General features: G+C 38.0%; 1 protein-coding gene, 1 non-coding gene and 1 pseudogene across 3 annotated transcripts; 2 read left to right on the forward strand and 1 right to left on the reverse strand.

Moving 5' to 3' along the window:
* Positions 1 to 2771: 2771 nt before the first annotated feature.
* Positions 2772 to 93607, reverse strand: KIF27 (kinesin family member 27). Of its 2 annotated transcripts, XM_090275883.1 has the most exons (17): positions 93237 to 93607; positions 87158 to 87358; positions 79566 to 80527; positions 75613 to 75756; positions 70160 to 70366; positions 58802 to 58971; positions 58241 to 58344; positions 56662 to 56817; positions 54620 to 54825; positions 51516 to 51713; positions 42014 to 42127; positions 38909 to 39085; positions 34457 to 34672; positions 11563 to 11769; positions 9869 to 10067; positions 7157 to 7321; positions 2772 to 3270 (listed from the first exon to the last, which is right to left on the reverse strand). In XM_090275883.1, the coding sequence occupies exons 1-17, from the start codon at positions 93532 to 93534 to the stop codon at positions 2786 to 2788; spliced, it is 4209 nt and encodes a 1402-aa protein (XP_090132009.1). In that variant the 5' UTR covers positions 93535 to 93607; the 3' UTR covers positions 2772 to 2785. The 2 variants fall into 2 exon arrangements, with proteins under 2 accessions (XP_090132009.1, XP_090132010.1); XM_090275884.1 differs by lacking the exon at positions 75613 to 75756.
* LOC150013243 (U6 spliceosomal RNA) lies at positions 65255 to 65361 on the forward strand. The gene has a single exon (XR_016510885.1). It is a non-coding gene; the product is annotated as a U6 spliceosomal RNA (small nuclear RNA).
* LOC150013244 (large ribosomal subunit protein P1 pseudogene) lies at positions 85779 to 86151 on the forward strand (annotated as a pseudogene).
* Positions 93608 to 116058: the final 22451 nt, after the last annotated feature.

The raw sequence follows: 116058 nt of genomic DNA on the forward strand, positions 1-116058 counted from the left end.
AATTCATTCTAAGACTTAGTATAAGACCCTCCCCCCCGCCACACCCCCCACATAAGACACTCATCCTTAAATAAGGATTTATCACTTTATTCACCTGGACTAACACAAACAATGTTTCAATCAAGTTCACATTATTGAAGACCATGTGTATTTTAGCTGACTCCTTGGCCCTGAGTTCATGAAGATACCAAGAATTGTGGAACCCCACCCCCCCAAAAAAAGAACAAAAAACCATTAACAAAAGAAAATAAACACTAAAGCACAAAAGCACTTTCACTGATGTTCTCACTGCCCACAGTTACCCATACTTAGAGAATTCTCTAAAACTTAACCTATAACACTCTGGAGTTAGGGAAGGAATTAGTATTTTTTGGATGTAAATGTTCTGGTACACGTGGGGAAAAAACCCATACTGAACAACAGAAAAAGAAAACCATAAACATTTTATATACCGGCAAAAGGCAAACACAATGACAAAATGTTTAAAGAAACCATGTGAAATAGAAAGTAAAATTTCCTAGTAGTAGATGTAAAAAAAAATTTTACTTGCCTTGTGCAGATGCCTTAATTTTTGTTTCCTTTGTGAGGGCACTGACTAAATTAGAATGACAAGAAGTTCACTTCCAGGATATATTATTCAGGATATTATTTGTATCTGTGTGTTTGTGTATGTATATGAACTCTATCATAGCATATAAAAGATACATGTTTAACTGGAAGGAAGAAAAAACTGTACCTCTGTTATAAGTCAGTTCACATTTGCATTATCAAACCTAATCATTGTTGGCTGGATATAAATTTTGTTGGCTTTCAGAAAATGTGTTTATATTTCCACAGGTAAAACAAATGTGTGTCAATTTCTTGGGCAAGCAGGATTCCAGCTTTAGAATACATTCTTACATGAACTATTTCTAAATTATTGCTTAATCTTATAAGGAATTTACAATTGGGACCTTCATTAATAAGTATGTATTTATTAATAAATATATAATTGCTGTGCTTCGTTAAGGCACTGGCCTTTTGCCATTATATATTTCTATTCACATTATGTATGACATACATTAAATATATATCATACAAACCAAAGGCAAAAGAGGAAACTGACGTAAAACCAGAATCTGACTTCAAATAACCCTGTTAAAAATACAATTTTCAAGGTAGTTTGTAAATTCATTGTTTGAAGCAGTTCCTCATTGGGCCAATGTTATAAACTGTGGTTCAGTTACCAGGTAAGTCCACAGAAGTCTATTTAACCCATAATTTAAATGAATTTTAGCACCATGCTTAAGAGATACAGAAACTACTCACCAATTTAGAAGTTTGTTTTGTTTTGGTTTTCTTTTTCTATAGGAACTGTTTTTTAGCTATGGGACCAAGGAATCCTACTCCAACAGTTTGGGTGTTAAGAAAGATAGGGTCAACAGCAACAGACAAAAGAACAAAAGAAAAATTTCTTAGCAGCATCAGATAAGAAAAAATGGAGTCTGCAAGGAAGTAGGTGACTAATTGAGTAGGTATCCATAAGTAAGGATGGTTTTACTACTTCCCCACCCAAATATTAAGAAGCAACTTTATTTTACAAGTGAGAATTGTAAAAAGTAACACAAATAACCTAAGTAAAAAAAAAATTTAACAAAATACCTCTCCAGTCATTATAAGGGGATGTTTTCTGTAATTTAAAAATATGGTGCAAAAGCAGAAACTGTATTATGTTGGGCAAATCAATGTTTAGTTCTTAATTCCAAACAAAGTTTATATTACTTAATAAGGTTTAGACCAAAAAAGTTTTGAAGAAAAATTTCATTTACATATTTACAGCCCCAGTGTAGTCTGGCCTGTGTACAAAGCCTGCCTAAGGTTGTAGAGAAAAATCCTCTGGCTAGACTTCAAGCTTTAGAGGTGTACTCCATGTGATCAGATATGCTTTCCTTGAAATATTAGACTGCTTTAGTGTTATTCTATTATTGTTTCCCTGATCCACAGAACTGCACCCATTTCCCCCCTTTTTAGTAGCACAAAGTGAGATATGTTGAATAGATAGGGCAAGAGAGAAGTGAAAACTTAATATTCCATAATATTACCAAATCAATAATACAACACTCTAAAAACAATTCCAGAAAAATAACAGAGACCATGTTTAAAATATCAAGACTGATCACTCAACCTCTGTGGGCTCTGAGGACCATAAATTAACCTAATCCACAAACCTAGCCAGTTGCCTTAACCCATAGACTGCATTTTGGCACAGATTTTCAGTTGCGTCAATACATATGCAGGTGACTCTTCCTCTGACATCAGCAATATTTAACTGGATCTTTTTAAAATAACAAAAATATACTTGTATTTGAAAACAACAATAACAAACTTATAAGATATAATTATTGTATTATAACATACTTATATAATAATATACTTTTATATTATATTATAATATATATTTGATGGATATTTATTAGTCTACTCATAGCCTTGTTCTTAAAATATACCTGAAAAAGAATTTTAAACAAATTTACAACTGAAAAGTATTTAAATGTTCCATTACTTTATAGTATTTGAAAATGTGTGTTTGGTTATTATGAAAAAGCAAATTAAAACTCCCCAAATGTACTATAGAAGATTACGCATATATATTACACAAAAGGAGTAGGGATTCCTTCCTCTTCTTCCTTTTTCTTGAGGGAAGAGCTAGTGAGCTTAAGCTTTAAATAATAGGTTAGAAAAAGGGATTTTATACATATGCTAAATTAAAAGTTCTATTAGTAACTACTAAGTTTTTAGTAACTACCTAAGTTTTTAAGTCACTAGGTTTCCTTGCCACTTCAATGGAATCAGCAGTCATAGATCCAGCCTCAACTCCAAGACTGGACCGTCGTAACGATAGTTCCAAGGCAGAAATTTGACGTAGCTCTTTGCGACACAGCTTTACAGGCATGACACAATGAAGCTGTTTCACATTTCCTATTGGCTGAATTTGGGGTGGTGGTTGACTGTGAGGTTTTGTAAATTGGTTTTCCTCTACTTCTGTTTTATCCTCATTGCTTAACAAATGCCCACTAGTGGGTGCTAAAGAGCTATAAATTAGAGGTAATTCTGGGCCATCTTCCCAGAGCTGCTGAGGGTTTGGCTGTGTTCTTGAGCCACTTGCCAAACTGTCTAATTCTCTTTCCCTTCCATTTAATTTCATACTTTTAGTTCTAGACGCCCATTTTAATTCTTCTGAAACCATGCCTGCTTCTTCTGTATTCAGGACTCCACCTCCAGCATCATCATCTAAAAATAATCCAAAAAGAAAAAAAAAATTAGAGATTTCCTCAAAAGCAGGTATTTTAGTCATGATATCCTAACATAATTACATTATCACTCAATATAAATTGTCTTTCAGCTTTTGTTGTTGTTGTTAAATGACTTCTTAGACAAACAGAAGTGTGAATATGAATTATTCTTATTTTACTTCGAGACGTCTTGCATATGAATAACATAACTTTCATTCCTGGAACAAAGTTGAGAAGTAGTCTGCTAGTGACTTTGGTACTCCCTGGACACACAGGAGTGCACTGGGCTTCCTTGGTGCCCCTTCACACCTGCCCTACACTGAGCCTGCCACTGGCGATCACATTCCAAATCCTGGCTAAGTGAAGTCAGCACTGCAGTATACTGTCTCTGCCCCTACCTCCAGTGACTCTTCCTGGCCTTGGCATTATATGTGTGAAAATCTAGTCTTGGTTAGCACTCCTAGTATGATAGGAGAGTTCTGTTCTCTAAATATATTCTGGGGTTCTACTATCAAAATGGAGATGGGAGCATACGCCCTCAGTGGGGCATACCCTGTTGGAACAAAGCAGTGTGGTCCTCAAATCACAGAATCATCCAATAGCAAAGACAAAAACTTGCTTAAGGGAAGTCCATATATGTATTGGACCTACTATAATGAAAAATGCCAACTCTAATATATGTTGACACATGATCAGTACAGGTCTAATCCAACAAATACCAAGTTTAAAAACAGGTTGCACAATGGCTACTCCCAAGCCAAATCTGGCCCACCGATAGTTTTTACTAAGCTTATAAAATAATACATGACCCAGACCTGGCCAGTGTGGCTCAGTTTGTTGGAGCATTGTCCCGTAACTGAAAGATTGCTGGTTTGATTCCCCGTTACAACATATATCTGGGTTGTGGGTTTGGTCCCTGGTCTGGGCATGTACAAGAGGCAACCAATCAATGTTTCTCTCTCTCTCTCCCTTCTCAAAGCAATGAAAAAATTGTCCTTGGGTAAGGATAAAAAAAAATAAGTTAAATTAAAATTAAAAAATAATACATGACCCAAATTTAAAAACTGCAAAGTTTCATATAAAAATATAGACTTCCAACATTTCTAGGAAAAAAGAGAACTAATCATTTCTGCTTGGCAACACAAACTGGAGCAGAGTTGCCCCTGCCCACCTAGACAACAGCTACAGTCACTACTGCTCACTTTGGCTTCCCTGGCCCCTGCAGGCATGTTGCTTTGTGACCCCTGGTTTAAAACATAATTGGTCTTCTAGTTTTTAAAATTCTCTCACAAAAAACCTGACCTAGCAAATGACATAGATCCTCACATAGAACTAGCAGATCCTCACAAAGCTGACCATAGACAGTGGCTCCCAAGGTGTGCGTCACATTAGAATCAATAGGAATCCTTTAAAAATCGTGATGCCCAGGTCACCGTGTCATATGTAAAAGAGCACCGATGGGCCCACTGGAAAAGTTCACTCCCAAACCCACTTAGATTCTTCACAATAGAAAGTTTCCCTCTTCCAGAATTTTACCATTAGGGAACAAATTAGAGAAAGATTAGTTCACCCAAGGTCACACAGCTAGTACAATAAGAAGTTAGGATTCCAACCCAGATCTTCTGACTCTAGTATCTTCACACAGTTTTATAGTGATTTAAATTGAGACAAGGATAGAGATTTAAATAAGTCCATAGACTGTGTCCATATAAACTGATTTAATCCTCACAAAATATCTTAGAAAATAGATGGACTATACAGAGGCATGACCAAGAAGTGACCACAGTATTTTGGTCAAAAGATTAATTTTCATGCACTTGAAAATGCCAAAAATAGTCAATGAAGAGAAATATAAGTCTGGTAGGCAGACAATGAAAAAGACTACTATCAAAAACCAATGAACTCAATACAAGACAGTTAGGTATGAACTAGGATGCTGATTATTAAGGATATAGTACTTTTTAGGCAACTCAGAATTTAATATGTTTAAATTGCTATATTTTATAATTCAAAAAAATCTTGTTTAATGTCATTATATTAGAGTAACATTTTGAGATAGGATATAATACAAGCTATATCCCCAATATGATTCCAACTGTATTTTTTTAAAGCAAGATTTATACTAAATGTTAATAGTTCTGAGTAGAATTATGGGTGATATCTTTTCTTTATTTTTAAATTTTTCTGTAATGACTATATATCACTTTTTATAGCAAAAAAAAAAAATAGGTATTTAAGACATTTCTAGGTAGAAGAGCAAACTAGCTGAAATAATATCCTCAACATTACTATCAAGACTAGCCCTCCCAAGAAAGGTGGTCTGGTGGGTATAGTTATCACTTCACACATCTCCAAGATTATTTAACTTAGAGGTTTTTGTTTGTCTCCTTAAAGAGCAGGATGAGATCCAAGTTTCTGAAACCTGTATACCACCACACCACACAGTCATTTTAAGAGATGTCTAGTAGACACAGTGGTATAAACAGGGGCCATTTCAACACTAGATATCTAATGTCAAATATCTCAAATTTGAAAGTGCGTTTAAGCTAAAATAACCTTATGCTGATTGTTCTGTTTCCTATTTAACATGTTTTTACATTTTAATTTTTTATTAGTGTTTCAAATAAAAGATTCAGCTATATATTGCAAGCAGTACTTCAAGTAAATGTTTTAATTATAGTAGTAAGTACCTCTGCCTCACTACATTGAAAATCATAAAGTTTAGTCTTTTTGGCTAGATTTGTATGTTTTCATCACATCTCTATCCTAAGACAACTTTTATCCTAGAATACTGGAGCAGGAGTCAAAAAATGAAGGACCTTAGACCATATTCTTGTTACTGTTCTGTTCATGAGTCACTTGACCTTTGTAAGTTTCAATTCCTTCCTCTAAAAATGGGGTTAGCAGAGACTGGCCTACCTTGAGTTTAAGGATTAAATGGAACTACTTGTAAAAATATGTGTAAATATAAATATCATAAGTATCAGGTAGCATTAGAACTACTTTTCTAAAATATTACTGAATTTAAAATTTTAAAACTATGTTAATTCTGCTTGCATTACATATTCAACATATAGTTTCACTACCCATATACATATAATTGTTCATTGGTCTTCTGTTGTATCCATCTTTAAGCAATTTCCTTTACAGATACAAAATAGGTATGTTCTAAAACATTGTAAAATCAAATTTTCATAAGCCATACTTAAAGTATCAGAAGAATATTTTCTCTAAAGGAAGACTAATTCTCTTATAAAATGTAAGAATGTATTCTTTCAGAAATATTGATCCCTCTGTAATTGGCAGGCTGAAAGAGTGTATTTTAATCATAGCAGTTTTTACTTTTGCGAAGTATTTTGTCATGTTTTAACATTTCACCTAGGAAGGTGCTACTTCTACATCTCTACGCATAATTAGGCAAGAAAACATCCTTTGTCTCAACAATGGCTTCCAGAGGTCTTGAATGAAAAAGATGTGATTGGTCTTAGAAATACATATGGTATTACTTTACCTTTACTTTTATTATTCTCTATTTATTTTACATAAGAAGACTCAATTTACTATAAAACAGGAAAACAACAGCTATCTTAGATTATAGGGTTATTTTAAGTCAAGGAACACAAAAGCCCATGACACATGGCAGGCAATCAGCATGTGTAGTTCCCTTCTCACATATATATTTATTCATTCATTCACTCTTCCTATGGTCCTTTCTGTCCTATACATAGACTAGAGAACTATTTTTATTTACAGAACCAAATGGAAGTTACACATCTAATCCTAAATGACCAAATCGATTGGGAAAAGCTAAACTACAAATCAGACCAACCTCATCAAAAGCTAGAGAAAACAGGTAGCATGACACATAGCACTAAATGTCTTACGTTCTGATGGTACTAGTTGCCTCCGAATTGCTTCCCCTAGCAGTTCCTTAAGTTTCTTCTTAAGATCTCTGCTGGTTTTCTTATAGAAGTAAAGATCTTTTTCCAGCTGTTGGATTTTATCTTCATATGTTTTTAAAGTTTCCATAATGCCTTCCCCATCTTGCTCTATAAAACAGAAATTTATTACATTTAAAATCAGTTTAAGATAAATGATTGAAAATTAGGTTTTCACATAGCTCCCAGACTACATTTAAAGGGTGAGAAATATGTTACTATGTATGTGTCACCTGAATGGATATGTTTTCATCTATAATTTGGATTATTCAGCCTGTACAATTTTTCGAAGCAGTAGTGATGCCTTAGTCACCTTCTCTACCCTACCCTCTACAAACTACCACATTTTTATGGTTCATAAGCACTTTCTGAATAGCTACTAACTAGATTCATCCTTAGAACAACAGAAGGATTTTTTTCTATAAAAAGTCCACATTTGGAACTCTATCCATCAGCTGCATCAATATCTTAAAGCTTATATAAGAAATAGTGAGTATATGAAAAATCACAAGCCTAAAGTTTACAGGTCCAAAAAACTCACACACACACACACACAAAAAAAAATCCTGTCAAAAGAAACTAGAAAGATTAAATTACAAAGGAAAAAACACTACAAAAGGGGAAATAGCATAAGGAAAGTTCTAGTTTGTGCTATAGTATAGTAACTTAAAGCTTCTAATTAATATTTTTGAGTGTCTAAAAATGTCCCCATTGAGGTATGTTCTAAAACCAGTAAAATTCAGTAACCTTCCAAAAATAGACTTTCAGACCTACTCTTTCCTATTGGTAAGTTTATAAAATGGTCCTACTGGTTTGTAATTTTCTTTTGTTATAATTGGCAGTTTTGTAAAATTGTATCTAAGTGTATTTGTATATTTACAAGGTGGGGCAAAAGTAGGTTTACAGTTGTTCATATGGAAAATTATATAATAATAAATAATGATAAAAGAATAAATATACTGTTTCATGTACTCACAACTGTAAATCTACTTTTGCCCCACCCTGTATAATTAATCCATCACCTTGTTTTAAAAGATACTTCAAATTAAATACCATCATAAATCAAAATTCCCATAAAGGATACCAAATAAATTTAATTTTATATCCCATATTCCACTGAAGTTAGAAAATATATAAATTGTTAACATTTTCAGATACAACTTTGTTTTAAAAAACTTGTCCCAGTTTTAGAAATGATTTTTAAAATGTTCTCATTTTCTGAAACTAGTAAAATATTGCATTTTTAAAAATGTTCTCATTTGGTTATAGCATGAGCTTTTCCGACTTGGTACCAGTCACTTGAAAAATGCAGGGTGGGGCAAAAGTAGATTTATAGTTGAGTATGTGAAACATAGAGCTTATTCTTTATTATTACTTATTAATTATTGTATTATTTGAATATGAACAACTGTAAACCTACGTTTTATCCCACCCTGTACATTGAAATTCTATTAAAATACCACTTTTAGCCCTGGCTGGTGTGGCTCAGTTGATTGGAGCATCATCGCATACACCAAAAGGCTGTGGGTTTCATTCCCAATCAGGGCACATACTTAGATTGTGGGTTCGATCTCCAATCAGGAAGCCTACAAGAGGCAACCGATTGATGTTTATCTTTCAAATCGATGTTTCTCTCTCTCCTCCCACCCCTTCGTCTCTCTCTAAAAGCAATGAAAAAATGTCCTTGGGTGAGGATAAAAAATATAAATGTAAATATATATGAAAGGCACTTTTAGAGCCTTAAGACAGACTCAAATAAGATAAGCAGAGCACATTTGAATGATATGATGTATGGAATCCTGTCAAGAAAATCCTATCATCAGGCAACTAAATGCCAATGAACTCATCATAGAATTAACTTAAAAGCAAATTGTCTCAGCACTCAAATTCATATATTTTGCAATTTTCTGCTTCCTCAGGTTGCTACTTCCAGATCCCTTTTAACTCATTTCCAGGTATAGATTCATAAGAATCAAGACTAAGCAGCTAAGCAGCCTAGATTGAAGCATTACTAGTATCGCCAGGCAGTGATTTTGTTGCCATAGCAACTGTTTGTGTACCAGCCATATGCCCAGGTAATGTGAGGTCTGACTGCTATGACAGCTCTTTCTACACCAGAGTTGATGGTTGAACTATTGTACACTGATAACAGTATGTGCCCATCAGTGGCAGACTAATTTTGACCTAAGATATAACCTTAATGCATAAAAGTTATAATCAACTGAAAATTATAACAAGAAATTTAACTAGAAATCTGACAGAGGCTATCATTTTAATTTTATGAAGGGGAAGTAATTTAAATATCAAGGTACTATATCCTTAGGAGATAAAAACTTTTCAACTGTACAGCACAAAGCCGGAAGTCATCCCACATCTCTACACAAAAACTAAACCAACAACAAACTAATAGGATTGCAGGAGTTCTTTTGTGTGGTGCTGAGGACAAGCACAAGGGGTAGCATTTCAAGCATGAACAGCCTTACATCAAAGGCAGCAATGCCAATATGTGCTAACCAAAACATGGAAAGCACAAAAACATGTATAAGTAGTAACTATTTACATATGTTGGACTTTTAAGTGATCAAATGCTGTTCTTTCTTCCTTCCCAAATCTTCCTCCTACACATCATCTTTACAGAACTGACAACAGGGAAGGTACCTTGGAAATGATGTAACAGCAACTGCATTTTTTGCTCATGTTCCTTTTGCTGGAGGGTCAGTCTCCGGTCACACTGCAATTTCAGATGTTCCAGTGCAGATTCCAACTCACGAACCACATTGTCCCGTTCCAGAATCTTCATTTTAATTTCTTTATTCTCTAACTGTAGTTTCCATTCAGCTTCTCGCAAATTAACCACCTAACAAATACATGTTCTGACCTTTTAAGTGTGTCTTATCGATAGCCTGATACAACGTATTAATCTACTTCTGTTAGGCCATATAAGATAAACTTCCTTAATCACCATGGTATAAGTAGGCAAATGCTTTGTAACATACCCACAGAATAACCTAACAACGTTCTGAATTTGTTGGGATTCTGAATTGGTAGTATTTTTATTTAAGTATAATGTTGCTCTACTACCACCCCTCCAACATTTCTTAGACATTTATAATCCCATAATTTACATTTATTGTCCTATAATTCTATTTCTCTAGTCTAAGAAGATTCAGAAACTAAAGATTCTTGTAACACCTAGATAATTCCCCATGTTAAGTCCAAACTGGATATTACAGATAAGTGACAGAATTTTTTAAACTCTTAATTACAGAGTTTGGTTTTAGATTGTGCATTTAGTCCAAAAATGTCTGTGTCACAGAGCTTGTTAATCATATAATCACCTTTTTAGAAAAATACTCATTTCTACAAATGGTTCTCAGGATCAGAAAATCCACTGACCTTGGCCTGGATGCTTTGGGTTAAGAACACTAGGAGCACCACAAAAGAGTTATCTATATCCAAACCTTGGACAGTCCTCCATTTTTCTGCCCTCCACACACCCAGCAACAGGATATACTCTCATCCATTACAGTAGCTTTCTACTGACAGTAACTATCCAAGAGGAGGGCTGTGTATACGATTTCCATTAATTTCTAATCTTTATTTCACTTGTCTAACAGAATTAGAACTTTATTTTTAAACTTCAGTTTTTATTCATTAATTGTTTGATATTCCTTTAAACCACATATACTTTTCAGAGAAAAAAGTTATTTACTTGTTTAACACTTCATAATATATATCGTAAGAGAATACATTAGAGAAAAGATGGATATAGTTCTCCATGGTAAGAAACCTCTCTGGATCAGTAAATTGTCAAATACATATAAAAAATCAAATATTTTAAGTAATATTGAGCACATTCAGGTTAATACTAGAATCTGTTACTGTCTTTGCCAGTTATGTAGCACTCCATTTCTGTATCAATTCACAAGTTATGATGAAAACGTAAATGTACCCCTATCATACAGCAATGATGGAAAGGGAACCCAAACTTGGAGGTCCTTAACTGTTTGTGAATGCTGATTAGCAACATCCAAATCTAGAAAATATCAAGAAGTAGTGACTGAGAAATACAGCTTAAATTCTTTTATTTTAAAAACTATATCAAAAAGCTCTTCTTTCAAAAGGCCCTTCAACTTTAAGAACCACACAAAGTTAGGCCTACATACTTGGATACTCACAAAGCTTTCAGATGATAGCATGCTGTACTATAAAAAGATATCATGCTTGAATCTGGAGTTACACATCAAATCTTAAAGCCTTTTCAATTTCCTTAAAAATTCAAAATAAATGTGAGATATATAAGAATCTTGGCCCTTATTTAGAAGAAAATCCTCTATCCCTCAAAAACTAACCTTATTGAAATATCTGAAAAGGATGGCTCTAATCTCAATAGGATTCAGACCAATTAGTTTTTCCAAGACATTTGCTTCACTGTGAGAGAGGTTTTGAAATGAAGCTCTGAGTGAGTTCTGGCGACTTTGGATAATTTCATTCTTATATTCAATTGCAGCTTCCAAAGCTTCAATCCCTTCTTCAAGTTGGAAAAGAGCATGTTCTTCCTAGATATAATACAACAGAAATCACTCATTTTACATGAAATAGTATAACTTAAGACTTTATCATATACTAAGATCTTATTGTGCTCATTGACTAGTATGTCCTCACTTAACATTGTCAGTAGGATCTTGGAAAATGACTGTAAGCAAAACAATGTATAACAAAACCAGTTTTACCATACACTAATCAATATAAGTTCCTATGGCATATATTTGGGCACAAAAACATCACCAAACCTCCAAATAAAGACCCAAAACACTTCTCATATTAAACATTGAAATAAATGTCAGCTATACATACATTTAAGAAAGATTAATAAAAGTAAGTGAGATAATGATTTTCCAACCCACTGATCCATTTCAGGATTATGAGTGGTCAGAGACTGTCCCTGCAGCTCACGGTACAAGGTGGGAACACACCCTGGACAGGATATCCCTCCACTGCAAAGGACACTCACATCCACACCCACACAGCCTCAGACTGGGACAATTTAGACACATGTATTCTTCTAAGTACACAGCTTTAGGATATGGAAGGAAACTGGAGTCCAGAGGGAAGACCCTAACAAACATGGGGAAAGCATGCAAACTCCAAACAGATAGTGGCCCCATCCTGGAATTGTTTATTTTTCCCTCATCAAAATTATAACAAAATGAGACTTCTAGTCAAGATAGAAACATAGGTAAACACGGCTCACCTCCTTGCACAACCACAGCAAAACTACAACTAAACTATAGAACAACCATCACTCAGAACCATCAGAAATTAAGTTCAATGGAAATCTGACAACTATGGAATTAAAGAAACCACATCCATCCAGACTGGTAGGAAGGGCAGAGACAAGGAGATGTGGAATGGGCTAGTCCCACACTCACATGTGGCAGACAAAAATTCGGGAGGGTTATCTGGGGAGCGAGGGGTCCAAGCCATACACTAGGCCCCCCAGCCCAGGGTTGCAGTGCCAGGAAGCTAAGTCCCCATAACTTCTGGCTATAAAAGCCAGTGGGGACTGAGTCAGTGGAAGAAGCTTCTGGAGTCCCCAGCAGTTCCTCTTATAGAATCCACACACAGACTCAGACTCACTCCCTCTAAGCTCAGAACCAGAGTAGCAGCTTGAAAAGTATCAGTGGTATATAGAGAGGAACAAAAGTGTCTGGCAACAGGGCAAGAGCTGGAGAACAGCTTTCTCCCAGACAGAACAGTGAGCAGAGGCCATTATTCCTTTTCTGAACCCTCCCCACAACAGAGCCAGGAAGACAGTGCCATATCTGAGACTCCATAAACCTGGCTAACATTGTTTGACCTGCCCTGGTGACTCCCTGAGGCTCCCCCAACCCAAGCTGTTAACAGTGGCTTTTCCATATGAAAGGTTTATTTTGGCTCATGTTTCATTCACATCTTCCTAAATCCTCTCAAACAAGCAACAGCTGGCTTCAGTGAGACACCAGCCTCTACTTCTTGCTAAGTGGCCCCAGGCCAGCCCTAGCAGCATCCAGACTAAGTTCACAGCATGGCTTCACCTGGGAACCTCCACCCAGCACAAGTAGCAGCCATCTGCATATTGCTTTGTAGCTCATGCTGGGTGGCCCTAGGCAAAACACAAATGGTCGTTGACATTGGCCTGCACCACCCAGGAAATCCAGAACCCGCTCACACAGTGGACGGCTACAGACCATGTCAGAACATCACCACTCTGCCCCTATACAGCTGATCCTCCATGGAGGGCTGTTGGCCAGTGGTCATGGCCAGTCCTTGAGCTGATTGGCCTGAATAAATCCCTCCCATTGACCTGCCAACAGCAATTGAGGTTCAACTACAAGAGGAAGGTATATTCAGCCCACATGATGGGGGCACCTCAAGTACCCTGCGTGGGTGATAGGGGAGGCTGTGTCAGTGGACCCTGCAGGACACCTGCTACATTAGGCCACGCTTCCAAGACAGGGAGTCATAGCAGCTCTACCTAATACATAGAAACAAACCCAGGGAAGCTGAAAAAATGAAGAGACAAAGAAGCATGGCCCAAATGAAAGAACAGATCAAAACTCCAGAAAAAGAACTAAACAAAATGGGGATAAGCAACCTATCAGATGCAAAGTTCAAAACACTGATTATAAGGATGCTCAAGGAACTTAGGACCTCAGCAGCATAAAAAATATCCAGTCAGACACTAAGGATACACTCATTGAAGAACAATTTACAGGGAAACAACAGTGGAGTGGATGAAGCAGAGAATCAAATCAATGATTTAGACCATAAGGAAGCCAAAAACAATCAGAAGAAGAAGAAAAAAGAATTAAAAAAAAAAAAATAGTGCAAGCAGCCTCTGGGACAACTTCAATCATTCCAACATTAAGGGGAAGAGAAAGAGCAAGAAACGAAATCCATTTGAAAAAATAATGAAAGAAAACTTTCCTAATTTGGTGAAGGAAATAGATGTGTAAGTCCAGGGAGCAGAGTCCCATTCCAAGACACATCATAATTAAAATGCCAAAAGTTGAAGATAGTGAGATAATCTTAAAATCAGCAAGAGAAACGCAGTTAGTTCCCTACAGGGAAGTTCCCATAAGACTGTCGGCTGATTTCTCAAAAAAAACTTTGCAGGCTAGAATGGATTGGCAAGAAATATTCAAAGTCATGAAAGGTGGGGACCTAGAGCCAAGATTGCTCTATCTAGCAAAGATATCACTTAGAATCAAAGGGCAGACAAAGAGCATCCCAGACAAGAAAAAAGTAAAAGAGTTCATCATCACCAAACCATTGTTATATGAAACGTTAAAAGGGACTTATTTAAGAAAAAGATCAAAACTGTGAACAATAAAATGGCAATAAATACATATCTATCAACAACTGAATCTAAAAAAACTAAGCAAACAAGAATAGAGAAAGAATCATGGATACAGAGAATTTTGATGGTTGACAAATGGGAGGGATGTTTGGGTGAATGGGTGAAGAGGTGAGGGGATTAAGAAGTACAAAAAGGTAGTTACAAATAGCCTTGGGGATTAAAGTATAGTATAGGAAATGGAGTAGCCAAAGAAGTTGCATGTATGAGACATGGGCAGGAACAGAGGTGTGGGGAGTGCCTGAGGGAGTGGGGAGTGCAGGGTGAAGTGAGGCAAAGGGGGAAAAATTGAGACAATAGCATAATCAATAAAATATAATTTAAAAAAATAACAAAATGACTTTGAACAAACTGATGTTATTCAAGGACCTGCTGTATTTGAGTCTAATGGACTACTAAGTTTAAGAAAAGAATGTTTATTGAGTGCTTGCTTTGCTACACAGTACACTGTTTGTATACACATATATAACGCATAATCATTGAGTCCCTCAATAAACCTATGCAGTAAAATGGAAGAGGCAGAAGCTTAAGTAAGTTAGGAACATACCAAGGCCATACAGCAAATACTGATCACCAAGGAGTACACTCAGAGCCTCAGTCCATGGGATTAGCAATTTTGTCATATAGCTCCCTCCCTAGCTCCTAAAGTGTATACTGTATTATGTGTCAGTGAGATCTGGAGACCCTCTGATGTTTCTTCAAGGACCTATTAAAACAATATAGTGCTAGGAGGAAAAGAAGAAATAGATTCAGAATTAAATTAAGAACTAGTAATCAGAGTCAAGTCTCTAGGGAAAAAAAAGTATGGCATTAAAGAATACTGAGGATTTAAGGACATGAAGTATTTCATAAGATTTCTATGAGATGTCATTGGAGGGAAAATATAGGCATTAAAAATAGTGGCAGCATAATAATATTTTTTTTTCATATGCCAGAAATTTCCTTTGTAGGAAAAAGATATGACTGCCTCTAAGAAAATCTAGTAGTTCTTCGAACTATCCAAATAACACATTATTTGGGGAGCGGGATCCAAATCTCTGGTAAGAAATTATTTTGGTCTTGCTGATATATATATATATATCTGTATATCTGTACATGTGGTGAAGGTCACCTCAACTTTTAAGTTTCTTGATGTCAGAGTGCCATGTCTATATTCATATCCTGATTGTCTACCACAGTATATACCACACAGTTTGAACTCAGCTAAGTGTCTAATGAATGAGTTAATGAAGGAAGAAGAGAAAAAATATTTTCATTATGTCTTGGTTATATAACCCAAGTATTTCCACTTCTTTCCTCAGCATTTCAAGAAAAATAATGTATTTCTAATCTACCTGAAGAACAGAGTGACTTCCAGAACTCCTTTTCTAAAATTCAGGAAAGTGGTATGTAATATCCTATTACAGTGGAAGGTAAAATAATACTTATTTTTATTTTTTTAATTATTTATTTATTTATTATTTTTTAAAGACTTGGGATTTCTTTCTTCGTGTTTATTTGTTTGTTTATTTTTAGAGAGAGGGGAAAGGAGAGAGGGAAAGAAACATCACTGTGTGGTTGCCTCTGACTCGCGCCCCCAACTGGGGACCTGACGTGAAACCCAGGCATGTGCCCTGACTGGGAATCGAACCAGCGACACTTGACTCGCAGGCCAACGCTCAATCCACTGAGCCACAGCAGCCAGTGCTTAATACTTATTTTTAAAAGCCATTTTATAAAATATCCTGAGCCATTTGGAAAAAAAAAAGTTATACAGCCATTTTATTTCTCTGTGCAATCACTAACCATCATGAAGGGGACTGGAGGAGATTAGCCAAAGAACATATCTGTATATATGCATAGCCGATGGAGATAGACAACAATGTGGTGAAAGTCATGATGGGGGACAGGTGGAGGAGGTCAAAGGGGGGTAAAATGGAAGACATCTGTAATAGTGTCAACAATTTAAAAAAAAGAATTTAATGATTTGACGATCGCTCCATGAGAAAAAATAATATTCATCTTTTAAAGAAAAATAGATTTAAATCCTGAAAGGTAATTAAGTGAATGAATGAGGAACCAGAAAATAAAAGTAAATTATCCAAAGAATATATCTGACTTATGAATGCATACTGTGTTTATATTTTTATCAAAAATATATGTTTTGGAAAGCATTTGCCTTTATATATGGCTGAGGACAATTTGGTACAAATTTAGTTCCTACAGTTCTGGATCTAAGTTAAGGAAGCACCAAGATACTCTAAGGTAGTACAGCAACTATAGAACCCTGAGACTAGCCTGCTCCACTAGTAAGGCTGTAATGTGTAAATATTTGTGGTTTCCTCTAACCCAACAATGGGTATAGGTTGACAAGATGAATGGCAATAGGAAACTGTCCCAGGATGAAAATTTGCCACAAGTCAAACCACAGACTACCAAGAATCATAGAGCATTTTTCAGAACTTTATTGTGAACGAAGGAGCTTGTTAAAATGCAGATTTCTAATTCAGCAGGTCTGGGTGGAGCCTTAGGCTCTGCATTTCTAACAGGTTTCCTAGTGATCCTGTTGTTGCTGGTCCAGGTATCAGGGATCTGAGAGTAACAGGAATTTAAAGCAGTACAGTAGTCTCCACACCTTTTAGATCACACATCCAATCAGTTAAAAAAAAAGGGAAGAAAACTAAACTAACAAAAAACTTTGAGAAAGCACTGCATATACAGGGGTGGGCAAAACTAGGTTTACAATTGCACTGTGACAGTCTTTTGAGTTAATAAAGCTATTGTAATAATCATAACCTGAATGTCTTTTTCCATGTGAACAACTATACAACTTTTGCCCACCCCTGTACAGAGTATGTATTGTATATTTCTGAATAAGTTATATGTATCTTCTAATCCTAAAACATGAAATTGAAAGTTTAAAATATGAAATGGACATAATAGTTTTTATATTTTCTTCTATACCTCAATTATTAGGCAACTGATCTGTATTATTAGAAAAATTGTTAATTTTAAAATCTTAAGCTTCTGGATTTTAACAAAGGTGATTTGCTTATATTAAACGGTTGATCTCAAACCTACACTTTAGCCTTGACTGGTGTGGCTCAGTGGGTAGGTTGGGCATTGCCCCACAAATGGAAAGGTCGCTGTTTCCATTCCTGATTAGGGCACATGCCTGGGTTGTGGGCCAGGTCTCGGGTTGGGGGCATGCTAGAAGCAACCAATCGATGGTTCTCTCTCACATCAATGTTTCCCTCCCTCTCTTTCTCCCTCCCTCCCCATCTCTCTGAAAATAAATAAATAAATATGTTAAAGTTTGAAATAAAATAAATAAATAAAACCTATCATATTAGTCCTGGCTGGTGTGGCTCAGTGGATTGAGTGCTGGCCTGTGAACCTGTTACAGAAACAGGGGAGTCCAAAAATCCCCAGAGTTTGCAGCTGGGGGATGGGGAGAAGGAAGCAGCTTTCAGAATGCTTCCACATGCCTGAGGCCGGTGGCTTGTGTCTTTTTTTTATGCAAAATGGCTTTAATGCATCCAAAGCCTCAGGTAGATGGGAGGAGTCTTGAACCGGGGGACGGTATGGAAAGCACACAGAGCCTACGTAAGGGTCTGTGAATGGTCAGAACGGTTTGCAACGCCCACTGCGTCAGATGACGCAGTCAGGGATATATAAGCAGCTGTGGACATTTTATCTCTCTCTTTCACGCTCACGCGCTCGGTCTGGGGCTCTCGCTCTCTCGCTCTCTTGTGTGCTCCCTCCACGTGGCTTGGTAAAGAGGCCTTCTCCATGTGACTCGGAGAAGGGGTCTCCAGGCTGCTTTAAGAGGCTCGTGCCATGCGGTTTTGAGGAGAGGAGATCCATGCGATTTGCAGGAAGAAGGCAGTTTGCAAGGAGGCTGAGAATCCAGGCGGTCCTGCATTGAGAGCTGGAGGGCACCACAGCACAGAAAGGACCTCCCCAATCAGAATTGAGTGATTGGCAGCTGCTGGTAAAGCTGAACTGTGTTTGGAAAGTAGGGAAGCGGTTTCTCTAACTTTTCTAAAACTAGCCTGGTTTGGTAGGGGGGGAGGCAAGGATATGTGTTTAAGGGTGTTTTAAAGAGCATAAGACTTAACAACAGAAATCTGCAAATAACTAAATCTATATAACTGTTAAATAAACAATTCTTTTTCTTTTCACTAAACTCTGGTATTGAGAGTTATAATTTTGGCGGCGGGCAATCGGGCCCCTAACTAAAGAGCCCGTGGGTTTGTTTTCAACTGGAGTAGCCCAGGGGTTCTGTAACAATTTGGCGACCCAGATGGGACGTTAATAATTGCCCGTGGCAGGTCGACCCCCTTGGGAGACAGCTTCTGAGGGCGCCAACCGCCTAAGCACGCCAATGTGGTGAAAAGAAAATAGAACTGAGAAGGGATTAGAGAAGTAAGATTGTTTGCTAAAACTTATTTCTGAAGTATTTCTGAAATAATGGCATCGTGGATACTAGATTTGTTTGTCCAATTAGGAGAATTCCTGGAAGTAACAGAATTATGGATGTCTGAGTGGTATATATGCTTTCTGGTCCTTGGGGTTTTTCTGGTTTTAGCCATTGTCATGTATGTCTGGGTCAATAAAAGCAGTTCTTGGCAAGCCCCTGAGTGCAGTCCACTGAAGAGAATTTTGGAAAATTGGAATATGTACTGTCATTATCCTATGACTAAGAAAATGTTAATTTATTACTGTAACACTGTTTGGCCTGAGTACATTCTGGATGGTAAGAAAAGGTGGCCTGTGAATGGTTCTCTGAATTACCTTATGATTAATCAATTAAAGAGGTACTGTTTGCAATCAGGAAATTGGGAAGATGTTTATTATCTAGATGCATCTGTAAAGTTGTATAATGAAGCCTTGGTGAAGGTAGAGGGCCAAATAATGGTGCAGAGGGAAGAAGAGGCCAAAAAGCCTTTTCCTGAAAGTCAAACGCCGGAGAAGGAGGAAAATGAAGAAGTAGCCCTCTTTAACTCTCTAAATCCGGGAGACGAAGGAACTGTTTTGGCGCCAAACTGCGCCCAGGTAAAGGCGCCTCCCATGGCACCACCCCTTCCACAGGTAGGGGCAGCTCCCGAGGCAGCATCCAGGGCTCCTGGGGCGCAGCCCTCTCTGCAGGTGGGCATGGCTTCTGCAGTGCCCACCCGTCTGCAGATTCAAGGGACTTCCCTCTCAGCACGCCTTTTGGTTATGGCCTCTGAAGTGACTGCAAAGCCAATGATTCCACCTCTTCAGGAGGAGAAATGGGTCTCTCCCTCCAGAGCCCGCATGAAGGTTGTGATTTGGACACTGAGCCTCATAGGTATACTGCCATTTTGGGTACGCCACGTGAGTGCTCCACCATGGTGGATAAGTCACATGGGTTTGCCACCATCTTGTGGGTGGTACTTATGGGTGCCACCGTCTTTAAAGATGCTGGATGTAATGCTGCCACCATCTTTGAAGTGGGCAAAATGGTGGGTTAGGTATGCTCTTAAGGTGATGTGCTTTGTTTGCAAAATGGTATATGTCTAAACATTCAAGTCATTGTTGCATGAGAGGTGTTTGCAAGGTCTAAGCTTCAGAAAACTGCAGAATATCTACAAGTCTAGGGAAATTTTAGCTGCTAAATACTGAGTTTGGGTAGAGTCCTTTACAGTGTGGAAAAGAATTGGAAATGGGTTATGGTTAAATCTGAATGGGTAAATATATGGAAAGTTTGTGAATGTTGCAGAAGGTTTGTGGAAAGTCATAAAAATATGTAGAAAGGTTGTGAAAGTTTTTTAAACCTGGGAAAAGGGAAACCTCAACTACTTGTGGTCTAATTGTATGGTTACTGTACCTCTGTATTGGCATGTAGCCATTGGGGACCTATGAAAGGTCATTTGGAATTCCCTGTGTTGGCATTTAGCCTTGGGACCTATGAAAGGTCATTTGGAATTCCCTGTGTTGGCATTTAGCCTTGGGACCTATGAAAGGTCGTTTGGAATTCCCTGTGTTGGCATTTAGCCATTGGGGACCTATGAAAGGTCATTTGGAATTCCCTGTGTTGGGATTGGCATTTAGCCATTGGGGACCTATGAAAGGTCATTTGGAATTCCCTGTATTGGTTTGGCATTAGCCATTGGAGACCTATGTAAGGTCTAGAATTCTCTGAGGCCTAGGAAGGGTCTGGAATTCTCTGTATTGGTACTGGCCATATAATCTGAAAGGAAAATTGAGGTTTCCCAGAGAAAGTTAAGAAAACTTCACATGTAGGAAAGTGAACAAAAGAAAGTATAAGGCATGGAAATGCAATTTTGGGAATATTAGAAGGACAAGGATTTTCCTTCACACTGTGTATTTTTCTCCTTACCTGATCCCTCCAGAATTTGGCAATTTAAAGGAGTAAGAAATGACATTAGGTTTCTTTGCATAAAACTAAAAAGACCAGTTGTTAATAAAGGTATTGTTAACCAAGACTTTGACTGGAATGACATGCCTGAAGGAGGCATGCTTAGGCTCTGGTTGTTACCAGAAAGCCCTGAAGAACTGAACTTGACTTTTGAAGCTAAGGAAAACCCAGAAGGAAAAAGGCCTGACACCTTGGTTGGTTGTGCGGTTCATGGCAGTCTTTCCAGGGAAGGAACGAAGGTTGCTTTCCTGAAAGATGGCTAGAAAGAACCTTAAGGCACAATGGAAAACCCAAAGGACTTGGGAAAGCAGGTGTTTACAGGCAAGGCTGAATGGCAGGTGTGTGGCTCAGCTTCTGTGCCCTGATGGGCAGACTAAAGTCAACATGAAAGTTCCTTGTGTAAGTTCCAGCAAAGTAGACTTAAAGATCATATGTGATCAATCACTGCTCTTGTTGTGTTTATGCAAATGAACAGGCTAAATTAAAACTGGACTTAATGCAGTCCCTTTACTGACAAGGAGTGTAATCTTAAGGAGAAAAATCATGACTTAAGGAAAATTGCAATGCTCAGTGCAGCTAACTGTCTATAAAGTTTGTTTTTCATTTGAAAGTTAAACCAAGTCTGTGACATTATCAAGGATGCTTTATTTACAGGCAAGAAGAATGTCAAGTGCCTTGCAACTGGATGTCTTCCCCATAAGACAGTCTCTCAGGTTTGAAGACTGGTTTGTCAATTGTGTTGTGTGATTTAATATGCATGTTCTTTCTGTTTTCATAGGGCGTAAGCCTATGATCTCTACCTGAGTGATTATCTGTACATATAGGCCTCACCTAAGAAGCCCATCTGCATCGCCACCTCCTGAGACTCAACGGTTTGGCTGAACTAAGTGGTTGAGTTGGTGAAGTATGGGGTGGTCTGTGGGCTTCACTTTAAAACTGGTTTCTTTTCTGTCCTAATGGCTTGGACAGAAAGGGCCCAGAGGTCTGAGAGGGGGGAAATCCAAAATTTATACCCCTCAGCCCAAGCTAAGTGAAGTGGGCAAAAAGGCTTTGGACAGGTGTGACATGCCCTGCACACCTTCCTCCAAAGAAGCCATTTCTTTTTTCTAATGTGGGACATTGAAAAATTAACTCCTGCCTTTTGTATATAGTGGTTGTAGGTTGAATTGTGTTTTTTTTTTTAACCCTGTTGCCAAATCTGTTGCCCTCAGAATACGACAAGGATGCCAGCTTGTCCAGCAGTGCCAGCCCTTGGAAACTGAGCATGCTGCTACCCAGGAACAGCCAACTGACCTGGACTCTGCAAGATCCTTCCCCATGTGGGAAGGCCACCCTCCCCTACATCCCCACTCTTATTAGGGATTTCTAGACCCTAGGGTAGGCAGGACAACGACCACGTCCAGCAGGAAGCAGTTAGAGGAGCATGAGACCTTCGCCCATTGTCCTTTATAAGATTATAAAGGGTCTAAGTCTGAGAGGGGGGAAACTGTTACAGAAACAGGGGAGTCCAAAAATCCCCAGAGTTTGCAGCTGGGGGATGGGGAGAAGGAAGCAGCTTTCAGAATGCTTCCACATGCCTGAGGCCGGTGGCTTGTGTCTTTTTTTTATGCAAAATGGCTTTAATGCATCCAAAGCCTCAGGTAGATGGGAGGAGTCTTGAACCGGGGGACGGTATGGAAAGCACACAGAGCCTACGTAAGGGTCTGTGAATGGTCAGAACGGTTTGCAACGCCCACTGCGTCAGATGACGCAGTCAGGGATATATAAGCAGCTGTGGACATTTTATCTCTCTCTTTCACGCTCACGCGCTCGGTCTGGGGCTCTCGCTCTCTCGCTCTCTTGTGTGCTCCCTCCACGTGGCTTGGTAAAGAGGCCTTCTCCATGTGACTCGGAGAAGGGGTCTCCAGGCTGCTTTAAGAGGCTCGTGCCATGCGGTTTTGAGGAGAGGAGATCCATGCGATTTGCAGGAAGAAGGCAGTTTGCAAGGAGGCTGAGAATCCAGGCGGTCCTGCATTGAGAGCTGGAGGGCACCACAGCACAGAAAGGACCTCCCCAATCAGAATTGAGTGATTGGCAGCTGCTGGTAAAGCTGAACTGTGTTTGGAAAGTAGGGAAGCGGTTTCTCTAACTTTTCTAAAACTAGCCTGGTTTGGTAGGGGGGGAGGCAAGGATATGTGTTTAAGGGTGTTTTAAAGAGCATAAGACTTAACAACAGAAATCTGCAAATAACTAAATCTATATAACTGTTAAATAAACAATTCTTTTTCTTTTCACTAAACTCTGGTATTGAGAGTTATAATTTTGGCGGCGGGCAATCGGGCCCCTAACTAAAGAGCCCGTGGGTTTGTTTTCAACTGGAGTAGCCCAGGGGTTCTGTAACAATTTGGCGACCCAGATGGGACGTTAATAATTGCCCGTGGCAGGTCGACCCCCTTGGGAGACAGCTTCTGAGGGCGCCAACCGCCTAAGCACGCCAATGTGGTGAAAAGAAAATAGAACTGAGAAGGGATTAGAGAAGTAAGATTGTTTGCTAAAACTTATTTCTGAAGTATTTCTGAAATAATGGCATCGTGGATACTAGATTTGTTTGTCCAATTAGGAGAATTCCTGGAAGTAACAGAATTATGGATGTCTGAGTGGTATATATGCTTTCTGGTCCTTGGGGTTTTTCTGGTTTTAGCCATTGTCATGTATGTCTGGGTCAATAAAAGCAGTTCTTGGCAAGCCCCTGAGTGCAGTCCACTGAAGAGAATTTTGGAAAATTGGAATATGTACTGTCATTATCCTATGACTAAGAAAATGTTAATTTATTACTGTAACACTGTTTGGCCTGAGTACATTCTGGATGGTAAGAAAAGGTGGCCTGTGAATGGTTCTCTGAATTACCTTATGATTAATCAATTAAAGAGGTACTGTTTGCAATCAGGAAATTGGGAAGATGTTTATTATCTAGATGCATCTGTAAAGTTGTATAATGAAGCCTTGGTGAAGGTAGAGGGCCAAATAATGGTGCAGAGGGAAGAAGAGGCCAAAAAGCCTTTTCCTGAAAGTCAAACGCCGGAGAAGGAGGAAAATGAAGAAGTAGCCCTCTTTAACTCTCTAAATCCGGGAGACAAAGGAACTGTTTTGGCGCCAAACTGCGCCCAGGTAAAGGCGCCTCCCATGGCACCACCCCTTCCACAGGTAGGGGCAGCTCCCGAGGCAGCATCCAGGGCTCCTGGGGCGCAGCCCTCTCTGCAGGTGGGCATGGCTTCTGCAGTGCCCACCCGTCTGCAGATTCAAGGGACTTCCCTCTCAGCACGCCTTTTGGTTATGGCCTCTGAAGTGACTGCAAAGCCAATGATTCCACCTCTTCAGGAGGAGAAATGGGTCTCTCCCTCCAGAGCCCGCATGAAGGTTGTGATTTGGACACTGAGCCTCATAGGTATACTGCCATTTTGGGTACGCCACGTGAGTGCTCCACCATGGTGGATAAGTCACATGGGTTTGCCACCATCTTGTGGGTGGTACTTATGGGTGCCACCGTCTTTAAAGATGCTGGATGTAATGCTGCCACCATCTTTGAAGTGGGCAAAATGGTGGGTTAGGTATGCTCTTAAGGTGATGTGCTTTGTTTGCAAAATGGTATATGTCTAAACATTCAAGTCATTGTTGCATGAGAGGTGTTTGCAAGGTCTAAGCTTCAGAAAACTGCAGAATATCTACAAGTCTAGGGAAATTTTAGCTGCTAAATACTGAGTTTGGGTAGAGTCCTTTACAGTGTGGAAAAGAATTGGAAATGGGTTATGGTTAAATCTGAATGGGTAAATATATGGAAAGTTTGTGAATGTTGCAGAAGGTTTGTGGAAAGTCATAAAAATATGTAGAAAGGTTGTGAAAGTTTTTTAAACCTGGGAAAAGGGAAACCTCAACTACTTGTGGTCTAATTGTATGGTTACTGTACCTCTGTATTGGCATGTAGCCATTGGGGACCTATGAAAGGTCATTTGGAATTCCCTGTGTTGGCATTTAGCCTTGGGACCTATGAAAGGTCATTTGGAATTCCCTGTGTTGGCATTTAGCCTTGGGACCTATGAAAGGTCGTTTGGAATTCCCTGTGTTGGCATTTAGCCATTGGGGACCTATGAAAGGTCATTTGGAATTCCCTGTGTTGGGATTGGCATTTAGCCATTGGGGACCTATGAAAGGTCATTTGGAATTCCCTGTATTGGTTTGGCATTAGCCATTGGAGACCTATGTAAGGTCTAGAATTCTCTGAGGCCTAGGAAGGGTCTGGAATTCTCTGTATTGGTACTGGCCATATAATCTGAAAGGAAAATTGAGGTTTCCCAGAGAAAGTTAAGAAAACTTCACATGTAGGAAAGTGAACAAAAGAAAGTATAAGGCATGGAAATGCAATTTTGGGAATATTAGAAGGACAAGGATTTTCCTTCACACTGTGTATTTTTCTCCTTACCTGATCCCTCCAGAATTTGGCAATTTAAAGGAGTAAGAAATGACATTAGGTTTCTTTGCATAAAACTAAAAAGACCAGTTGTTAATAAAGGTATTGTTAACCAAGACTTTGACTGGAATGACATGCCTGAAGGAGGCATGCTTAGGCTCTGGTTGTTACCAGAAAGCCCTGAAGAACTGAACTTGACTTTTGAAGCTAAGGAAAACCCAGAAGGAAAAAGGCCTGACACCTTGGTTGGTTGTGCGGTTCATGGCAGTCTTTCCAGGGAAGGAACGAAGGTTGCTTTCCTGAAAGATGGCTAGAAAGAACCTTAAGGCACAATGGAAAACCCAAAGGACTTGGGAAAGCAGGTGTTTACAGGCAAGGCTGAATGGCAGGTGTGTGGCTCAGCTTCTGTGCCCTGATGGGCAGACTAAAGTCAACATGAAAGTTCCTTGTGTAAGTTCCAGCAAAGTAGACTTAAAGATCATATGTGATCAATCACTGCTCTTGTTGTGTTTATGCAAATGAACAGGCTAAATTAAAACTGGACTTAATGCAGTCCCTTTACTGACAAGGAGTGTAATCTTAAGGAGAAAAATCATGACTTAAGGAAAATTGCAATGCTCAGTGCAGCTAACTGTCTATAAAGTTTGTTTTTCATTTGAAAGTTAAACCAAGTCTGTGACATTATCAAGGATGCTTTATTTACAGGCAAGAAGAATGTCAAGTGCCTTGCAACTGGATGTCTTCCCCATAAGACAGTCTCTCAGGTTTGAAGACTGGTTTGTCAATTGTGTTGTGTGATTTAATATGCATGTTCTTTCTGTTTTCATAGGGCGTAAGCCTATGATCTCTACCTGAGTGATTATCTGTACATATAGGCCTCACCTAAGAAGCCCATCTGCATCGCCACCTCCTGAGACTCAACGGTTTGGCTGAACTAAGTGGTTGAGTTGGTGAAGTATGGGGTGGTCTGTGGGCTTCACTTTAAAACTGGTTTCTTTTCTGTCCTAATGGCTTGGACAGAAAGGGCCCAGAGGTCTGAGAGGGGGGAAATCCAAAATTTATACCCCTCAGCCCAAGCTAAGTGAAGTGGGCAAAAAGGCTTTGGACAGGTGTGACATGCCCTGCACACCTTCCTCCAAAGAAGCCATTTCTTTTTTCTAATGTGGGACATTGAAAAATTAACTCCTGCCTTTTGTATATAGTGGTTGTAGGTTGAATTGTGTTTTTTTTTTTAACCCTGTTGCCAAATCTGTTGCCCTCAGAATACGACAAGGATGCCAGCTTGTCCAGCAGTGCCAGCCCTTGGAAACTGAGCATGCTGCTACCCAGGAACAGCCAACTGACCTGGACTCTGCAAGATCCTTCCCCATGTGGGAAGGCCACCCTCCCCTACATCCCCACTCTTATTAGGGATTTCTAGACCCTAGGGTAGGCAGGACAACGACCACGTCCAGCAGGAAGCAGTTAGAGGAGCATGAGACCTTCGCCCATTGTCCTTTATAAGATTATAAAGGGTCTAAGTCTGAGAGGGGGGAAACTGTTACAGAAACAGGGGAGTCCAAAAATCCCCAGAGTTTGCAGCTGGGGGATGGGGAGAAGGAAGCAGCTTTCAGAATGCTTCCACATGCCTGAGGCCGGTGGCTTGTGTCTTTTTTTTATGCAAAATGGCTTTAATGCATCCAAAGCCTCAGGTAGATGGGAGGAGTCTTGAACCGGGGGACGGTATGGAAAGCACACAGAGCCTACGTAAGGGTCTGTGAATGGTCAGAACGGTTTGCAACGCCCACTGCGTCAGATGACGCAGTCAGGGATATATAAGCAGCTGTGGACATTTTATCTCTCTCTTTCACGCTCACGCGCTCGGTCTGGGGCTCTCGCTCTCTCGCTCTCTTGTGTGCTCCCTCCACGTGGCTTGGTAAAGAGGCCTTCTCCATGTGACTCGGAGAAGGGGTCTCCAGGCTGCTTTAAGAGGCTCGTGCCATGCGGTTTTGAGGAGAGGAGATCCATGCGATTTGCAGGAAGAAGGCAGTTTGCAAGGAGGCTGAGAATCCAGGCGGTCCTGCATTGAGAGCTGGAGGGCACCACAGCACAGAAAGGACCTCCCCAATCAGAATTGAGTGATTGGCAGCTGCTGGTAAAGCTGAACTGTGTTTGGAAAGTAGGGAAGCGGTTTCTCTAACTTTTCTAAAACTAGCCTGGTTTGGTAGGGGGGGAGGCAAGGATATGTGTTTAAGGGTGTTTTAAAGAGCATAAGACTTAACAACAGAAATCTGCAAATAACTAAATCTATATAACTGTTAAATAAACAATTCTTTTTCTTTTCACTAAACTCTGGTATTGAGAGTTATAATTTTGGCGGCGGGCAATCGGGCCCCTAACTAAAGAGCCCGTGGGTTTGTTTTCAACTGGAGTAGCCCAGGGGTTCTGTAACAATTTGGCGACCCAGATGGGACGTTAATAATTGCCCGTGGCAGGTCGACCCCCTTGGGAGACAGCTTCTGAGGGCGCCAACCGCCTAAGCACGCCAATGTGGTGAAAAGAAAATAGAACTGAGAAGGGATTAGAGAAGTAAGATTGTTTGCTAAAACTTATTTCTGAAGTATTTCTGAAATAATGGCATCGTGGATACTAGATTTGTTTGTCCAATTAGGAGAATTCCTGGAAGTAACAGAATTATGGATGTCTGAGTGGTATATATGCTTTCTGGTCCTTGGGGTTTTTCTGGTTTTAGCCATTGTCATGTATGTCTGGGTCAATAAAAGCAGTTCTTGGCAAGCCCCTGAGTGCAGTCCACTGAAGAGAATTTTGGAAAATTGGAATATGTACTGTCATTATCCTATGACTAAGAAAATGTTAATTTATTACTGTAACACTGTTTGGCCTGAGTACATTCTGGATGGTAAGAAAAGGTGGCCTGTGAATGGTTCTCTGAATTACCTTATGATTAATCAATTAAAGAGGTACTGTTTGCAATCAGGAAATTGGGAAGATGTTTATTATCTAGATGCATCTGTAAAGTTGTATAATGAAGCCTTGGTGAAGGTAGAGGGCCAAATAATGGTGCAGAGGGAAGAAGAGGCCAAAAAGCCTTTTCCTGAAAGTCAAACGCCGGAGAAGGAGGAAAATGAAGAAGTAGCCCTCTTTAACTCTCTAAATCCGGGAGACAAAGGAACTGTTTTGGCGCCAAACTGCGCCCAGGTAAAGGCGCCTCCCATGGCACCACCCCTTCCACAGGTAGGGGCAGCTCCCGAGGCAGCATCCAGGGCTCCTGGGGCGCAGCCCTCTCTGCAGGTGGGCATGGCTTCTGCAGTGCCCACCCGTCTGCAGATTCAAGGGACTTCCCTCTCAGCACGCCTTTTGGTTATGGCCTCTGAAGTGACTGCAAAGCCAATGATTCCACCTCTTCAGGAGGAGAAATGGGTCTCTCCCTCCAGAGCCCGCATGAAGGTTGTGATTTGGACACTGAGCCTCATAGGTATACTGCCATTTTGGGTACGCCACGTGAGTGCTCCACCATGGTGGATAAGTCACATGGGTTTGCCACCATCTTGTGGGTGGTACTTATGGGTGCCACCGTCTTTAAAGATGCTGGATGTAATGCTGCCACCATCTTTGAAGTGGGCAAAATGGTGGGTTAGGTATGCTCTTAAGGTGATGTGCTTTGTTTGCAAAATGGTATATGTCTAAACATTCAAGTCATTGTTGCATGAGAGGTGTTTGCAAGGTCTAAGCTTCAGAAAACTGCAGAATATCTACAAGTCTAGGGAAATTTTAGCTGCTAAATACTGAGTTTGGGTAGAGTCCTTTACAGTGTGGAAAAGAATTGGAAATGGGTTATGGTTAAATCTGAATGGGTAAATATATGGAAAGTTTGTGAATGTTGCAGAAGGTTTGTGGAAAGTCATAAAAATATGTAGAAAGGTTGTGAAAGTTTTTTAAACCTGGGAAAAGGGAAACCTCAACTACTTGTGGTCTAATTGTATGGTTACTGTACCTCTGTATTGGCATGTAGCCATTGGGGACCTATGAAAGGTCATTTGGAATTCCCTGTGTTGGCATTTAGCCTTGGGACCTATGAAAGGTCATTTGGAATTCCCTGTGTTGGCATTTAGCCTTGGGACCTATGAAAGGTCGTTTGGAATTCCCTGTGTTGGCATTTAGCCATTGGGGACCTATGAAAGGTCATTTGGAATTCCCTGTGTTGGGATTGGCATTTAGCCATTGGGGACCTATGAAAGGTCATTTGGAATTCCCTGTATTGGTTTGGCATTAGCCATTGGAGACCTATGTAAGGTCTAGAATTCTCTGAGGCCTAGGAAGGGTCTGGAATTCTCTGTATTGGTACTGGCCATATAATCTGAAAGGAAAATTGAGGTTTCCCAGAGAAAGTTAAGAAAACTTCACATGTAGGAAAGTGAACAAAAGAAAGTATAAGGCATGGAAATGCAATTTTGGGAATATTAGAAGGACAAGGATTTTCCTTCACACTGTGTATTTTTCTCCTTACCTGATCCCTCCAGAATTTGGCAATTTAAAGGAGTAAGAAATGACATTAGGTTTCTTTGCATAAAACTAAAAAGACCAGTTGTTAATAAAGGTATTGTTAACCAAGACTTTGACTGGAATGACATGCCTGAAGGAGGCATGCTTAGGCTCTGGTTGTTACCAGAAAGCCCTGAAGAACTGAACTTGACTTTTGAAGCTAAGGAAAACCCAGAAGGAAAAAGGCCTGACACCTTGGTTGGTTGTGCGGTTCATGGCAGTCTTTCCAGGGAAGGAACGAAGGTTGCTTTCCTGAAAGATGGCTAGAAAGAACCTTAAGGCACAATGGAAAACCCAAAGGACTTGGGAAAGCAGGTGTTTACAGGCAAGGCTGAATGGCAGGTGTGTGGCTCAGCTTCTGTGCCCTGATGGGCAGACTAAAGTCAACATGAAAGTTCCTTGTGTAAGTTCCAGCAAAGTAGACTTAAAGATCATATGTGATCAATCACTGCTCTTGTTGTGTTTATGCAAATGAACAGGCTAAATTAAAACTGGACTTAATGCAGTCCCTTTACTGACAAGGAGTGTAATCTTAAGGAGAAAAATCATGACTTAAGGAAAATTGCAATGCTCAGTGCAGCTAACTGTCTATAAAGTTTGTTTTTCATTTGAAAGTTAAACCAAGTCTGTGACATTATCAAGGATGCTTTATTTACAGGCAAGAAGAATGTCAAGTGCCTTGCAACTGGATGTCTTCCCCATAAGACAGTCTCTCAGGTTTGAAGACTGGTTTGTCAATTGTGTTGTGTGATTTAATATGCATGTTCTTTCTGTTTTCATAGGGCGTAAGCCTATGATCTCTACCTGAGTGATTATCTGTACATATAGGCCTCACCTAAGAAGCCCATCTGCATCGCCACCTCCTGAGACTCAACGGTTTGGCTGAACTAAGTGGTTGAGTTGGTGAAGTATGGGGTGGTCTGTGGGCTTCACTTTAAAACTGGTTTCTTTTCTGTCCTAATGGCTTGGACAGAAAGGGCCCAGAGGTCTGAGAGGGGGGAAATCCAAAATTTATACCCCTCAGCCCAAGCTAAGTGAAGTGGGCAAAAAGGCTTTGGACAGGTGTGACATGCCCTGCACACCTTCCTCCAAAGAAGCCATTTCTTTTTTCTAATGTGGGACATTGAAAAATTAACTCCTGCCTTTTGTATATAGTGGTTGTAGGTTGAATTGTGTTTTTTTTTTTAACCCTGTTGCCAAATCTGTTGCCCTCAGAATACGACAAGGATGCCAGCTTGTCCAGCAGTGCCAGCCCTTGGAAACTGAGCATGCTGCTACCCAGGAACAGCCAACTGACCTGGACTCTGCAAGATCCTTCCCCATGTGGGAAGGCCACCCTCCCCTACATCCCCACTCTTATTAGGGATTTCTAGACCCTAGGGTAGGCAGGACAACGACCACGTCCAGCAGGAAGCAGTTAGAGGAGCATGAGACCTTCGCCCATTGTCCTTTATAAGATTATAAAGGGTCTAAGTCTGAGAGGGGGGAAACTGTTACAGAAACAGGGGAGTCCAAAAATCCCCAGAGTTTGCAGCTGGGGGATGGGGAGAAGGAAGCAGCTTTCAGAATGCTTCCACATGCCTGAGGCCGGTGGCTTGTGTCTTTTTTTTATGCAAAATGGCTTTAATGCATCCAAAGCCTCAGGTAGATGGGAGGAGTCTTGAACCGGGGGACGGTATGGAAAGCACACAGAGCCTACGTAAGGGTCTGTGAATGGTCAGAACGGTTTGCAACGCCCACTGCGTCAGATGACGCAGTCAGGGATATATAAGCAGCTGTGGACATTTTATCTCTCTCTTTCACGCTCACGCGCTCGGTCTGGGGCTCTCGCTCTCTCGCTCTCTTGTGTGCTCCCTCCACGTGGCTTGGTAAAGAGGCCTTCTCCATGTGACTCGGAGAAGGGGTCTCCAGGCTGCTTTAAGAGGCTCGTGCCATGCGGTTTTGAGGAGAGGAGATCCATGCGATTTGCAGGAAGAAGGCAGTTTGCAAGGAGGCTGAGAATCCAGGCGGTCCTGCATTGAGAGCTGGAGGGCACCACAGCACAGAAAGGACCTCCCCAATCAGAATTGAGTGATTGGCAGCTGCTGGTAAAGCTGAACTGTGTTTGGAAAGTAGGGAAGCGGTTTCTCTAACTTTTCTAAAACTAGCCTGGTTTGGTAGGGGGGGAGGCAAGGATATGTGTTTAAGGGTGTTTTAAAGAGCATAAGACTTAACAACAGAAATCTGCAAATAACTAAATCTATATAACTGTTAAATAAACAATTCTTTTTCTTTTCACTAAACTCTGGTATTGAGAGTTATAATTTTGGCGGCGGGCAATCGGGCCCCTAACTAAAGAGCCCGTGGGTTTGTTTTCAACTGGAGTAGCCCAGGGGTTCTGTAACAAACCCAAACGTTGCCGGTTCTACTCCCAGTCAGGGTGGAGGCCTGAGTTGTGGGCCAGGTCCCAGGTTTGGGGGCGTATGAGAGGCAACCAATCAATGTGTCTCCCACACATCGATGTTTCTCTCCCTTTCTCCCTTCCCTTCTCTCTAAAAATAAATATAAATAAACAAATAAATAAATACCCTATCACTATACCATAAAGTCATACAATTAGAAAAATATTTTTAATTATTGTCAAAAGAGAAAATAATTCTAAGCAAGTTTGAAAACATCAAAACAGCAAAACATTCCACCTAGGTTTTCTTGTCTTGTGTCTCGTCAGCAGTTCATGTTCCCCACCATCTGCTATTGGCAGATCTATCTGCTAATATTAATCTTGGATTGAAAACAATGGGGAGAGCAGAGCCCACTTCAGAGCTACACTAAGAACCAGCCATGTGGAGACAGGTGCAGAGAAGCTACCATGACTAAATGGGACCCAGAGTGGCTTCTAAATAGGTAGCAAGCACACTCCTCTATTTTCATCACAAAACCCTACATTATTTTAGTTATAGAATTCCACATGAAAAAGAAACTAAATGTTTCTTAAGGACAATAATGAACCCTTTACCCTTCCACAAACATAATTTGCTCATTCCCTCCTCCGTGCCTTATCTAACAGTGTTCTATCTAAAATGGCCTTTTCTATATTGCCTAATATAGTATAGTATGTTTTTCATAATCCAGCTCAAGATTCCAATCTACAAAGGCTGCCTTAATAACCTTCCCTCAAATGATAACCACATTGCTAATGTAATAAGTATGGCTTTATTATTTTGTCTATAACTTTTTTTATGTTTTTTGGAATTTAGAGTTTTCTTCTCCTTCTGTCTCTCTTCTCCGGATAGAGTATAAATTTCTCAAGAGAAGCATAATTCTTTTTTGCTTTTGCCGTTTCTTCCATAGGGCCCAGTAGCACTCCTGGGCAGGCAAGAATTCCTTAAATACTTATATGTTTTGCTGTATCTTAGGCTCTCATACCTTCAAATTTACAAACCTGGGCTCCAGTATAAACAATCTTGGAGAACAGCCTGATTCTGTATTCCTCTGCACAGCTACCTAAGTTGAGGTATAAAATAGGGCAGTAGAGGCTCATAATAACACATAGCCCCCAATCAACTTAAGTCTTTAATACTTTTCATCAATTCAATGAGCAATAATCTAATATCATAAAATCCTTTCTCCTGTTCCTTCTTATCCAGCCCCCTTAAGTTCCTCTAATTTTTGCTCCAGTCTAAAACATTGCAAGATTCTGCGATTCTGTGCATGTTTCCCAGCTATGCTCTCTTAGTCATTCTCTCTTGCTTCAGTAATAACAGGACATCAAAATAGATATTCGAAGAGAAATTCTGGCTCACTCAAAAACTCATCTTTGTCTCATCAGGACATAGATACCATTGCCAACTGAGGTAAAATTCTGAAAAAAGACAAAGTCTGGGGCGATTTGATAGCCAATAAATGAAGTATCTTCTATATAATTAAAAGTAAAGGTGAGACGAGCTATATGGTCCCTTAAATGAAAACTCTTAACTAAAGGGTATTTTTACTGGGATTTGAATTTTCTGCGTCTGCCAGGAGGGGATGTGCTCCTGAACACTGAGTCTTTCTCAGCCAATGTAACAGAAAAAATTGACCTTTAATGCCCTAAGCATCCATTGGATGTAATTAATTACCTAGTATCACTTGAGAAAGATGCACAGAGAGAAAGAAGGTGCCCTTCTTGGAAGAAATGAGAAAGAGTTCCTTCAAATCACTGTCTGTTCTGTGAGTTCAGATGAGAAACCCAGGTGAGAAAGGCCAGACTCCAGGAAAGGGTTTCCCAATCCCTGGCAACCCAGGAAGGGGCCATGTTCAAGGACCTCTGCATTAGGACGTGGTAGTCTCTAGTCAAGCATGGCTCATGGTGCCAGGTAAACTCAATGCATCTTATGAATTCTCAAGACAACAAAATTCACCAGATTTATCATTTTTATGTTTAAGTGACAGAGACAAAGGAAGTCATCTAAGTGATCCATCATACAGCACTTCCAGTTCCAAAGAATACTGACTTACTTCAGGTGATAACAAGCTGCCATTTTTAAGTTTCTCATCCACGCTGTTTCTTCGTCTCTGTAGCTGATCTTTTTCTTTCTGGAGGGCTTGAACTTGTTCTAAGATCCTTCCTTTCTCTTCAGCTGTGCCACTCTGGAGCTGTACATTCTTTTCAGACAATTCTTGGTCCAACAAGTTCAGGCGAGTTGATATTTTCAAACTATCTGTGTTTAAGGCCTAAAAAGATACAATCAACAAGACACCAAAAAAAGTTACTAGAAATCCAGACTGTGTATAATTAGGAAAAATGTAGAGAAAATTACTAAATGAATATATTTTTAGCCTCCACATGGTTGCTTTCTCCCATTAATTTTTTGTGGGGAGGGGGAAGGGAACTCATTTTCTAAAATCTTAAGTTGAATGCCTTTTTTTAAAAAATGGAAGTTCAAACAATGAACTTACTAACAAGTATTGCTTGGCCACACCAGACTATACAACATAAGCTTTGAAAGGTAGTATATTCTTTTTTTTTTTTTTTTCAGGGAAAAGGGGGTAGAGAGAAGAGGAAACTCCCAGCCCGACTCCGGGGCCCATAGGGGAAAGGGAGAAGGGGGAAAGGGAGAAGGGGGAAAGGGGAAGAGGAAAGGGGGAAGGGGGAAGAAAAAAGGAACAGAGACCCCCGGTCACTCACATGGGCCCTTAGGAATCGCCTAGTAGATTTCTTTTTTATTATTTTCTAAATTGAACTTTTCTTCTCTGACCTGGTTACACAGAATTAATTACATTAAAATTTCCTAGAGTTTGAGATTTGGTTTGTTGTACATATAATTTGTTTCTACTTGTTTCATTCTGGTCAGAAAATACAGCCAGTTAGATTTATGGAGATCTTTATTATGGATTAAGTAAATTTTTTACTTATTTTTTCATCAAAGTAATTATATGTATATACTACCATAAGGTTTATAATTTTTTAAAAGCTGTCCTCTACCCTACCCTTTCATCTGAGTCCTGTTCCCCAGAAACAACCATCTTCAATGTTTTTTTTAACTATTTCTTCTGGTGTTAATGTCCATGTTTCTAAATAACTATCAATTTTAGATATTGTCTACTGACTGTCGATTATGAAAGATCAGGATTTAGCACTCTTATGCCTTCTTTGCCACTTCTCCCTCCATTCTCCCAATATGTATTATATTATAGTTTTACATTGAATCAATATCCAGTTTACATGATCTTGTGAATATTATTTAAAAATGATCATACTTCCACCTGATATAGCTTTTTTTGTATCTTACAACTAATTCTTCTCCAATAGAACTATAAAATTCCTCTCAACACAATTTTTTCATTTGATCAAATTTAAATCAGAAAATCTTTTCATTCCATTATTTGTCTGAAAACATTTTACCTGGAGCCTCCATATCCCAGCTCCACGCTGGACAAGTTGCTCTGGGATTCTCCTTTGGTATTATCCTGGGAATTTCCATGTTGGATCACATTTTCAGTCCTTAGCCTTCCTTTTTCATAGTGTATGCCCTCTTTTTTGTGGAGTACATCCTCCAGTAGTTTCTTGAAACGGGCTAGGTAGTAGATAATTCTTTTCCACTGGAAAATATCCTTACTCTATCTTCACATACAGTATGTGGTGTTTTGTGACTGGCTTCTTTCACTTTACCTATTTTAAGGATTTATCCATGTTGTAAGATGTGTCAGTACTTCATTCCTTTCTACTGCTGAATAATATTTCATTGTAAGGATATACCACATTTTGTTTATCCATTTATCAGTTGATGGACATTTGGGTTGTTTTCATTTGGGGGCTATTATGAATAATGCTGTTATGAACATTCATGTACAAGTTTTTGTTTGGATATGTTTTTTACTTCTCTTGGACATATACCTATGAGTGGAATTGCTAGGTCATGTGTAATTCTATGTTTAATCTTTTGAGGAACTGTAAGATAGTTACCCAAAACAACTGAACCATTTTATAATCCCACCAGCAGTGTATGAAAGTTCCAATTCCTTCATATCTCCACTGTTTATTATCTGTTTTTCTGATTATAGCCATCCTTGGTGAGAAATACTATCTCACTGAAATTTTGATTTGAATTTCCCTGATTGTAAGGATGGTAAGCATTTTGTCATGTGCTTATTGGTCATCTGTTTATCTTCTCTAGAGAAATGTCTATTAGATCCTTTGCCCATTTTTAATAGAATTTTCTTTATATTATTGAGTTGTTTTTTATATATTCTAGATATAAGTCCCTTATCAGATATATAATTTGCAAATATCTCCCCCCATTATGTGGGTTGTCTTTTCACTTTTTTAATGGTGTCCTTTGCATGACAAATGTTTTTTAATTTTGATGAAGTCCAATTTATCTAATGTTTCTTTTGTTGCTTATGCTTTATGTGTATTAGCCAAGAAACCACTGCTTAATCCAAGGTCATGAAGATTTGTTTGTTTCCTTCTGAGAGTTTTATAGTTTTAGCTAGTTTTAGTTCTTACATTTATTTTAGGTCTTTGACTCATTTTGGAGTTAAATTCGTATATGGTATGAATGTAGTTTTTTAACTATCGTGTTCCTTATCTGAAATGCATATGATCAATTCTTATAAGTATTCCTTTTTTTAACTTATTTTTTATTGTTTTTCTATTACAGTTGTCCCATTTTCCCCCTTTGCTCTCTGCTGCTGCACTCACCTCCCCCCAGTCCATCCCCATTCTTATAAGTATTTCTTAAACACTGAAAAAAGATATAATATTTTTATGCCTTTTATTCAAAACAGAACATAGTAGTATACAGTCTCAAGTTTTCCTTCTGTTTCATTAGCACAGTCTTGAGTCAATTTTGCCTTGATCTACTATGGGTTTCCTTTATTTGTACTCTCAACTTATCTCATTATGTTCTTGTTCCTAAATATTACATTTTGTTGAAACTATAAAGTTTCTGTTTTCATTTTTCTTCTGTATCATGTAATAAACTTATTTCTGGAAAGAGATTTTTCCTGCTTATTCCTTTTTATTATTTCTTCTTCTTTTATGATACAGAACATATCATAAAGGTCCCATGTTATTTTCTTCTATTTACTCACTTGATATTTTAATTTGGTACTCCCCTTTGCTCTCATTTACATGTTTTGAGCGGCACCTTTTAAAACTTCACCCTGACAGCCAATGTGAGCATGCTACCTGGATATAGCACCAGCAACTAGGGTGGTTGGAGGGGGTGCCCATAACCCTATTAAAGCAGCCTGGTGCTAATAAGTATTTTAACATGTTTGGGGAACAGAGGATAGAGCAGAGGTCAGTACAGGTCCCCATTCCTGTCTATCTGTTATTTTGAGGTGGAGAGGTTAAGAATATGCCACTGTCAACTCAGATCCTACTGTTCTAGATTTTGGATGAAAGGCAGATCTAATAAAGAGGCAGGTCACTGATCTTCTTTGTTCTTTGATTCAATATTTAGATTGACCTCAGAACTCAAGGCCTACTGGAGGCAAAGGTTTGGGTAGAAAGTCCTTTTCAAGTCTGTGGCAAGCCAGCTTCATTTTTAGATTCTGTTGTTGCTGATGCTAATGTTGAAGATATGCAAAGATACATCAAAAAATGTATCTCATGGTCCTTCAACTCCCTTCACAATCATTCTTTTTTCAAAACTTGAAACTGAGGCAAACTCCTTCAAAAAACCACTTCTTTGACTGGCTCAAAAAATTCAAGTCCTCCAGCAAAAATTTTTGTAAAGATTCCCAAGTCTTTATAATTTGAAAAATAAACAGATATTCATTACATAAAATCTTCTTTTATAGGAACCCTGCAAACCTCTAACTTTGGGTAGTAGTGACAGCTAGATCATTTTCAAGTCTATTATTCCAGATTTCCAATGTTCAGTATACAGCATCAAATATTTATTTTGAAAATATCCACTAAAGTTAATAAAAGAAGTTTCCAAGAGAAACGGAGAGTTACTGCTTAACAGTTACAGAGTTTCTGTTTGGGGTAATAAAAAGTTTTAGAAATAGATACTAGTGATGGTTGTATAACATTGTGAATGTAATTAATGCCACTGAATTGTACACTTAAAAATGCGTGGGGTGAAGGGAATGGCAGGGGAGAGCATTGGGGGAAAAATTGGGACAACTGTAAAAGAACAACAATAAAAAAGGCAAAAAATATTTTTTAAATACTCAAAATAGTAAATTTTATGTTATATATATTTTACCACAATTTTTCAAATATCCAAAAAAGTTAGTAATAAATAAATCATACTTGGAAGAACACTGAACATTTCACTTCAAAACTGCGATAGGTTTTAGTGATGGCCGTTAGATAAGCAGTAGTAAGCAAAATATACTGAAAACCAGGAGTTTTCTTCTGATTTCTGACTTCACAATGATTTACTTCTAGAGAAAAAAATCCTACTTTATATGATTTACAACTGGAATGAAACAGCATATTAAATAGAATACCTGACTAGATCTCAACTTCTTATTTTCCAGGTGGCTCTTCTCCTGTAACAGGGCCTCCTTCTTAGAAATTATGACCTCCCGTTTCTTTAGCTCTTCTTCCAGCTCCTCTAATTCTTGGCGTTGGTTTAGCACTTTCTCTACTTCTTCATCTAACCATTTCTTTTGCTCATCCAATTTCTAAATTAAAATTTCAAAGAAATGTTATTTGTTTTCCTTCTGCAATGGTAATATAATTTCAGGTTGGCTCAAATACCTTAAATGAACATTTGAAAACTACTAGTGAAAATAACAAAACAGTGTTCCTAAAACTGCCTAGAAGCACATGGTTCCAGTTAACATCTTGTTGTGTTGTTTAATAAGGAATTAAAATTTACTCCCCAAATATGTCCAAGTCTGGGATTTTTTAGGCTAACCAAGAAAGGGCTGTCAATTTTCTTTACATATATTAATAATTAGTTCTAAGAACACCCTGGGAATCTTTTTCTCTGTCATAGAGGTGCATACTTCCATCATAGCACTTACAGTGCTGGTTGCTCTACAGCCTGCCTCCCCAATTTGAGATCCTTGATTGATTGTGGGATTGCACTTTTCAACTTTGTATCCCCAAAACCTGGCCCATGGTTGGTCTTCAATAAAATGTTAAATGAGTGACTGAATGAATGCCTGATTAAATCAATTAATCAATGAACTGAATGAATGGATACACACAGTTGAAGGCATAGAGGATGGAGCATGGAAATCCACTCTGTACTGTATCCTTTAATCATCAAATAATTATACAATAAAATACAGTCAGAAAGATTTCCAAAACAAGCATCTTAATACTCTCTTGAATTAAAGATACCCAGAAATAAGAACAAACAAAAATATGAATAGAATATGGCTGTCCAAGCACTCATTTGCGCTATGTGTTTATGGAAGTGAAGCAATGCCAACTAACAACAGAAAATAGATAACAAATCAACATAGTACTATTTTCCAGTTCTTCTCAAACTCGGTTAAAAACAAACAAACATCGTTCCTAGAAATCTACATTAAGACAATGAGACAGTAAATGTGCATGAGAAAAAAAACGAGCAAAATGGCCACAGCAAAGTTGGTCTAGAGCTACCAGTCTTCCCCTCAGACTAGAAAGTATGGTCCTATAACACTATTACATCCAAACCACACTGAAGCCTAAAATAGTACCTCTACAATTTTTAGGAACAGAAAGGATATTTTAGAACAACTATAAAGATACTTTACTTTTGTTAAATCCAGCTATACCTTAGAAAGTCCATGTATGAGATCCTATGAAGTCTAGCAATTAAACATATTCTACAAACATTCCTTGACTATGAGACTGGTTTGAAAGATGAACAACAGAGCTTTCATAAGCTCCATTCCAACAGGAAAGAAACCAAAAAATTTATTGTTGATAATAAATGCTAACTCCTAGGTACCATGTAAACAAAAATGGAGAAAGGGATTGGTCTTGTCTGAAAAATGGAAGAAATGTCAATGCCAGCCCTGCAGAGTAGGTAATACTTCAGCTGTGCTTTAAAGAATGGGTAGGAGTCTGCTAAAATAATACAGGTTTTTTTAGGTAAACAATAATAAATGGATTTTTCTGCAATTGATACAATGAAGGTTATTATGATTTGTATAATTCACCATATCTTAGTTTTCTGAAAATTTCTTGATTTGTCTTTTCTCTTTTTATAGCAAAAGTTCCTACCATACAGTTCTAATTTTAAATACTTTCTTCTTATAAAGGAACTTCATATCAAATCAATGTCCTATTATAAGCTCTCTGGATACTCATATTGATTAACTTATAATCTTGTCCTTGTTTTGAGTCAAATTCTGGAAAATGTGTTTTTGCTTTACAACATTAAAAAATATGAAGTCAGTACAAGCAACAGGAATATTTTTATTATTGTATTCACTTAAAATTTAGATCCTTAACATTTTAAAACACAGGCCTTTCTATTCTTTGCATTCTTACCTCTCCTACCTACCCCCATATACCCTTTCCACCAGAAATGCTCTTTAACCAATTTCTAAAATACACTAGTAACATAAATAACTGGGAATACAATAAGTCCTCACAACATCATTGGTAGGTTCTGAAATTTTAAGCAAAACTACGTATAATGAAAACAATTTTACTATAAGCTAATTGATATAAACCAAAGTAAATTTCCTAAGACATTTCATCAACATTATAATGAAACGATGTTAAATGAAAAAACATTATTCAAGGACCTGCTGTACATTTATGAACTAAATTTTACTATTAAAGTATAAAATTTAGGGAGAAAATTTCTTCAGAATCAAGTCAATGTATATGCATTTGAGTGTAATTACAATTTTAGGTGCAGTATTTTTTGGTAAGATTTTTAGAACTGCCATTTTGAATTTACATAACATTAAAATTTTGTTTCTCTGAACTTTGATATTGTTTTATAAATTTTATTTTTTAAAGATTTTATTTATTTACTCTGAGGGAAGGGAGGGAGTAAGAAATAGAGGGAGAGAAACATCCATGTGCAAGAGAAACATCAATCGGTTGCCTCTCACACACCCCCAACCAGGGACCTGGCCTACAACCCAGGCATGTGCCCTGATTGGGAATTGAACCTGCGACCTCTTGGTTTTCAGGCCAATGCCCAACCAACTGAGCCATACTGCTCATGGCTGAATTTCATTTTTTAAATGTGGCACTAAAACAATAACTTTTTATTATATATGGTGCATATAAAATGGATGGAGAGCTCTGCTTTTTAGAAATATATGAGTATGTGTCCATGAGAATAAACAAGTTTTGACATGGGAATAAATACAATCTAGAGAATATGGGTTTTATGTATGCATTCCAGAGCATTTAAACAAACCCATTTCTACTGAACTAAGAATACAGCACATTTCTAGATGAGAAAAGAATTTTTAAATAAAAGTCACAGAAGAAATATTAGAAATGTTAACCTCAAGTGGCAAAAACTTAATGTTTGAAAATTTTATTTAGAGTTCACCATTTCTCACCTCTATTTAGACAATCATCAAATAGAAGAAAAACAAACAAACAAACAAACAAACAAAAACCACTAAATAGAATTGACAAACCTGCAATTGGTCTATACTTCCAAATGAACCTTTCCTCCTTTTCATCTTAAATGCATCAAGGTCCTCAGCTTTCAGTTTTAGGTCTTCTTCCAGTTCTGTTTTTAACTCTAATTCCTGTAGAAAACAGAAATCAGATACCTATGGCTTTTACTATGTGACCCTCATTGAATATTTATGAAATGATCATTTTCTTAACATTTGCTTCCTTAGTTGCAGAAAGAAAGAAAATGAGTGGGACTTCCGGCCAAGATGGAGGCTTAGACGGACACGCTCGGTCTCCCTCTACAACTAGAGAGGAATACAACTACTTCAAAACAAAAGATAACTAGAAATTCCAGAAAATAAAACTACACGGAAGCCCAACGTACAAAGTTATAAACCAGCGGCGCCCTTTGGGCAGGTAAGAAGAGCGAAAGGGGGCGGAGCTGTTTGCAGTCGCACCAGGGACAGCGGCAGGGAGAGCAATCTCAGCTGTGGTCTAACCCCAGCAGCTTGCGACCCCAACGCTGGGAAAAACAGCCACCACATCACCCCGAACAGTGAGGCTCAGAGGGCGGGAGGACGGATCCCGGTCTCCTAGCAGAATAACTGCAGGAATCCATCTTGGACCCCCGCCCCCACACAAAGTGCCACGGCGCTGCGAAATAGGTTGCGGGTAGCCACTGGTTGCTGGGCAGTGACAACAAAGGGCCACAGAGCGGCGAAAAAGGTTGCAGATCTGCGCCGGTCGCTGGGTTGTGACGAGTACACAGGCACTGCCCCCTACAGCCGGCCCAAGAAAGCAAAACGCACCTGTCAAAATGAGGCAGACAACTATAGAAATCCCGGTGGCGCAGCTCACCAGGCAACAGATGAAGAACCTGACAGATGAACAAATAAGAAACCTGTCAGAGGCTCAGTTCAGGGCCATTGTTATCAGGTGGCTTACAGAATTAACAAAAGATCTGGAAAAAGATGAGAAAGAATTGAAAAACACTCATACTGAAAAGAACAAAACCACATACGAGACAGATGGTGAGGAAATAAAATCCAGAGTTCAAATCAACAAACTGGAACATAGAGAAGGAACAAACAGTCAACCAGTGCAGAGAGAGGAAATGGGAAGCAAGGATGAGAGGATCAGAAACCTCTGGGACAGCTATAAAAGGCCCAACATAAGAATAACTGGTTTGCCAGAAGGCGAAGAAGATGAACTAGAAATTGAAAAATTATGTGAAAATATTATAAAGCAGAATTTCCCAAACTTGGGGAAGGAAATAGACTTACAGGTCCAGGAAGCACAGAGAGTTCCAAAACAACTGGACCCAGGGAGAACCACTCCAAGACACATTATAATCAAAATGTCAAAAGTTAAAGATAAAGAGAGAATCTTAAAAGCAGCAAGAGAGAAGAAAAGAATCATGTACAAAGGGGTCCCAATTAGACTATCAGCTGACTTCTCAAGGGAGACCCTGCAGGCAAGAAGGGACTGGCAAGAAATATTCAAAGCAATGAAAATCCAAAACCTACAACCACGAATACTTTATCCAGCGAAGCTGTCATTCAGAATAGAAGTGCAGAGAAAGTGTTTCCAGGACAAAATAAAACTGAAAGAGTTCATTAGATCCAAACCACTGTTATATGAGATGTTAAAAGGACTGGTTTAGAAAAAGGAGGATCAAAACTATGAACACTAAAATGAAAACTGCATCACAAGAAACAACAACAGAAGCTAGGGAATTGAAGCAAAGGCAAACTAAATAGGCAATGAGAGTGGAAAAAGAACTATAGATATGGGAAACATATTGGGGGGGAGGTCAGCAGGGAAGGGGAAGGGGGAAAGAGAGGGAGATGGTATAGGAATTAAGATCATGGTAGGAGGGAATGGAATAGACAGAGAGAGGTTGAGAAGAACTATATGTACAACCAATGGACATGGACTAAAAGGGGGGGACAAGGGGAGGGAGGGGGGCCACCGGGTGGAGGGGAGCAGAGGGAAGGGAAATTGGAACAAATGTAACACTATAATCAATAAAATACATTAAAAAAAAAAAAAGAAAGGAAATGAGTGGATGAAGGTTGGGGCTATTTGAGAAGAAAATAACATTAGGCCCTCACTGAATGAATAAAATCTCACATCAAAAATCAGGGTTTACTAGCAAACCTTTTTGTTTGTTTTGTTTTCTTTTTTTCTTTCTTTCTTTCCTGGTGTTACAAATTAGTGTAACATGGATAAGTCTGAAAATTATAAAGGTGCTTTACTCTTGTGCCTTTGTCAACTCATTACCCTCAGTTCGTCCACCCAAGGCACCTATCAGCCATGGGTATATTAGAATTTATAACAATAGAAATGTAAAAAGAAAAGTATTCATCCATTTCTGACACTCAAAAATCAGATTCTGCAGCATGAGAATAGCCTTGCAAGGAAGATCATGGTCCTGTGAGGAGTATTTTCCAAATTCCTTTAGTTTCCATCCACATCTTATGAGTCACATCAAGAGGCCCAATGCTCAGTGCTCTTTAGAGGAGATGCCACGGTCAACCACCACAGCTTAGCAGGAATCAGGAAGGACACCATGAATCAAAGTGGGCCAGTCTGCATACTACCTCTCACTGGTCCATGATAGGTAAGTACAGAAATTGGAAGTGTTTAGAAATTTTTATCACAATTTGACAGAATGATTTTATGTGTGTTGAATCTAATAAATAAAAGATGGACTTTTATAATATATTTTGATTTATTTTATTAGTTTACTAGTTCATGTTTTTAAAAAGTATTGGGCTGTGATAAATTAGTAATAAAATAAAAATTGTAACTTTCCACAGGTAATTTCAGAAGTACTGGTATAAAGGAAGTAAAACGGAAGTCTACCATTTTCCAGCCCTGGGAATTGGCAAAAAGGAGAAAAAAGACAGTAAGAAAGATGTGTGTCCCAATTTTCTTCTCTTAAGTTTTGGCCCAGAATGGAGGTGATAAGTAAGGTATCACTGGGGGCAGAGATAGGAAATGTAGACTACAGTGCAGAGGCTCACACCTACGTGGGACTGCCCAGCCTTGCTGAAAGAGCAAAGTACAGTCAGGAAAGAGACTAACTGGACCCCTTGGCCTCAGGTGACATGGACTTTGAGTTGAAAACTGAAGGTGAGGATAGACCACAACCTAAGTAGAAGACCATTAGGACATGAGATAAGGTCAAAGCACCACCAAGCTAAAAGCAAGACCAGACTATGAGTTATGCCAGCCATAGGTTTCATCATCAGAGACCAGCAGAGAAGAGATTCCAGTAATCACATCCAAGGACCAACTGCAACTCAGGGGGCCACTTTCCCCTCAACTCCACAGAATGCAATAAAAAGCAATATACCCAACCACCACATACACCAGATTCCATCTTAGCAAGAGAAGCACAGGGCAGAAGAGACTAAGAGAATGAATATTCTTATTCAAGAGAGCTAAGAATTATTTAAAGGAAATGTTTAAATTATCATGAAAATTTTAAACAGCCTAGACATTTAGTTAGTTCCCACATGTATCCAGCAATTACGATGACATGGATTGAGCAAGGTCAGGGAATTTCATAATGAACACGGGTTTGCTATAGACTAAATAAATTTTTGCTGTCCACCTGAGTTGCATTATGGGTGAATTTGGACTCTATTATAATTACTACCCATCAATTTTTCATGCTTCCATAGATCTAGTTCATAGTTACAGTTTAGCCCCTGTCATAGTCACAGCAAGCTCAGGATGCTTGAATAAAGGCACCTTATACTTGGAGCTAACTATCTACTATTCCTATTCTTCCCCACATGCTTTAAGACTATTGCAGTAGGTCTAGTTTCCGTTTCTAGATGTTGCAGTAGACATTATTGCCTTTTAAAAAGGATTTTATTTATTTTTAGAGAGAGAGGAAAGGAGAAAGAAAGAGGGAGAGAAACATCAATGTGTGGTTGCCTCTCACATGCCCCCAACTGGGGACCTGGCCCACAACCCAAGCATATGCCCTGATTGGGAATCGAACCAGCAACCCTTTGGTTTCCAGGCTGGCGCTCAATCCACTAAGCCACAGCAGCCAGGGATATTGCCTTTATTTTATATGGTAATCACTGTTACAATACTAAAATAACATTCTTCCAGGCACTATGCTAGCCTTTTTATATCTATTTAAGTACACCACTTAATCCTCACAATAATTCTATTGCCAGGGACTATTATAAACTAAATTTATAAATGAGGAAATTGGTGCTTAAAGAAGTAAAAAGCCCAAGATCACACTATGGCCCACAATTCCAGGAGTTCCCATACTTTTTCTTTATAGCTCATCCATGGACTTCAGTTAAGAACTGCTGATCTAAGAAGAACCTATGCAGAAGTCATAGTAGTCTCTGGAAGTGATATTGTTGAGTGGAAAATGGACAAATAGAAGTGTCAGCTCCAAACAGAGGGCAAGAGGACCTTTAGGACTGTGAGCAGGTTTTCTGTCTGTGCATAAAGTAGTACAAACTTCAATATATCTTTGGGGCAGACTGTTCCTTTTTCTGGAATACTCATTCTCCCCCTTAAATGGGTCATTTCCCTAAAATGTGAAATACATTTGGCTAAAGGAAGAAAATTTTCCTACATAAGAACGTAAAAAGTTTAAGTTACAGGCAGAATTACACTTCAGCAGTATACACACTCTGACCAAAAGTTTTTTTTCTTTTCCCTAAGCAGATTTAGAGAGCTCTACATCTTTTTTTTTTTTTTTTTTTTTTTTTTTTTTTTTTTTTAATCCTCACCCGAGGACAATTTTTTATTGCCTTTAGAGACAGGAAGGAAGACAAAGAGAGAGAGAGCAACATCAGTGTGAGAAACATCGATTGGTTGCCTTCTTGCACACACCCTGACCAGGGACTGAACCCACAACCTGGCTATGTGCCCTAACCAGGAATCAAACTTGCCACCATTTGGTTTATGGGGCAATACTGTACTCCAACCAGCTGAGCCACACAGGCCAGGGCAAGAGTTCTACATCTTGTTTGTTTAAGCCGTGGCCTATGAGAGATGAGCAGCTAAGACCCAAAGAACATAAGAATGACAGGCAGGCCTGATTCTCATATTGGAAGAAGGACTGTAACAAAAAGATGAGGACATTGGCAATAGAAATGAGAATTGAACAGATTCAAGATATTTGGAAAATATAATCTATAGGACTTAGTGGTTCGTTGGATATGGATAATAAGAAAGAGGACAGAGTCAAGGATGACTGCCAAATTTCTATCTTACCCAACTGAACAGATTAAAATATCATGTAAAGCACATTGGAAAAATATATTTTCTCCCCATGAACGAAGCAGGGAGGGGGGGCAGTGGGAAAATTAGTAAGGAAGATCATAAATTCATCTACAGGATAACCTAATGAGGATATCAACAGTTAGATATGAATCCAGAGCTCAAAGTGCAAATCTGGGATTAAGGATTAAATTTGGGAGTTGTCAGAATTTAACTAAAGCCATGGAAAAAGATGAGGTTAACACAGGACAAAATATAGAAGATAAGGAGGGCACAGGCTAGAGACTTGAGGAATTCCCATATGCAAAGGACTGATAGTGTAGGGTGAGCTAGTGAAGACCTAGAGAACAATCAGAGAAAAAAAACAAAGAATAATTCTACAAAGGCAATGGGGAAAATATTTCAAGATGGAGGAAGTAGTGATCTGTGCTTGATGCAACTAAGGTGTTAAGAAAAGGACTTTAGCCCTGAGCAGTGTAGCTCAGTTGGTTAGAGCATCATCCTGGAACCAAAAGGCTGCGGTTCAGTTCCCAGCAGGGCACAAGTCTAGGTTGTGGGTTCAATCCCCTGGTCTGAACACATACAAGAGGCAACCAATCAATGTTTCTCACACTGATGCTTCTTTCCCTCCCTTCCTCTCTCTCTAAAAGCAATTAAAAAATGTCCTTGGATGAGGACTTAAAAAAAAGGAGAAGGACTTTAGTGAGAGAGAGAGAGCACACTAGTGAACTTTATTGAGCTTTAAAATGGTGCTTGAAGCCAAACTGGAGAAAATAGAATAAATGGAAGCAGAAAAAAACAGAAACAAATACAGTAAACTTTTCCAATAAGTTTGGTTATGTAGGGGAGAAGAGATAGAGAGAGTAGTTAGTATAACACTGAAGGAGGATAATTTTAGGATCTAGAAAACTATCTAAGATGTTTAAAGTAGGATTCTAGGAGAAAAGGAAAAGTTGAAAATATAGGAGAAAGAAGAATTAAATGAGTTAAAGCACATAAGTGCTTAGCATAGTATTGACTGAGGGTAAATACTCAGTAAATATTAATGACTGCCATAATAATAATTATTACATTGTTATTATTGGTGATAAAGGAAAGAAGTCTTTATTAAAAAACTACACAGTTTTGGAAGAATAGCAGTCTTCTGCCTCAGAGTCTGTCCCCTCTAGAACACCTCAAGAAGAATAAACCTGCCACCCCCCTGCCAGGCCAGCCAGTCCTAAGCTGTGCCGGGAGTTTCTGCTCTCACCCAAAATCCATCCAAATTAGCATCCTTTGGGAAACATAGGCAGCTGTAGCATGATCATCCAGGCATCCTCAATGAAGAGACTATTACCATTATTATTAAGAATGAGTAAAGTAAATTAAGAAAGCAATTCCACTTACAATAACATCTAAAAAAATTGAATATCTGGGGATAAATTTAACCAATGAAGTAAAAGACTAGTAACACTGAAAATTATAAAACATTGCTGAAAGAAATTGAAGACCTAAATAAATGCTCATGGATAGGAAGACATTATATTGTCATGATGTCAATACCACACTAAAAGATCTACAGATTCAATGCAATCCATATCAAAATTCCAGTGGCCTTTTTTGAAGAAATAGAAAAGTTGATCCTTAAATTCATAAGAAATTACAAGGGGCCTAAAAGAGCCACAACAATCTTGAAAAGGAAGAACAAAGCTGGAGGACCTGCTACCCAATTTCAAAACTTACTACAAAGACACAGTAATCAAAACAGTGTGGTACTGGCATTATGATGGACATATAGATAAATGGAATAGAATTGAGAGTTTAGAAATAAATTCATAAATCTATAGCCAATTGATTTTTGACCAGAGTATCAAGTCCATTCAATGGAGAAAGAATAGTCTCTTCAACAGATAGTGCTAGGACAAATGGATTTCCACATGCAAAAGAATGATGTTAGACTCCTATTTCACACCATACATAAAAATTAACTAAATATGGATCAACAACCTATTAAAGATAAGAGCTAAAGCCATAAAAGTCTTTTAAAAAACACCAAAGGGGTAAATCTTCATGATCTTAGATTTGGCAGTGGATTCTTAGACATGAAGTTACAAAAGAAAAAATAAATAAACTGGACTACACAAAAATTAAAAACTTTGCTGCATCAATGAATATTATCAAGAAAGTTTAAAGACAACCTACAGAATGGGATAAAATAGAAAAAGTCATGTATCTGATAGAGTTTAATGTTCAGAATATATAAAGAATTCCTATAACTCAACAACAAAAGACAACAATACAATTAAAAAGTAGACAAGACTCCTTCCACCACCATTTATTACCCATACACCCTTTTCCACCTCCCTCAACCCCCTACCCCTCTGGTAATCATCATGCTGTTATCAGTTTTTATGAGATTTTTTTTTCCTTAATCCCGTCACCTTTTTCAACCTTATTTTATTAAAGGGTCACCCCAATAAATTCTATAAAAAATAAATAATAAAGTAAAAACAGGTTGAAATAGGAACAACAAAAAAAAGTAAAGAACTTGAATAAACATTTCTCCAAAGAAGATATAAGCCATATGAAAATCATTTAACTGAACATCATTAGTCATTTGGAAAGTGCAAATCAAAACCACAATGAAATACCACTTCACATGTAATTGGATGTCTATAATAAAAGACAGAAAATAACAAGCACTGGCAAAGGTGTAGAGAAATTGGAACACTCATACCTTTCTGGTGAGAATGTAAACGGCAATGCCACTATTGAAAACATTTAGTGCTTCCTCAAAAATGCTAAATAATTACCATGTGACCCAGCTTGCTACTCCACTCCTGGGTATTTCAATTCCAAAGGAATTTAAAGCAGGGACTTGAACAATTACTTGTATGCCAGTGCTTATCACAGCATTATTCACAGTAGCCAAAGATGAAGACAACCCAATGTCTATCAACAAACAAATGGATAAACAAAATGTTGTATATGCATACAATGAAATATTACTCAGCCATAAGGAATGAGGTTCTGATACATGGCACAATGTGGATGAACCTTGAAAATATTATGCTAAGTGAAATAAGCGAGGCACCAGGCAAATATATTGCATGATTCCACTTTTATGAAATATCTAGAACAGGCAAATTCATAGAGAGATAAGCAGATTAGAAGAAGGAGGGGATAGGGAGTTCTTAATGGATCCAGAGTGTCTGTTTAGGGTGATGAAAAAGTTCTGGAAATAGATGGTGATGGTTGCACAACACTGTGAATGTAATTAATGCCACTGAAAGGTACAACTGAATAATGTTAAAATGATATATTTCATGTTTTATATATATATATTTACCACAACTTATAAAAATTAATATGTAATATACCAAAACCTATTGAACTGTATAATTTAAATGGGTGAATAAAGCTGTTAAAAAAAAAAAATCAGTAACTTGGCTTAAATGCTTTTTAAGTTCCTTTCCATCACTAAATTCTTTTTTTTTTTAAGTCTGAGAATAGATTGCATTCCAAAATTAAATATATAGGAAATCTGCAATTATGTTCCAAGCTTTGGGTTGGCTTAACATTTCAACAAAAGAGACTGGTATGTAGTGCTAGATAAGTGTCTGTTATTGTTATTATGATCATGATCATCCTCTCTATCTTCAAAAGAGCCCTGTGAGGCGAGTATGATTAAGGCCATTACAGATATGAATAAACAAACTCCAAAAGGTTAAGTGGTTTTCTCAATAAATGATCCAGCTAGAAACTGAGAGAGCTGGTATCTGAACTTATGCCCAAGCTGACACCACTGGTTCTTCCCCATCCCAAGCCATCCCATAGAACTGCTGGATGAACAGGTCTCATCACTCTTCTGCTCACTGTGAATGAAATGGTACCATTTTACCTTGTTACCACATGGACAATGCATTTCAAAGCACTTTGAAAATGGGAAATCCCCTTCAAATGTTAGATGTTATTAAGAAAGTTGGCTTTATATGTTTTTCACAGCCACAACTAAAGTTAAGGTCCTAGTTTGAGAAATTATACCACTGAACTTTCTTTTGTGAAGTCAAAGCCTTCAAGACAGTACTCAGAATTCAGTAAACAGGTTTTACTTTGTAGATGAACAAAGCTTTAAAGAGAATAAGGAAAGCAGCCAAGGGCAGGCCAAGGTTAGAAACCTCACAAGCCAAGGAAGTCAAGACCTTGGCTTCCTCAGCTCTGCGCCATTTAATATTTCATATTATGCTTAGCAGGAAAGTACGACAATATTACTTTGATTTTTTGTTGATCCCGCTTAATTTCTGTATCCAGTTGCTTCCTTTTTTCATTTTCTTCTTGAAGTCTTTTTTGCAGCTGTACCTTTTGATATTTCATGTTATCTACACTCTGCTCTAGTTCATTAGCACGTTTCTCATTTTGGATCGAAAGTGATGCCAACTTCTTACTATTTTGTTGCTTCTTCTGTAAGACCTGAGATCATATGGAATATTTCAAAATGAAAAATTGCACCTCTCATAAACCTCAAGTAAAAAACTTTTCATTCAATGGCAAGGGTAGACATTTTGCCTAGATTTTAACTTATTTTTTAGTTTTGAGAGGTTCAAAATTGTTTTCTATATTTCTACTTTTACAATTGGGCAACCGTCATAATTTTCACTAGATATGAAGAATGACGAGACTACCTGATGCTGAAAGCCAAAGAGAACAAAATTAATCTCTTTGCTTTTTATTAGTATTTTAATTAAAAATATATGTACATGGCAAAAATTAAAACAACAAAAAACTGAACTTGTATTTAATTTTGATAGTAATTGGAATGCTAGAGCAAAATGATCATATTAGCATTTTAGTGTCTTTTCCACATCAGTATAAGTACTGGAAATCTTATTTAAAAGTGAGATAAGTTGTCATTGTCTTTTGTACTTAATCCACAGATGCTCATAAGTGTACCAGTTATATGGACAATAAAGTGGGGACTGAATGTAATGGGGGGTGGGGAGGGAGCATTGGGGGGAAAATGGGACAACTATAAAAGAAAAACAAAAAAATAAAAATATATATATTAATGCAGCATATAGTTATATATTATCAATGGCATAAAAAATACAGATTTCAGATTTTTTTAATTAAAAAATTTGTTTTACAAATAATTATAACAAAAAATTCTAGTATTTCAATATTTAAAGTATATGTTAGAATACTGAAAACTGGTATTGTTACTACAACTATGTGACCCTGAAATTAGTTATTTTAGCTTTCCAAATTTTAGCTTGCTCATTTATAAATTAGGGTAAAAAAAAAAAAACCATTTCAAAGGATTAAGTAATGATTAGGTAATACATACAAAACACCTGGTATGTATATAGCACTTTGTAGACACTTAACATCTGTTAACTATCATCCTCCTCCTCATCACCACCACCATCCTCCATCATCTTCATCATCCCCTCCCCATCAGTTGTGCATGGATATGTCAAAGGCACAGAAATTTCTAAAACTACATGGGAATCTTGTTTCAGTCCTCTGCTGTGTGAGATGTTTCTTTTAAACTTAAGTTCTGTGTGTTTTTTCCTCTCCTTACCAGAACTGTTAGCAGAAAAGGATGCAGCAAGAAACTTGGAAAACAAAAGGAACATGGTAATTCACAAACCCTACTAATAATCTTTCACTTAAACCATTTTAGTTGTGTGAGACATAGAACATATAAAAATAATCTTTGCTAAATCCATAAACAAGACTTAAACAGTAGATATATAGAATAAATATAACCTCCTTAGAAAAACAGTAATTCTAGCTATTATTAATACTGAGTATAAGAATTATAATCAGCCCTGGCTGGTGTGGCTCAGTGGATTGTGTGCTGGCCTGCAAACTGAAAGGTCGCCTATTCAGTTCCCAGTCAGGGCACATGCTTGGGTTGCAGGCCAGGTCCCCAGTCGGGGGCATGCGAGAGGCAACCATTGATGTACTTCTCACACACTGATGCTTCTCTCCCTTTATTTCTCCCTCCCTTCCCTTCTCTCTAAAAGTAAATAAATAAATAATTTTTAAAAAAAGAATTAGAATTGAAGCGAGGATATAAAACTATAAAGTTATAAATAAAATTTTATAATAAATGCAAAGGAAAAAACTTCATTTTAATCTACTAATGTTTTGTTAAAATAAGAACTTTGTTAGACATCACAGCCTGAATGTAAAAAAGAGTTAATCCCAGGACTCTCTGAGGTGAACAACTAAGTGAAAATAAGTATTCTGAAGGAAAGTGGAAGGTGTAATATGGACAATTATCACATTGCTTTAATCAGTTCTTGAGGCAACTTAGGTAAAAAACTTTGGTGACAATGTCCAGATGTTTGAGGTGTCATTACAAAACCCCAGGAGGAGGGATTTGGGAGGGCTGTTCACCTCTGCATTCCTACTTAGAACAGGACCTGGTACAAAGGAGATATGCAGTGAACACCTTGCTGAAATAAAATAACTATGAAACAGTTAGAGAAATAAATAAGTTACCTCTGAATAAGTTACCCACAACTCCATTCTACCTACAGTGGAAAAGGTATGAAAGTAATAAATTATGAATGAAAAATGAAAAAGGCATTCTAGCAAATTCTGACCACACCAAAAATATCTGAAAATGGCTTCAGTACACAAAATCTCTCTTAAATATTTCTTATAGAATAGAATTTTTAACTGTAGCTATTTCTGAGGTTATATCTAAATCCAGCATTAGGAAATTAAGAAAAAGTTATAGTACTAGAAGTTATTAACCTTTCTTCAACCAGTCAGTTATGGTTTGAGAAAATTGAAACAGTTATTTGTTGAGTGTCTACAAAGTGCCATGCAGACTTTTTTTTATATGTATTATTTAATCACCAATCTTTTGTCCATCAGAAAAGGACACTATTTCTCCGGTTATCATTATTTCTTACCTTAAGGTTTTTTATAAAAAGATTAAGATAATATACTTCTTTTTTAAAAGATCTTATTTATTTTTTAGGGAGAAGGGAAGGGAGGGAGGGAAGGAGAGAAACATTAATGGTGAGGGAAACATTGATCAGTTGCCTATTGGGGACCTTACCCACAACCCAGGCAGGTGCCCTGACTGGGAATTGAACAGAGGACCTTTCAATTTGCAGGCCGGCATTCAACCCACTGAGCCACACCAGCCAGGGCAAGACAATATACTTCTTGAATGCAGAAATATATTACCCAGATTGAAGTTTTATATAAACCTACCAGCACTCTGGAAAAGAAGAGCTGCATTACAGTTTGTCTTGCTAGTAAAAATGGAAACCTACTTCTTTCCTAACTAAGTACAAGAATCCTCAAAAGCAGAAAGCTTTAAGTAGGTTTTCTCAATTACATTTTAAAATTACCTGGACTTTCAACTTTGCAGGATCCATCTTCTTACGAAACTCCTTCTGTAGTTTTACTTTCAAAGCAACATCAGAAAGATCTTTGTTTTCCAGTTCCTGTAGCTTCTTTTCTGTCTCAATTAATTCCACTTTCGCCTGTTCTGCTTCATGCGCAAGTTTTGTTACTTTCAGAGAATACTGTTTGCTTACAGATTTGGCATCGTTACCTTCAACATAATAATAATAATAGTAATAACAATTATAAATTGTATTTTAAAAAACTAAGTAAAATATCAAAAACATAAAAATGTTCAACTCTTAAAAATCCAGCTGGGAAATATAACTATTTAAGGCATCACATTAAAAATTCAAACACAACTTGCCACCTGGCCTCTTAATAATTAGTTCCTTAATGACTGTTTACATCTGGTGCCATTCAATCTTCACAATGGATCCTTTTTTGTGTTTTAGTGTGACATTTCTGGTCTTCTAAATAGGTACTGTAGCTCTGCTGGCATCAAACTCTAGTTAAGAAGGATATTTGGGGTGACACTTTGGCCTTTTATTTATTACACTTCAACTTCCTGCTACCCATACTCTGTTTCATTGAATTCTTTTATTTTACTACTATGAAAAACTTCCAACATACTAAAAGTAGGTAAATGATATAATAGATGCTCATCACCCAGATTCAAGAGTTATCAAGATTTTGCCACAGGTGCTTCATCTATGTTCTTCTTTCATTTAATTGCTTAAAAATTATAAAGTAATCCCAGATGTCATATCTCACCTAACCATAATTAATGAGCATCTATAAAAAATATGGACATAAATAAAAAGTCATTATCATTCCTCACAATATTAATACCTACCAATTCCCAATTTAGACCTCCCCAATTATTTCAAAATGTCTTTACAATTGGTTTATTTTAATTATGACCCAAACAAGACCCGTGATACATCTGACTGTTATGTCTCTTACTCTTTTAATCGAGAGCTGGCCCCCTCCTTTTTCATTCTATTGAACATGTTAAAGATGAATTCTTTAAAAAAAAAAGAAAAAGATTTTTATTTATTTATTTTTAGAGAGAAGGGAAGGGAGGGAAGAAGAGAGGGAGAGAAACACTGGTGTGAGAGAGAACATGGATCGGCTGCCTCTCACACACACCCCTACTGGGGACCAAACCCACAAACCAGGCATGTGCTTTTACTAGGAATCAAACCAGCAACCTTCAGGTCCCCTAAATGTGACCAAGTTGTTTTGCATTGGAGTTAGGGAAAAGAAATGCTAGTGTCTCTTATTCCTTCAATTCTTAACTGAATTTCAAAGTAGTCAAGGGTCATACATTGAGTATATGGGGAGGGGAGGGAAGCTTGAGACGTGCTTTCTAGGGCAAGCCTAATGTAGCTGACAGTGAGGAGAGAATGTGGTGCATACACCAACCTGGCAGAAATTTGAGGCTAAGAAGAGCTAGAAGCTTAACTCACTCAAGAGAACAGCTCTCAAGAATAAATCCTGCCCTGGCTCGTGTGGCTCAGTGGAATGAACACCAGCCTGCAAACTGAAAGGCCGCCAGTTTGACTCCCAGTCAGGGCACATGCCTGGGTTGCAGGCTAGGTCCCCAGTTGGGGGCATGTGAGAGGCAACCACACATTGATGTTTCTCTCCCTCTATTTCTCCCTCTGTTCCCCTCTCTTTAAAAATAAATAAAAATAAAATCTTAAAAAAAAAAGAATCCTTACATCTTTAGAGAAATAAAAATCAACTACACTTAAAATATAGTTTATGATTGCTGTTAAAATGAACTACCCAAGAAAATAAAGATTAATAATTTAAATATTATTAAAATGAGTTAGAAAAACATCTCAGACATATTCCCAGATGCCTAGTATAATGTTTCTTTAAAAGTGGCAGAAAACAGTAAGTGCCACGGAGTTTCAACACAGCAAAGAAGTCACACTGGTTAGAACAATTTATAGATGATTCCCAATATAACAAAGTTCTTTCAATAACTAACCTCCACATATTGGCTCTAGAACACACCTTCAAAGGATACTATTACCTGTTTTCATTAATTCTTTAATCAGCTCTTCCTTCATTTTGATGTTAATTGTAAGTTCTCTCATTTTTTGTTTAGCTTCAGTAAGTATGAGTTCTGAAGTCCTTAATTTTTGCAAATTCAACTCCTGACTTTCTTGGAGACATTCGATCTTTGAATCTTTAAAATAAGAGAAACAAAACTGAGAAATAAAACGATGTGCTTATAAAATACTCAACAGAAGTAGAACTAAAAAAGAAAAGCGAACACAGAAGCAGTTTAGAGGTGGCAGAGGAAAAAACAAAGAGAGAGGGAAGGAAAGGAAGGAAAAATACATGGTAACTGGGACTTTAGTTTTCTTGCTTACAGGAAGAGTTTTCCTTTCCTTTCCTAAGAGACATAGCATTTCTTTTCCCCAACTCCAATGAAAAACAACTCTCTGGTCACATTTAGGGAAACTGAAGTAAATATTATCCTTTTTTTCTTCAAGTCCTAGGTTATCACCACACCCAAACTACATACATGCTTTAGTCACATCCCATAGGTTCTGATACAGTTTTTCATTGCCCTTAGATATTCGACAATTTGAGTTTTAAAACTTATTATTTAAGAAAGGTGTAAAATCTCCAGGTGGGCAGAGGTTTGAATTTTTTCCTTATTACCTTCTAGCTTTGTTATAATCAAAGAATGTAGCCTACACCAGACTACTAGAGTATGGGCCAGCACTGCTTATTATTATCTTACACCAAAATGTAAATCAGCTATGTCACTATTCAGCTCAGCTAACCTTTTTTTTTCATAGAGACTTCCTCAGTGAAGGAGTTAGTACAGTAATTTTCATTCTGCCATAAATTTCTTACCTGGTCATAGACCAGTACAGTTCAAGAATGGCAACTTTACTAGTACTTACCTAGATTACTTATACGTTTAAAATTTTATTTCAGCTTCATTCGTGACATATAGGTATTTTTGTTGTTGTTGTTAAATATTACATGCATAGGCTCTTTAAAAAGGCTCTCATTTTCATAGTGTAGGACTTATTTATCATGTTATTTATATTCTCTATACTCTTACCTTTTGTGCTTTTACCACTCATATGCCAAGATGAATGAATTAAAATATCCTACTATAGTTTTTGGAACATATACATTTTATACTGCTATACATCAAATAATGTGTATTTGATTACGAGCACCCATAGAATAATTGGGCTCCAATGCCAAGGGCACATCACTAATGGCAGACATGCATGCCAGTGAAGCAGGAAAGGAAACACCTAGTAAATTACATAAGATGTATTTTAAAGTAGTCAAGAATACAATGCATACCAACCTAGGTTTGAATGTAAAATCCCCATTCTGAGAGATCGAGCCTACAACTCTAGCCAGAACTGACTGGTGGAAAAATTTTCTTACTAAGGAGTAAAAAAGAATGATAAATGAGAAGTAGAACAGAGAACATAAAGGAAGTTCTACCAACCAGGAAAACATTCCTACCAAGTTCCCATCTTTAAGAACTCCTAGATGCTTCTTAACTTATTGACTGAAGAAAAAGAGGTATCTTATAAACATTAAATGTAAATTACTTAAGAAAGTCTGTGTACCTTCTTTCCCCAAACTTGACTTTTGTGTTTGATCATGAATATCATTCAATTCAACAAGAGAACAAACAGAGGCTGGCTTTTGAATCCATGAGTGACTTCTATGTCTGGGAAAAAAAAAAAAAGATCAGGATCAAAGGTAAGTTGTCTGTTAGTGTTTGTTAATCTGCCTTCAAATTAGTTTCCCCCCCAAAATGACTATAATGTTAAGAGAATGACTGATTATATAAACAGAATTTTACTAATATTCCCAACTACATTGGGCCCAGTGGGAAATTCATTATGTTTGTTGCCACTGTGACAGCAGAATCAGGAAATCCAGAAGCATTTTAAAAATTAAAATATAATGACTATAAAAGCTCTAAAAGCAAAACTATTTTTCAATTTTAAGTCCGATGACTTGTGTTCAAACAGTGGTTTCATAGTACATTGGTTGACAATATAGTAAAAACTACCTACTATTATTTAAATGGAAAAGATACACTAATGAAAAAACTCCATTTGTATATATTTATTGCATCATAAACATTAAATGTTTATTAATTCAGTCTATATTTAACAAACCTAATTTCAGATTTCTCTTGGCCTTCTGATTCTTCATCATCACTGTTATCAGAAAATTGGCAGTGGAGGACTTCATCTTGTTCCTCTATGTGGTCCAGGAGCATCTGACTTCGTGTTCGAAATCCAGCGATGACTTGATCCAGAGAGCACACAGAAGGACATGTGTAGACCTTATAAGTGATTCCCCCACCCAACAACAACAACAAAAATAAATTTTAAAATGTTTATTTTTATCTTATTACTCAACATGTTTTTAAGGGGTTATTAAATAAGTACTCTTAAATATACAATCATCAATAATATGTATGGCCCTCCAAAAGTGTCAAAATTCATTTCACAATACTATTGCACCTCATGGATTCTGCTTTCAGAATCTACACAGTTCTTCCTCTTCTAAAAAGCTCTCCTGCCTTCAACTACAGTATAATATTCAAAAATAAAACCAAAGAGAGGCCTGAGCGAAAACATCACAGATCTTAAACAGCACAGGCACTTCCCAATGAATGCAAAGCCCATACACAGTGCAATAGGAGGCAACTGTTTCACACCCCACTGATCTTCCCAGTTCTGAACACCTGGAGAATTATGGTGTTGCTGCCTAGGGTCTGCGTCCCCCTCCAATCCAAATCCTCCAAATGAAGAAATCCAGAGCCATCACCACTCCCTCTGCTAAGGCAAAATATTCTCAATTTGGAAATCCAAATGTATTTACTCACACTTTACAAGTAGTGGTTAGGCACAGCTGATTAATACTCTAGGTGACATACTTAATATGCATCATAGGATAATGAAATGTTCATGAGATAGTCTGGGAACTTTCTAAACATATTATGAGATGCTTCTATTGGTAATATACCTTAAGTTCTCAAAAAACAAGCATGAAAAACAACAACAATGAATTAGAAATCGCCTTTATACTTTTATTCTAGTTTCTGTTACGAAATATTTCTTTTCACCACCTCTCTGTAATCAAATCTGTGTAATTTCTCAAAAAAGGTAAATAATAAAACCTTAAGGAGAGACATTCAATTTATTATTTTTTTATTGTTTTTCTTACAACTTATTATTATTATAAGCTATAGTGAAATGTGTATATCACAAGGTGTTCAAGACTCAGTTCACATAGATCCTTCTTGTACCCTCTCTCAGAAAATCCTGATTCTTTGATATCTTATTTTTGTGCCTCTACTGTTGGTCCCCTAATAAGACCATCTGTCACATCAGCACCATGATGGATATGTAATCAAGTTTTCTAGGTAGCCTCTAACTTCTGAAGTTTTGAGTGGGGGAGGGGAATTACTTACAGAAGAACCAACTCAAGTATTCTCTAACAAGCACAATGAACCCAGCTTGGCCATTTGCTTCAAAGGTTTCTCTTTGTCAGGGAAGTGGGAATTATTTCAGGAGCAAATACAGATTTTTTGTTCAGAGTCAAATTTTGTTCTCTGAGGTTGTAATTTGCTTTTAAAACTTCTTTATACAAGAAAATAAATGACCCAGCTTAATACTGAACACCAAATCAATTCTGTCACAATAAAAAACATTTAGCAAATTAATTCTCTAACAGTCTTTCCACCAACACAATGGTTCTTTGCCCTTTCCAGGCTTGTAAAGCCTTCTAAAATCCAGCTCCTTCCTACCTAGGTTGAGAAAACTTTACAGTTATTGAGTTCAACTATCCATCCCATATTTGACACTCCTCTGTAATATTGCAAATTACCACTTAACCTCTGCTGAAACACATTCACTGGGGATGCCATCATAGGCCTCTGATATCATCTTTGGCAGTTCTCACTAATAAACCCCTCTTTTTATTCCCTTAGCACTTCTCACCTGTCCCAATTCTAGAGACAAAGTCTAACAATAATGATAAACCTTCAAATATAGGTTAACAGTTTTAAGTATGTGAAATACAAAATTTATTTTTGTATTATTTACCTGTATTACAACTATAAACCTACTTTTGCGCACCCCTGTATTTAAAAGTCATCATGTCCCCTTTGAATCTAACTAAATCTAGAGGTACTTCAGATTTCCTCCACCGTCCTTCAGCAACTTGATTTTCCTCTGAAAATAATCTAATGTGACTTAAAGTGCTATACCCAAACCTGAATGTAACAGTCTAAATCCCCATACAATGAGAGAATCTCCTCTCATCATTGATGCAGTTGATTTTGTTTCATCAGATTTGCTGCAACTTTGCTTAACTCATTCGCCACAGGTTGTAGCTTCCATATAGTTGTCGTCATCGTCGGCAGCCGTCCGTCTCGAGAGACGATGGTGTAGCTTCTTAAGAGTCTATCTGCACCGCCGAGAATGGTTGTGCAGTCCGACTCGGGAGTGACACGGTATCTGTCTCCTCCCGTGTTGAATCGACATCTTGCGATGACGCTGGAGTGTCCTCTCCAGTGAAGCTGAAGCTACAGAGCCTGGGCAGGGTGATATGGAGGGTCTGCTGTTGCCCATGCAGCAGACCCCCCCTCTCTTCGCAGCTGAAGGGTCCAAGGGAAAGACGGAGTCAATACAGCTTGGTTTCAGGTGCGCCGCAGGAGTTGCCGGTGTTGACTACAACGTCAAACCGCCTTAGGGACTCCGGCTCCGGATTTTCTGTCGGGGTTTACTCCCTTAGCCTTTCCCCTGAAGAGGTATGCCGCAAGGCAGTGGAGGTTTTTTGGAGTCAGAGTTTTCCTTCTCTGATTTCCATATAGTTAACATTGTAATTTCAATTGAGAATTCTGCAAAGATACATAAGACTTAACATGTCATTTTGCTACTGTGCAGTTGGTGTGTTCTGCTGGAATGAGTCACTTAGCTAGCCAAAGAACCTGGTCAAAGTTCAGCACATACATCTTCTCTGTGTTCTGCTGTGTTCACTCTTTACCATGAGCAACTATGTGTTCAAAGAATTTAAAAAAATTATGAGAAAAAATGGCCTTTATGTGAGAGATAAAATCTTAGTATTACTAAGACTGAAAAGGCAATGAACTTCCAGCCAAAATGGACACGTAGGTAGACACGCTTCACCTCCCTCCACAACCATAAGAAGGAATACAACTAGCTCAAAACTAAAAACAACCATAACTACCAGAAAATTAAACTTCATGGAAGTCCAAAAAAGAAAGATATAAAGTAATACTCATCCAGATAGGTGCAACAGCTCTACCTAAGACACAGAAAGTTATCAAGTTGACAAGACAGAGAGTTATAGCCAAAAAAGGGGAGCAGATCAAGGTTCCAGCGGGAGAATTAAGAGACAAGGAGATAGCCAACCTAACAGATGCAGAGATCAAAACACTGGTGATAAAGATGCTCACAGACTTGACAGACATGCTTGGGTACAGCAAACGCATAAGGGAAGAAATGAAGGCTATGCTAAGTGAAACAAAGAAAAATCCACGTGAAACCAATAATGAAAGGAAGGAAGCCAGGGTTCAAATCAACAATTTGGAACATAAGGAAGAAATAAACAGTCAACTAGTACAGAATGAAGAAACAAGAACTGGGAAAAATGAGAGGCTTAGGAACCTCTGGGACAACTTTAAATGTACCAATATCCAAATAATAGGGGTGCCAGAAGGAGAAGATGAACAGCAAGAAACTGAAAACTTATGTGAAAAAATAATGAAGGAAAACTTCTCTAATCTGGTGAAGGAAATAAGACATACAAGTTCAGGAACCACAGAGAGTTCCAAACAAGCTAGACCCAAGGAGCACCACACCAAGACACATCATAATTAAAATGCCAAAGGTTAAGGATAAAGAGAATCTTAAAAGCAGCAAGAGAAAAGAAGAGAGGTACCCATAAAAGGGTTCCTATAAGACTATCAGACTTCCAGTCAAGATGAAGGCCTAGACTGACATGCTCCATCTCCCTCCACAACTAAAAAGGACTACAACTACCACAACACCACAAATAACCAGAAGTTGCAGAAAATAAAGCTACATGGAAGTCCAACGTATGAAGTTATAAACAACTGGTGCTCGTCCGGATGGGTAAAAGGGGCAAAGCCAGGGCGGGGAGGTCAAGCTGTGCTGGCAGTGGTGGCGGGATGGCGGTAAGGAGACACCTGTATTTAAGTGGAGGCGAGCAGCACCTGGGGAGCATCCCTGGCTACAGACCAAACCCATCAGCTTGCGATTCAATGCCGGGGAAGGCAGACCCCCATTGCCTCAGACCGTGAGACCTGGAGGGCAGGGGGATGGAGGAGGAGGCTCCCAGTCTCTCAGCGGAGAGTGAACGGCAGGAATCCATCTTGGATCTCTGCCCCCACACAAAGCGCCACAGTGTGGTAAGAAGGGTCATCTGGTAGTGACAAGTGCACAGAGCTCCGCCCTCTATAGCGTAGGAGGTGTGACAGCCCAGCCCAGGAAGCAAAGGTAAACACAAAATTGCCAGGATGGCACAGAGCATGACAGAGATCCCAATCACGCAGCTGACCAGACAGCAAATATATGATCTATTGAACCAGCAGATAGATAATTTTTCTGAGGTTCAGTTCAGAGCTCTGGTTATAAGAAAGCTTGCAGACCTAACAGCAGATCTTAAACAAGATGGGGAAGGAATGAAGGCTAGTCCTGCTGAAATGAACGAAAACACATACAAAACAAGTGGTGAGGGGAGGAAAATCAGAGATCAAATTAACAAATCAGAACATAGGAAAGGAACAAACAGTCAATCAGTGCAGAAAGAGGAAACAAAAAGCGAGGAAATGATGAGAGGCTCAGAAACATATGGGACAGCTATAAGCGGGCCAACATCCAAATAATAGGGCTGCCAGAAGGTAAAGAAGAAGAACTAGAAATTGAAAAATTATGTGAAAAAACAATGAAGCAGAACTTCCCTAACCTGGGGAAGGAAATAGACTTACACGTCCAGGAAGCACAGAGAGTTCCAAAAAAACTGGACCCAGAGAGAACCACACCAAGACACATTATAATCAAAATGTCAAAAATTAAGGATAAAGAGAGAATCTTAAAAGCAGCAAGAGAGAAGAGAATTATGTACAAAGGGGTCCCAATAAGACTGTCAGCTGATTTCTCAAAAGAAACTCTGCAGGCAAGAAGGGACTGGCAAGAAATTTTCAAAGTAATGAAAAGCAAAAACCTACAGCCACGATTACTTCATCCAGCAAAGCTGTCATTCAGAATAGAAGGGCAGAGAAAGTGCTTCCAGGACAAAGTAAAACTGAAGGAGTTCATCTGATCCAAACCACTGTTATATGAAATATTAAAGGGACTTGTTTAGGAGAAAGAGGATCAAAACTATGAACATTAAAATGAAAACTGTATCACAACAACCAACAACAGAAGCTAGAGAATCAAAACAAAGGCAAACTAAGTAGGCAACGAGAGTGGGAAAAGAATTATAGGTATGGGGAACACTATGGGGGGAGGTCAGCAGGGAGGAGGAAGCGGGGAAAAGGAGGGAGATGATACAGGAATTAAGAAGCATAGTAGGAAGAGTGGAGTAGACAGGAAGATGTTGAGAAGAACTATATGCACAACCAATGGGCATGGACTAAGTGGGGGGCAATTGGATGGAGAGGGGTCACTGGGTGGAAGGAAACAAAGGGAAAAGAAATTGGGACAACTGTAACAGCATAATCAATAAAGTATATTTCTAAATAAATAAATAAATCAGCTGATTTCTCAAAACAAACTTTGCAGTAAAGAAGGGGCTGGCAAGAAGTATTCAAAGTGACGAAAACCAAGGACCTACAACCAAGATTACTCTATCCAGCAAAGCTATCATATGGAATGGAAGGGCAGATAAAGTGCTTCACAGACAAGGTAAAGCTAAAGGAGTTCATCATTGCCAAGCCATTATTGTATGAAATGTTTTATTTAAGAAAAAGAAAAACATAAAACTATGAACATTAAAGTGACAACAAACACAACTATCAACAACAGAATGTAGAAAATAAAAACAAAAACTAGCCAACAGCCAGAACAGGAACAGAATCATAGGTATGGGGATCCTTTGAAGGGTTACCAGCTGGGAGGGGGAAGGGAGAGAAATAGGGAAATGGTTCAGGGATTAAAAAGCATAATTGGTAGTTACGAAATAGACAGGGGGATGTCAAGAATAGTATAGCAAAGGATGAACCCAAAGAACTTATATGCACGACCCATGGACATGAACCAAGGGGGGTGGGATTGCTGGAGAGAAGGAGGGTACCGAGCAGAGGGGAGCAAAGGGAAAAAAAATTGGGACAACTGTAACAGCATAATCAATAAAGTACACTTAAAATTTTTAAAGGCTGTTGAGCTATAGTGTGAGATTATGCACAGAAATTTTGTGAATCAAAATACAATGTAATTCATTCTATCCCTGGCCAAGGTTCAGTCCCCTGTCAGGGCACATACAGGAAGCAACCAATGAATGCATAAATAAGTGGAAAAACATCAATTTTTTTTTCTCTCAGTAAATAATTTTTTTTTAATGTAATTCATGTGCTCGCTTTGGCAGCACATATACTAGTATTGGAATGATACAGAGAAGATTAGGATGGCCTCTGCACAAGGATGACACACAGGTTCGTAAAGCATTCCATATTTTTAAAAAATAAAAATTAAATAAAAATTTAAAATGTAATTTATTTGGGCATAAAAAAAAGAAGAGCTTTTACAAAAATTCCACTTATGTGAATCTGGAGATTCCAGAAGGCTTTTAAAATATATCCCTTAAGACTATTTCAGTCTAATACTGAAAGTGGTATTGTGGACCTACTGCTTTTATTTCCTTTTCATGATACCATATTTCATCAAATCTAAAATGCTATCAACTGCAAGAAACACACCATTACTTTTATACCACCAAGAAAGAAAAAAAGCTATCAAATTATGACATGGCCATCAATTACAAAAAAAATGTCCTGCCGACAAAGATGATAAAATGTGAAAAAAATATCTCAATGAAAATGGTAGATTTTCATCAATATTTATGGTATTATTATACTAAACCTACGTAACAACTAGGAACACTTTTGTAATTTTTTTCTTTCCAAAGTGCCTTTTTAGTATGTATAACACTGGCTTTTTATTTTAATTATATATTTCAATGTTAAGAAAGTTAGGAACCGCTATTATATTTTAAGTTTAAATCAAGATTCAATTTTGCATTTCATCAGATGAGTTTCTGGCATCTACTGCGACAAATGAGTTTTTCTTTTTTTCCATATTAATTTGGTACATAATATTAGTACTTTTCTTTTATTTCCCTGTATACTATTTGATTGTGAGGGGCAATTTCTTTAGAATTTTTGCATGGGTAGACATGACCTAATACTTCTAGTTTAGTGTTTAACTTTTCAGATTAAGAGATAGTTGAAAACAAATGTGCAACAACAGGAAAAGGTATACAATGTATGCCTTCAGAATAAATATTAAAAATCATGATATATTATAGAAGAATATTTCATGACTATCAAATATTTGTGAAATGTTAAATGAGAAAAGCTAGTAATGAAAGTATATGTATAAATATAATACACTTTTAAAATAAGATCTTTTCATTCTTTCCCTCCACTATGTATAAACGTGCCTAAGAAATAAAATCAAACTCTTTCTGTAATCAATTTAAAAATTAATTAAACAACCTCCAGCCAAGATGGAGGCGTAGACAGACACCCTGCATCTCTCTCCAAAACTAAGAAGGAATACAGCTACCTCAAAACTAGAAACAACCAGAAGTTCCAGAAAATCAAACTGCAGGGAAGTCCAGCAAACAAGGATATAAAGAAGAAATACTCATCCAGACAGGTAGGAGGGGCGGAGCCAGGGCGGAGAGGACATGGTGTGGTGGTGGCAGCAGCGCTGGCAGCAGCAGGCTGACAGAAAGCGCAGTCACATGTTCTAAAATGTCAGGAGGGACACCTGGGGTGCGTTCCCAGGTCCTCAATGGACCTCAAAGCCCATGGTCCCAGCACCGGGGAAAATCAAGCCTCATTGCTTCTGACTATGCAGACCAGTGGGGATTGAGGTGGAGGCAGAAACTGCCGGTCTCAGCAGAGTCTGCTTGTTTAAAGGGCCCCCATGGTCCTAGAATATCCGCAGACCCACCCACTCTGGGAACGACGGCCAGGGCAGCAGTTAGAGGGGTGCCAGTCCAGTGCGGAAGTGGGAGAAGTGCCTGGAAAAGGGGCGAGTGCTGGGCAGGCGGCATTGTTCCCTCTCAGACCCCTCCCCCACATACAGCACCACAACGTGGTGAAACAAGTAGCCCTGTACTGATGAATCCTTAAGGTTCTGCTTCTTACAATGTAACAGGAGCGACAGCTCTACCTGGGACGTGGAGGCAAACAAACACAGGAGCCCGTCAGAATGAGGAGACAGAGAAGTATGGCCCAAACGAGGGAACAGATGAAGGTTCCAGTAGGAAAACTAAGTGACGAGGAGATAGCCAACCTAACAGATGAGGAGATAGACAACCTAACAGATGTAGAATTCAAAACACTGGTGATAAAGATGCTCACGGGCTTGACAGATATGCTTGAGTACAGCAAACGCATTAAGGGAAAAAGTGAAAGCTATGCTAAGTGAAATGAAGGAAAATCCACACAAAACCAAAGGTGAAGGAAAGGAAACCGGGGTTCAAATCAATGATTTGGAACAGTCAACCAGTGTAGAATGAGTGTGGGGGGGTTGGGGGAGGACTTCCAGAGGAATGGGGGTGCCAGGCAGAGAAGCAAAGAGGGAAAAATTGGGACAGCTGTAATAACATAATAAAATATACCAAAGGAAAAAAATTAATTAAACTACTTTTCTTTTTTCTTCTTTTGAAAGTATTTTACGTTAAAGTATTTCTCTTATCAGACTATTTTTACTCTAGGAAAATATTAGAGTTCAGCTCTAAAAGAAAAAACTTACGGTTGGAAAACATTAGCTAGACTTCTGCGAAGAGACAGAAATCCAGGAGAAAATAAAATGGTATTTCCTATGTCCTCTGTGGCTTAATTTCGCTAGGTTTGGTATCCAATATGAGACATTGCCCTCATGCTTAAAAACAATGTAACAGCAAACAGAACTTGAACAAGGCTTCCCAAACTATGTGTCTTCCACAGACAAGCCTGCCTTTTCATGTCTGCTGCAATACCCAGGCCAGACAAAAGAGGTGGCCAGGATTTCTGGACATACATTAGGAGAACTTTCAAAACTGCTAATCATATGACCTTTGCATCATCTTCCTTTTTCCCTTAAAGTGGCTAGGTGGTTCTTTTGAGGTATAAGGAATTATTTTGAAAACAAAACAAAGCTAAAAATTTACTAATTTGAAGCAATTCTAAATGTCAGTTTCAGGTCTAATCAAACAACTAGAGATAAGAACAGAAGGGCTGGGCCTACCTTTCTCAAGAGCGCACAGAGCTCTATATACTCAGAGAGAGAGAGAGAGAGAGAGAGAGAGAGAGAGAGAGAGAGAGAGAGAGAGACTAATAGAAATAAAAAACAGAGACTGAGAGTGTGTAACTCTTGTAATCAGAAAAAAACCCAAATGTAATTTAAAAAAAGAAAAACAGAAACAGGAAATACTTTCGCATAACTAGCCAATAGTAAAAGAAAAAAATATTAAATATAAAAGGTTTAACATATAAGTATTAAGTTGAAATAATAGATAACGTGAATCATGTAAAAATGTTTCTTTCTTCCTAAATGTTTTATGAAAAGGTACCATGTATTTAACCATAAGGATAATGTCAATGACTCTACAAAGTAAAAATGAAATTAATAACAATGATTTAAATTTTAATATTCAACCACTCAAAACCGAAAACCACGCAGGTAAGGATAACATCTGTCTTACTCACTCTGAGGTACTGAGCCTGGGACATAGCAAAGGCACCCATGGACATATATTGAGGACACAATGTACCAGCACTTTCAAAGTTACCATCTCATGTAAATCCTCCATAGACTCCTCCCCCATACAGGTTTAGTCATACATAGGCCTATACAACAGAGCTGGTGTTCACACCCAAGCCTGCCTAATTGCAAAGTCTATGACATTTCACATATTTCTTATCCCTTTGACTGTAATCATCACATAGATCTCACACAAATCATTTCCCATCATAAAATCAATCAACAAAAACCAAAATTCATGAATCTTCTAATTAGTCTTTTCCATAGTAGAGATTACTTGATGATTTTTCAAGAGAAATATGTGTGCGTATATTTATACACATTCATAAATAAATAAAAATTAAATAAATAAAATTTTAAAAAATATTTTAAAGTTTATACTGTGCTTTACACAGTCTTGATATGGCAGGTTGGCAAGATTAAGTAACACATAAATGTCATTTTGAAAAAAACTGCCCTGACCAGTGTGGCTCAGCTGGTTGGGTGTCGTCTGCAATGTGAAAGGTCACCAGTACGATTCCCAGTCAGGGGTCAGGGCAAGTGCCTAGGTTGCAGGTTCAGCCCCCGGTCGGGGAATGTACAAAAGGCAACGGATCGATGTTTCTCTCTCACATCGATGTTTCTCTCCCTCTCTTTCTACCTCCCTTTCCCTCTCTCTAAAAATAAATAAATAAAGCCTTTTAAAAAAAAAGAAAAGAATAAGACAAACCAAATAAGTCAAAGAAATAACCTCCAACCTCATCTCAACTTGGTGTGGTTAAAGAAAGAAAAAAATTCATGAATATATCAGCCTTAGGAAAACTCTGACTCCAAAAAACCTCCGCTGCCTTGCGGCATACCTCTTCAGGGGAAAGGCTGAGGGAGTAAACCCCGACAGAAAATCCGGAGCCGGAGTCCCTAAGGCGGTTTGACGTTGTAGTCAACACCGGCAACTCCTGCGGCGCACCTGAAGCCAAGCTGTATTGACTCCGTCTTTCCCTTGGATCCTTCAGCTGCGAAGAGAGGGGGGGTCTGCTGCATGGGCAACAGCAGACCCTCCATATCACCCTGCCCAGGCTCTGTAGCTTCAGCGTCATCGCAAGATGTCGATTCAACATGGGAGGAGACAGATACCATGTCACTCCCGAGTCGGACTGCACAGCCATTCTCGGCGGTGCAGATGGACTCTTAAGAAGCTACACCATCGTCTCTCGAGACGGACGGCTGCCGACGACGACGGAGTCATGTCTGAAAATATGACTGCAAAGGATAGCTTTTCCTCCTTAATGAATATAGATATTATCTTCAACTACTCCTTCCAAACATAATCATACATTCTCCTATTTATTGATATTTTTACTAAAAAGAAGCATGATATGGTTAAACGAATACACAAAGTCCATAAAACCAAACAGAAACCAAGCATATCTGCTGAGACTATACAAATACACTGTGATATTATGTTACATATAATATTTTTAAGATCTCAAAATAAGAAAGAGGTTAATGTTTAGACTTTACCTTCCCGGCATCTGATCTTGCTGGGATATAAATATAATCCCTCAAATGAGTATCGAATGGTACAGTATATGGTCTCTTTTCAGGTATCCTGTTATCTGGCCCATCTCCACAAGTTTCCTTAGCTGAAGAAGTCATTGAGAGGTTAAGTTTCATTAGTTCTTCACTCAGTTGATCCACAAGAAGTTGTTGTTCTATTATTTTTTCATTCTTTGTAGAAAATAAATGAAAATTTTAAAAATAGAGATCCTCAGTATATGTGTAGATAATGATAAAAAATAAATTGTATATTGACCAAAATCACAACTGTAAGTCACAAGTTCCTTAAGAGTCCAGAAAAGCCTCATTTATCCAAAGACTAGCCTTCTGGTGTTCACAGGTATCTAGGATTGTTCTGAGTGGTAAACACCTTTGAATAGTAAGCAACAAATACGGCATAGAGTTAAATACTCAAAAAAAAAGGCTCCATACACTGTGACTAGTCAGCTTGCCAAACTGAGGCACTCTGATTAGCTGAGCTTTATAAAAGTTTGGACTTCTTGAGTGAAATTCAAGAAGTAACAAGAGACAAGGAAGTTCAAAACTGGAGGAAGAGCGGAAAATAGCACAGGTGGCAGCAAAGGCGACAGAAGTGGCAGCAGGTGCAGTGAAGTGAAAGCCTTTACTTAGTAAAAAGAAAGCTGAAAGCACAAAGAGATAGAAGACAGGCAACTGATAGTCCTGGGAGAAAGGAGAGCTTGGAAATCAAAGGTAGGACATATTGTGTACAGGTAGGGGGAGGGGAGGTGTGTGTGTGTGTGTGTGTGTGTGTGTGTACTTTTTATGTATCCTGTAAAAAACGTTTACAGTATATCCAATCCAGAAAGCGCTAACATCAATCTTTGTTTTACAAGAACAAATTTATATAAACAAGAAATTGTCATTCATTTTAGCATTTCACATGTAATACTGTTTTAAATTTTTTAAAGCCTAAAGTTTCGCTGTGTTAATGCTGAGCTATAAAAATGCAACCTTATTTAAAAATCATGCATACAGGTAATTCAAATACACAACAAAATAGTACATAAGTTGAGGGCAGGTGTTAAATGGAGTCCTTACATGGTCTGGGAAAAGGGTAAAAGCACCAATTAATACTAAACTTTATGAAGACAAGGATGCATGGTTTACTCTCTAGGATAACCACTAAAAAAAGGAGTAAAAGTACAACTTTCAAGCTAATAAAGTTAAAATTTAAAATACACAATACAAAAGAAGGTAAGAAAGGAGAGAAAAGGGAACACAGAACAGGGAAAATACATAAAAAGTATAACGGTGGGATTATAACCAAAACATAATAGTAACTATGTTAAATTCAAAAACAAACTAAGTAATCAAATTAAAAGATAAAGACTGTCAGAGAAGATTATAAAATTACCTAACCTGCTGCTAACAAGAAACAAAAGTAAAATAGACACAGAAAGATTAAAAATAAGATGGAAAAAAAAGACACTGTGTAAAAGAAAGCTGGCATAGCTATAATCATATCAAAATGGGCTTCAAGGCAAAACCATAACAGGAGATAAAAAGAAGTGAAAATAGTTTTTTTAAAAGGTCCACTCACTATGATGATGTAATGATTCCACATTTCTACATACTTAATAACACAGCTTCAACATACTTCAGTACTTCACAAGGAAGTAAGACAAATTCAAAATCATAGCGGGAGATTTTAACATCACTCTAAATATCGATATAACAAAAAGACCCTAACAAATGAATAAAAATATAGATCTGGATAACAGGATTAACAGAATTAACAGCCCCAATATTACAGAAACACTTCCTTTTCAAGTACATCTGTAATATCTACAAAAATTGGACTCATACTGAGCCATAAAGCAAATTTCAACATATTCAAAGCACTGAAATCACAGGGACCACAATGCAATTAAGCTAAAAATTAACTTTTAAGAATCCTCAATGTGTTGTAAATAAATATATAACCCGTAGGTCAAAGAAAAAAAGTCAAAATAAAAATTAGGAAATATTTTGAGCTGAAAGTGGAATGTAGGTAACGACAAGCTTAAATAAGAGTGACTCAGTGTGCTCAAATTATTTGTGCAGACAATGTGGTCTATGTTGAACACCTGCCCTCCTTTTGGTATTCAGGAACTCTGGTACATGCTGGGTGGAGAGTGCCTTCATGACTACCTTTCAATAAAAACTGTAGGCAATGAGTCTCTTCAGAGTTTCCCTGGTAAACACCATTTCACATGTGTTGTGACACTCACTGCTGGGGGAATTAAGCACATCCATGTGACTCCACTGGGAGAAAACTCTTGTAATTTTAATTTTGTACCTGGTTACTTCCAGACTTTGCTCTATGTATCTTTTCTTTCCTTTGCTGATCACTGCTCTCCTTTCACTATAATAAATCTTAGCCACGAACATGACTAATGCTGAGTCCCCTTAGTGCATCATCCAGCCTGAGGGTGGTCTTGGGGACCCTGATACAACAATACATCATGACCAAAAAAACACATATTTATTCCAGGAATGCAAGACTGGTTTAAAGTTAGAAAAATCAATATAATTCACCACATTAACAGAATAAAGGAGAACACTCATGATAAACAAATATCATATGATAAAATTTAATATCCAGTCATAATAAAAATTCTCAGCAAAGAAATCTGCTTTGGTTTGATAAAAGGTAAATAAAAAGAGCCACAGCTAACATGGTACTTAATAGTGAAAGCTTTTCCTCTCTAACTGGAAACAAGACAAAGACACTTGCTATCACCACTATTATTTAACACTGTATTGAAGATCCCAGCCAATGAAGAAAGGTAAGAAAAAGAAAAAGGTATAAGGATTATAAAAGAAATAAAACTGTTATCAGCTGCAGATGACACAATTAGAAACAAAAATCCAAAAGAATTTACAGAAATATTAGAATTAAAAAATGAATTTAGGACTTACAGTCAACATGGAGGCATAGGTAAAAATGGCTCACCTCTTCGCACAACCACATCAAAATTACAACTAAACTATGGAACAACCTTCACACAGAACCACCAGAAATCAAGTTGAATGGAAGTCTGACAAATCGAGTTGAATGGAAGTCTGACAACTGCAGAATTAAAGAAAGCATTCCAACATTTGCAGCATAGGGGTGTCAGAAGGAGAAGAAAAAGAGCAAGAAATTGGAAACCTATTTGAAAAAATAATGACAGGAAACTTCCCAAACTTGGTGAAGGAAATAAACATACAAGTCTAGGAAGTGCAGAGAGTCCCAAACAAGATGAACACAACAAGGCCCACTCCAAGACACATCATAATTAAAATGCCAAAGGTTAAAGATAAAGAGAGAATCTTAAAAGCAGCAAGAGAAAAACAGTTAGTTACCTACAGGGAAGTTCCCATAAGACTGTCATCTGATTTCTCAAAAGAAACTTTGCAGGCTAGATGGGATTGGCAAGAAATATTCAAAGTCATGAAAAGCAGGGACTTATAGCTCGGATTGCTCTACCCAGCAAAGCTATCATTTAGAATGGAAGGGCAAATAAAGAGGTTCCCAGAAAAGAAAAAAACTAAAGGAGTTCCTCATCACCAAACCATTATTATATGAAATGTTAAAGGGACTAATTTAAGAAAAAGAAGATCAAAGCTATGAACAATAAAATGGCAATAAATATATATCTATCAACAATTGAATCTAAAAAACAAACTAAGCAAACAAGAACAGAGACAGAATCATGAATGTGGAGAGCAAACTGATGGCTGCCAGATGGGGGAGGGGGATGTGGGTAGTGGGTGAAGAGGTGAAGGGATTAAGAAGTACAAGTAGGTAGTTACAGAATAGCCACGGGGATCGAAGTATACTATAGGAAATGGAGTAGCCAAAGAACTTATACGCATGATCCATGGACATGAACAATGGTGTGGGGATTGCCTGAGAGAGGTCGGGTGTGGTAGGTGGAGGGTGTCAAAGGGAGAAAAATTAGGACAACTATAATAGCATTATCAATAAAATATAATTTTTAAAAAGTGAATTTAGTCAGGTTGCTGGATATATCAATATACAAAAATCAATATATTTATAACTATGAACAATTAAAAAATGAAATTTTAAAAAGATTCCATTTAGTCACATTAAAAAAACACAAGTGTCTAGAAATGAGTGTAACAAAAGATGTGCAATACTTCTACACACATGCAAACATTACTGAGAAAAACCAAAGGAAACCTAAGTAAATGAAGGAAATACCATGCTCATAGATTAGAAGACTCACAATCAAAAGATGTCAATTTTTCCCAAATGGACCTATAAATAGCACAATCCCAATCAAAATCACAAAAAGTGGGTACTTTTGTGCACTAGACAGCTGATGCTAAAATTTATATGGAACAACCAAGACATTCTTAGAGGTTAGGAGAACCAAACAGAAGGCCTTGCTTCACTGAATATCTAGACCAATTATGAACGTACGATAAATAAGAAGTGTGATATATTGACTCAAGGATAGACAAACCAAGGACACAGCATAAATTCCAAAAATAGATAATAAGTTCAGGTACAAATGAGCCTTGACTTATGACAAAGATAGTACTCAGAACAGTGGTGAAAGGATGGTCTTTTCAATAAATGGTGACAGGACAAATGGATATCTACATGGAGGAAAAAAAGATGCTTACTTTACCCCATACACAAAAATCAATTACAGAAGTACTGTAGAACTAAATGTTAAAGGCAAAACAACAAAGCTCCTAGAAGATGATATAGAAAATACCCTCCAAGGAAAGGCTTGTTAGAGCACAAACATAATTAACCATAGAGAAAAAGATTTTTGAATTTGATTACAATATGTCTTTTCATAAAAGATGTCGTCGAGAGTAAAAAGCCACAGAAAGAGAAAAAATATTTGGAACCATATAACTTATAAAGAGCTCATCATACCCAGAATATACAGGGGTACGTAAAAGTAGGTTTACAGTTGTTCCTATGGAAAAATATATAATACAAGAATAAATAATAATATAAGAATAAACTCTGCGTTTCATATACTCACAACTGTGAACCTACTTTTGCTACTGGTGGCACCCAGACTTGCCATCTGGTCCTTAAGGGACTTAAAAAGTGGGCTCATTCCAATGACAGGGCCACAAAAGTTCTGTATTATTTTCATCATTACCTACCGTCCAACTTCTAACAATATCACATTGCCTGTTCCCTTGGCAAACAATGAAAGGGGAAAGTATGAAGAGAAGAGAACAATGTTAGTTAAACTAACAGTGAAAATGTTTTCCCTTTATACTGATATTAGGGGAAAAACTATAATTAAATTCTTTTTAGGTTCCTGTGTTCAAAACTATTTTGTAAACATTTCAACTTATCATTTAAATGCTATTCTATTTATTAATTTAGTGACTAGTCAAATTAAATCTATAGAGCTAGATGCATTAAGAAACTCTACCTGCAATCTATTCACTTTTTGTGCCTCTTTCAAAGATAGAACATGTCCTTTGTTTTCCTGCATCATCATTTGCACTTGATTCTTTAGTTCCTTCACCTCTAGTTCCTTCTCATTAAATACTACTTCATCAGCAGCCAGAGCACACTGGGAGGAAGGAAAGAAAGCACAAGAGATTCACCATGGAAAATATTCAAGAGAGCCCACATAATACCACAAAAGCAGTGATTTAATGACAGTCTGACAATGTCTCTTAAAATTTTTCTTACCCTATTCATTTTCAAATTATTTTCTGGTTTCTTATAAGGAAGGCAGAAACAGTTGAAAGGAGCTATCACTGCTATAACATAAGAATTATCATAAAGGTTAGAAGATTCTCCTGATTTTTATTTTATGCCTTTTAAAATGAAAACGAGTTACTCAGGTTCTAGAGTACATTCAATAAGGTTTTCACAAGTTTGCTGTAATTTCCATGAGATTTTATTGTAGATTTTTAAAAATCAAAGGTTACATTTTCCAAACTGACTCTATAGAGTATAAGAATGCATGTGGATTTTTGTTTTGTTCTGTTTTGTTTTTGGTGCCAAAACCCGGAAATAAACCACATATGTTTAAATAAAAAATATTTGCTATTTTTTGTACACTTTCTCTATAAAGAGATGTATTTTGAAGATGTCTGAAAATATGGTTAAACAAATACTTTTCTTAGTTTCTAATGAATTGCACAAATTTTTAAATGAATTGGGATATGCAAGTAATACTTTTAATATAATTTTTAAATTAAACAGAAAGAAAACTAATACTTGGCATTTTAAAAATATCTCATTGAACAGATATGTTTCCTGTTTCATGAAGAATCTGGAGTTTGGTGAGATTAAAACCTTTTCCCAAGATGATTCAGTGGATAAACCAAACTCCTCACATTCAGCATTCAGCCCCAGATCCTATCTGGGTCCAAAGCCTAAGCCACAGGAAAAGACAAGAACAAGTAGTTGGTTTACAAAATAGTGTTCACTTTACAGATAAGGTTTAACTCACAAAAAATCAATATGTATGTGATTCCTTAGGCAGCAGCATGGAGGTGATAGGCCTCTGCACTGGGAACCCACGGGCTGAGGCCAGCCTTGATTTTGCCACAGGTTCACAGAGGGTTTTGAGCAAGTCCCTTCTTTTTCTGCTTGGGATTCTCAAATAACCAAATGAGGAGGAAACACATGACACTGATAGTCCTTATCACCCTATATATTTATATAACCTCTATGACTTCTCTCTTCTATAAAATAAAATATAACTGTAATTCCCATCAGTTAATATTCTTCTTCTATCGACAATTAATGGTCCATTTGAGAAGCTTATAATTTCTCTCCCAGTGCTGCATATGCTTTTACATATGCTTTAAAAACAACAGTTTTATTGTCTATTATTTATTTAAAAGTGTTTAACTGTTGATTGAGTATATTCATACTCAGTACTGTTCTTGAATTTAACATTTGAAATTTAAAAAGCAAAAAAGTTCCTTAAGAAGTATTTTTGAAGGGATGCAGAGTTCTAATAGACTAATAGCAAAAACCAAGGTTTTAACATTATCTGACAGTTTCTAAGCTGTAGCAAGTTTAAATTTATAGTTTCCAACAGATGGAGAGAGTAAGCTACTACCCACCCTACACCCACGCAGTGGGTTTTATGAACTTCCAATTTCAGCCACTTGAGATGCATGAAGAAAACCACTTCCTATCACCAACTTGTGTGTCCCAAACTTGGAGACTCCAATTATCTGTACAGCAGTTTCTCATACCAATGAGAAAGAGTCAGACCTGCTCTATCTGGGAAAAAGGGGAAAAGTACTGTCTTTTTAAAAAGCCATGATTTTAAATAGAGTTAAATATCAAAAGCTTTATAATAGAGCAGCAGTTCTCATAGTGTATGCAAAAGAGACCCTTTCAGTATGTCCCTTACATGGATGTCCATGAGGTCAAAACTATTTTTCTTATAATACTAAGATAATATTTGCCTTTTTTCACCATATTTACATTTGCTCTGACAGTACAAGAGCAATGGTGGGTAAAATTGTTCACTAACACAAATAAAAGAAGCATCACCAAACTGCACTTCACTGCCATGTGCTCACAATACAAATAACAGTTTTACTTAAGAATATCTTAATAAAGCAATAAAATTATTGTATTAAATCTCAACCATTGCAGGTTTTTTATTTGTTTATTTTTAGTATTTAACGTGACAAAATGGGAGGTATGCATAAAGCAGTGCTGCTGTCTACCGAAGGGCAATAGTTGTCTGTGGTAAACAATTTTGTGCAATTGTTTGAGGTGCAAGCTAAACTTGCCACTTTTTCACAGGGTGCTGTCTTTTGCCCTAAGAATGACAGAAAAACTATTATTATTCAAACGGGTATATGGCAGACATTTTCTAAAAAATGAGAACCATAATTTTCAAGGAAAACAATGAACAGTATTTGTTACAAATGATAAAACTCAAAGTTTCATGCAAAAAATAGAGTTTGGGAAAACATTTCTGCTACTGTGAGCAAGACGACAGCTTTCAATACTTAAAAGACTTTGGTGGTGAGATCAGTACTGATAGTACTGAATGTGATTTTTTGATATTGTGTTATAAGATGTGTCAACATCAGGAATGTCTGCACAACTTAGTAAACAAGTATTTTCCAAATGACCAATGCATGATGATTCAAAATCAGGTGTGAATACAAGAGCCATGCAAAGCACAAGATAGGGACTAATGCATTTTAAGGTATAGACCTTAATGTAACAGTTTCAATCCCAAGTAACCTTTATCAACTTTCTACTTGTTGAGTTTTGGTGTAACTTCAAAGACTATCCACAATTATCTACAAAAAGCATTAAGTATTCCTCCCTTCCAACTACAAATCTAAATGATGCTGGGTTTTCTTCATATACTTCAACAAAAACAACATATTGTAACAAATTGAATACTGAAGCAGATATGAAAATCCACCTGCCTTCTATTAAGCCAGCTATTTAAAGAGATGTGCAAAAATGTAAAACAATTTCATTCTTATGAATTTTTTGTTTCTGAAAACATTATTTTCCATGAAAAATGTTCTGTATATTGTCATATAACCAGATTATTACTATTAGTTTTGAATAGTGTAAATTTCTGTTTGAATACTAATATGTTAAATATCTATAGATACAATGGGAAAACTTGATTTTAAGAAATATACAAACAAAAAGTTCAAAAACTGCTATATTACAGAATAATACAACTGGTTTTTTTCTAATCTATATATAAGAAGGTATTGAGTAAAGATTTCTAACTATGTTTTCCTAGTTTAAAAAACTGGGAGAATATCCATTTGCCCACCAAATTGCAAACTCCACATAAGCAGAAGTAGGTAGGTCTTGTTCTCCACTGTTTCTCTTGTGACACATAATCTTCACTCAATAAATGTTTTTTGAATGAAAAGTGGGGAAATGTAATTCTGAACTCAATATACATATATGCAATACATATACATGTACATACCTACATTTCTTAAATATTATCAAATATCATGATTTGTTTAAAAAAATCAGTACTTCAAATTCAAGGGATGAAGTATTTTTTTCTTTCAAGAACCACTGACCCATAGAGGGATAAAACTCAGTAAAGTATAACTTGATTTTGTTCCTGAAACTGTGTTTCTTTTCATCCTCTAAATTTAATGACAGGGTTCACAAGATTATAGTTAATAAACATAACAAATTAAAATCACTTCACTGGAGAGAAAAGGAGAAACCATGGAAGGTATGAATTATGAAGAGACAGCAACAGGAAAGGGTGAAACAGAGCAAAGCCAAATGAGCTTTCACATGTAATCCTTTAAAAACTTTTCTGAAATTCTACAATGACTCCTACTCACCCCAAATAAATTTAAGCCTTAAACAAGTTATTTTATAAAACCGGTGTCTAAGTACCTGGCATTTCTTCAGCTCTTGCTTCAGCTGGATAACTGTAACATGCTGTGGTCCTTCTTCCAGGTTTCCAACTCCTTGGCTTCCTCTGAATGAGGTAAGAAGTGCCTTCCTGACCTCCTGGGTCATGTTAAACCACTCTTGCAGTTTTTGTTGTTGCTTTTGGTTTAGTCTGACAGCATCTTTTAACTCCACCAGGAAGCTGAAGGCTTCCTCTATACAATTTTGATAACCAAGACATTCTCCTTGGAGCTGAGTTACTTGTTCCTCAAGGGAAAGGATCTTGTTTTTATCAGGAGTCCCCTCTCGATGGATCTGGCTGGTTTGGCTGATACTACTAGCCTGTTGGCTTTGCAAAGCTTCTCGAAGCAACTTAATCTCAAATTCCATTTCGTCCATCCGGTCTGACTCAGGGCTGAAATTTAAGGTGAGTTTGTTTCTGATGTTGCGTGCTCTGTTGGCGTATTTGAGAGAATTTAAGGATTCATCAAAATCCAAGGAAGATGGGCTGACACAAGTAATCATGACAGTCTTGGCACTGCCTCCCAGGGAATCTTTCAGAAGTCGGGTAATTTTAGCATCCCTATATGGAATATGTGAACTCTTCCTGCGTGGGTCCCCCAGAGCACTTATTACATTTCCCAAAGCTAGCAACCCACTGTTGATCTGAATGGATTCTTTGAACCGTTCGCCAGTATTCCCTGTTTTCGTTACTCTTTCTGATCCAGCCAAATCCACAAAGTGGAACTTTGAGACAATATGCTGACGAGGACACCACGATCCATCTTCAGCTCCCTCTGTGTTTTTTACAGCTTGACAAATGCTGATTGTAAAAATTGCATGCGATCTGCTGGAGTGTTCATTCTTTTGGGTGGTACCTGTGTGCCGGGCTGCATTCCCCATCTCCAGCAGGCTCATCACTTCATCTGCACTCTCCACCTGGCATTCCTTGGCCCCCACAATCACTTAAAACAGAAAGTTTTTAAATCAAGTTTTAATCAAAATCCAGTATAGGTAAATTAACCACACAACAGTTATCATTTGCTAGACTACCCAGCTAAGACAGTCCCTTTTAAAAAATCAATATTATTTCAAATAATAGTAACAGCAGCAACATTCAATAATTTTAGATAATCTCCCAAAGGAACATTTTACAGAAAGCACTTGTTTTTATGTTTAAACTCTAAAAGATATCATACTGTATATCATTTTTAATGATCTTGTTTCTTTGCAGTCATATATCCCACTCAATCCCTTAAAATAGATGACAAGCCCTGGCCAGGTGGCTCAGTTGGTTGGAGCGCCCTCCCATATAACAGAGAGTAGCAGATTTGATTCCCAGTCAGGGCACATACCTAGGTGGCAGGTTCGATCCCAGTGTGGATGCATATGAGAAGGCAACTGAGCAATGTTTCTCTTTCACATAGATGTTTCTCCCCACCCCCTTACTCTCTCTAAAATCAATAATAAAATATCCTCAGGTAGGATTAAAAAAATAATAAAATAAGTAAAATAGCTGACAAAAAACCCTCTTTATTCCAGTATTTGATTGGTAGTCTACTGGATTAATTAAAAGGTAATAGATTAATTGAATATATAATGCAAAATAATCAGTAACAGTTCATTTTTAAAAATTAGTTTCTTGCGTTTTGTTTATTACTCAAGTTCTCATTAGGTTTAAGGTTTTTCGATATTGCGGAATACCAACCAATAATAGGTGAAAATTTCAGTATAAATATTCATTTTAAAAAGAGGTATGCCCTACATAACATCAAAGCGAAAGGTATAAACCAATGAGATGGCAATTCAAAACAAGCAACAAAGTTTCTATTTCAACAGCAGAATAAGAACCAAAAAATAACCTAAGATTACTATTACCCACATTATCTGTTTATATCCAAAATATTTCAGAAAGGAGAAGGTAGATTTTGGATTTGAACCAAAGCGGTAAAACTCCTAATTCTGAGCTCAAATTACAGTGGTGTATTTTCTTTTCAATCAGATCCTATCATGCCACTGTTTCTTTGAAAAATAATCATTTTGCTTACATTATTTCCACCATCACACCTTTTTAAACCCAGTTCATTTAAAGTTCTAAAGTACCTGCACTACCGACAGTACTAAAATATTAGTAATTATAAAATATAACAATGTAACTATAAATCATGGCATAAATTTTATAAGGTTTTTCTAATGTTAGGCTATAGCTTAGTATTATCTTTGGTTTTCAAACCTAACTGCCAATCGCCTGGGAGCTTTATAAAAAAGAAAGTACCCATACCCAGGCCCCTTTCCAGACAAATTCTTTGGCATCTCTGAAAAGTTAAGCCCAGAAACCAGTATTTTTTTAAAAGCTTCAAATGTGATGATAATTGTGCAGCAACCAGATTAGATACCAACCACTGTTTCACACACAGGAACTCAATACATATGTCAAACAAATGCATTTTGGTTGTGAGTAGGACATTATACATAAGATATATTGCAATTTGTTATATCCTTCCAAAATTTGTGAAAGATTGATATAGGCTATGGAATATTTTGATCATTAAGTTTATCAGGAGTGACAGTTTACACTTTTATACTGTGAGATGATTTTAAATAAATGTATTATTTTAAATAAAAAATAAAAACATCCAGTAATTATATTTCATAAGATACAGAAGCTCAAAACATGAGTTTGAATTCTGTCCAGAAAAAATAAACTGGGGTCAAGATGGCAGTGTTAAGTACACACTCACCTCCTCCCACAACTACATCAAAATTACAACTAAACTACAGAACAACCATCATTCACAACCACCTGAAATCAAGTTGATGGAAGTCCTAGAACTATGTAGCCAATAAAATTCTGGAGAAATATCTAGGCTGCAGAGGTCCTCCCTGAGGATCAAGGGATCCCAGCCCCACAGCAGGCCCCTCAGCCCAGGGTTCCAGAGCCAGGAAGAGAAGTCCCCATAACTTCTGGCTATAAAAACCAGTGGCTATAAAAACCAGTGGCGATTAAGGCTGAGGAAGATGGAAGCTTCTGGAGTCCCAGGCAGATTCTCTTAAAGTGCCCACACATAGACTTACTCAAACTCACTCCCTTTGAGCTCTGGCACATGGGCAGCAGCTTGAAAGACACCAGAGATATACAGGCAGGAACTAAATTGTTTGGCATCAGGGCAAGAACTGGAGGAGCAGCTTTCTCCCAGAAAGAAGTGCTGAGAGAGGCCATATTTCCTTTTCTGAGCCCTCCCCTGACAGGGCTCACACTGTTGACCCTGCCTGAGTGATTCCCTGAGGCCATGCCCCACAAAACTTTTGGGCCCACCCATGGTGTTTCCAGTGGCTTTTCTATCCAAATGGCTTGTCTTGGCTTATGCTAAATTTTCCTAAATTCTCTCAAACAAGGAGCCTCTGGACTTAGCAAACCCCATATGTCTCACTAAGTGGCCCCAGGCCTGGGACGAACAGCAGTGGGCTTTGGTTCCAGTTTGGCCTTGCCTGGGCACCTCTAAGCCCAGCACAAGTAAAAGCCATCTAGAGATCACTTTGTAGCTCATGCCAGGTGGCCCCAGGCAGAACACAGGCAGTGGCTGACCTTAGCCTGCACTTCCCAAGAGGCCCCAGAGCCAGTGCACCCACTGGACAGCTTCAGACAATATTGAAGCACCACCACCCAACCACCTCCACAAGAGACATACTCAAGGGGCAAACTCAGCAGGCACCTGAGCCCTGCTGAAGTAAGTCCTGCTCAATAGAGTGGACCCCTGCAGCTGATCCTGCATGGTGGTCAGAGGTCAGTGATCAGTGGTCACAGCAAATTCTTGCAGCTGATCAGTCAGGGTAAATCCCACGTAATGACGTGCCAACAGCAATCAAGGCTTTACTACAAGGGGAGGGTGTACAGCCCACATGGAGGTGCACCTCAATTACCCAGCTTGGGTGATAGGGTAGGCTGTGCCACTGGACCCTACAGGACAGCTGCTACATTGGGCCAACTCTACCAAGCCCAGGAGACATAGCAGCTCTACCTAATACATAAAAACAGAGGGAGGCTGACAGAATGAAGAGACAAATGTGACCTAAATGAAAGGACTGAACAAAACTCCAGAAAAAGAAATAAACAAAATGGAGACAAGCAATCTACTAGATGCAGAGTTCTAAACACTGGTTATAAGGATGCTCAAGGAACTTAGTGAGAACCTCAACAGTGTGAAAAAGAACCAGTCAAAAATAAAGGATACACTAATTGAAATAAAGAATAACTTACAGGACACAACAGTAAAATGGATAAAGCCCAGAATCAAATAGTGATTTGGAATATAAGGAAGAAAAAAACATCCAATCAGAACAGCAAAAAGAAAAAAAAGAATACAAAAAACAAGTATAATGTAAGGAGCCTCTGGAACAACTTTAAATGAACTGACATTTCCATCATGGGGATGCTGGGAGGAGAAGAGAGTGAGCAAGAAACTGGAAACCTATTTAAAAAAATAATGACAGAAAACTTCCCTAACTTGGTGAAGGAAACCGACATGCAAGTCCAGGAAGCACAGAGTCCCAAATAGATGAACCCAAAGAGGCCCACCCCAAGACACATCATAATTAAAATGCCAAAGGTTAAAAATAAAGAGAGAATCTTAAAAGCAGCAAGAGAAAAGCAGTTAGTTACCTACAGGAGAGTTCCTATAAAACTGTCATCTGATTTCTCAAAAGAAACTTTGCAAGCTAGAAGGAATTGGTAAGAAATATTCCAAGTCATGAAGAGCAGGGACCTACAACCAAGATTACTCTACCTAGCAAAGCTATCATTTAGAATAGACAGCTAAAGAGCTTCCCAGACAAGAAGAAGCTAAAGGAGTTGATCACCACCAAACCAGTAGTATATGAAATGTTAAAGGGTTTTCTTTAAGAAAAAAAGATAAAAAATATGAACAAAAAAGTGGCAATAAATATATATATCAATAATTGAATCTATAAATCAAAATAAACAAACAAGATGAACAGATATAGACTCATAGGTACAGAGAATATTTTGACAGTTGGAAGATGGGAGGGGGTTTGGGAGGCTGAATGAAAAAGGTGAAATGATTAAGAAGAACAAATTGGTTGTTACAGAACAGTCATGCAGATGTAAAGTGCAGCACAGGAAATATAGTCAATATTAGTTAATAACTATGTATGGTGTCAGATGGGTATGAGATTTACTGGAATGATCACTTATTAAGTTATATAATGTCTAATAATTGGGGTGTACACCTGAAATTAATATAATAATGTATGGCCACTGTAATTTAAAATTAAAAAATGATTTAAAAAATTTATTAAACTGTATTGAATTATCTAATAATTTCATAAACTATTATGTATGCTTTCTAAAAAACAAAACAAAAAGCAATTTCTGCAAACATCCAGGAACGCCAGGGCTGACAGGACAGGGCTTCTAAGGTGGCAAGTTTTACTGCCCCCTGCAGGCTGGTGTTTAAATGATTATAGTCATCTTACGAAATTCCTAGCCACTACGAGATTCCCTGGCCACTACGAGATTCCCTGGCCACTACGAAATTCCCTTAAAGAGTCACTCCTCTGTCAAGACCCTTTATCTCCTGGAAGGTTCTACTGTTTTCAAGGAAAGGAAAACACTCAGGAACAGTCATTTGTTATTAATAATAGTGAAAATTAGGAAACAGCCTAAATGTACAACAATGGAATAGTAGTTAATTATAATACATCCAGAAGACAAATTACCACATGACCACAAAGAGTCACAAGGTCGAAAACTAATGAATGTGAAAATGCTTACAATATAAAGTGAAAAAATTAGATGCAATACTATATGTGGGAGACACAAGTACATTAAGAAACAATTATACAGTCCTGGCCAGGTGGCTCAGTTGGTTGGAGCATCGTCTCATACACCAAAAGGCTGTGGGTTCAATTCCCAGTCAGAGCACATACCTAGGCTTCAGGTTTAATCCCCAATCAGGGTGCATGCAGGAAGCATCTGACTGATGTTTCTCTCTCACATCGCTGTTTCTTTCTCTCTCTTTCTCTATCTCTTTCCCTTCCTCTTCTCTAAAATCATAAGCATTATCCTTGTGTGAGTATTAATTTTTTTTAATTAAACAATAAGTAAATAAATAAATATACATGCATAAAAAAAGAAACAGGGGAGAGCCTCACTTTATTCGGCAACTAGCACCACTCTTGGCAGCACTCACCCACACCATGGCCTCTGTCGGGGAGCTTTCCTGCATCTCCTGGGCCTTTACCCTGCACCATGATGTGATAATGTGACAGGTGATGGTGAGAGAGAATAAGATCAATGCCCTCATTAAAGGAGCTGGTGTAAATGTTGAACCTTTCTGGACAAGCTTATTTGCAAAGGCTCTGGCCAATGTCAACATTGGGAGCCTCATCTGTAATGCGGGGGCTGGTGGACCTGCCCTAGCAGCTAGTGCTGCACCAGCAGGAGGTCCTGCCCCCCTCCACCTCTGCTATCCCCTACACTGCTGCTACCCAAGGTGAGGAAAAGAAAGTGGAAGCAAAGGAAGAATCTGAGGAGTCTGATGATGATGTGGGCTTTGGTCTTTTTGACTAAACCTCTTTTGTAACACATTCAATAAAAAGTTGAACTCTGAAAGAAAAAGAAAAGATGATTTTTAACTTTCTTCCTTATACTTTTCTATGTTTTCAAAATGTTCTATATTGAACATGTTACCTTTTAAATGAGAAAAGCAGAAAGTATTATTCTTTAAAATACTTGCATTCTGCCCTGGCTGGTGTGGCTCAGTGGATTGAGCACTGGCCTGCAAACCAAAGGGTCGCCAATTCAATTCCCAGTCAGGGCACATGCCTGGGTTGCAGGCCAGGTCCCTGGTTGGGGGTGCATGGGAGGCAACAACACATTGATATTTCTCTCCTTCTTTTTTTCCATCTCTTCCCCTCTCTCTAAAGTAGGCTACTTTACCTGTATTTCCTTTTTCATCTTATAAAAATAAATAAATAAAGTCTTTAAAATAAAATAAAATACTTGTACTTAGCCCTCCTCTTCTAGCCTTCTCCCATTTCCAAACAAATGGATATTTCATGAGATTAATGTGTGTTAAGCACAGGGTATCAGACCTTGAGAAGCACACAAAAGACAGGTAAATGTCAATATGCAGAAGTAAACACATAAACACCCCTAATAGGAGTACTGGGACAAAAACCAAAGAAGAAAGGAGAGTTTTGGATCAACTTGGACGAACACCAAAGGGAGAAGCCATCCCCCCCAATCTTGAGGTAATCAAGAGAAAAAAAAAATACAAAACTAATTTAGACTATTTCATAGTCTCACTTAAGGTCAATGGGGGGTGAGGGGCAATCATAGAAAATAAGTACTATCTTGAATTACAACTGAATAACTTCATCTTACCCACTAGTTGAACTAGTTTAAATACCTGGGTGATTTAACTGATATTGTTAATCAATTAGCTATTCAATTTAAAGTAAAAAAAAAATCATTTTGCTTCTATGTGTTTTTAAAGTGTCTTTGGAATATACCTAGAAACTGAATTAAATCATATCTATTTGCTAAAGGCTATCATGTAAGTAAGCTACTTTACCTGTGTTTCCTTTTTCATCTTCTCTGATGTGAATATCCTTCATAGATGTCTCCAATTCTAGAAGGTCTCTTAGGTCTTCCTTATACACTTCCACATAAGACACTTTTATTTTAAAGTTGGTGCTAGGATTTTCAGAGACATTTTGAAATATTTCTTGGATAGCTCGAGGAATGATACCCTTTTGATCCTCTGCAACTGAAGCTGAAAATTTAGAAAAAGAAATCATATATTAAACTCAAAATTTAAGAAAAGCTACAACATAAAAATTACAATTAATAAATGTTCTTAATTTTTAAATTGTTGTTTCATTACAGTTGTCCCAATTTTCCCCCTTTACTCTCCACTGCCCTGCCCCCCAACAGTCAACCCCCACCCTGTTGCCCCTGTCCATGAGTCATTTATACTAGTTCCTTAACTAGACCCTTCCCCTTCTTTTCCCTTTTCTCCCCCTTTCTCCTCCCCTCTATTTCCTTACAATTCTCTATATTATAAATCTTTTAAACCATAACTATAAAATTCATAGGTAAAAGTTTTCATATGCATGCCCTTACTCAAAGTTCAATTCATGCATTCATTCAACAAATATTTATTTAGTATTGTCTATGTGCCAGGCAGTATTCTAGGAGTGTGGGAATCATAAGTGAACAAAATAGAAAAAAAAAAAAACGTCCTCCCTTTGTGGAACTGTACTGAGGAAAGTTGGGCAATAGCAAAAAAAGGATAACTGATAAATGAATTAAATGATATATTAAAAGTGATAGGTATGCCCAGATAAAAAACAGGGCAGAGTAAGAGGGAATGGACGTGTGAGTGCATTTAGGTGGGAGGTGTTTGCAACTTTAAGTAGGAAAGTCACGATGAACACCATTGAAAAGCTGACATTTGAGCAAAGACTTGAAAGAGGTGGCAGAGGAACCATATGGGTATCTGAGGGAAGAGTGACCCAGGCAGAGAAAACAGCCAGGGCAAAGACATTAAACTGGTGTGATCCATAAACAAGGATGCCAGTGTGGCTGAAACAGAGAAAGCAAGGGAAGAGTGACAGAAGATGAGGTCACAGAGGTGACAGAAGCCGGAACATATAAGTCCTTGCAGACTTTGGGTTTTCTTCTGAGATGAGAGCATGGGAGGACAGCAGTAAGTTGCAACTTAAGAGCCTGCACTAGCTGCTGTTTTGTAAATATCATAGAAGGGCAGGGGTGGGCGTGAGGAGACCACTTAGAAGGCAGTTTATCTGGGAGCTAAGAGGGTTGAGGGGCAGACATGATAGTAGCTCACAGCAGGATGATAGCAGAGAAAAGGTGAGAAGTAACCCGATTCCAGATTTATGTTGATGGGAACACCATTAAAATTCTCTGACAGATTGGAAGTGGGATGTGAGAGAAAGCAATGAGTTAAGAAGACTCCAAGGTTTTGTCTTGAGCCAGTAGAGTTGCCATCAACTGATATGGTGAAGAGCAGGGATTGAATTGGTTTGAGGGGAAAAAGGCAGAAGTTCTTTTTTTATTTTTATTTTTTGCCAATTAAGCTTGAGATGTTTGTTAGCATCCAACTGAGATGTTTTACATCCAACTGCAAAGACTAAATAGGCAGTTAATATATAAGTCCAGAGTTTAAGACAGTAGTCCGGATTGGGGATTTTAAAAAAACTGGAAGTCAGCTACATATAGATGGTATTTAATGTCATGAGACTGGATGAGATCAGGGGAAAAAGTAGTCAGAAGTCTCTATATACCGCTTCTCCTCCAACAGTTCCATAACCTAGAAGGCTGATCAGTACAATAACATTATGAATGAACAAAAATGCATACAAGGGACTCAGATACTTATACACCAATGTACATGACAATATTATTCACAATAGCCAAAAGGACTCAAGTGCCCACCAACAGAGAAATGGATAAACAAAATATGACATATAAATAAAATGGAATATTATTCAGTCATAAAAAGGAAAAAAGTTCTGACTATGCTACAAGAAGGATGCCCTTGGAAACATTATACTAAGTGAAAGGATCCAGACACAGCAGAACAAATATTGTATGATTCCACTTCTAAAAAATATCTGGAAGATGAAAATTCGTAAAGAAAGAAAGTAAATTAGAGGTTATCAAGGGACAGAAGGAGGAGAGTTATTTCTTAATGGGTACAAAGTTTATATTTGGGATGCTGAAAAACTGGTGATGGTTGCAAAACACTGTGAATTTAATGTCAGAGAACTATACTCTTAAAATTGTTACAATAATAAATATTACGTTATATATATTTCACCACAATTTTTAAAATAGTGAAAAGAAGTACAAGATAAAATTTAAAATAAGTGAAAGAATCAATTGGGACTTGAGGTTAAATAAACTTCTGTAGGCTAATTTAGAAACAAACCTGCCTACCATTTTCAGCACTGTTCCATAGAAAAAGTTACAAAATGTTGGTTTATAAATGTACCTTAAAACAAACTTGCTTCCAAGTTGAAGATTACCAATGTTTAGATTTGGGGCAACAGTGGTCCTGAAAATCTGAACCTCTATTAAATTGGGTGGCCTTTCCCCTAATTTAAGATGTGATACTGCCATCTTGTGGCAAGTAAAGGAAGCAGTAGGTTTTCTAAAACAAGGGAGAAATACCTTTTTGGTAGCTTACAGGAACTAGCCAATAGCAGTATCTATATAGTATATATAAGCATTCTGGATTAGCCAGTATATGTAGCTGATCATTCCCTATTTCAACAGATAACAAAAGAGCACAAAAATTCAAAAGACTTATCAAAAAGCTCAATTTCAAATAATATTTATAATAAAGCTTCAATACATATTTTGGTAACCTAAAAACCACATTTCAATGTTAGGTTTATATTTCTGAAATAAACTATTTCTTTTTTGCATGTTTTTTCTGTTTTAAATAAACTATCTCATAGAACTTTGAGTTTATACCTCAACAGCCATTAGCGTAGTATATGCTATTTAAAAGAGTGCAGAAATAATAGTTTTTAGAGAAGGTTGTGGTAAAAGTCAGTACATCCAAGATTCTGAGAAGTAGGAAAATGAATATTAGTTTAAATAAGCATCATACTAAAAACTAAGAAATCATCATTCTGCCACAGTAACTAGCAGGGTACCCTAGACACTGCAAATGCTCAATAAATTATTTACTGGGGAAAAATAAACATTATTTGTATGGCCAATAATCAAACAGCAGACAACTGACCCAGAATTGGTTGGTGTCAATCAGTCTGGAAAATCGAAAATGCTCACTAATTTCACTAATACATCAAGAAGGGTAACTTCAAACAGCACAGTACAATTCTTCATTTACCAGATGGTAAAAAAAAAAAAAAAAACACTTTGCATTTATATGTCCAGTAAGGCATAAAGATATGAACAAATAGCTTTCATATACTGGTGGTGGGAAAACACATAAATTGGAACAAGCCTTTTTGGAGAAGAATTTGTCAGTATCTATCCACATTTGAAATGTGTATACCCTTTGATTCACCAAATCCACTTCTAGGAATATATTCTATAGAAATACTAATACACAGATGCAAAGTTAAATGTACAAAGATATGTAACGTGACTTCTTTTATAAGTAAAAATCAGAAACAACCTAAACATTCATTAATACTGGAATGAAAGAACCATGACCCATTCAAACTATAAAATATTATACAGCCAAAAAAAACAAGATGAAATTCTATGACCCAAATGGGAAGAAATAAAGTAACATTTTGTATTGTTAAATGCAAAAAAGAAAGTTACAGAACCATAGGTATAATATCTTATTAAACAGAAAAAAGAAACAAGAACTACATATGTATTTGTAATGAGCCTAGAAAAATGTCTAGAGAACTCTAGAATGGTACACATAAAACTGTTATTTCCTGGGGATGGAAGGAACTTTCATTTGTTTAATTTCTTAAGCATCACTTGGCAACTGTTGTTACAATGAAAAAATATATATATTTTTTAAACTAAAGGGAAAAAACACCATCAAAAGTGTTTCTAATGGTTATTTCTTTGGTTATAGAGTACCTTAAACCAGTTAAAAGTATTTTAGGACAACATATAACTTTTTCCATTAAAGAATTTAAATTGCACTCATGGCCTCTTAAAAACACAATATAGCTGTAATTGTCACCAAGATCTGAACATTTTATACTCCTATTAGTATAAAGCACAAACAGAGTGCTTAAGGTCATAAAATATTGGCCAATCAAAAAAAAAAAAAAAAAATACAGCCCTGGCTGATGTGGCTCAGTGGATTTAATGCTGGCCTGCAAACTGAAAGATTGCTGGTTCCATTCCCAGTCAGGGCACATTTGGGGGCATGAGAGAGACAACCAATTGCCATTTCTCTCTCTTTCTCCCTCCCTTCCCCTCTCTCTAAAAATAAATAAATGAAATTAAAAACTAAAAAAAAGTATTAAAAAAATATAATCTTCAAGAAAAGCCACAACAGTAGAAAACCTGAAATTTATTTCATTGTGAGAACCTAAAATAATCTAGTATCTTAAATCTCCTAATCCTATATACCAAGGATTCTAAAACAAACAAACAAACAAACAAAAAACAGGAAGAGCAGTGGCATTGAGCACTTAAGGCCCCTCCATTTAATCTTTGGAATGAGGGCCTCCTCAAACCACAGAGACACCTTCCAAAGCTCGCCCCACCCCATCCCTGTACTTAATGAGAGATGTTTCTGAAAATCACATATTCTACATTTGAGAAGTATGAAGTAGAAACGGTTTTGAAAGTCATTATACAGAGATTACTAATGACAATTTTAAACAATGATGTATAAGCACAACATTCAAACAATTGCTTTTGGTATAAAAAGACCAATACAGTAAACAGTCTCAACAGAGGAGGTGGCTTCTAGTCCAGCTCTGTCACTAGCCACCTGACTCAATAAGCCTTTAATCATTCTGTGGCTGGGGCTCCTCACTTATAAAGGAAGAGAAATGATTTTCAAGGTTCCTTCCAGCTCTAAAGGAATCTGATGATACTATCTTTTCCAAACTATAATTACAAGCAGGAAAAATTACATCCTAAATTATTCAGTGTTTAAAATAGAAATCTGTATATACATGTGAGGTAATGGATGTGTTAACTAGAAAAGAGGAATCCTTTCACAATGTACACATACTTGTATATCAAATCATCCTAATGAACACTTAAAATACCTTACAATTTTGTCAACTATACGTCAATAAAGCTGTAAAAAACTGAAATCTGGCTAAAAAATGGCGGGGGGCAAGGTGGAGACACTTTAAACTACATAATAAATTTCTCTTATTTTCCTCTAAGCTCTGATTACAGGACTCTTAATATTTACGAGTGGACTATTAAAAGATGCAAAATCTAATCATGTTAATTTATGTCTCTCAAATTTAAATTCTGTTCAAAATGACAAAGGGTTGCCAGAAGCAGCGGGTGGGGGAAATGGGTGAAGGTAATCAAAAGCCACAAACTTTCCATTACAAGATAAGTCCTGGGGATGCCATATACAGCATGGTGGCTACAGTTAACAATACTACTCTATTGTGTATTTGAAAGTTGCTAAGATTTCTCATCACAAGAAAAGGAAATTTGGAACTGTGTGAGGTGACTGATGTTAACTAAACTGTGGTAAGCATTTTGCAATATAAATATATATCAAGTCATTTCTCAAACAACTATAATCATAAATTAAATTGCTTAATAAAACATCAATATTTAAAAATAAATGTTTCTTTTTTATTACTCTTTCTTCCTTTATATTGAATTTATTGGCCTGACACTGGGTAATAAAATTATACAGGTTTCAGGTGCACAATTCCACAACATATCATCTGTACACTGTATTGTGTATTCACCATCCCAGGTCAAGTCTCCTTCCATCACCATTTATCCCTCTACACCCTCCTCTACCTCCTTCCCCCTCCCCACTAAAAACAAATGTTTCAAAGATGACATTTGAGCACATCTGATTATCCTATTCATTATTTCGTTCGATCAAGATGTTGAGCACCTACTATGAGTCAGGTACTGTCGTTTTGTAGCTTCTTTCAAGTGTTTCAAAAGTCAGAGTATGAGAATCTTACCAACATGGCCTCCTCCGATGGTGTATGTCTTCCCAGATCCAGTTTGTCCATAGGCAAAAACAGTGGCATTATAGCCTTCAATGAGTGACAACACAAGTGGCTTTATGCACATATTATAAACTTCATCTTGAGTGGAATTTTTGCCAAAAACAAAATCAAAAGTAAAGACTCTATCTCTCCCAATGATAACTTGCTGGGTGTTTGGAATGACTCTCACACAAACTTGATAGTTATGAAGAACTTCTTTGCATAGGAGAGGTCTAATTCTTACAGCAACTTTTACTGGTATTTCTTCCATGGCAGCTTAGATTTTACTAAATAGATTTTCTACTTAATATTCAGTATCTAGTGTGAGAAACATCCATTTTACAAGATCTGGACTCCTGTGTATCAAAATAAAAACAAAGTCTAATTATTGACTCTTCTATCCTAATAAACAAATCATCATCTAAAGCAAAGTCAATTAGAACAGGATTTGCTCCAACATAGGACAGTACAAAGAGTAAGTCTATCTTGTAAAAGTACATCTATAATTTATAGATGAAGTGATATGATGTCTGAATTTTCTATAAAATAATCTAGGGGGTGAAGGCCATGAGTTGGTAAATGATGAAACTAAATAAAAGCACATGGGATTCCATTGTGCCTTTCTTTCTGTAATGATGTTTCCCAGCTCAATCTAAATATTTAATAACTAGGGAGTTAGAAAATTAAGAAAAGAAAATAACTGGGAAATTGTACACAGGTGTTAAAAGCAAATCCTTACACTAGGTTTTATTGCTATATATTGAAAAATAGCATCTCTTCTTTGCCACAAATATTATATAAATAAATCCATGAAATAATTTTAAGGATTTCCATAAGTCAGTATAAATTAAAAAGGAATTTTTTACTCAAAAATAATCAAAAATGGCAGAAAAACTGCTTTTCTACTCCTAAATTATATATACTTATTTCTGAAGATCTCTGGTGGAGTTAATACATTAAAAATTAAATTGCACCCTGGCCGGTGTGGCTCAGTTGGTTGGAGCATCATCTCGTAACTGAAATGTTGAGGGTTCAATTCCCGGTCAGGGCTTATACATAGGCTGCAGGTTCGTTCCCCAGTCCCAACACTTATGATCCCCATACAGAAGGCAACCAATCAATGTTTCTCTCTCACATGGATGTTTCTCTCTTTCCCTTCCTTTCCCTCTAAAAAGTAATGAAGAAATGTCCTCAGGTGACGATAAAAGAAATTAAATCGTAGCTACACTTACAATGAACAACCTGAAAAAAAAAATTAAGACAACAATTCTGCCCTGTTGGTGTGGCTCAGCGGATTGAGCAACAGCCTACAAATCAAAAGGTTGCCGGTTCAATTCCCAGTCAGGCCACATGCCTGTGTTGCAAGCCAGGTCCCCAGCTGGGGGCATGAGAGAGGCAACTGATCATGTATCTCTCACACACCGAGGTTTCTCCCCCTCGCTTTCTCTCTCCCTTTCCCTCTCTAAAGTAAATAAATAAAATCTTTTTAAAAATTCCATTTACATTAGCATCAAAAGAATAAAATATTTAGAAATAAATATTTTTTAAGATGTGTAACAAAAACTACAAAATATTGTCGAAAGTAAAGAAGATTAAATAAATGGAAAAGAAATCTCAAGTTCATGGATTGGAAGACAACAGCTAAGATGGCAATGTTTCCCAAACTGATCTACAGATTCAACACAACTCTTATCAGAATCCCAACTGACTTCTTTGTAGAAATTGACAAGCTGACCCTAAAATTCATATGGAAATTCAAGGGACACAGAACAGCAGAAACAATAGTGAAAGAGAACAAAACTGGAGGACACACTTCTCCAATTTTAAAACCAAGCAACAGTAATCAAGACAGTGTGTACAGGCATAAGCCAGACTTAAAAATCAATGAAAAAGGAGAGCTAGAAGATAAAAGGGGATAAATGGTGATAGAAGGAGACTTGACTTGGGGTGGTAAACAAAATACACAGATGATGTATTGTAGAAATGTATACCTAAAACCCATATAATTTTATTAACCAATGTCACCTCAATAAATTCAATGAAAAAAAGAAATTTAATATGGGGAAAAAATGATCAATGGAAAAGAATTGAGGATCCAGAAATAAATCACATTTATAGGCAATTAATTTGCAACAAGCATGCCAAGACAATTAAATGGGGAAACATAGTCTTTTCAAAAACTGGATAGCCACAGTCATAAGAATGAAATTGGACTTCTACCTCATATAAATAAGTTAATTCAAAATGGTTCATAGACCTAAATGTAATGGTTGAAACCATACAATTCTTTCTTTAAGAGTTTATTTATTTATTTATTTATTTAGAGAGAGGTGAAGGGAGGGAGAAAGAGGGAAAGAAACAGCAATGTGCAAGAGAAACATCTATTTGTTGCCTCTTGCACGCCCCCAGCATGCTCCCAACTGGGGACCTGGCACACAACCCAGGCTTGTATCCTATCCAGGAATCAAACCAGCAGCCTTTCTTCTTGAGATGATGCCCCGCCCACTGTGCCACACCGGTCAGGGCAAAACTATAAAATTCTTAAAAGAAAACATAAGGGTAACTCTTCCTAACTTTGGATTTGGCAATGGTTTTTCAGATAGGACACCAAAAGCAAGAGCAATAAGCAATAAAAGGAAAAATAGGTAAAATGCTTTTAATCAAATTTAAAAGTTTTATGCCTCAAAAGACACCATCAAGGAAGTGAAAAGACAACTCACTGAATGGGAGAAAATATCTGCAAATATATGGAATAAAGATCTGTATCTGGAATATATAAGGAACTATAAAAACTCAATAGTAAAAGCAAAACAAAACAAAACAAAGTTTTAAAATGGGCAAAGGCTCTGCAAAGACATTTCTTCAAAGACAATATTAAAATGGCCTATAAGCATAGGCAAAGATGCTCAACATTAGCTTCCAGGGAAATACAATCAAAACCACGTGAGATACCATTTTGTGCCCACTAACACAACTATAATCAAAAAGACAGATTGTAAGTGTTAGCAATAAGGTAAAGAATACAGAATCCTCATACACTTCTGATGGGAATGTAAAATAATGCAATTGCTTTGGAAAACAGTCTACCAGTTGCTCAGTAAGTTAAACAAAGGGTTATCTTTGACCCAGAAACTCTGAAAACATTTGTTCACATAAAAACTTGTAATTAACCCTGGCTGGTGTGGCTCAGTGGATTGAGCGCCGGCCTGTGAACCAAATCGCCAGTTCAATTCCCAGTCAGGGCACATGCCTGGGTTGTGGGCCAGGTCCCCAGTTGGGGCCATGAGAGAGGCAACCACACATTGATGTTTCACTCCCTCTCTTTCTCCTCCCTTCCCCTCTCCCTAGAAATAAATAAATAAAATTTAAAAAATAAAAAATAAACTTGTACATGATAGGATGTCTTGGTAGGTTAAAAGGTTTAAAAATGTAACAAGTAATCTATGATAATGTTTAGTGCAGCTTTTGAAAAATAATCAGGTTGGGAGAAGGCAAGTCTTGAACAGCATCATTAAGTAATCTAGCAGACTAATGAACTAAAATAACATTTTTAGCACTACTTGCTATGGAAAGGTTAATTAAGACATATTTAATACTCACTAGCCTTTAAAAAACTCTGCAGCAGTACTGGACATTTATAACTTTGTGAGTGGATAGTCTGAAAAGGATCACAATAATGAAAAACACTCACATCACTCTATTTAAAGAGCCCACTGAGTTAAAAAAAAAAAAAAATCAGCTCCCTTGGGCTGTAAAATCCCAAAACACAGTGAACAAACTATCTTTAATGGCAATAGAGATGCATCTAACCTTGTCAGTTTTATTCATTCTATTAATATTCAGCACTGAAAAAGAAAAAACACTCATATGTATGATACATCTTTCCTAGGATCCTAAAGGACTCTACAATCATCTGGTACTGTAAACTCCAAAAAAAAATGCAGAGATGCTGTGTTGAGCTGGTTCTTCCAAACGTCTCTAGAAGTTTTCATCATACAGATTTTTTTTTTTAATGCCATCGCATTAAAACAAGTCATGGTCTGTGTTAAGCCAAGCCTAACTACTTCCAACGAAATTGGAAGTAGTGCTAAGTGTAACTAGGATATTTTCATTTTCTTGATTTTTATAATAGGAATTTGGCTACAAAGGCAAGGGCTTGCAAAAATTAATATACAAGGATGTGATTAAAAATCTACAGCACTTACACTTCTTCTGCTTCTGGTCAATTACAGTGATCAAAAGCATAGGTATTAGGTCATCATTATTTGTAAAGAAACGTGAAATCTGACTGGCTGGTAATATATAGGCATACTCAAAGGAAGTTTGAAAGCTGAGCAAAGACAAGAGAAATATTTGACCAGTGTTGCCATGCCGTTAATCAGAAATAAGTGTTTCCAAATACTGTTGCCATCCTGTGCCCTTCGATTTTCAGAGGTGGTGGTTGTCTAAAAATTGTGGCTTGTTAGTATTTCCATAAGAAATTTCGCAGCAAATGGATAGTGAATCGCATAAGGATCTCAGAAAAGACTCCAAATACACAAAGAACTAGGTGGAGAAGATACGAAGAGGGGAAAGCAACAAAGATTTAAAAACTTGAAGAGGGCGGTGCTATTTGATAGGTTTTAAAGAAAGAATTTGGGCACCCTTTCTTTATCAATTTATAAACTACGTCTGAGTGAAGGGGCAATCGGACTTCCACAGCACTTAGAATGCACCAAGTTTCAACATCCGCGAGGGAAAGAAGGCGGCCAGCGACAGACAAAACGAAACCCCCAAAGTGGGTGGGCCTTTCCATTCCTTCCAGATCCTGCACTTCGAAGTACCAACACGAGAAATACACAAGGATATGACTCAGTGTCTCTCGGTCCCGCACTTCCACGCATCCCCATTCCCTCTGTCCTTCTGAGAGGGTCGCTAGGCTGGGATCCCAGCACCCCTTGGGCGCCTTCATCGGCCTCGCCGATGCCCCAACCGCCCCCCGAGCCCCGCCTCAGCGGCCCCCGAGCACCTTGCTCCCGGACGGAGTCGCCCCCTCCTCCCAACGGCGGGCCCGGAGCGCGGCAGGCAGGAGGACCGCAGGACGCCGCACTGCACCCGACCCCGCTAGCTCCGACAGCCCGCCCGCGGCACACTGACTGGCAAGAGACAGCCTCAGTCTCCGGGCGGCGAGCACTGCGCTGAACTTCTTGGTTTCCCTCCGCCGCCACCGCCGCCCGCGTCTTTTGTTGTCAAAGGTTCTCCGGGCAACCGGCGAAGCGGGCCGCCAACGCGGCCCCTCCCAGCCGCGTCACGCTGCGCGCCGGCCCGCTCCCGGGCCCCGCCCACGCTGTCAAACTCGGCCCCGCCCAGTCCAGTCAATCCCCACCCAACGCAGCCCCGCCTCGCGGGAGCTTACTTCAGAACACCTGGAGGCGTACCTCGCAGCAACAAACCAAAGTTACTCTCCGCGGCCAGGCCGTGGCGGGGTAGTCCTCCCGATATGCGGAGATTGTGGGTTCCATCCCAGGTCAGGGTACATACAAGAATTAACTAATTAATTAACTAATTAATCAATGGCAGAACAACAAATCAGTGTCTCTCGCTCTCTCCTTTCCTCTAGCTCTCTAAAATCAATAAACAAAAATAAAAATAAAAAATAAAGTGACTTTTCATGGATGTAAATCACAGTGTTTCAATATTTTAGCTATCAATTCAATTTCTTTTTATTGAAGTAAAGTTGACATATAATAAATAATTTTAAAGTGCTATTTAGTGGCATTTTAGACATTCATTCACACTGTTGTACAACCATCATCTCTGATTCCAAAACATTTCCATCACCCCAAAAGGGGACCCCCCATACCAGTTAGTAGCCTCTTCCAATACCTCTCCCCAAGCCCCTGGCAACCAGTAATTTGCTATCTGTTTCCATGGATGTACCTGTTCTTGACATTTCATATTTGTGGCCTTTTATCTGGCTTCTTTTGCTAACTGTTTTCCAGGATCACCCATGTTGTAGCATGTATCAGTACTTTCTATTCTCTTTTACGGCTGAATAATATTCCATTATACAGACATACCACATTGTATTTATCCATTCATAAGCTGATGGACATGTGGGCTGTTTCTACTTTTTGGCTAATATGGGTAATGCTACTGTGAACATTCAGATGAACATTCATGTACCAGTATTTGTGTAATGTCTGTTTTCAGTTCTTTTGGGTACAGACTAAGGAGTGAAATTGCTGAGTCCTGTGGTAATTCTATGTTTAACTTTTCCAATATAGTTTTAAAAGCCTCAGTGCCTCCCATTTTGGGTAGCACAATCTAAGCATCTTTGAAAACATTCCTTCTCTCTTGAAACTTAGGGGTGAACATGAAAAAGAGCTGCTTAATTATTAAATTGAATTATTTTGAATTTAAAAAACTCAAATATATGAATTTGTTAATGTTGCATTTTTAGAACTTTTTAAAATTTGTTTTATTGATTATGTTATTACAGTGGTCCCAATATTTCCCCCTCCCAATATTTCCCCCTTTGCCCCCATCCACGCAACACCCCCCATTCCCTCAGGCAATCCCCACACCATTGTTCATGTCCATGGGTCATGCATATAAGTTCTTTGGCCAGTCCATTTCCTTTGCTGTACTTTACATCCCCATGGATATTCCGTAACTACATATTTGTACTTCATAATCCCCCAACTCTTCACCCATTCCTCCACATCCCCCTCCCATTTGGCAACCATCACAGCACTCTCCATATCCATGATTCTGTCTCCCTTCTTGTTTGCTTAGTTTGTTTTTTAGATTCAATTGTTGATAAATATGTATTTATTGCCATTTTATTGCTCATAGATTTGCTCTTTTTCTTAAATAAGTCCCTGTAACATTTCATTTAACAACGGTTTGGTGATGAGGAACTCCTTTAGTTTTTTCTTGTCTGGGAAGCTTTTTGTATGCCCTTCCATTCTAAATGCTATCTTTGCTGGGTAGAGCACTCTTGGCTGTAGGTTCCTGCTTTTCGTGACTTTGAGTATTTCTTGCCAATACCACCTAGCCTGCAAAGTTTCTTTTGAGAAATCAGCTTGTAACAGAACCTCTGGGCTGCTCCGATTTAAACAGAACCCACAGGCCGTTTAGTTAGGGGCCAGATTGCCCGCCGCCAGAATTACAACTCTCAGTACTAGAGTTTAGTGAAAAGAAAAAGAACTGTTTATTTAACAGTTAAATAGATTTATATTATTTGTGGATTTCTGCTGTTGAGTCTTATGTTCTTTAAAATACCCACAAACATATAGTTCTGCCTCCTCCTACCAAACCAGGCCAGCCTTAGAAAAGTCAGAAACATCGTTTCCCTACTTCCTAGACACAGTTCTGCTTTACCAGTAGCTGCCAATCACTCAGTTCTGATTGGGGAGGTCCTTTCTGCGCCGTGGTGCCTTCCAGCTTTTAATGTAGAACCGCGTGGTTTCTCAGCCTCCTTGTAAACTGCCTTTTTTCTGAAAACCACATGGATCTCCTCTCCTTCTCAAAACCGCATGGCGAGAGCCTCTTAAAGCAGCCTGGAGAGCCCTCTCAAAACCTCATGGAGAGCCTAGCTTCTCAAACCGCATGGAGAAGGCCCCTTCACCAAGCCTCATGGAGGGAGAGCATGAGAGCGAGCGAGAGAGCAAGAAAGCAAGAAAGCAAGCCAGCGCGACCGCGCGAGAGAGAGAGCCAAAATGTCCGCAGCTGCTTATATATCCCTGACTGCGTCCTCTGACACAGTGGGTGTTGCAACCAGTTCTGACCATTCACAGAACCCTACATAAACTCTGTAGGCTATTTCTATGCCATCCACAGTTCAAGACTCCTCCCATCTTCTTGGGCCTTGGAAGTATCAAAGCCATTTTGCATAACAAAGACACTAGCAACCAGCCCCAAGCACGCAAAGGCATCTTAAAAGTGGCTTCCCTTTCCCCATCCCCCAGCCGCAAACTCTGGGGTTTGTTTTTGTATCAAGCTGACAGTCTTATGTGAACTCCCCTGTAGGGAACTAACTGCCTTTCTCTTGCTCCTTTTAAGATTCTTTCTTTATCTTTAACTTTTGGCATTTTAATTATGATATGTCTTTCAGTGAGCCTCTTTGCATTTATCTTGTTTGAGACTCTCTGCACTTCCTGGACTTATCTGTGTATTTCCTTCACCAAGTTAGGAAAGTTTTCTGTCATTATTTTTTCAAATAGGTTTCCAATTTCTTGCTCTCTCTCTTCTCCTTCCAGCGCCCCCATGATGCTTTTGTTGATATACTTGAAGTTGTTCCAGAGGCTGTTTACACTATATTTGTTTTTTGTTTTTTGTTTTTATTCCTTTTTCTTCTTCTTGTCCTGATTGGTTGTTTTTGCTTTGTTATGTTCCAAATTATTCATTTGATTCTTGGCTTCATCCACTGTATTGTTGTTTCCCTGTAAACTGTTCTTCATTTCAATTAGTGTATCTTCCATTTCTGACTGGATCTTTTTTATGCTGCTGAGGTCCTCACTAAGTTCCTTGAGCATCCTTATAACCAGTGTTTTGAATTCTACATCTGATAGATTGTTTATCTCCATTTTGTTTAGTTCTTTTTCTGGAATTTTGATCTGTTCTTTCATTTGGGCCATGTTTATTTGTCTCCTCATTTTGTCAGCCTCACTGTGTTTGTTATTATGTATTAGGTAGAGCTTCTATCACCCAAGCTGGGCACTAGAAGTGTACCTTTCATGTGGGCTTAGTACACCCTCTTCTTATAGTTGAGCCTTGATTGCTGTTGGCAGATCAGTGGTGTTAGGGATAAAGAAGCAAGCCAGTGAATCTCGAACCAGTAGGAGATAATTAACAAATGAATCATGGAAAAGGGGCAAGGAAATGACATTTCACAGCTCCTCACACATATCTCTGGGATCAGAAGGAGGAAGATTGTTATCACCAAATAATGAGAAATGGGAACATGTAGCTTGATAACTCTGCAAATAAGTCGAAGATAGACCTATAACTAGATTACCCTTAATTAATCATACCCTGAGTTAAGTTGTTAATCGTGTTAGATTGTGAACCTGGATTAACCAGTAATGGAGAAACGGGGAGAAGGAGAGGGGAGGGGGAGCTAATTGCATTAGTATAACACCAGTTTTCTTTGTCTACTTCACGCGCCCATGCTCCTGGCTGGCGGTGCGCCTGACTCTGCAGACTTGTGAATAAATGTCTCACTTTGCTGCTCAAGTCCTATGTCCTGGTGATTTATTGTGAGCATTTCTCAGGATTTACCCGGGCCAGTCAACTGCAAGGACTGGCTGTCACCACTGATCACTAACCTCCGCCCTCTGTGAAGGATCAGCAGTGAGGAAGCAGGGTGATGGTATTTTGATGCAGGTGTAGCTTTCTACTGGGTATGCAGGGTCTGGGTTTTCCCAAGTGGTGCAGACCAAGGTCAGCCCCCACCTGTATTTTTCCCTGGGCCACTGTGCCTGAGCTATGAAGCAATCTGAGATGGCTGCTCCTTGTGCTGAGGTTGGAGATTCCAAGCCAAAGCCAAGCTGTGAATCTAGGCTGGCTGCTGCTAATGCCAGGAATGGGGCCACTTAGCAAAAGGTATGGGGGGTGGGGGCTTATTGAAGCTGGTTGTTGCTTGTTAGAGGGGATTTAGGAAGTTGTGGAGCATAAGCCAAGATCAGCTACTCATGTGGAAAAGCCACTGTTAACAGCCTGAGTGAGCCATAATTTGGGTGGGGCAGAGCCTCAGGGTATCGGCAGGGTGGGGCAAACAGTGTTAGCCAGGTTGATGGAGTCTCAGATATGGCACCAGCCTGCAGGCTCTGTGGCGGGAGGGTTCAGAAAAGGGACAATGGCCCCTGCCCAACTTTCTGTCTGGAATAAAGTTGTCCCCAGCTCTCTCCTTGATGCCAGACACTTCAGTTCCTTCCTGTGTGCCACAGGTGCCCTTCATTCTGCTACCCCAATACTGGAGCTCAGAGGGAGTGGGTCTGCATAAGTCCATTTGTGAATTCTTTAAGAGGAACTGCTTGGGGCTCCAGAATTTTCTTCCACTGACTCAATATCCTCTGGTTTTTGCAACCAAAATTTATGGGGACTTATCTTCCTGGTACTAGAACCCTGGGCTGGGGGTCCTGACATGGAGCCAGAACTCCTTGCTCCCTGGATATCCCTCCCAAATTTTATCCCAGCCCATTCCACATCTCTGCCCCTCCTACCAGTCTGGATGGATATGATTTCTTTACTTCCATAGTTAGACTTTCATTCAACTCTTTTCTGACAGTTCTGAGTGCTGGATGTTCTATAGTTTAGTTGTAATTTTGATGTGGTTGTGTGAGGAGGCACGCTGTTTTACCTATGCCACCATCTTGACCAGAGGTCCAACTTTTAGAACTCTAAAAAAAAAGATTGTACTTCATGACAGTAAATTGATAGGTCAGCCTGACTTGCTGACAAAGTCTCAATAAGTTATAGTAACAATTTATTGGGTTGGCCAAAAAGTTCCTTTAGTTTTTTCCATATGATGGCTCTAGTAGTGCTTAGTTGTCTTTAACTTCATTTGAAACAATTTTATTTTATTGTATTGTGATAGCTGTCATATAGCATGCATTTTTAAAAAACATAAAAATTGGTGAATTTTTGTGCAGCCATTTTAATATTGAAGATGGAAAAATATGCAACATTTTTGGTGTATTGTTGTTTATTGTTTCAAGAAAGTAAAAACACAGCTGAAATGCAAAAAAAAAAGATGTGTGCAGTGTATGAAGAAGTAATGTGACTGATCAAATGTGTCAAAAGTGCTTTGCGAAGTTTCTTGGTACTATTGACATTTTGACCAAATAATTCTTTGCTGTGGGGCTGTCATGCATTGGAAGATGTTTAGCAGTACCCCTGGTCTCTACCCACTAGAAACTAATAGCAGGAGATAGCATACATACTCAAAATAACTTAATAAATTTATTAGTGAAAATGAAAAATGTGTCTTTTATTTTACAGAGAAAAAACTAAACAGATTTTTTTTTTTTTGCCAATCCAATCAATTTGAGAATTCTTAAGAAGGCTCAGCAGCAGGACTCAAGGTTACACATTTGCTGAGGAGGTCAGCAAATACCTAACAGGCTTGGAATGGGACATTTCCTGTTGCTCCCAAATTGGTGTCTTGAATCCAAAGTTGAAGAAAAGAGGTCACTTAAGTTTCCCGCAACACACACACACACGGAGGATTTACAGCAGATCAAACCCAACCTTATCCAATTCCAACCTTATCTCCTTTTAAAGTCCTTATAAGAAAGACATGAGTGCTAAGGGAGAGAGTCATGGAGTCTTGGGCCTTGCAGGGTGGTGAACAGAGATTTTAACAGATACGAAACTTCCCTCCTAAGTCAAAGAAGGCTCTTAAAGTGACCTGGAGAGCCTGGGAGAATGGCACCAAGAGGAAACTGGCCTTCAGGTTGGACATGGCAAGAGGAAGAGGTCTGATCTGCTTCAGTGCCTCTCTAGAGGGACCAAAACAATTGAATGGCAGCGCAGAAAGCACCCTGAGTGGAGCAGCCTATGCTCCCACCATTGTGCAGTCGAGAACCTGTCTCCAGTCTTGCCCTCACAAATCCACCCTCCACACCTGCTATAGGGATCTACTTAGGACATAAGTCTGACCACAAATCTGTCCTTTGCCCCTAGCCTTTCTGTAACATCATAGAGAATATTACTTCTTAGCAGCTGGAATGAGAAATCCACATACAGAGAGACATAATTTTGCTGATAAAATGCTCTGCTAGCCTACGCCCAAGTGGAAGCTAAGCCTGGGTTTGACTTGGTTGGTACCCAGGCTTCAGAGAAGAGCTGGTACCCAGGCGAAGAATTATGTGACTTTCTTGAGAAGGAATGAAGAAAGTGGAGGAAGGGGAAGGTGTTGGGAAGAGGCTGAATCAGAGAGGAAGAATAGGATAAATGATAAGGTAATTTCAGGGAAAATGGTAATCATTAATATGGATCTTTAGGTTTTATGCTGTGAAGTATGCAATGTGAACCCTTTCCTCTCGCTCCCCTTCAGAATCTTTGGCAAAGTCCCCATAGCTAACCAAAACATGTGTGATAAAGAATTGTTTGAAGGAACTTAAAGATATGCCAGTCCCAGAGCCCTGTCTGCTGATGAATAAAAACAAAGCTTGACCACGTGGACCTAGAAGGCAGAGGATTAGAAGAAAGCTGAAGTCTGGCTTGCATATCAATGTTTCACTTCACTAATAAACCAAACAATGCAAATTAAAATGATAAACAATTTTCACCTATTACGTTGTCAACAACTTATCATAAAGTAGTATCGGCAATCAAGACAGGCACTTTTATATATAATCCCACCTCTTGTCATCTCTTCTTTAAAAATAGAGATATCAATAAAGAATCGTGTACAGGCATGTTCATTATAATATTTATAATAGCAAAAACTTGAAAGTTACATATATGTTCAGTGAAAGGGATTGATAAATTAACAATAGTGCATTTATAAGACTGAATATTATGTCCTCATTGAAATTCATGTTCACAATAATTTGATATAAGAAAATGCTTACACTAATGGCTTGGACAGAAAGGGCTCAGAGGTCTGAGAGGTGGGAAACCTAAAATATTCCCCTCATCTCAAACTAAGTATAGTGGGCAAAAGAGTTTTGGACAAGTGTGACATGCCTTGCATACCTTCCTTCAAAGAAGCCCTTTTTCCCCCAATATGGGACATTGAAAAATTAATACCTGCCTTTTCTCATCTAGTGGTTATGGATTGAATGATGTCTTTTAACCCTGTTGCCAAATCTGTTGCCCCCAGAATACAACAAGGATGCCGGCCTGTTAAACCAAGCACACCATTGTCCGGGGACAGCCAACTGACCTGGAGTCTGCACGACCCTTCCCCATGTGGGAAGGCCACCCTCCCCTCCACATCCCCACTCTTATTAGGGATTTCTGGACCCAAGGGTAGGTAGGACGACAATCATGTCCAGCTTGAAACAGCTAGAGGAGCACAAGACCTTCGCCCATTGTCCTTTATAAGATTATATATAAAGGGTCTTAGGTCTGAGAGGGGGGAATTGTTATTTTTTAATGTTATTAAAAAATAATTAATTAATTTTTTTAAAAAAGACTAATATAGGAAAGGGTGAAGCTAGGGAACTTACATGCACAACCCATGAACATGTACTAATGGGGGTGGGGTTGCTGGGGAGGGGGAGGTGCTGGGTAGAGGGGAGCAAAGGGGAAAAAAATTGGAACTATTGTAATAATATAATCAATAAAATATACTTAAAAAAAGAAAATGCTTACAAATTAAGGATGCAATTATATAATTTCCTCACCTGAGGAAGTGGGATAAAAATCACCTCTACTTCATAGGGTTGTGTGAGGTTTGAAAGGAGAAAATAATTGTAAAGCACACAGAACAGTAAGTACTTAAAAGTTATTAGATGATTAGAATAATGATAATTTTCTCAGCTTTCTTTGGGGAAGAAATACATATATAAAAAAATAAGATAATAAAAATATTCAACAAAATTCACCAAATGATAGCCATCATTAACACTGAGTTAAAGTTCATTTTTTAAATTTTTTAATGAATTAATTGGGGTGACATTGGCTAATAAAATTATATAGGTTTCAAGTAAAGGTCATTTTTTTAAAATGTAATCTTTAGTGTATTTTTTTCATTACCATTTAATCCCCTTATACTGCCCCTCACCCCAGTAATCACCACACTGTTGTCCATGTCTATGAGTCCTTTTTCCTTTTTGTTCAATCCCTCCTCCCCCTGTCCTCCCCTTGCCACTAGCTGTCATCTTCTCTCCATCTATGAGTCTGTCTCTGTTTTGCTCGTTAGTTCAGTCTGTTCATTAGATTCCACATATGAGTGAAATCATATGGCATTTGTCTTTCTCTGACTGGCTTATTTCATTTAGCATAATGTTCTCCAGGTCCATCCATACTGTCGCAAAGTGTAAAATTTTCTTCTTTTTTACAGCCAGGTAGTATTCTATTGTGTAAATGTCCCCTGGTTGTTTTATCCACTCGTCTACGTAAGGACACTTGGGCTGTTTTCATATCTTGGTGATTGTAAATAATGCTGCATTGAGTGCTTATGTTCTTTTGAATTAGCATCTTGGGTTCCTTTAAATATAGTCCCAGAAGTGGGATTGCTGGGTCAAAAGGCAGATCCATTTTTAATTTTCTGAGGTATCTCCATACTGCTTCCCACACTGGCTACACCAGTCTGCATTCCCACCAATAGTGCAAAAGGGTTCCCCTTTGTTCACATCCTCATCAGTGCTTGTTGTTAATTGGTTTATTAATGATAGCCATTCTGACAGGTGTGAAATGGTATCTCATTGTGCTTTTAATTTGCATTTCTCTGATAATTAGTGACATTGAGCATCTTTTCATATGTCTATTGGTCATCTATTTGTCCTCTTTGGAGAAGTGTCTATTCATGTACTTTGCCCATTTTTTAGTTGGGTTGTTTGTTTTTCTGGTTTGAGTTTTGGATATTAACCCCTTATAAGGTGTATGAGCAAATATATCCTCCCATTCTATGGGTTGTCATTTTATTTTGTTGATGATTTCCTTTGCTGTGTGAAAACTTTTTAGTTTGAAGTAGTCCCATTTGTTTATTTTTTTCTTTAGTTTCCCTTGCCTGCTGATATAGAGCTGTTGAAAAATTGCTATGAGTGATGTCCATGATTTTACTGCCTACGTTTTCTTCTAGGATTTTTATGGTTTCTGGGCTTTGATCCATTTTGGATTTATTCTTGTGTGTGGTGTAAGAAGATGACTTAGTTTCATTTTTCTATACATATCTGTCCAATTTTCCCAACACCATTTATTGAACAAACTATCATTAGCCCATTATATGTGCTTGCTTCCTCTGTCAAATATTAATTAACTATAAAGGTGTGGGTTTATTTCTGGGCTTTTTATTCTGTTTCATTGATCTGTGTGTCTGTTTTATGCCAGTACCTTGCTGGTTTGATTATTGTGGCCTTATAGTATAGTTTGATATCAGGTAGTGTGATTCCCCCAATTTTGTTTTTTCTCAGGATCACTGTTGTCATGTGGAGCCTTTTTTGCTTCCATATAGATTTTTGAAATATTTGTTCTAGTTCTGTGAAATATGTCATTGGAATCTTTATAAACACTGTGTTGAATCTATAGTTTGCTTTGGGTAGTATGGACATTTTAATGACGTTAATTATTCCAACCCATGAACACAGGATGTGTTTCCATTTATTTGTATCTTCTTCAATTTTTTCTTCAGTGTCTTATAATTTTTTGTGTATAGGTCTTTTACATTCTTGGTTAGGTTTATTCTTACGTATTTTATTCTTTTAGAAGAAATTGTGAATGGAATTGTTTTCTTAATTTCCCTTTCTATTATGCAACTGATTTTGGGATATTAATTATGTATCATGCTACTTTGCTGAGTTCATTTATCAGTTCTAGCAGTTTCCTGGTAGAATCTTTGGGGTTCTCTTCGTACAATATCATGTCATCTGCAAATAATGACAGTTTTACTTATTCCTTTCCAAGTTGGATGCCTTTTATTTCTTCTTGTCTGATTGCTATTCCTAGGACTTCCAGTCGTCGGCAGCCGTCCGTCTCGAGAGACGATGGTGTAGCTTCTTAAGAGCCTATCTGCACCGCCGAGAATGGCTGTGCAGTCCGACTCGGGAGTGACACGGTATCTGTCTCCTCCCGTGTTCCGTCTCGAGAGACGATGGTGTAGCTTCTTAAGAGTCTATCTGCACCGCCAAGAATGGCTGTGCAGTCCGACTCGGGAGTGACACGGTATCTGTCTCCTCCCGTGTTGAATCGACATCTTGCGATGATGCTGGAGTGTCCTCTCCAGTGAAGCTGAAGCTACAGAGCCTGGGCAGGGTGATATGGAGGGTCTGCTGTTGCCCATGCAGCAGACACCCCCCCTCTCTTCGCAGCTGAAGGGTCGAAGGGAAAGACGGAGTCAATACAGCTTGGCTTCAGGTGCGCCGCAGGAGTTGCCGGTATTGACTACAACGTCAAACCGCCTTAGGGACTCCGGCTCCGGATTTTCTGTCGGGGTTTACTCCCTTAGCCTTTCCCCTGAAGAGGTATGCCGCAAGGCAGCGGAGGTTTTTTGGAGTCAGAGTTTTCCTTCTCTGATGTGCCCTGACTAGAAGATCGAACCAGCGACACTTAGCAGTACTATGCTGAATAACAGGTGAAAGCAGATATTTCTGTCTTGTTCTCAATCTTAAGAAGAATGCTTGTAGTTTTGCCCATTGAATATGATGCTGGCAGTGGGTTTGTCACATATGGCCTTTATTATGTTTAAGTATGTTTCTTCTAATCCCACTTTACTGAGAGTTTTTATCATAAATGGGTGCTGGGTTTTACCAAATGCTTTTTCTGCATCTGTTGATGTAATCATGAGGTTTTTACCCTTCATTTTGTTTATGTGATGAATCATACTTATTGATTTGTGAATGTATCAAACTGGCATTCCTGGAATAAATCCTACTTGATCATGGTGTATGATCTTTTGTGATGCATTGCTGTATTCAGTTTGCTAATATTTTGTTGAGGATTTTAGCATCTATGTTCATCTGGGATATTGACCTATAATTTTCTTTCTTTGTAGTATTTTTATCTGGTTTTGGAATTAGGATAATGCTGGCCTCATAAAATGAGTTTGGGAGCCCTCTATATCTTGAATTTTTTGAAATAGTTTGAGAAGAAGAGGTGTTAGTTCTTCTTGGAATGTTTGGTAAAATTCACCTGTGAAGCCATCCATTCCAGGGCTTTGCTTGTTGGGAATGTTTTTTTTTGTTTTTTTTTTTAACTGCTTCAATTTCACTAGGTGTAGTCTGTCTATTCAGAATATCTTATTCTTCCTGATTTAGTTTTGGAAGATTGTATGTTTCTAGGAATTTATCAGTTTCATCCAGGTTGTCCAGTTTGTTGGCATATAGTTGTTCGTAATATTTTCTTACAGTCCTTTGTATTTCTTTGGTGTCAGTTTTTATTTCTCCTCTTTCATTTCTGACCTTATTTTTTGGGTTCCTTTCTCTTTTTTTCTTGATGAGTCTGGTTAAAGGTTTGTTAATCTTGTTTATCTTTTCAAAGAACCAGCTCTTGGATTTATCGATCCTTTGTATTGTTTCTTTAGATTCTATTTTGTTTATTTCTGCTCTGATTGTAAAAACCATTTTTAAAGTTGACCAATTATGCTCTTAATTCCAAGGAACAGAAACCAACGCTGGACTACTTAAGGGGGAAAAAAAGACTTGTTTGAAAAGTTTATGATTAGAGCACTTTATATTACAAGTAATGGGAACTCCAAATCAAATTATGTTAAATAAGAAAATATATTCCAGTTCATATAACTTAACATAAAATGTGAAAAATTATGTCTTAGAATTAATGAACTAGAGCATACTCCTATATATTCATGAGTTTATTTAAAAGAGACCTCTATTCTATTACATCAATTAATTTAATTCCTGTACCAATTCCATACTGCTTTAATTACTATAACTTTCTGGTATATTTTGCTATCTGATAGGGCAAGCCCCTCCTTATTGTTCTGTTTTCTTAGCTATTCTTGGCATTTGTCTTTTTAAATAACTTTTGAATCAGTTTGACATTTTCCGGAAGAAAGTTCTAGTGGAATTTTTTATTGGGATTCCATTTATTTATTTTTCTTTATAAGTACATTATTTTTATATACATAAAGGACAACTTTTAAAAAGTAGGAACTTCAATGGCTCTTTATGATAAAATCCAATCTTCTTGACATGGCATAAAGGCTTTTTATATTCTGCTCTTTGCCTACCTTTCTAGACTTATCCCTGCTATTTGTTGCCTCACATTTTATTTTTCAGTATCAGCAGAGACCATACATTATTTATTTTTATGTCCTCGTTGTTGGGCAATCAGTGTTTAAACCATAGTAAATATTAAGCTCATTACATACATTCAATAAATGATCATAGAAATAAAAATTAAAAACAGAAAACAAGTAATTTGCCTAAGGCTACGTGGTTGGTAAGTGGCAGAGGCAATCTGAAGTCTATGTGTGTCAGATGACAAAGTCAACACTGCCTCCCCAAAGACTGTGCTGAACTATATAGTTTTCTACATAATGCCTATCTCTTCTTTTTCTTCCCTTCCCCACTCCCTCTCAGTTTATTTGCAATCAAGATCCAAATGTGGTCCACATGTAGCATTTGGTTGATAGGTTGCTTAAGTCTCTTTTAAGCAATGACAGGTACACTCCACCTTTATGAAAATTGTGGTAAAAAAGACATAATATAAAATTTACTGTCTTAACCATTTAAGTATGCAGTTCAGTACTGTTAAATGCATTCACATTGTTGTGCAGTTTCCAGAACTCTTTTTATCTTGAAACTTGAAACTCTATACCCTTAAGTTAAACAATTCCCCATTCACTCCTTCCCCAAACCCTGGCAACCACCGTTGTACTTTCTGCCTCTATGAATTTGACTACTGTAGGTACTTCATATACTGAAATCATGCAATATTTGTCCTTTAGTGACTGGCTTATTTCTCTTATCATAATGTCCTAAAGTTTCATCCATGTTGTAGTAGGTCTCAGAATTCCCTTTTTAAGACTGAATAATATTCCACTGTGTGGAATAATATCAACATTTTGTTTATCCATTCATCTCTTGTTGAACACTTGGGTTTCTTCCAACTTCTGGCTATTGTGAATAATGCTGCTATGAACAAAAATATACAAATATATCTTTAATCCAGCTTTCAAGTCTTTTGGATATATATCCAGAAGTGGAGTGGCTGGATAATATAGTAATCCTACTTGTTATCTTCTGAGGAACTGTTTTCCAGAACGACTGGAATACTATTTTCCAGAATGACTGCACCATTTTACATTTCCAACGATGCCCAAGGTTCCGATTTCTCCACATCCTTGCCAATCCCAACTTTTTTTTTTTTTTTACCATTTATTTGTTTTTTCCATGTCTGTTTTATTTTTAAGTATATTTTATTTATTATGTTGTTACAGTAGTTCCAATTTTTCCCCTTTGCTCCCCTCTGCCCAGTACCCCCCTTCCCTCCAGCAATCCCACCCCCTTCGTTCATATCCATGGGTCATGCATATAAGTTCTTTAGCTTCACCCTTTCCTATATTATTCTTAACATCCCCATCTATTTTGTACCAACTGATTATGCTTCTTAGTCCCTGCACCATTTCCCCATTTCTCCCCCTCCCCACTCCCAGCTGATAATCCTCCAAATGATCCCCATACCTATGATCCTGTTCCTATTCTGGTTTGCTTGGTTGGATTTTGTTTTTATTTTTTAGATTCATTTGTTGATAGTTGTGAGTTTGTTGTCATTTTAGTGTTCATAGTTTTGATCTTCTTTTTCTTAAGTAAGTCCCTTTGACATTTCATATAATAATGGCTTGGTGATGATGAATTCCTTTAGCTTCACCCTGTCAGGGAAGCACTTCATCTGCCCTTCCATTCATCATATTGAATAGTGCTTTCCCGTCCCTTCCTGCCTGCAAAGTATCCTCTGAGAAATCAGCTGATAGTCCTATAGGCATCCCCCTGTAGGAAACTCTCCACCTCTCTCTTGCTGCTCCCAGGACTCTGTCTTTATCTTTCACCTTTGGCATCTCAATCATGATGCATCCTGGAGTGGTCCCCTCTGGTTCCAGCTTGCCCGGGACCCTCCATGCTTCCCAGGCCTGTATGTCCATCTCATTCACAAAATTTGGGAAGTTTCCCTCATTTTTTTCAATTCTTGCTTCCTCATTCTGCACTGGTTGATGGGTTTTTTTTTTTTTTTTTTTTATGTTCCAAATCATTGACTTGAACCCTGATTTCCTTCCCTTCACCATTGGTTTTGTGCGGATTTTCCTTCATTTCACTTAGCATAGCCTTCACTTCTTCCCTTATACGTTTGCCATACTCAAGCATATCTGTCAAGCCTGTGAGCATCTTTATCACCAGTGCTCTGAATTCTGCGTCTCTTAGGTTGTCTACCTCCTCATCTGTTAGGTTGGCTATCTCCTCCTCACTTAGTTCTCCCACTGGAATCTTGACCTGTTTCCTCATTTGGGCCATACTTCTCTGTCTCCTCATTCTGACAGGCTCCTGTGTTTGTTTGCCTCCACGTCCCAGGTAGAGCTGTCGCTCCTGTTACATTGTAAAGAGCGGAACCTTAGGGATTCGTCAGTACAGGGCGACCTGTTTCACCACATTGTGGCGCTGTATGTGGGGGAGGGGTCCGAGAGGGAACAATGCTGCCTGCCCAGCACTTGCCCCTTTTCCAGGCACCTCTCCCACCTCGGCACTGGACTGGCGCCCCTCTAGCTGCTGCCCTGGCTGTCGTTCCCAGAGTGGGTGGGTCTGCAGATGTTCTAGGACCGTGGGGGCCCTTTAAACAAGCGGACTCTGCTGAGAGACTGGCAGTTTATTCTTCCTCACCAACCCCCACTGGTCTGCACAGTCAGAAGCAATGGGGCTTGATTTTCCACAGTGCTGGGACAGTGAGCTGCGAGGTCCAGTGAGGAGCTGAGAATGCTCCCCAGGTGTCCCTCCTGACTTTTTAAATCGTGTGACTGTGCTCTCCGCCAGGCCACCACTGCTGCCACCACCACACTGTGTCCTCTCCGCCCTGGATCCACCCCTCCTACCCATCTGGATGAGTATTTCTTCTTTATGTTTGTTTGCCGGATTTCCATGCAGTTTGATTTTCTGGAACTTCTGGTTGTTTCTAGTTTTGAGGTAGTTGTATTTCTTCTTAGTTGTGGAGGGAGACACAGTGTCTGTCTACACCTCCATCTTGACCGGAAGTCCCCATTTATTTGTTAAAGAAATTAGGCCATTCATCCTTTAGAATATCTCACATTATAGGTTTGGCAACTGCCTCTTTCTATTGTCATTTAACTTGTTCCTCAATTTCCTACATTTCTTATAAACTAGAAGTTAGATCTAGATTCTTGATTAGATTTAGGTTCAATTTTTATGTCAAGAATAATTCACAAATGGGACTGTATACTTCCTATTACAACACACTAGCAGGCACATAGTGTCTGCACATCCCACTTTTAGTGATGTTAAGATTAGTAGGTGCTTTAAGCCTGATCCAGCCATTAAAAAATTTCCCATTAACATTTTAGCTAATGGTTTTGACAGTCATTGATCATTTTCCAGATTTATTATTTCATTATGAATTCCAAAATGGTAATTTTATAATTCCAATATTCCTTTTTGTGTTTATTAGCTGAAATTATTCTATAAAGAAGAGCTTTCCCTCCATCAGATTACCCTAAAATGCAGTTAGTATAGAAATGGAAAGATAAGTACTTCATTTTTTTTCTTTGATTGATTGATTTTGAGAACAAGGAATTGGTCAACCAATAGGCTTTCTTCTTTTGGAGTTGGGGGTATGCGTGGTGTGATTATGATCTCATAGTATTTTGCTTTTCAAATATTTTCATTCCTCAAAGTAGGTGTAGACTTATTAAATAGCATTGCGATTTATTGTTTGTCACTTAATTCAGGCTTCATCAAAGTTATTGAATTTTAATAATTGAATTATATTCTTGCAACCAAAGAATACTGATTAATTTATATGCCAACTAACCCTTAGTTTATCCAAAGAATGTCAAAATAGGAATTGTGAAAGAAGGGAGTAATTAGGTTTTTCCCACCTACAGAGAGTAAATTGTATTAGTTCTTTTCTTGAACCAACTCAGAACGTAGCCTTACCTTTTTCCTAGCTCTTCTTCAGTAGTCCCCAATTTGAAATGATCCCCACCTGATGGAGAATTCTGAATATACAAAGGTGTGGAAGACAAGGTCGTTTGGGCTGCCTACCATCTCTTTTCCTTTCTATAAGCAGACTTCTATTTCTTCAAGAACTGACCCTGTTCCACATAGGGGAGGGAGAGATACAGGACCACTACTTATGATGGTGCAAGTTGTGCAGTACACAACTCTGGGGCAGGGGGTGAGGAATAGGGGGGTTGCATTCATGTTCGTTGTTGTTTGTAAGGTTATTATGACAACTTTCCAGCAGATGGCAGTAAAGTGCTTGGTGAAAGGACACCTTTTTGATTCACAGAGGGCTGACAAGGTAGGAAACGTAACAAAAATGAAGATTGTGTTAGAAGGTGGGGATGAAAGTGGGAAATGAGTGCATTATAGGTAATGAGAGTTCTGAAATATAAAGTAAATAACCAAATTCACTGCAAGTCTTTTAAAATTATATCTGGTAAATTCTATTTTAATGAAATGATCTATTCCAGGTTTAAGAAAAGTTTTTAAAATTTTTATTCAATTCCAATGCAGTTACTCTGAGGAAAAAAAAAAAAAAAACCTAGACAGGCTTATATCCTCAGCTGAAATCATTACATACAAAACTCACTGTCATTACTGATAAAAAGTTTAAGCTGTCAAGAATGATTTTTTAAATAAGAGCATCAGCATTTATATAGCAAAGACCCTATCCCCCTCTCATACCAAATGATTAAGGTCGTCGTCGTCGGCAGCCGTCCGTCTCGAGAGACGATGGTGTAGCTTCTTAAGAGTCTATCTGCACCGCCAAGAATGACTGTGCAGTCCGACTCGGGAGTGACACGGTATCTGTCTCCTCCCGTGTTGAATCGACATCTTGCGATGATGCTGGAGTGTCCTCTCCAGTGGAGCTGAAGCTACAGAGCCTGGGCAGGGTGATATGGAGGGTCTGCTGTTGCCCATGCAGCAGACCCCCCCTCTCTTCGCAGCTGAAG

This window comes from Furipterus horrens, unplaced genomic scaffold (genome assembly GCF_987537825.1).
Source record: "Furipterus horrens unplaced genomic scaffold, mFurHor1.1.pri manual_scaffold_4, whole genome shotgun sequence".
Classification (NCBI taxonomy): domain Eukaryota; kingdom Metazoa; phylum Chordata; class Mammalia; order Chiroptera; family Furipteridae; genus Furipterus; species Furipterus horrens.

Bases quoted from the DNA above. Each gene is read 5' to 3' on its own strand.
- KIF27 (XM_090275883.1), bottom strand. From the start codon at position 93,534: ATGGAAGAAATACCAGTAAAAGTTGCTGTAAGAATTAGACCTCTCCTA. The intron at 80,528-87,157 runs GTAAAGTAGCTT...TTCTGTTTTAAG, and splicing joins AGATGAAAAAGGAAACACAG to TGATTGTGGGGGCCAAGGAA. The intron at 75,757-79,565 runs GTACTTAGACAC...CCTTCCTCCCAG, and splicing joins AAGAGCTGAAGAAATGCCAG to TGTGCTCTGGCTGCTGATGA.